Raw genomic sequence first — 144,179 nt, 5'->3', positions numbered from 1 at the left:
GCTCCACCTCACTTGGAGTATCCTCAGATACCTCCACCTCAGTGAGGTTATCAGTGGACTCCACCTCACTAGGAGGCTCATTGTCCACACTTAGAGGAGTGGTATCAGGGGCAGGTCTAACACAGGGGAACTCATCTTCATTGAAGATGACATCTCTGCTTATAATGACCCTGAAGCCAGGCTCACTTCTGTTCCAAATTCTATAACCCTTGACTCCCTCAGGGTAACCTAGGAAGACTCTTTTCTTGGACCTAGGTTCTAACTTGTCAGTCTTGGTATGAACAAAGGCACTACAGCCAAACACCCTAAGATGAGACAGAGAAATTTTTCTACCAGTGAAAACAGACTCAGGACACTTTCCCTTTAGGGGGGCTGAAGGAGACCTATTTACAAGGTAGGCTGAGGTCAGTAGGGCTTCACCCCAAAATTTTTTGGACATACCACTCTTAGACAGGAGACACCTAACCTTTTCTAGGAGGGTTCTATTCATCCTCTCAGCAACTCCATTTTGCTGAGGGGTATAGGGGGTAGTCTTGTGTCTTTTAATTCCAAACTGAGTACACATGGAGTCCATTTGAGAATTACAAAACTCAAGACCATTGTCTGTCCTAATCACTTTGATAGACTTTCCAGTTTGATTTTCAATAAGATTTTTCCATGCAGAAAACTTATCACTGACCTCAGACTTGTTTTTCATTAAGAAACACCAAACTTTCCTTGAAAAATCATCAATTATGGACAGAAAATAGACTGACCCAGAATGAGTTGACACAGAGGCTGGACCCCACACATCCATGTGTAGGTATTCTAACACACTGTGACTGATATTTTCAGTGACAGGTGTTGGGAAAGACACCCTATGTTGTTTGCCCAAGACACAAGTGTCACAAAAAGGAAGACTATTTTGAAAATCATTTTCAGAAAGCAACTCATTTTTCTTCAAAATATTTAGACCTTTTTCACTCATATGACCATATTATGCCACAACATGGCTTTATTAACCCGAGCCAGGCTTGAGACATTATTCACACAGGCCAAAGGTTGAGCAGAACACACACAGAGATTATATTTTTTCACAGCTTTAAACAAGCACATAGCACCCTTACAGATCTTCATAACTCCTTGCCCCCACTTACCCTCTAGCCCATCAAGCTTCAAGCAAGTGCAGGAAAGCAAATTGTAACACAGATCAGGCACATATCTCACATTGTTCAAGTTTAGCACATAGCCATTGCTGAATTTTAAACACACTGTACCAATGCCAAGAATTTGACACTTCTTGTCATTTGCCATAGAAACAAAAGTATTTTCTACAGGTTTAAAATCAGAAAACACAGATTTAAAAGGAGATATGTGATAGGTGCATCCAGAATCAATCAGCCAATCATTTTCAGTAAAAGAGCAACCCAGAGAAGAATTTACAGACAGAATATCATGAGTCATGAAGCACACTCCTTCAGGATCATTATTCTTAGCTAGGTTAGCAATAGAATCCAGATTATTATTACCATGTTTCTGCTTCTTAGGGTTGGGGCACTCTTTCTTGTAGTGGCCTACCTCACCACAGTTAAAACACTTTCTATTAGCCTTAGGATTCCTACTGTTAGATCTAGACCTTCCCTTTCCTTTCTTCTTTCCTTGATCATTAGATTTATTGTTATCATTACCCCCTCTGGTTTGGGATCTACCCCTAACATGCAGGGCTTTAGACTGAGCAGATTTAAAGGCATTATGTTCCTTAATTTCAATTTCCTTAGATTTTAAAGAACTGATGATTAGGTCCAGAGGAGCACTATCCCTACCATACTTTATAGCAGCTTTAACATCATTATAAGAGTCAGGGATAGCATTCATCAAAGCAATACTAGTATATTCATCAATAGTCTTGTCACCAGACCTTTTAATGTCCTGAACAAGTTTCTGGGAAATATCAATGTTATCATCAATGTCCTTAGAAAGATCAAGTTTGAATTTGAAAAGTTTTTCAAGTAAATACATTCTGGAGGACATTGAGGTTTCAATATACAAAGTATCAAGTTTCTGCCATAGCTCAGAAGCAGATTCAATAGACCCAACTTTTCTAATCACAGAATCAGAAAGGTTTAAAATAATGGTTGATCTGGCCAATTCATTCATTTCAGAAATTTTTTCAGCAGGTTCAGTGTCGGGAATAGTTCCCTCCACAGCTTTGAAAACTTTTTGCTTAATTAAAATACATTTTATTTTCTGTTTCCAGATAGTAAAATCATTTTTCCCATTAAAGGGTACAATACCAACTGGTTGAGTCATTTTTAAGAAAACTTTCACACAGAAAACAGTACTAGCAATCCAGAAAGCACAGCAAACAACCTTACTGTCACAGAAGCTGGACTTAAGAACACAGGACTTAGAGAGACCACTTAAAACAGATATACATGTATTTCTCATGCAGAAAACACAGATGCAAACCAGGCACACAACAGACTGTAATCAACGGAAGTAGTTAAGCAGGAATGCATCAAGAAGCAAATCAGAAACACAGGAGCACATAAGCCTAGACCACGACCAGTGGTATCTACCAGAAACAACTGCCCAATCCTAGACTAGAAAGCAGTAAAAGTTTTAAGGATTTAAGCCAATTTACCAGAGCGGTTACCCTTCGTTAAGGTGTAACCGTCTTACCTCTGGGCCTATACCGGAGGCCGAGCTTTACTCTGACGAGCCCACCTCCTTAATTTTTAGCGACCCGGCGTGCCCAAGTAATCCCCCCGTGGCTCTGATACCACTGTAGGGATCAGATTACTCGGGGTTCACTAATTACCGGGACCTCTTTTTATATGACAGAGACTGAGATGGCTAATCTCAGAAGGTACAAGCCAAGTACAACACCAAATATTACAAACAAGAACAATTCAGGGAGTACAAGAATTGGTAGACTAAACCCTAATCTATTACAAGACTTAACCTCTTGCAATAGTACCAGGCTTCTCACCACAATTCACCTGCACACTCAAGAAATCAGTTAGTAATATAAGGAACAGATCCAGAATGGATCGAAAACTGTAAACACAAAAACAGAACACCAGGAACAGAGAAATGGCTCAGGTCGCAACCACGACTACACCAGGGCCAAGGACCTCCTCCGTCCTATCCAACAAGTCACAAGGGAGCACCGTGGAACCAATCTAAACCCCGAGCTAGGGTTACCCGACTGCTACCACTTACAGCCACCTCACGCCACAGATCTGACTCAATCACAGCCACAAGGCCTCAAGAACCCTCGGATCTCACGGATCTAAGAAACCAACCGATAAACCTCCCAGAAATCACACAGGGACAAACTCAACCGTTTGAACTCACTCAAATCTCCAGATCAACGCAGAGGTTGAGAGATAACACTCGATCCTCACCAAAAAGAAGAGATCGAAGCCATCGGAGAAGAAAATCGGCCAGAGTTTCAGAGAGAGAGAGAGTTTCTTAGAGAGAAGGCAGAGCGAAAGCTCGAGAAGAGAGAGAGAGAATAGTGAATCGAATGAGTGAGTGAAGAGTTGAGAGTCGATTAAAGACTCAGAGAAAACACACCTCACAATCCAACGGCTCAGCGCCATAATCCGGGTGAAGATGACACGTGGCAGCCATCAGGTAATCGCTCCATAAGTAATGGGCCAAGAAGAGTTGGACTCATTACACTTAGAACGGGCAATCAATTAAAACGGCCCAGCCGAATTAATTTCAAGCCCAAAAGGTGGTCCATAATTCCACATATAGAATGACATTTTGTTTAATAAAATGATACTTTTACCTGATAAAATGATAATCTAAGCGGATAAAATGACAGTAACCTTATAAAAATGATAGTTTAGCTGAAGAAATTGCATATAAGCTGATAAAATGATAGTTTAACTGAAGAAATTGCATATAAGCTGATAAAATGATACTTTAACGTGACAAAATGACATAAAACTGATAAAATGATAGTTTTGCCGGATAGAATGATACTTTCAGCCGATAGAATGATAGTTTTGCCTGGTAGAATGATACTTTCAGCCGATAGAATGATAGGCATTTTTGGTGTATAAAATGACATTTTTGTTTAATAAAATGATACTTTTACCTTATAAAATGATAATCTAAGCGGATAAAATGACAGTAACCTTATAAAAATGATACTCTGAGTTGATAAAATGATACGTTTATTGCTTTGTGATAAAATGATAGGTTTATTTCATAGAATGATAGTTTTGCAGGATAGAATGATACTCTGAGTTGATAAAATGATACTTTTGACTGACTGATAAAATGATAAAATAATATATGTTAGGTTTATTGCATAGAATGATAGTTTTTCCCGATAGAATGATACTCTGAGTTGAAAAATGATACTTTTGCCGATAGAATGATACTCTGAGTTGACAAAATGATAGTTTTGCCGGATAGAGTGATACTCTGAGTTTATAAAATGATAAATGTTACTCGCAGAAGATAAAATCATATTTCTAACGTATAAAATGATAAAATGATACTTGAAGCCGATAGAAATATATGAGGGCAAAATTGTCATTTCGTTTTCAAATTGGCGCGTCGTTAGGAAACGTGAACTAGACGCTAAATTTGATTTCTCTGACACTCAAACCCTTTGAATTGCTTCCAAACCCTCCGTATCGCTTCCAAACTCTCCGATCGCATTCAAACCGTAGTTTCTTCAGTTTCGAAGGTAAATCCATCCAAATTCTGTAATATGACGTCGGAAAACGCTCAAGCATCAACGAAGAAAGGTTGGATGAAGTTTTTTGCTTATTTTACTTTTATTTTTGCTCGATTTTATTATTTTGCCTGTGATTCTCCTTTTTTTAGATTCTATAGTTTTTTAGTGTAGATTTAGAGTTACATATGACACCATGATGAAATTACTTAGAATTTACTTCATACCTTGTTCTATATCCTAACTCAGCGATTTTTACATTCTAAATCAGCGGTTTATTCGAAGAAGTTTATCAGTGTCTATAGCAAATGTGTGACTATAGCGGCAAAACTCATATTGATAAAGCGAATAGTTGAGATCCTTTAGTTTATCAGTATCTGCAGCCAAATCCTAACCTCATGACATTATTAAAACGCTTTGGTTTAAAAAAATGTATGCAGCAGTAATGCAGATTCGAAGAAGTTTATATGAGTACTGATTTTGTGAGTAGTGTTTTGTTCTAACCTCCTGACCTTAAGTGACAAGTTTTGCTCTCTCTCTTGTTTTGAAGTCATTGAAATTTAGGTGATAAAATGATAGTTTCAGAAGATAAAATTATATTTTCAGGTGATAAAATGATAGTTTAATGTGATAAAATCATAGTTTCTGGTGCTAAAATGATAATTTGACTTTATATAATGACATAAATCGTTTAACACGCTGAAATCTTTTGTGTATTAGGAAACAACATTCCTGATGTTGTTGCTGATGATGATGTTACACTCTTAATGATGATTTCAGAAGGTAAAATGATAAATCTTTTGTGTATTAATGATAAATCTCTAAATTGAAAATGATAGTTTCAGGGGATAAAATTATAGTTGCACTTGATAAAATGATGGTTTCAGGGGATAAAATGATAGGTTCAGTGATAAAATGATACTTTTCAAATGATAAAATGATAGTTTATGGGAATAAAATGATAGTTTCAGTTTGTAAAATAATAAACTTACTAGTTGCAATTGATAAAATTATAGTTACACTTCATAAAATGATGGTTTCAGGGGATAAAATGATAGTTTCAGTGGATAAAATGATACTTTTACTTTATATAATGACATAAATCGTTTAACACACTGAAATCTTTTGTGTATTAGGAACAAACATTCCTGATGCTGGTGCTGATCATGATGATAGACAAGTAGTGATGGTTTCAGAAGGTAAAATGATAAATCTTTTATTTATTAATAATAAATCTCTACATTGAAAATGATAGTTTCAGAAAGTAAAATGATAGTTGCACTTGATAAAATGATAGTTTCAGGGGATAAAATGACAGTTTCAGTGTGTAAAATGATAGGTTCAGTGATAAAATGATACTTTTGCATAAAATGATAAAATGATAGTTTCTTGGAATAAAATGATAGTTTCAGTAGGTAAAATGATAAACTTACTAGTTGCACTTGATAAAATGATGGTTTCAGGGGGTAAAATTATAGTTTCTGGGGATAAAATGATACTTTGACTTAATATAATGACATAAACAGTTTAACACACTGAAATCTTTTGTGTATTAGGTGATGCAGCTGCTGCTGCTGATGATAGAATATTGGCTGATGAAATAGAAAGTATAAAAAATAACAAGAAAAGAAAGAATGATGACGCAAGTAAGAAGAAGGCTGCTGCAAAGAAGGGGAAGAAAATAGTTCTTCAAGATGATGCAGCCATTGACTCACCAACCTTGGCAGGAAGAAGGAATACTGACTTCTTCGTTAACATGCTCGATTCTCTAAACAAGAATCAAAGAAGAGCGGTTAGAGAGATTGGGTTTGGCACACTCCTACACTTCAAAATAAGAAGTTTCCCACGATCATTGGCTTATCATCTGATTTACAACTTTAACCATAATAGTTGTTCTATTAAATTGAACAGCGGGGAATCACTATTTTTAGATGATGAAGATGTTCATATTACTCTTGGGTTCCCTACTGGACCTTTACTTATGAGTAGGAACAAATTTCAGAAAAATATCAACATTAAAAGTGAAATTGCTAGATTCTGTAAAGGTGGAGAAAAAAATATGGTTCCAGATTATGTTGTAGGACAGATGATGAAAGACGAAGAAGGTGGTGACTGGTTCAAATTGAATTTTATGATTCTGGTTGAGTATGCCTTGATCAACACCCCTGCTGATGGAAATCTGAGCCCACAAGTTTTTTATTACATAGCTGATGTGAAGAAGATCAAAGAATACAATTGGTGTGGCTATGTCATATCCAAACTGCTTGAAACACAAAAGCGATGGAAAAATAACACAAGAAAGATATTTATCGGACCAGTCATCTTTGTAGTGGTAAGAATATATTTTTTTCCATTGTCTATGAATCTATTTACAGAAAAACTAATATTTAGTTTTTGTTAATGTAGGCCTGTTACGTCGACAGAATTGTGTTTCAAAAAAAAATGGTGCCAAGATGCTATCCAACAGTTAAGGGTTGGACTGCCGAACTGCTGAAGGAAAGGCAAAGAGCAGAAATGAGTGCTTCAGAGTTTGGTCTCGGTCATAAGTATGACCGATATATAAAGCAAAAACATGAAGAGAACGATGAAGTTGATGAATCTGAATCTGAAGATGATGTACCTGAAGATGTACAATCATTGGAGATGAAAGATCAGGGCAAAGAGGGGACAACCAGTGGAAGTCAACAAAAGACTTTCATAGATCAATGGAAGGAGGCTGCCAGTGAGTGTAAAGCCTCAATGTCGAAAATTGTTGATCTCCTTGAAGCAGCACAGGTTGAAATCAGGAATTGTAATAGCTTTAAGATTATCTGTGACACAACAAGAAATGCAATGGGAATCAGAGAGGAAGGTACGCAGAGTGTCACAGAAAGTCAGAAATCAATGTCAGATGCTTTGAGCAATGATGATATTGATGATCCTGAATTTATCGATATCATGATTGAACTTACTAAAGCTGCTGAGAGGACTTATATACTGAAAAATAGGGATGAGTTCCCTACATTCACTCTGATTCCCGAATATGACCAGACTCCTGATGAGAATCCAAATTTTAATCGAGAAAAGGATATAGAGAAGGAAAAAATTCCAGAGAATGAAATGGTTAATAAAGCAGCTCAAGAAGAGAAGGAAAAAGTTCCAGATAAAGAAGTTGAATTGTTTCTCAATGATGAATTTGAGGTAACTTTTAAAAATGATAGTTTAAGTACATAAAATGATTGTTTATATGGTTAAGATGATATATGTTTGATGATGTTTTTTGGTTGCTCTGTTTTATTTGTAAAATAATATTTTTGCATCATAAAATGATAGTGTAAGGGGATAAAATGATAGTTTCAAATGATAAAATGATACTTTTGCATAAAATGATAGTTTCAGTGGGTAAAATGATAGGGTTCATTGATAAAATGATAGTTTCAAATGATAAAATGATACTTTTGCATGAAATGATAAAATGATAGTTTCTTTGGAATAAAATGATAGTTTCTGTGGGTAAAATGATAGGTTCAGTGATAAAAAGAAATTTTTGTTTCATAATGATAGCTTTAGATTTTTGGCAGATAAAATGATAATATGAGTTCCATTGGGTAAAATAATATCTCTTATGTCAATAACAATTTATATTTTTGAATGAAAGGACGAAAGAGCACGTGCCATAATATCCACTGTCATGGAGGATATACATGGTGAAACCGGAGATGATGAAGTTTTAAAAGAGAGGGAAGAAGTTTTGGAAAAGGCCAAAGGTAAGAAGAAGGTTTCCAAAGAACCTCCTGTTGAAAAGGAGAAAGTTGCCAGAACAACAAAGAAAGTTGTTGAAGCACTGTGCTCTCCCTACAATATCAGGGCAGTAAATATAAAAGGAAAACTGAGTAAAGAAGAGAAGGAAATTATGTACTGGTTGATGAAAGATGAAGAAAGCGAATAGTAAGTTTTGAATTACATAATTATATTCTTATTAAATTCTTTTAACTAACATTAAATATGATTTTGAGATCAGTTATGAGATGGTTTATGAGAACGACATGATCAGCATATTCAAGATTGATTTCCACACCCTTGCTCCACGTACGTACGTCAGTATCAACATCATAGATGCATGGGCTGTGTACCTCAACTACAATGAAAAATTCAAATCAAATGCATCTCCGAGTCGTCTTTTCATTAACACCACACCTACGGTACAGTAAACAGGTAAATAAGTAATAGCGTTACATTAAAAGTTAAATTTATTTACAAAAATGTAAACATGACAGGTATACAATATTGCTGCGAGGAAACCTGATTGGACTCAACCCGAGGCGCAGGAAAAATTCTGCACAGCATTAAATGAATTTGTGTCAAAGATTGAAGATTTCAAATGGGAAAATTATGACATGGTAAGTCATAATGAGATATACATTACAGAACAACGTACCTATATTTTTGAAAATGACATTTGTATATAATGTTTTGAAAATTAGATATTATTTCCGATATGGGCGCACGATCATTTTTATATCCTGTGCTTCAATCTCAAAATTCAAATGCTGGATGTGATTGACAATGCTCTGGTTACGGAAGAGATGGTAAAGCACAAATATGGAGGTGCACCAGCTATTCTGGTATGTTTAGTTAAATGCATTCAATATCATTTAGTACCAAAACATAATATCATTTTTAATCAACCTCATGTATGTTTTGTGTTATTTGAATAGAAAAATTTCTTCCGAGATTATCTTGGAAATGGTGTTAATCCAACAATGGAGAGTATTGTCAAAACGTCAAAAATCAGACACATGACTCTACCATGGCAGAACGATACAAATAAAGTTGACTGTGGAGTTTATGTGATGCGCCACATGGAGACTTACATGGGTGGTCCAGTTCGTAACTGGAATTTAGGTTTAGCGAAGAACGGGACAGAGGCGTTCATAAAACTTCGTGCCAAATATACTGAAGCATTGCTTGTTGGAGAAACTAACAAGAAGGCTTTTCAGACATTTTCAATGATACAGCAGAAGTTTCAGAATGATAGGAAAAAAGGGGAAATCAATGTTGAAAAGATGATTAGAGAATTTGAACCTCGTAAAGATGGGTTCTAGTTGTAATAGTAACTTGTAAGACATCCGTTTACCGCCGGAACCGCTGGTTTTCGGCGGAAACCGCCGGTTTAGGCGTCCGTTTGAATTTTCAAAATTTGGAAAAAACGGCGGGAACCACCGGTTTGCCGCCGGAACCGCCGGTTTTCGGCGGAACCGGCGGTTTCCGCCCATGGTTTCGGTCAAATCCGGCGGCCGCGGGCCCGGTTTCTGAAAAGGCTAGGAGTAGGACTGAAATTGTGCCGGGAACCGCCGAACCGGCGGTTCCGGTGCCGGTTCGAACCGCCGCCGACGGTTCCGGTTCCGGTTCGGAACCGCCAGTGACGGTTCCAGGCCGGTTCGTCCGGTTCGGTTCGGATTGGGGACCTCTAGTTTGAGGGGATAAAATGATAGTTTCACAAGGTAAAATGATAGACTTGATAAAATTATAGTTGAACTTGATAAAATGATAATTTTAGCTTATACATTTTAGGTTTACTGCTTAAAATGATAGTTTTGCTTCATAGAATGATATTCTGAGTTGATAAAATGATACTTTTGCAGATAGAATGATACTTTAAGTAGATAAAATGATACTTTTGGCTTATAAATGTTAGGTTTAATGCATAAAATGATAGTTTTACCGCATAGAATGATACTCTGAGTTGATAAAATGATACTTTTGCCGATAAAATTATAGTCTGAGTTGATAAAATGATAGTTTTGCTTGATAGAATGATACTCTGAGTAGATAAAATGATACTTTTGGCGATAAAATGATAGTTTTGCCGGATAGAATGATACTTTCAGCCGATAGAATGATAGGTATTTTTGGTGTATAAAATGACATTTTTGTTTAATAAAATGATACTTTTATCTGATAAAATGACAGTAACCTTATAAAAATGATACTCTGAGTTGATAAAATGATACGTTTACTGCTTTGTAGGTTTGTATATTATGTATTGTGCCGATTATATTACGATTATTGCATAGAATGATAGTTTTGCCGATAGAATGATACTCTAAGTAGATAAAATGATAATTTTGGCTTATAAATTTTAGGTTTAATGCATAAAATGATAGTTTTGCCAAATAGAATGATACTCTGAGTTGATAAAATGATACTTTTGCCGATAAAATGATAGTCTGAGTTGATAAAATGATAGTTTTGCTTGATAGAATGATACTCTGAGCAGATAAAATGATACTTTTGGCGATAAAATAATAGTTTTGCCGGATAGAATGATACTTTCAGCCGATAGAATGATAGTTTTGCCGGGTAGAATGATACTTTCAGCCGATAGAATGATAGGTATTTTTGGTGTATAAAATGACTTTTTTTTTAATAAAATGATACTTTTACCTGATAAACTGATAATCTAAGCGGATAAAATGACAGTAAGCTTATAAAAATGATAGTTTAGCTGGAGAAATTGCATATAAGCTGATAAAATGATACTTTAACGTGACAAAATGACATAAAACTGATAAAATGATTGTTTTGCCGGATAGAATGATACTTTCAGCCGATAGAATGATAGTTTTGCCCCCGCGCCTTTTTTATGAAGTAAATCTAAGTTTGAATCTAGACCGCGTGATTTTAAAAACGTGTGGTCCAGATTTAGTTATAGGGTTATTACGTGATTTAGGGGTTATCATATGATCACAACTCTATATATATATATAGTCTCATTATTCACAAATCCACTCTTAAAGACCGAACCACCGAACCATACCAAATTAGGGTTTTTAGATCTAGTTTTTTATGGATGAGAGACACAAATTTATCAATTATTTCCGCCTTCATCACGAGCCTATTTTAATTCATCCGAAGGTAAATAAGTCATACTAACATGTTACGAAGATTTAACTTCATTCCAGTAGGTTTTTACTTCATTCAAGTAGGTTTTTACTTCATTCCAGTAGGATTATTACTTCATTCCAGTACGTAAATGCGGTTTCGTAGTCGCGTGCCGTTCTTTCTCTCTACAATATCTATCACCACCGCCACAACGCTGATATGGTGTAATAAACACATGGGATGATGTAATAAATTATTGGAATGAAGTATGTGTAGAAGCATTTGAAGTCCAACTGGAATGAAGTAAAAACCTTATCCAATGAAGTAATAAACGCACTTGAATAAATTGCATTTTTTAATGTAAATAAAGTAAAAACTCAGATCAATGTATTCAAATGAAACATATGTTGAATCATTTCAAAACCTAGTGGAAGAAAGTAAAAACATGATGTAGTTTCAAGGTATTACGTACGGAATGAAGTAATAAACCTATACAATGAAGTAAAATGGGCTTGTAATGAAGATCGAAAAATTTACACAGCAGCACATCTCATCAAAAAAACTAGATCTAATGGCTCAAATTTGGTCTCTAGTTCGGTCTTTAAAATTGGTTCGACATTCATCACAACTCTCTCTCTCTCTCTCTATATATATATATATATATATATATATATATAGGAAAATGATCAATACAAAACTTGATCTCAATACAAAATCCAGACCAAATCCTGACCATGAGATTTGACAATCCAATGGTCAATAATTAAACAAAAACACGGAGGGTCATTGTAAAGCAGTTTTAGGTCATATTATAAACTTTGGGTTTGAGGTCATGTTAAGATCATTTCATGTCATCCTTACTATAATGACGTAAAAATAAGCTTACAATGACCTAAAAATGACTTTTGTATGCTTAGTTCTGCATTTTTGTATTAAGAATGATTTTGCATGGATCAAAACCCTATATATATATATATATAAAGTATGAACGGTCAATTTCTAATATTCTTGAATAACTTATTTAATTACTATATAGATCTATTGCACGTTTCTACCTACGAGATCTTTTGTAAGTATTATGAGAACAAATGAATCCAAAACATATATTCATTACATAATATCCGATGATGCTGACTTAAATTACAAGAAAACCTCGTTTAATTCGAATCCAACAACATAAGTTACAGCCAATATTTGTGACAGCTGAGAATTACACATAACAACAACTGGTTGACTTGTATTTTATAGTAAATACCGCAACTAATTTAATATGTAGTGCACATTTTATTTTCTTTCAACAAAAAGAAATCTTGAAAAGTTTTTAATTGTTCTTGCATAAACCAAAGCTACAGCTATGGATGCTTTTGAATAAATCTAAGAATCTGACGGCGACTACGGAATCATATACATGAGCAACAAGCCACGTTTAGACCTTTTATTGAAACACTACGTGTTACATAAAAATCGACACTGTCACGTGTAGGGGCAAACGTAGAAATTTGTTTTTTAAGGTCTTAACATTCTAAAAAATTGAACGAAAATAATCTTGATACATTTTTTGTGATAATAAGAACTTTTGCACAGCGATTCACACACAGTACCGAAAATTTGACAATCTCTTATGGGGGTGTTCGTTAGGGGTGTCGAAACGGGTACCCGCAGGTACCCGCACCCGATTTCGCCCCCAATGTTAGTCCCGATACCCGTCCCACACTGTGTCGGGTATCCCGCACCCGACGCTGCGGGTACTCGACCCGACCGTAAATCACAATTCCTTCCTAACAATTTTTGAAATCAATACAAAAAATAAAATAAAAAAATTCAAGAATGAAAGTCCAATTCAAGAATAAGATCTATGAACAATGAAAATACAATGGAATAAAAATATACTATGAAGATGCGAGTGGTGTGGTGGGGGTGGAGACGTCGCCGGTGGCAGCAAATGCGAGTGCTGTGGTGGCGGGTGGAAGGAGGCGGCGGCTTGGACGTGAATGAGAAGAAAAAGGTGAAAAAAAGTACAGACGTGAGTGAGAAAGAGAGGGAAATAGGTAAAAAAAAGTTTAAAAAACTTACCATAATTAAAAGAAGAAGAAAAAAATTATACTGTGACTGCATAATTAAAATAAAAAATGATAATTACAAAATGCTAGTATAATTATAAACAATCGGGTAATTTTTGGGATTAACGGGTACCCGCTCGGGTATCGGGTATACCCGATACCCGCAAAACCCAAAATATAAATACCCGATCCCGACCCGTTTCCCGTTTCCGTCGGGTATCGGGTACCCGCTACCCGTTTCGACACCCCTAGTGTTCGTCTTGCAGGACTGTATTCAGGATTAATTTTGTAGTGTGTTTGGTTCATGAGATTCAATCAAACCACTCAGACCTAGATGAATAATCATGGGATAATTAGTCATAACTAACCCCTTATGATTAAAACAATCACACAATTCAATCATATATTATATCTTGATATTATTTTATCTTGGAAACCGAACACCACCATAATAATAATAATAATAATAATAATAATAATAATAATAATAATAATAATAATAATGGCAGGGGCGTATACCCCCACCCCAACAATTTTTTGGAATTTTTTAGGGATATTTAAATAGTCAGTATTTTTAAAAATATACTATTGTTTAATTAGTTCAATTTGAGAATCAAGAATTTGTGTCATAACGAAGCTCTAATTATATGACTGATTCATTTATCTCTTTTTTTTATTTTTTAGGGTTTACTACTATATAATATAAAGAGGAGTTTATGAAATTTGTTAAATCTATGTAAGTAAACAACCCCTAAACTTTTTTTTACAAGAACGTAAATGCACTAACTGATAAATATATTTAAACTAAAAGACGTTCAGTATCGACAATTATATAGTACTATGTTTACATTAAGGATGTCATAAGTTGAAATTTGAGTGATTACTCAAAAAATTCAAGAATTTGCAACGTTGACACCTAATTCGAATATTTTGATCAGCTTTTATTTTAAATATATTTATAACCATGCGAGTAGCAACTATTGATTCTTACAATTGGCATGCATGACAAAAAATTGAAATTTGAAAAATGGATAAGATGTGGAAAATAGATAAAGAAAAGGTCCAAGAATATAATATTAATGACTTTTCAGAACTTTGGTACTGCAGAAACCATGGTTGTTCATGAATAGAAAAGACATTGGCCTGTTTGGTCACAATATAAAAAGCTTAATTATAATGTTTTATGTCTCTTTGATTTCTCAAAGGACATATATATATTCTATATACATATCCCTCAAATAAATGAACCAGAAAAGGAAAAGTATTTCTTGCAGAATGAAAAGAAAAAGAGCAGATTCTTAATTCTAATATCAGCATATATACAGTCACAAAATTTATTTTGATTTTGCTATGGGCATTCTTTTCTTCTAATTTAGTGAGAAAAAACTCGTTTCCACTATCATCATCAATGAATATATATAGGATTAGATAAATGTTATCCTACTATATTTAATGTCAACACTATTCATTAGCATCATTCCCGTTTGGTCTTCGCTATCGTGCTTGTTTATGCATTTATTTTGATTCTAATACCTAAATAATAATTATTATTATTATTATTTTATAAAATAATTTTATTCATTTTCTTCATAATTTTAAATAAATAAATAAAAAATAAACCGAGCTTTGATTTTATGTAAATTGTAAAGTTGTAATGTCAATAATAAATTTTAATATATTGGAATCAAATTAATTAAATGTACACAGAACAAAACAAATGGTGATGTTAAATGTGCATTACACAAGAATGGTGTTCATGGATAATGCTTGCATAAAATATGCTGATATAACATAATATTTCTCTATAGGATTATAGGCCGATAAAAATGCATCAACTTTTTGCATAACACATAAACTCAAAATCTGGTAACAACCAAAGGAGTATGCCCGCCAATGAATCCCTTGATAATTATAAAAAAAAATTCAAAATCTGGTATGATAATAAATCAATTTTTGATTTTGTCATAATTTTAACATAAAATTATTTTTCAAATTTTAAGAGGACGTTCATTTTGTAAATAGTAGTATTATGTTAAATACTCAAAAGTAGGTATTTATGAAAATGTGAAATGAATAAGCCTGGAATAATGGAAGTATTAATCTTTTTTCTCCAACCCAGTACAAGATTCAAAAGTTTCATTTCTTTATTGAGAAAGAATTGACAAAACAGGCGACAGAATTAGATGCTTTTTTCTTAAGATTTTCAATTTGCGATTAAATTTAGAAACGGAACTAATATAATGCTAGCCACGGTGGTGTTTCCCTACATGATTCATTTCACTAAAAGGGAACCTTAGATTGTTTCCCACTACTAGCAAACTTTTAACTATGCAATTAATGGGATTTCGACTTTGATTATGATGTTTAAAAGAGTTCTTGATAGAATATATTCTTTGTGAATGGTTTTCACTTAATGACATTTCCGCACTTCCTGGAAAGAACAAAGAAAGAATTTTGCATTTTGGTGGTAGGCAATTAAAAAAATTCACAATGTGTGTTGATAGTCAATTCAACAAATAGATTCAAAATTTGCTTCTATGCATCGTACCGTTAGGAATTCTTGTATCCATTTAACGTGCACAGCGGAAATGACATGCAAGAATAACAGATCTAACAGATGTAGATTCATAATCATATTGTAAAATGAGCACGTAAAACACAACAGAATTAAATCTTTTTTATCGTGTTGTTGTTTTCTTCGATTGAGATTCGATTGATTGAATCTGTAGGTTGAGTTCACCACTATTGAAGTCCACGTGTAATCCAATCCGATGTAGGAACTTTCCCAGTACAATTGCTCTGTAGAAGAAAGCTAGGAAATCTTTCTACAAAGCTTTACGTATTTTCTATACTGTGATTCTTCTGTTTTTCTCCTCTCACGCTTTTCTCATTCTCCACAATGAAGAATAAATAATCATTATAGTACTCATAAATTAATATTATTGTGTCCAACTATAATTACTTAATATTAATCTAATTTTAGCCTATTTTAGTGTTTACATTGACAAAATTTTTATAGTCAACCAATAATAATCTTGAACAATAGTAGTATTAATTTATTTTGCAGCGTATTGATCTAGAACAAAATTCAACCAAAATAGGAAAGAGAAATTGGTCTCTAAAACCATAAACTTTGCCTAAAATTTGGTATTTCCCACAAACTTTGAAATTGGTATATAATATCACAAACTTTGCACTTTGTTTGGTATTTCCCACTGCATGTTTATCTATATTTGACTAACTTACGAGGTTTTTTTTATCATACTTGACACAATTAAATCAACTTGGTTTTCAACGTGACTTTTTATACTACGTAAAATAAGATTTTGATAAATATATCTTATTTGAGTGAGTATGGGAAATACCAAACAAAATGCAAAGTTTGTGATATTATACACCAATTTCAAAGTTCATGAGAAATATCAAATTTTAGTCAAAGTTCATGGTTTTAGAGACCAATATCCCAATAGGAAACTCGTCATCGGCTGTTTAGGTAGACACATATCTATATTACATCGATCACAATTCACATACTATTAGAGTTCTCATGAAAATGGTTCAGGTTATATTCATATTCTTCGTTACATTATAATATTCAAATTCTTGATTGCATTGCTTATGCTGTGACTATTATAATAGTACAAAGAATCAACTTTGAGACATTAATTTTATAGCTTGAAGTGGCAAATTAGCACCCGAATAATCTATCAATTTGCAAGCAATTGATTTCAACCCCTTAAAAGTTATTCTTTTATCTTTGGTGAATTTGGACCACCAACAAAATTAAGACAAAATTGGGATATTTTTTAGGTCCGAATTTCCATGCGTATTAAAAAGTTATGCCAAATAACTGATGACAGTATAGTATTTATTTCATTACAATTAACAATTAAATAATTCACACATGAGTTAATAACATTTTCTGATCCACAAATTAAGTTGTCCGTTTTTTCCCAAAAAAAAAAGACTCCATTTTAGTTATCAACATAATTATACGTGTTGCTCGGTTCTCATAACTAATTATCACATGATAATTCATTTAGGATTAAGTTGTGAGATTATTTTAGTTTTGAGGGGTGGCTATGACTAATTATCACATGATTATTCATCTAGCTAGATTCTAGGATTAAATTGTGGGATTCAATCTCATGAAGCAAACACAATACATATTTAATCCCGAGATATAATCTTGTCAACCGAACAGCCCACTAGTATATTAATTTGTTTTGCAAGATTTTTAATACTATGAAAGACTCCACAATTTTCTGGTGGCTTGCATTAGCAATTCAAAATGTATATGAAATTAAACTATACTAGTGTTATCTAATTTTGATTTACGAATGGGCCATGTGACTAGGACATACATAACAACTTTTGCCTTAATGGGCTGAAACATCAAGCAGAATTGGGGCTCAAATTCGTATTTAGATCCAAGCTATCATACCTCGTTTGATTAATGATTATGTTTATATTCTTATTAAAGCGTTGTCGTTTAGCGTGTTTGAACACGCGAACAATCAACATAGTCATGTGTGTTTAAACACAAATAGTATTAGTGGTACGTTAAGCACAATTAACAAAAATCTTATGGCAGCACAATTGGTTAACAATTCTTCCTATTTTCTGCAAGGTCGAGAGTTCAAGCCATACCTCAAGCGAATAAATTACATACTCAAGAAAATAAAAATATAAGTATATTTTACCCTATAAAAATTATTCAAAATATTTGGAAAAATATTAATTGTCATAATAATTTTAAATCATATTGACCATGATAAGATAAAGAAATTATATTGAAGTAATAACATTTTTGATATTTTTAAGGTAAAAGAAAATTTTGCTTGAGGCAAAGCTCAAACTCACGATGTGTTGTCATGGCATTTTGTTCATTTTGCTTATCGTACTACTACTAATATTTGTGTTCAAACACTTGTGTGTTTAAACACGCAAAATGGATACGCATTTTTCCAAAGCCTTTTTTTAAATTGTGGGAACCTATACTGCTCCTCAAAGTAGAAAAAAAAAACAAAGATACTCTTGCTTATCATAGTTATATTTTAGCTGCACTATACACTTAGGTACACCAATTTCGAAGTAGTAACAAACATATTACTAAAAGATAATGGTAATATTTTATTTTAGTAATTTTACTTGATCTCCATAAAAGTTATGCAATGACGGATCCAGACACTATAAGAAAACAACAAATTTCGTAGGTAATTTACTTGTTTTCCGTCGGTGATTCCATCAGTAATTAACGAGGGATTGGCCACCGTTGTAATTGAACTTTTTTTTTTTTGTAGTGAGGGGATCGACAGACAGGCCGAAAATTTATCGAATTTTGATCTTTCGAGTTGTCGTCAATTCCCGGTACGATAGCTACATCCCTACCCTTCGGGATTGACGTTCACTTCCCACTATAAAAAGCCCTCATTAACGGCGGAAATCTTGTTGGAGTTAGTTTACTGAAAAACATATTTTGAGTGTAGTGCATATATAAACTCATTACCACTGTATTCCATTATCATCTGATTTGATTTATTTATTTAATACTCCTCCGTACCAAGTCCCAAGGAATACGAATCAACTAACTTCGCTCTCAATATATAATTTTTTTTCTTTATATATTATAAATATATGTACTCCATATAATAAGAAGGAATGACTTTTGAAGAATAACGCTTATTTTCCTCTCCGATTCTCAATTTCTCTTCTCTAATTTCTCAATTCACTTCTCTAAATTATCTTCTTCGACTCTCTCCATTAATAAATATAAATTGAGTACATGTCAATAGATATTAAATGTATCAAATTCGTCATTGGATTTCAGTCATGGGCGGGACTGATTTCGAGTTGAATTATATGTAGGATTTAACAAAAATTCCCTGAAAAAGTTCTGATTGTGAAAATTTCCAAAATGGTGAAAAACGATTCCAAGGAATAAAATAAAGAAAAGGTGATGTCTTCCAATCTTCCATTTCAGATTGAATTCATCTTTTTACAGGCATTAAAGTGGTTTGTGTTTACTGTTTCTCTCTAATGTTATTTTCCAGATTCTCTAACTTTAATTTTTTCAAACACTTAACTTTCCAAATAAATACATACAGTAATTTTATTTCTCGAAAGAATCCAATGTTTGCTGCCCATACTAATTATTTTTCATGATGACCAAATGATAGTGACACTGATATAGTAGTAACAAATTGATAGTACCGCCTAAAATTGATTTTTTTTAAATAATATTTTTAAAATTAATCAGTCCTTCAAAATAAATGATGGATTGATTTGATTTATTTTTATGCATTCATCTTGTCACTAAAAACAAATGTACTTGTGTAATCAGCTTAGTGTTAATTAATGTCTTCGATCACGAGGGAGAATCTCGGGGTGAAAATAAAAACATATGTCAGCTTAGATGATGTTCTACGTTGTTTTATTTTTTGTATTAATTAATTAAATCCCATATAATCTTTTTATTTAATTGAAGTTCCCAACAAATTTAACTAATGGTTTGCTTGTAGATCAAACTTGACCCAAGAAATTCATAGATTTATTATTGGTTTCCCAACCATACAATTTTTAATTTCTTGTGCATAATAATAATTGTATAAAATAAATTTAATCGTGTAATCAGTGAATCAGTGAGCTCATGATTAAATAGATAATATAATGATGTATCTAATAAAAATTAGCATAGCTAAATATAAACAGTCAAGATTAAACGATTCTTTTCTCCATTGGGAGGTTTGATTAGGAAAAGATACAATGGTGGAAAAAACAAATAAGAAGGTTTATATATCATCACTAAAGCAACTGCGGAAAACATGGGGGCTAAATAAATTTAAAGTTAGGTAAGATTTTTTTTTTGGGATTATTTTAGGGTGCAGAAAGTGTATATTTTAAATTGTGAATGCAAGATGACTAATTTTAATTAGTTAGACCAATGTCTATCTAAGTGTATTTAATAATGCACTAAACATTTCCTTTCAGTTACAGACTAAAGTTAATGTTCCGCATCTTGCTATTACTAAAGTAGACACTAATTACGGATTTCACATTTTTATGAAAATTAGGGTCGATATCAATTTTTTTATTATATTTTATTCATTTTTATAAATAGACCACAATTTTAACAATAACATCCAATTTAGCTATTAGAATAACTTATATCGGCAAGGTAAATGGTAAAAAAACATGGAGTTTGGTGAAATTCTAGTCAACTTACTTTAAAAAATGGTCAATTATATCATAACTTTGTCATTTTTCTTAATTATTCCTTAGTCTATGATTTGGGGTAAATTATGTATTTTTTTGCCAACCGAAAAATATCATATGAACAAAATATTTGACTATTTAATCAATGTCATTTAATCTTATAGCCAATTATGTCTTTCCTTTTTACATATTTACAAATAGGGACAAATTTAGAAACATAGCATGATAATTTTTTTTGCTATGAGACAATGGAGAAAAATATCAAAGTTATTATATAATTGATCATTTTTTAAAATTGTGAGATAGACCAGAATTTGACCAAATTTTATGATTTTTTTTCCATTTACCCTATCGAAAAACCGGACAACTTAAACGAAGCAATCCTAGGAGAAGAAGTAGAAGAAAAAGTGAGGCAGTATAAAATAAACAAGAGTATAGAGATTGGTGATCAAGTGTTTAGAAATATTGGAACATGATCAAATGCACTTTTGTATTAAAAAAGAAAAATGAGGCTTTTAGTGAAAGGGTTGTTGATATTTAGTTGTTGTCTCTGTAGAGAGAGAGAAGACATTGGTTTTGTAATATGCAGCGAAGAATCGGGCTTGTTTATCTCATCGAGCATGCATTTGATTCCTGAAGCCCAGCCGCAAGACTTGGGCCTTCTATTACTTTTTTAATTAATTTTAAAACTTTCTTACATCTTCACTTTTTTAAAAGATAATGTGTATCAAATATAGTAATTTTTTAAAAAAATAGAAGATTCCTTATAGATATCAAGATCATATCACCCACTTTTCTAAAAGTTTCCGTAATTTCAAAACAAAATTTGCAATTACTTTCTCATAATCTCATTAATTTTTGGTATATAATGTGTAATACAACCACTAGTTGGGTGTTGTTTTTTTATATAGGTTACAAATTTTCATGGAAATTTATTATGAATTAGCTAAAGAGTGATTTGATGTTGACGCTACATTCTGCATTTGGAGGAGGTCTAATACAAAATCTTGGAGGTATAGTTTTGTTGTTAGTATTAGTGCATGTTCCATCTAGTTCAGTTTATCATGGTATTCACTAGCGAAAGCTTTGGGTATCAGAAAGTTGGAGGTGGAGAGTGATGGTGTCATTAGAGTTTACATGATAACGGTAGCTTTGAAGTCTAATCAATTGTTGGTAACCCAGTATGCGCATAAAGAAAGAATTTTTATTGCTTACTGTTTTATGTGGCATTATGATGCATATAACATACTAGATGTTTCTTATATTCGTTAGTTCTTAAGAAAATGCTTAAAAAGACCAAATCAAGAGGCTAATAATTACTTTATTTGTCCGTGAATAGGAGTCTCGTTTTCTATTTTAGATCATTTGGTAAGAGTCTCGGTTGATTTTTACTATAAATGGTAATAGTAGACGGAGAAGGGAGGGGAGAGAGGAATATTTATGTATATTTTTCAAGAAAAGAAAAGTGAATGACTTCCCACTTGAATGATATGCAAAGTTGTTGGCTCTTTATTTAAAATCTCCTATAGTAGTAGTAACATATAGGAAACCAAGATCCTCCTCTATAAAACCATCCCAACAAAAACACATTCCACCCTCCCCCAAGACAGAATGGCTTCCCCTTCCTCACTCAAAACCCTCAACTCCATCAACCTCTTCTCCATCAAACCCCCCTCTCTCCCCCCCTCATCCATCAAGCTCAAAACACTCCTCCAAACCTTCTTCTTCTCCCACATCCACCGTGCCCTCTCCAAAGCAAAATCTCTCCTCCTCCAAATACTCAACCTAATGCGCAAGCGCAACCAGAAGAAGCTCCACTTCGCCTCATTCCGCCTCCACTACAACTGGTGCTCCTCCTCTCGCTCCCTCCGCTACGACGTCGTCGGGGTCAACTGCTCCGGCGAGCTCTCCAAGTACCTGCAGTGGCTGGACGAGAGAGGCGATGACGAATCATCCTGCAATGAGATTGATAGGCTTGCTGATTTGTTCATTGCTGACTGCCATGAGAAGTTTAGATTGGAGAAGCAAGAATCTTATAGAAGATTTCAAGAAATGATGGCTCGAAGCGTTTGATTATTAGTAACTTTTTTCACTATTTTACTTCTTTTTTGACTGGATTAATTAGCTTTTTTTTTTTCTTTTTTGGGGGAATATATAATTTTGTTGTGTTTTTCTTTTTTATTGGGGTTAAGGGATTGGTGGGATTTGTGCAAATCTAATTTTAATGGAGATAATGTTGCAACTAGCCTTTTTCAAATTTGGAGCTTCACTTTGGTTTTTTAGAAATGAATTGAAGAGTCTTAGAATATGACATATACTCCCTCGTCTTAGAATATTAGTCTCATTTATAGTGAGGTCCTCATCAAATGGATGACATATACTCCCTCGTCTTAGAATATTAGTCTCATTTAGCGTAGGTACGTACGAGTTTTAAAAAATGTAAAAAAATAGTGGGTTGGAAAATTTATGGATTATGCGGCCCACATTTTATAGTGGTTTTATAATAAAATGTGAGTGAAGTGAGTTAGTTGAATGTAAGTCTACTTACGAAAAGAAAAATGCCGACGAAGCAAATACCGACCACCTAAAGTGCTCAATAAAATGGGATATACCGAGCATTCTCTCCTTTTTTCCGAGCACTTTGGTGCTCGGTAAACAACTCTACTTTGTAGAGGAAATATGACTCTTATTGTGGGACAGACTGAAATAACAAAATGTGACTCTTATTATGTGACTCTTATATATATATATATATATATATATATATATATATATATATATATATATATATATATATATATATATATATATATATATATATATATATAGGTATTTGATCAAAACAAAAATGTCCTTAAACCAAGAATTGCAGACCAAATTATGTCCATTGGATTATTCAATCTAATCTTAAGATTAGATTAATGAACGGCCTGATTTAATTTTGGGATATTAATATTTTAATCATTTTTAATCGATAAAGGCTAATTAAGTAAATTACTTTATATAGGTAGTTATACTAATTCCTATTATCTTGTATTGTATTCTCTCCTCTAACTGCTCTCTAGTTGATTTTAATAGCCCTTAATTATTCTTCTTCAATCCTCCGTTAAATTTGCATACCATATTACACTGAATGTAGTTATGCATATTATTATGCGTAATGTTACAGTTATAAGACCATGACCTATTTTTTTGTTTGTTATGACACATTAGAATACATTCATCTTTTGAGTTATAAAATATAATCATGTGTTATGACTTGAATGTAGTTATAGTTTCACCTTATCTTAACATAATCTTGTTATGACACATAACATCATCTAGTATGACCAAAATGGTTGTCTATTATTCTACATAATTTTGTGGATTGCTTGAAACCTATTCCACTTAAAAAAAATGCATGGTTGTTTTACTGCATTTGTTGCACACCAAATTATTTTTGTGTTGATCGTACTGTTGTTTAGGTACTTCGTTTGGGTCCCAACAGTGTTAGATATTGATTTATGGTGTTATTATTATTATGACACATTGTATGCTCCAATTGTTATGACCTACTTATGCACTCTATTATGCCTCAATATACGGTTTACTGTTTACAACACCACATTTTGAAAAAACACTTTTAATAAGAAAACCGTATGATGGAATTACTCTAAAAACACATTATATGACCATGACCTGTTTTTTGTTTGTTATGACACATTAGAATACATTCATCTTTTGAGTTATAAAACATAATCATGTGTTATGAATTGAATTTAGTTATAGTTTCACCCTATTTTAACATACTCTTGTTATGACACATAACATTGATTAGTATGACCCAAATGGTTGTCTATTATTCTACATTATTTTTTGTGGATTACTTGAAATCTATTCCACTTAAGGCTTATAATATAAATATTTAATTGATCACTGCTGGGTCATAATAGTGATACAATATAAACAATTAAATGGATACGTCAGGGTATGAAAATACAATAATCTAAGTCATAATAACATATGGATGTGGCCATAATAAGAAATTAAGTCGTCTAAGGCTTATAATATAAATATTTAATTGACCACCGCTGGCTCGAGTATTCACCATTTTCGTGGCTGATTGTCTGATTTTCCCTGCGTTGCTTGGTGGTTCGGGAAAGATTGTATGTGCTGGAGCGCGTATAGTGGCTGGCTGATGTCGGTGAACTATCGGTCGCCTCTTCGACTGAACAAAGAGTGGTTGGAGCTAGTAAATGTTGTGCCGCTTCAGAAATTACAGAAGTAATGTTTGGTTTTGGTGATTAGGGTTTTTTGTGGCGTTAGATATATTTTGGGGGAGAGACGAAGTGAATAGGCGGGAACCGAACAATCAGCGTAATGGCGTATGGAGTGGTGATTCCATGAAATCCGCGAAGAAAAACGGATCGTCTGGGCATATTTTTTTCCAAATTTTACCCTTTTATGACTCCATTATACCTTATTATGACATAAATTTATGATGGTCAAGCCTAAATCCTGGCCGCCCATAGTCAGATCCAACGCTTCAGATTTAGTCTGTATTTTTGGACTTAAGGGTGTATTTTAGGGTTGTGATCAATTGAGATTTTTTAGCCTAATTGAGAATTGAGATGCATTATAAGCCACTCATTTTTATTAAATGAGTGGTCCAGAATTTGCCACATGGAAAATATTTTTACATTAATTAATTGTGAAAGGGCATATTTGTAATTTCATCATATATTTTATTTAATAAATATTTTTTTATTTTTTTAAAAAAAATTATTTTTTTTTCAATTTTTTATTTTTTTATTTATTTTATTTATTTTATTTATTTTTATTTTTTGTCAACTACATATACAATTCATGTCAACTACACACATGTAATGTCAACTACATATACAATTCATATCAACTACACACATATAATGTCAACTACATATATATATATATATATATATATATATATATATATATATATATATATATATATATAGGGTTGTGATCAATTGAGATTTTTTAGCCTAATTGAGAATTGAGATGTATTATAAGCCACTCATTTTTATTAAATGAGTGGTCCAGAATTTGCCACATGGAAAATATTTTTACATTAATTAATTGTGAAAGGGCATATTTGTAATTTCATCATATATTTTATTTAATAAATATTTTTTTATTTTTTAAAAAAAAATTATTTTTTTTTCGATTTTTTATTTTTTATTTATTTTATTTATTTTATTTATTTTTATTTTTTGTCAACTACATATACAATTCATGTCAACTACACACATGTAATGTCAACTACATATACAATTCATATCAACTACACACATATAATGTCAACTACATATACAATTCATGTCAACTACACATATATAATGTCAATTATAAGCTGTTGACATTTGATGTGCAGACTACACATCGTAGTTGACATAATGTCTCAGTAGTTGACATCGCGCGAAAATTTAAAAAAAATTTAAAAAAAATTAAAAAAATTAAAAAAATTAATTTTTTTTTAGTTGTTGACATTTTAATACGAGTTGTTGACATTTGATATTCTGGCTATTGAAATGAAATGACGATAATACCCCTTAGTTGACATAATCTACTTGCAGTTGACATTTCAAAATGAGTGGCTGAAAATGCATCTCAATTCTCAATTAAGCTAAAAAATCTCAACCTAACAAGACCCTATATATATATATATATATATATATATATATATATATGGTAGTGATCAAGATATAACTAATTTTAAGTGTATAACTAGAGAACAAATCTCAGCCACACATCTTAATGGAATAAATATTATTTATTTTAATTATAGAAAATATGCTGAGGGTATTTTAGGAAATTACTTTGAAATTCATAAACTGGAATTGACGTATCTGGATATCAATTCCAATTTCATTTTGAGCTCCAATTTTTTGAGAAATTCCTCCAATTTCACCGGATCTTCTTCCACCGCCACCTGCGCCACCGCCACCTCCGCCACCGTAGTCTCCGAAACCGCCTTCGCCGCCGCGCCGCTCAGCTTAGAAAACACTTGATTCTGCTCGTTTAATTGAATTACTTGATGTTGCTGCAGCTCTGTTAAAAATTTAGAAATTGAAGCTTCTGTTTAAATGCTTTCAGGAGATTAACTCATCTTTCTTAGTTTTATTTATGTGTGTTTTGATAATTGGGGGTTTTACGGTATTATGTGTGCTTTTGGTAATCCTGATCTAGTGAGTTTTTGTTTTGCATTTTTGTTTGAATTAAACAGAAAGAAACATAGTAGTTTGTGCAGTGATTAAAAAATTTGGGGTGATTTTGCAAAGATGGGGGAGTCAATGAAAAAGGTAGCTGAAATGGATGTGGAATTAACAATAGAGGAGAGAAATGTAGGGGGTATATGCTTATAGTGATGTGTTTACAAAACACATCACTCTTAGCGTGATTTTACTTCACTCTTGTTTACAAAACACATCACTCTTATTAAGATTTTACTTCACTCTTGTTTACAAAACGCATCACTCTTATTATGATTTTACTTCACTGTTATTTGCAAAACACATCACTCTTATTATGATTTTACTTCACTCTTGTTTACAAAACACATCACTCTTATTATGATTTTACTTCACTCTTGTTTACAAAACACATCACTCTTATTACGATTTTACTTCACTCTTGTTTACAAAACACATCACTCTTATTACGATTTTACTTCACTCTTGTTTACAAAACACATCACTCTTATTAAGATTTTACTTCACTCTTGTTTACAAAACACATCACTCTTATTACGATTTTACTTCACTCTTGTTTGCAAAACACATCACTCTTATTGTGATTTTACTTCACTCTTGTTTACAAAACACATCACTCTTATTATGATTTTACTTCACTCTTGTTTACAAAACACATCACTCTTATTATGAATTTACTTCACTCTTGTTTACAAAACACATCACTCTTATTACGATTTTACTTCACTCTTGTTTACAAAAACATCACTCTTATTACGATTTTACTTCACTCTTGTTTACAAAATACATCACTCTTAGCATGATTTTACTTCACTCTTGTTTACAAAATACATCACTTTTATTACAATTTTACTTCACTCTTGTTTACAAAACACATCACTCCTAATAAAAATTACACTTTAAGAATTGTTTTATATTTATAATTACTCACTAACTACTCCATATTAATTCACCATCGCCATTTTTTTGTTAATAACAAATTCAGCGACGCTATTTAGATTATTCCAATAGCTCCAAGCCTTCTACGTCTCCATCTCCGGCAAATTCGCCGCCGCATTTCTCGCCGCACAATGCTACATCTCCGATCACCCCAGCCCAACAGCTCCAAGCCTTCCTCCAGCTCAAATACCAGTGGATTCACGATCCCAGCCAGTCCCCATTCGCCACGCATCCAATCGCAAATCGCGTTGCCGTCGCCACCTCCGCCCTGCACTACCTCGGATGCGCCGCTGCGCTCAGTTTCCCACCTCTCCACCGCCTCGCGCACCATCTGATTTCTCTCCTCCGGCTACGCTGCGGTCGCGGCTCTGTTGTCGGTTATCCTCCTGGATTCCGCCGCCCAATGCGTCTAGTTGTTTTTGGATTGCTCTAGGCCGCTGAATTTGCAGAAGAGATCGAGAGATAAGAATTTAGGGAACCTATTTTTTTCTATGCAATGACCATAATACCCCCGCCTTGTTATTATGGACTAAATTTGTGATTGAGGGAACTAATTTCTCCTTAAATTCAAAAATTAATACCAGCCCTTGATTTTTTTGATCTTGTGATTATTATTTGTTCTCTAGTTATTTGGTTAAGAGGTGTTTGCCATAGATCACTACCCTATATATATATATATATATATATATGCATCGAGAAAATTCATTTTATTATAGTCACTTAATTATGGGTTTTGAATTTATCTAAACCTCGACATAACTTTGATTTAATAAAAGTTAGACACAATGAGGTCTTTGCTATTTTCATAAAGAAGCTACCATGTTGTTAACTTCCACACCCACTTTAGAGGGTTGTTCACTTTTTTCCACGAAAAAGGAAAGTAGTGAAGTAGAATGTCGTCTTCACTGAAATTTGAAAATTCAGAATTATAGTTTGGGTGTCCTAATCTCATCCAACTCCTTAAAACAAGTATCTAATAATGAGCTATGTACTAGTACCATGTAGTGCATAATGTGCATAGTTCAAGTATAGTTGTGTGACCAATTTTTAAAGAAAATGACAATCCTATTTACACATGGTGTTAAGGTTGGGGTAGAAATGGGCATGATGAGATGTTAATTTTCATGCACAAGCTTTTGGATTTATTACTACTATCAGTGTAGTTCGTCAAATCGGGACCAAGTCTTGTCGGCCGGTCCCCCACCTTCATCTCTTCCAACTAAATTCTTTTATACATCTATATTCATGTGGGCTACGACATGTCTAGCTATGGAGAAATAAAATTTTTATGGAATTCATCGAGGTTAATTATACTCAAATATTGTGATCTAATTTTTTTTCATGTATCATGACATTTATTTCGGATCACGATCGTGTCTGTAGCTCGTATTGTATGTGCACATTGGTTGTATAACACCCCAACTTTTTATACCCATTTTATTTCTTTTAGTTGTGACCAATTTTGAGAAGCCAAAAAAAAATGATTATTTATTCCAAATTTATAGTCAACTACTTGGTCAAATATATTTCTTCAAATCCCATCGCCAAACGATTTTCCCATATCTCCACTCCCTAAAATCTCTCCAACCACCAAATCCATCAATATCTATCAGTTTTACCTATATATATATATATATATATATTGATTGGATATATATATATATAGGATTGTATTCAAATCCTTTTTCCACTATTAATCCAATCTCCTTTTTAATCTCAGCCGTGGATTTGTTGTGATCGGATGGTTAAAACATTGACAGATAATTAGTTAATTTCTTAAATTTTAAACGTTTAAAGGGCATAATAGAGATTAACATTTGTAGTTAGTTATGGAATGCTCCATAATTTTAGCCGTATTATTTTATGCAGATTTCCCACTAAGTATTTGTGCAGATTTTCATATTATTTTATGCAGATTTCGTTTAATTTTTAATCTCAGCCATATTTAGCTTCGAAGGAGGCATGTTGACATATAAAAACAGAAATGAACATAATGCAGGCACATAGGCAAATAATGTAAGCACATCAACTAATAATGAAGAGCTTATACCGAGTAATGAACAAACAAATATTCGATCAACTCCTTGACAATATAAAAAACTTTGACATGATGCATGATACATGACATATAATGAATACAAATATACACATTAATGAACATAATCATTTACTTAATGAGCATAAGCTATTTCAACAATGACCAACGGCAATTCATGCATATATGAAAATAATTCATTAACATATGAACGTAATGCAGAGATTATATGAGGTAATGAATAAACAAATATTCCATTTGGCTGTTGACAATTAAAAACAGAAATGAACATAATGCATGCACATAGGCAAATAATGTAATCACATCGCCTAATAATGAACAACTTATACCAAGTAATGAACAAATAAATATTCGATCAACTCCTTGACAATATTATAATTTAAGTTGTGCCTTGTGTCGTTGTTTGGCGAACGTTTCTTGTTTGCCCTAAGGGTTTGACAAGCCTAGGGGCTAGGGTGTAGTATGTTCTAAGTCTAAAAAATGTTGTCCAAATACACGAGCTGGAGTAATTCGTCTGGGGTTGCACATGCATAACGCGTGGGTATATTTTAAAACAGATATACATAATGTACATATTGTGTAGTATAATGTGTAGTTTAGTTTCTGTAACGCATTGTTTGTGGTATGTAATGAACATTTATCCTTACCCGTTTAGTTTAGGTTCTATAATGAACATTGTTTGTGGTATGTAATGAACATTTATCCTAGCCCCTAGTTTAGGTTGTGTCGTAATTCGATGTTTTACCCACGTTTCTTGTTTTCCCTAAGGGTTTAACAAGCATAGGGGCTTGGGTGTAGTATGTTCTAAGTCTAAAAAACGTTGTCCAAATACACGAGCTGCAGTAATTCCTCGGGGTTGCACATGCATAGCGCGTAGGCAATTTTTAAAACAGATATACATAATGTACATATTATGTAGTGTAATGCGTGGTTTTAGTTTCTGTAATGCATTATTTGTGATATGTAATGAACATTTATCCAGCCCCGTTTCATTTAAGGTGTGCCGTGTTTCGATGTTTGGTGCACGTTCCTTGTTTTCCTAAGGGTTTAACAAGCCTAGGGGCTAGGGTCTAGTACGTACAACAGCAACCACGTGATGCATAAAACAAGATAAGTAATGCATTCAAATAGCCAAATAATGTTCAGAATCAGTCAAGTAATGAACATACAAATAATGCTCTGAATGTTAACGAACAATGGATATTATTGGCTATATAATGGACCATATGTGAACTGCAATGTATACGAATAAGATGTGCCGTGTTTCGATGTTTGGCACACGTTTCTTGTTTCCCCTTAGGGTTTAATAAGTCTAGGGGCTAGGGTATAGTACGTACACATAAATAACAACGTTTAAACTGATACTAATAATGCATCGAATGGTTACGAATAATGGATATTATTGATTATATAATGCACCATATATGAACTGCAATGTATACAATTAAGATGTGTCGTGTTTCGATGATTGACACACGTTTCTTGTTTCCCCTAAGGGTTTAATAAGCCTAGGGGCTAGGGTATAGTACGTACTCATTAATAACAATGTTTAAACATAAACGTATAATGCACCGAATGGTAACGAGTAATGGATATTGTGGACTATATAATGCACCATTTGTGAATTGCAATGTATACGTATAAGATGTGTCGTGTTTCGATATTTGGCACACGTTTCTTGTTTCCCCTTAGGGTTTAATAAGCCTAGGGGCTAGGGTATAGTACGTACTCATTAATAACAACGTTTAAACCGATACGAATAATGCACCGAATGGAAACGAACTGATACGAATAATGCACCGAATGTTAACGAGTAATGGATTTTATTGACTATATAATGCACCATATTTGAACTGCAATGTATACGAATAAGATGTGACGTGTTTCGATGTTTGCCACACGTTTCTTGTTACCCCTAAGGGTTTAATAAGTGTAGGGGTTAGGGTGTAGTACGCACTCAATAATAACAACGTTTAAACTGATACATGCACCGAATTTTTGTTCGTTATTGGATTCTATAACACTGAATTACTCTAATAACTGTGCGGTTAACTCATTGAAGTACTCATCAGCCCGTTGATAGTTCGTATTTCCTACAACAATCAAAATAATGACAACTACTATCTGGTGCCTTCAGCTTCTCCATGTTATTCAAGTAAGAGCACCAAGTGTCTATAATGACCGGGCTGGCAGCTTTGAACGGTTCCAACGAAAGGAACTCACTCTGCACCGTTTGTTTTTAGTTGTCCTCATACACAATTGCATCTCTGCATATCAAAATCAAACGTAATGTAAAAAAACAGGCTACATAATGCACTATCAAATCCAAATAATGAAATAATATACCATAATGCATTCACATATTCAAATAATGTAGTCATATTGGCAAATAATGAAGAAATTTTAACAAGTAATGAACAAGCAGATTTTCAATGTACTCGTTCACAATCTATAACCACACCAACAACTTTAATAATGTAATCATATAGGAAAATAATGCATTGATATACAGTTTTAATACACAGAATCTAACACTAAATACCCTTCCGCTTTTACTGTATAACACAGAATTACACATAATTCAAGGATATATGAAAATAATGCATTCACATATGAACATAATGCAGAGATTATATGAATTAATGAATATATTAATTTTAGATTTGTTATTTGACAATATAAAACAGAAATGACCATAATTCATTCACATTTTAAAATAATGTAGACACATTGGCAAATAATGAAGAGATTTTAAAAATTAATGAACAAGCAGATTTTCAATTTACTCTTCCGCAATCTATAACCACACCAACAACATTCATAATGTAATCATATAGGTAAATAATGCATTGATATACAGTTTTAATACACAGAATGTAACACTAAATACCTTTCCTCTTTTACTGTATAAAACAGCATTACACATAATTCAAGGATATAGTAAAATAATGCAATCACATTTGAACATAATGCAGAGATTATATGAATTAATGAGTATACTAATATTACATTTGTTATCTGACAATTTAAAACAGAAATGACCATAATGCATTCACATATTCAAATAATATAGTAACATTGGCAAATAATGAAGAGATTTTAACAATTACAGAACAAGCAGATATTTTGCAAATAAAATATCAATTCGAATTGCAAAATTATGTTAAACCATGTCGGAGTAAAATCCAAAAATAAACATCAATTCGAATTGCAAATGAAAAACAAAGGCTCACCCTCTTGCTGGGATTGTTGTGAATTTGTTGGTCGTCCTCTTTTTGTCATTTTAAGAACTGCGAAGGAATCCAACGAAACAAAGGGGAATTAGACTGTATTAACAAATACGGCCGGTCGGTGGTATGCAGTTGAATTGTGGTGTGTTACAGGCGAAACTTGGAGAAAGGGTTGTTGCAACTCGAAAATTAAACTAGTACATACACATTCGAAAACCCTACCTCTTCTTATTGGCGAAAACAGTGATGGTGGCGGTGGAGTATTGTTCAGAACAGAACGGATGACTGAAAATCGAAGGTAACAGCGGATGAATTTAAGCTTGTATCGGCGAAAACGGTGGTGGAGGCGGCTAGGGTTTGGCTGGAATTTGAGAAGTCAAAAATGGAGAGAGAAGCTGGAGTAATTAAGGATGATGATGAATGAGGCGTGGAGTACATGGAAAGTAGTGGGTGTATCCCGCTAAAATCTCGGCTCCTCGGTTTCTCCAGATCTGAGCACATATAATTACTAATTCACCCTCATAATGCACAAAATAAACTAAATAATGAACTACGAAATGCTACTATAAGAATTAAATCTAGATCGTTCATCCTCAAGATCCAACGATCCCAATAAAAACGAAACTTATATATATATATATATATATATATATATATATATATATATATATATATATATGGTTGTTTTATATACCAAACTAATTTTAAACGCTAAACACCAAACACATCATTATAAAACAACGCAGAGTTCATTACAATTTTATTTGTAGTTCATTATAGGGAATTCAAATATTTAAAAACAATGACATCATCTAGCATAATATAAAGATCCGAAGTTCATTATAAGTTTGTTATTAGTTCATTATAATGAACTCCAAGTTGTCTTATAATGATGTTGTTCGGCGTTTAAGGTTTAAGACTGGTTTGGTATTGATCACAGTCCTATATATATATATATATATATATATATATATATATATATATATATATATATATATATATATATACCTATATATATATATATATACATATATAGGGTATTCATCTACCAAAATACACCCTTAAGTCCAAAAATACAGACTAAATCTGAAGCGTTGGATCTGATTATGGGCGGCCATGATTTAGGCTTGACCATCATAAATTTATGGCATAATAAGGTATAATAGAGTCATAAAAGGGTAAAAAGGAAAAAAAATATGCCCAGACGAACTGTTATTTCCACACGCCATTACGCTGATTGTTCGGTTCCCGCCTATTCACTTCATCTCTCCCCCAAAATATATCTAACGCCACCCAAAAAACCCTAATCACCAAAATCAAACATTACTTCTGTAATTTCTGAAGCGGCACAACATTTACTAGCTCCAACCACTCTTAGTTCAGTCGAAGAGGCGTCCACAATACGCGCTCCAGCCCAGACAATATTTCCCCAACCGACCAAGCACCGAACGGGAAAATCAAACAATCAGCCATGACAATGGTGAATACTCGAGCTTCTGGATCAGCTACGACCGACGGAAAAGGTTAGATGTTTGTAGTATCCCATAGCCTATACCGCTTTCAAATACATCAAAACTAAAAGTGTTTTTTTGTTCAACTAGTGTATGAACGGAGGAACCCAAAAAATAAGCCACCACGGATCCCCAAAGGTCATACCGGTAAATTGTTTTCCCCTTCTTGTTTAATTAATGAGTTAATACCGTAGCAATTTTGGAAGCAACGTATGTAATTGTGATATTTTTCATAAGCAAAAGCCCATTCGGCAACAAAACCAACAACAAATTGGTCTGTGAGTGTATGCATGACATAAATCCATATTATTAATAGTATCATGCTTATTATGACCTAACATGTTTATATTTTATTATGACATATATTAGTGCATATTTTGACATGAAAGTGTTCGTACTAATAGTTTCATGCTTATTATGACCTAACATATTTATATGTTATTATGACATATATTAGCGCATCTTTTGACATGAAAGTGTTCATTTTAATATTATTATTATTATTATTATTTACTCATATGACATATTAAAATCGTACCATGACCAAGAGTGAAGCATGTGTATTATAAGCGTATTAATAGTTTCATGCTGATTATGACCTAACATCTATCCACGTTATTATGACATATGTTAGCGCATATTTTGACATTAAAATGTTCATTTTAATATTATTATTATTATTTACGCATATGACATATTAAAAGCGTACCACGGCCAAGATTGACACCATGTTATTATGACTTCGTTTGGAGCATAACATGACACAAAACTGATCATTTAGCTATTTACAGTATACGCGTAAGACGAATAATATGCCTTTTTATACGCGAGCTAAATTTTAATCTTATGACATATTAAAATATTACCATGGCCAAACTCGACTATATATTATTATGACCTAAATTACCGCATATTCTTACCTACGGTGTTCATTTACCTATTATTTGTAATACTCATATGACGTATTAGACGCTTACAATGACCAAATTTTAACTATATTTTATTATACATTTGACTAGCGTGTAGTGGATATGTATTTAGTGGTTAAAATTGTGTATATGAAAAATGTATTACTAAGTAAATGTTTGTTCTGGCTGAACTTCGCTATATGTTATTATGACTTCGGTTGTTTCACTATTATGACCCAGCAGTGATCAAATAAATATTTATATTATAAGCCTTAGCCGAATTAACTTCTTATTATGGCCACATCCACATGTTATTATGAAAGCATTGAAATCTGTCACCTCTCCAAAAAGACTATTTTTCACAACCTACCCTGCCGTGAGTTAACCTATTCGATGCTTTGTTAACCTAAGCATAAAAACTAACACTGCTTATACAAATATGTGCAGTTATACACGGTTGTTATGAGTAATGGACGGGATGATGATGCAGACAAACTAGATGAATTTGCCTCAAACATTGACAAAGAGGTCAGCGAAATACCACACTTCGCATGGGGTGACATAGACATGGTATGTTGCTGCATAGTCATAATCATTCTACTACGTTACTATGAAAAAAAATATCACTCATTCTACCCTTCAGGACTAACCCATTACACAAAATAGGTATTCTTTGCATTCTGCGTTTCAAAAAGGTACTACACTATGTGCTTTTGTTTCAAACGAAAATCAGTGGTGATTATAGATGCTTGTAAAGATGGAGAAGACAATGACTTGCGATTCACCTATGGAAATATTCCAGAGGCGTTGGTACGAATTCAAACTACAACTCACAGTACTACAAAATAGTTACTGAAAGTAACACTTTGCATGCATTACAGAGGACATTCTTTTGCAAGTATTTATCAAGAATAGGATGTCACAATCAATGCAAATCGGTTATAAATATTCCTATTCAGAGGATGAAGATGAGTTGGAGAACAAGAGACAATGCGGAAGACAGTGGCGTTTATTTGCTTAGACACCTTGAAGTCTACATGGGTGAAAGATAGGGACAATGGAATTGTGGGCTAACGACAAAGAACAAAGGTGTGCTACAGTTTTTAAGAGCTAAATACAACCGTGTGTTGATGTTGGCAGGAATTAATCACAGCGCGTTACTGAATAAAGATGCGGCATATAAACATTATGCGAAGGAAAACAAGAAAACCAAGATCAACGTAGAACACATAATAGCAAACTACGGATCGGTGCAAATGTATATTGCGTAGGTTAAATAAGTTTTTCATTTTGTTCGTTTCTTTGATGACACTGTTACCATTTTTTTGGAATTGTGTTTTATACAGCTCACGGATATCAAACACAACGTTAGTCTGTTTCTCCTAAAAGTTATGAATTTTTTTAGAGTAATTCCATCTTACTGTTTTCTTATTAAAAGTGCTTTTTCGAAACGTGGTACTGTAAACAGTTAACCGTATATTGAGGCATAATAGAGTGCATAAGTAGGTCATAACTTTTGTAGTATACAATGTTTCATAATAATAATAACACCATAAATCAATATCTAACACTATTGGGACCCAAACGAAGTACCTAAACAACAGTACGATCCACACAAAAATAATTTGGTGTGTAACAAATGCAGTACAACAACCTTGGCTTTTTTTAAGTGGAATAGATTTCAAGCAATCCACAAAAATTATGTAGAATTATAAACAACCATTTGGATAATACTAATTAATGTTATGTGTCATAACAAGAGTATGTTAAAATAGGGTGAAACTATAACTACATTCAATTCATAACACATGATTATGTTTTATAACTCAAAAGATCAATGGTATTCTAATGTGTCATAACAAACCAAAAATAGGTCATGGTCATATAATGTGTTTTTATAGTAATTCCATCTTATGGTTTTCTTATTAAAAGTGTTTTTTCGAAATGTGGTGCTGTAAACAGTACACCGTATATTGAGGCATAATAGAGTGCATAAGTAGGTCATAACTTTTGTAGTATATTGCAAAACTGAGGAACACATCGTATATATTCGACAGCGATACAAGAACCACAAATTGAATAAATGTATGGAAGATAACAATTTAAAAGGAAATGGCAAGCATCTAGTTTTTGGACTGGAAACACAAATGTTGACAACGAATCAGACGACGCCAAAATGATTACATCGACGGAGAATTTTTGCTTATCTTCAACTGTTAAGAATATGCATAACTACATTCAGTGTAATATGTTATGCAAATTTAACGGAGTATTGAATAATAATAATTATGGGCTATTAAAATCAACTAGAGAGCAGTTAGAGGAGAGAATACGATGCAAGATTATAGGAATTAGTATAACTACCTATATAAAGTAATTTACTTAATTAGCCTTTATCGATTATAAATAATTAAAATATTAATATCTCAATATTAAATCAGGTCGTTAATTAATCTAATCTTAAGATTAGATTGTCTAATCCAATGGCCATAATTTGGTCTGCAATTCTTGGTTTAAGGACATTTTTGTTTTGATCAAATACCTATATATATCCAATCAATTCCAACAAATTTGAAAGTAGATAAAAAAAGAGAGTGCAGGAAACAAAATTGTGAGGAAAATAGGAGACCGGCAGCGGCGGTGAATTGTCACTGAGCGGACGACGATGGCGGCAGCCCGTGTGGAGGAGCTGCTCGACGGAGAGCTGTAGAAGAGCTGGTGAGGTGCTATGACGACGATCCTGCACCACAATCGGGCAGCAGCATGGCGGCGCCGAGAAAGGAGGGAGAGATGGGAGTTGTGGATGGAATTGAGAAAGAGATAGATAGAGCTGACGGCTGTATCCGAGAGAGGCTGAATTTTGCTGGACAGTCGACGGAGACGGAGAGGATGGTGGCAGCAGCCCCATCTTAAGGGTTGTTCGATGCCGAGCTCACCGTCGTTGGACTACGGTGACGGCAGAGTCCGCGAACTGGCAAATCAGCAGGCTATATACGACGCTGACAGACAGCAAAGGGGGCAGCAGCGGTAGGTCCGGCGGATGGAAGTCTATAGCGCTGAGCCGTGACAGAAAGAGAGATGAGAGTTGATTTGGCGTTTCATGAGGCAAAGAGAGTGATCGAGAAGAAGAGAGGGAGAGAAGGGAGTTGCTGCGCAAGTTTTGGGGAAAGAAGAAAAGGAATTGAGAGAGAGTGGAGTGTCACGTGGGGTAAGAAAGAGAATGGGGAAGAAGAGGTTTGATCTCCACTTTTGTCTTGGACAAGCAAGTAAAGAAAGGAACTAGGAATATTTTTCCTTTTGGGCCAGATGGAAATTGGAGTCTTTTTGAATTTAGTTTTGGGTCTAGAGTAATTATTTTTAGTTTGGCTGCTCGCTTAATTATTTTGGATTGAACTTAGAACACAAGAATGATGGAGACACGTGTGGCCATCTACGACATCTTGGATGACCTCGAAAATAAATGAAAGAGAAGAGAAACATGGACTCAAGTAAAGGATTTCTCCGCGAACAAAACTGAAGTCGAAGTAAGGAATTCAAATTTTCTGAAAATTAAGAGAACGAGGTGGGCTTTCTATCCTACCTTATTGTGTAGGCTTACTTTTAAATTTAAGCAATATTTTTTCAAGTATGAGTTATGTGCTTAAATTCTAAATATGTTGTGTCATGCCGTATTTTGTTTTGAGGATGTGCCTATTTGATCGCCTAGTGGGGAGTGAGTCCCTTCTAGAAGTTATGAGTTTAATCAAATCCGGGTTTGTCTAGGGAGTGAGTCCCTATTCAAGCTAGTATACACAGAGGGGATCATGCGCTATCTTTCGAGTTGGCCGGTCCAATGATAGGAGAATGTGGTCACGTTCTCGTTTCACATATGAGGTTCAGATATGGTACGAGGAGAGAGAGAAATGGGCTGCAACCATACTTTTGAGCAAGAAAATGTTTTGGTGACTTGGTCTTTTGTAAAACCCCGAGTTTACTTTTAAATGCTGACACAATATTTTATGAAAATTATTTTGCCATGTGTTCACTGAGTGCATCAAGTACTCAGCCCTGCATTTCTTTTTTAAAAATATGCAGGTTGAGCGTGACGGGTGTGGTGGGTGTTGAGCAAAACCGTTGAAGAAATTTAAGTATCTAGAATGTGTTATGTCTTCACACGTGGCATATTCTTTCTCTCAAATGCTTCCGCTGAGTAGTTGTTTTCTTTTGAGTTCTTGTATTGCTGAGATAGTGTTTCTTTTTGAGTTATTGTTTGTTGAGATACTCTGATTTTATTCGAGTTATTCCCAATTGTTTTGAGCTATGATCGAGTTGTGTTGTTTTCCCCTTTCTCCGGTTCTCGGTTAATCGGAATCAAAACCGGAACTGACCGGTTAATTAAGGAACCGGAACTGAAATATTCGGTTCCGGTTGTTCCAATTTTTTTTTGATAAAACCGGTTCCGATTCTAACATGTGCCGACCGGTTCCTAACCGGGAACCGGATTAAATTTAAATTTATTTTTTTATTTATATTTTATAATTTCATATTAATATAACTTAATACCATTACTATTGTTCAAGTTTATTACCCTATTTTATAATTTAGGTATTGACTTGTCGAATATTTTTAAGTGTTGGACTTTTTTAGGTGTTTAATTGTTTAAATTTTTAGTTATTGGATATGAATATTATTGCTTTATTAGTTTTTACTATTTGACTCGTGTTTATTCGTACTTTTAGGCATTAAGTTCATGAATTTTTATATTTTTAGATGTTGGATTATTATTATTTTTGGATATAGAATTATTTAAATTTTTATTCAAGTAAAATTCTTAATTAAAATTACATGACAAACCGGTTCTTCGGTTCCAAGCTGGAACCGGCCGGTCTCGGTTCTTGAATTTAGAAAATTTTGTTACCGGTTAACTGGTGGTCCGGTTCTAACCGGAACCAGCCGAATAAGCACCCCTAATTGACTCATTCCGTATGCTATTAAGAGTCTCATTTGATTTCGGCACGAGTTTTAAAAAATATGAAGGAAAGTTGGATGAAAAAAGGTAGTGGAATATTGAGATTCATATCTATATATTAGTTTTATAATAAATTGTGAGTGAAATGAGTTAGTGGAATGTAGGATATACCTACCATTTATAGTAAAAGTGAACTAGATTTCATAATGGCGGACAAATTAAAATGATAAACCGATACTCCTCATGGTGGATGGAGGTAGTATAATTTAATTTAATTTTAATTTTCTTTTATTTGCAAAAGCTATTCAAGGAGAGTTCGGAACGCAACTATGGATATTGATAAGGCTCATTTCATGCATCGGTTTTGGGGGTAAAACATATACTACTTGATCGGTTTATCCCGCAAACAAGTGTTAACATGTGCAGAAATGCTACTTGTCCAAGGCAGCAAGGCCGAACTGATCAAGCACGTACAAAAGGCGAAAAATGCCAAAAATCAGGGGATTTGATCAGGGGCGAGGTCAAGCAGTTAAAGTGGGGACCGCTGGTTTCTAGAAGGAAAACGTGAGGAAATGAGCTGGATGCGGCGCACCATTCTGTTACCCAGGACGACGTTCTAGAAGGGGACACGTGCCAGCTTGTGAAGACGCCAGGACGAACCGATCAGAAATTTGTTATCCAAAAGCGTCGTTATTCTAGAAGAAAGAGCACGTAGCAATCAATGAGTCGCTCATCCTCTGCATGAGCGAATATTCCCTGTCAAGATCGTTATCCAGCTGGAGGCCGAATCGAGCTTATAAATTGAGGCTGCGCCACCACAAGAAAGTATCGGAGACTTTACTTTCCGCCTAGTTTAGCTTAGTTTGGCTTAGTTCAACTCTCTAGCTTAGTTTAGCTTAGTTCTGCTCTCTTAGCTTAGTTTAGTTCAGATCTCTAGTTTAGCTTAGATAACGTAGTTAAAAGGGCGACCGAAGGGAGCGCTGCAGAATAACCATTTCTGTCGGCGTAACTTAAGTTTCCCGTTGAGATTCTTCTCAGTTTACCGCTTTCTTTATTTTCGAAGTGTTAGCTTAGTTTATTTTTACGTTGTAATCGTATCTTAGTTTAATCGAAGTTATTCTCTCTTTTAAATCGCGCATTTACTTTCCTGTTATTACCTGCAATTTACTTGACCCAGTGTTTTAAATTTCCGTTGATCAAGCTAACTAGTTTGAATTCTGCCTAGATAAAACCGTAGTTAAAACTCCCAAGTTAAAGTGTGGCAGCAGCCAACCCCCCTGTTCACTACTCACACACTCGACACACCAACTTCTCTGTGGGATCGACCCCGAACTTGCCGCTTTACTGTTAAAGTAGTGCGAAATCGGGAGTTATAAATATTATCTTTGGCGCGTTTCGGTTCGAGGATTGATTCGATTAAGTGACAACGACAATTTGCTAACTGGTCCAACCGATTCAGTTATCCTCCATATAACTTGATCCAATTTTAATCCACGCGTTTCCGAGCCCACCAAAATGGCGCCGTTGACGGAGAAGCATGGTGTTACTTTATGTTTGTGTGTAGTGCGTAGGAGTAAATAGTTTATTTCTTTCTTTTCTTATTTGTTTTTCCTGCTGTTGATGAGAAGGTACCACCAATGCGATTACTGGAATCATCCTTTGATATATAGAAGAACTAACAATCGTTGGAGAGTCCAGGAAGCCGGCGTAGTTACCACTCGTTACAAAGCAGCTTTAGAGGCAGCAGCAGCAGCTAAGCAAAACCCACCACCACCACCACCAAAGCAAACAGAAGCAGAGATGGCCGTTGTCATCGACGACTCGGGAATCGGCTCTTTGCATGCTCATGATGAGAAGGAGCCCACACATGCCATTGCCGCCACTCCTGGGATGCGGACCATCGCTATCAAATCAGGAGTGCTGGCCATCTTGACCCACTTCTACGGTCTCTCGAATGAATGTCCGTACGCCTTTCTGGAGGAGTTCTGCCGATACTGCGATATTCAGCCCGTCCCGGCTGGATCCATGTCTGAAGATTACAGGCTCAAGGCTATCCCCTTCGTTTTGAAAGGGGACGCAGGAGTATGGCTGTCAAGGCTACCAGAGGGATCCATCAGGACTTGGGCGGAATTCCGCATGATATTCCTCGACCGTTTCTTCCCAGCATCAAAGACAAGTGCCCTGAAAAGGGAGATTACAGAGGCCAGACAAGAGTACGACGAGCCCCTCGGCCAGTACTGGGACAGATTTCAAGGGCTGCTTCAAGCATGCCCCAACCACAAGCTGGGAGAAAAGGAGATCTACTCGATCTTCTACGGCGGACTCACGGTGGACAGCAAGAACGACCTCAACCTCGCAGCTCAAGGGGATTTCTCAAAAACCCCTTTTAGCCAAGCTAAGAATATTCTGGAGAGGCTAATCGAGGCCAAGCGATCGTATGAGACAACCCGAGGGCAGTACAGACGAGGGGCAGTGCACGCAGCAGAGGCGCGCAATGATGAAAAGCTAGAAGCTCGATTTGAGCAAATGGAGAAAAGGCTGCTGGAGGCAGTGGAGAAAGCCAGACCACCACCACCAACTGCACCCAAAGAAACGTAGTATGTGCCGCAACCACCGCCGCCAGAGGAACATCATTACTACTACTGCGAGTTTCCCCCTGAGGTTGAGCAAGTGAATGCCGCAGGCCACTGAAATGCAAATGGCAACTGGATCCAGGGGAAGCAGAGAGATGCTCCATGGAGGGATCACCCAAACTTCAGATGGACCGATCAAAATCAGAACCAACCACAACTACCCCCTCCACAGCAGACGCACTCCTCTGACGGGCAGTCCAACTGGCCGTCCCGAATCATGGATAGACCAAACACTGGAGGAAATAGAGTGCAAGGGGGTCAGGCAGGTTGGTCAAGTGCCCCTCAAGGGAACTGGTCAAGCGGAGGACAATCCAATTGGTCAAGCCGACAAAAAGAAGGAGACTGGGGAGGATACCAACACCAAATCACCCAGTATAGCAACCAGGGAAGGCAGTCAAGTAACCAAATGGTGAGTTATGTTCCACAGTACTTCCAAGGGAACCAACAAAACCACCAGTTCCAGAGCCAACCAGAGCCAACCAGAGCAGTATGGATCGTCCGGTTTCTATCAGCAAGGTTATGGAGGAGGCCAATTTAATCAGAGAAATAACAGGCAGCAAAATGAAAATCCAGGGGATATGACGATTCCACATCAGCCCAATGATGCGGTGCGTGAAATACAGGAAACCAGAGGGAACAAAGGGCTGCATTAGAGATGTTTACCAAGCAGTTATCTCAAGTCGCCATATCGTTGGGCGAGCTGAGAGGTAATGAAGGAAAGATTCCGGCTACAGTGCAACCACCAGCAGGGCGGGAAAACGTCAACACAGTGTCCCTGAAATCAGAAGGAGTTTATCAAAGCTCAACTACAAGTTTTCCGACACCCAAGATCAGTCATAATGCAAACTCTAAATCCGTCACCTCTGATCAAGTCACAGCGGAGGAAGAATCTGACATCCGAAAACAGGTTGCTGAAAAGAGAAGGAGGATCGAAGCAGAAGAAGTGACCAATATGGTCCGACCTGGTGATCTTCCCCCCAAGAGAACTGACCTAGGGGTATTTACGCTCCCAATCTCCGTTAGAAACGTCCAAATAGAGCACGCAATGTGCGACCTAGGGGCCTCCATCAATATTATGCCATACTCTATATTCAAGAAGCTGGGGAATGCCAAGCTCGTCGAAACTAATATGGAAATACAGTTAGCAGACGGATCTTGCATTTACCCCGAGGGAGTTCTGGAAGATGAGGTCGTCAAGGTAAACAGATTCATGTATCCCGCAGATTTCTTTGTTATAAAGATGACCTTTCTTATCCACCACCAACACGGTCATTGACGTTCGCCAGCGAACAATTAATTTGGAGTTTAAAGGAGAGTGGCTTACAGTCGAAATTAATAAAGCTGCAAAACGGTTGCAGGACAGAGAAAGCATACAAACTGTAGACGCCATTGGCCCTCGGAGACAGAAGCATCCGATGGAGCAGTCCTTCAAGGAGCCACCATCTGTATCCACTAAGAGTAAACTGATCAAGAGAGAGGCAGAAGATTAGCTTGAAGCGACAATGACTGGAGCAAGGGATAATCAAGCCGTTGGGGGCGCAATTATGGAATTTTGCCAGCCATCGCGACCCACCGAGGCAGGAGAGGGTACCCAACCGAGAAGGGTCGAAAAACCTCCAGACCGAACCGCCCCACTAAAAGGAATGTTGAAAAGGGATCTCTCGCTTACAAGGCAACTACTCCCCCAACATCACTCCCAGCTGATGCCTAAGAAGCGAAGTTCAACTTGGTCGGACCTTCGAGCAGTCACGGCAAAACTTCCATACCCCATTGACCAAGAGGAGGTCAGAGCATTGTTAAGACGCGCTGGAGCCCATAGAAGACTCATAAAGGATTTCGCCGCAAGAGCACAGGTCCTAACGAAGTCACCCCGGAGCAACGTTAAATATCCTGATGTCTGCGAGACCGCGTTCCCGTTTCTAAGAGATTGATTCAGGAGTTATTCTATGATGCGCGGTCCTGACTGGAATCACTCTTTTGAAGTGATGTGTGAAGCTGGTGACCATGCAATCAGAACAGTACTGAGTCAGAGAATCCGAGGGAAGAGTCATGTGGTCCTCTACGCGTCAAAAACATTGGGTCAGGTGCAAAGAAACTATGATGCGACCAAAAAAGAAATACTGGCAGTAGTTTTTGCATTTGAGAAGTTCAGACAGCACCTTCTTGGTTTGAAGGTGCTGGTGTATACTAACCGTGCGGCCATCAAGTACCTACCGTCAAGGGAGAAGTCAAACCCGCAATTGATCAGATGGTTACTCTTCTATAGGAATTTGAGTGGGAGGCAGTTGATAGGAACAAATATGAAAATACAGAGACGAATCACCAGCGCCGAGCTCTGCAGGAAGAAAGAAAGGGGGGCCTTTCAGACAGAATCCCTGAAAAACACTTGTATTTGATCAAGTCCAAGTCTGAGAAACGGCGGGTCTACCAAAAAGGGAGGACTGATCAAGGAAGACAGAATAGCTGGGAACGACTTGAATCCAAGAAGGCAAGGCTCGCAAGTAGCAACGGATTGAAGGAAGAAGGGTTACCCGGAAAGGACAAAAGGGAGGCGTTTGTAGTGGGCTACATGTCATTACCAACGCCTAGCTCGCGCCAGTAAACAGGTAAAAGGAGTGATCGAGTATTCATGGATAGTCTGCTTGATCAATCGATAATGTCTAAATTTCTTAATCTGATCAAGTGACATTCCAAAAAAACTCGGTCAGCCCCTTGTTGGTGTAAATAGTCTTTAATAGGTTTAGTTTTATTTAAATCAAAAGTCGGAAGTAAAAGCAAGAAACTGATCGAGTAGGATTATGTGAGATGTCATGGCTCACGTGATCAGTGCAAGTTGAGTTCAATTAGTGGTGCAGGGATTGAGATGATTAAAAATAGGAGATGATAAGAAGTGTGCAGTAATTAGAGGAGTGTCAGGCGGCGCCGACTGTTGAAATGAAAGGACACCCTGAAGAGAGATGAACGAAGCTTGTCGGGGAAGCTTTGCCACCTGGCATTCTAAAAAGGCGCATCGGTATGCGAAAGGTCACAGAGACTTCGATAGGAAGGAATCTCAATAGTCGGAGCCCAAGCATAAAAGGGATCTTTCAGATCTCACTTTCCATCAGCTACCTCTTTACTATCCTTATCTAATTCTCTCCAATGCAAATCACCTGCAAACATAATCAGAAGAGATGAAGGACTATCAACTCGAAGTTTCCAGTACCTCCTCGTTTTCTTCAGGAGCCGGCATCAACAGTGATAATCAGAGATCCTTGTTACCGCCCAACCCACCAACAACCAGAACCCCTTCATTACCTCCTAGGGTCATCGGCCCACTCCCAGTTATGAGCCCGACTGACATAAGGCGTGTGTGTTTCTTACTCAGAAGTTTCCCCGCCGGCGCTGACCCCGTGGAAAGACACATCGCCGTCAAGGTTCGCCAAACAATTTCTCGACCAAAGGACTTCTCTACGCCGCCACCGACGGAGGGTATGCTTGCTCAGAACACCAAGTCACTACCCAGTGGCAAGGACCTTATGCACCTTCACGAAGGGGTGCCTCTTCCTAGTAATCCCCTATGGCAATGGAAGGAGACAGAATGTAACCTTTCTTTGACTATAGAGGTTTACTCCATCCCGAAAAGGACGTGTCACCAGACTCCGAACCAACTCCTTCTTGAAGCTGAGGGTTCAAGGCAGCAGGTGGATGAGAAGAGACAAGTAGACCGAGGGACCATGCCAGCCGCAGAAGCAAGCAAGACTGTGGGAGGCAGTCAAATTAGAGCAGAGGAAGGAAGTGTTCTTCCTCCTCCGAAGAAGGACCACCATACCAATCAAGGTGTGAAAGTCCACTAACGCCGCCAGCATAAGTCTTCCCCTCCTAAGGAGAAAAAGAATAAAAATTCCAAAGAGGAGGAGCTCCAATAAACGTAAGAACCATGGAGGCAATAAGGAAGGCCTGTGAAATGGAGGCTATAAGGAAGGCGTGCAACATCCCCTGATCCAACCATCTAGAAGGCAACAGTATCACCCTCAACTATGTTTCTTTGTGCAAATTGCGTTTTGACTCCACTCTCACACTTAGTTCTAAGTCGAGACTAAGTGTGAGAAGTTTATGGAAATTATTTTTAGTTTTGCTTAAGGGTTTTGTGTTTCTTAGCATGTTTTGATTATTGGCACCGCCTCACACTTAGCCCAATACTTGGTCTAAGTGTGAAAAGTTTCCCTTGTTTGTTTTTGTGCAAATTGCCTGTACCTAATCCTTCTTTCCACTACATCCAGTCCCTCGATGACGAGCTCATATGCAGTGGGGAGGGGGGACGGGTTAGTTACAGAAAATTCATACATGCTGAGGGGGGACGGGTTAATTACAGAAAATTCATACATGCTAAAATTTTTCAAAAATAACAAATTTTAGATAGCAATAAGATAGGAAATATGCATGAAATCGGATAAATGAAAGACTTGATTACTTCGTGGAAGAGTTAGAGAAATGATTCAATACGCTCACATGTAAAACTTGATTGCAAAAACTTGATCAATTTGAATGACGCAAGTATGATGGAATCGCTCAATTTCTAAACCAACTGTGAAGCCTCTCTATATGTGAGTTATAAGCCAAAAGTATAACACTTTCTACTACTCTTTACAAAAGAAAAATTACGAGAGGCTAACTTTTAATATTGAGATGAAAATTGCACAAGTAGTGAGGACTAAAGGCATTAGGATTTAACCAGTTGAGCCGTTTTTCTTCCTTCGTTCCACGAACCCGCCTCATTACTAAAAACACCCCTTAGTCAGCCACTTTGAGCCCATACACTCTTACCCATTCTTTGAAACCTTAAAACCAAAAATTTTCGTATCACATGAGGGAAGAGGGTCAAAGAGATGAAATTTATCAAGGGGAACAAAAGGGGATAGCAATAGAATAAAAATTAAAAGGTAGCCGGGTCGATCAAGTTAGACAATCAGGTTGATCATATAAAAAAATTGAGAAAAGGTTTAAGAAAAGAAATGGGCAGGAAATAGTTGCAACCTAACCCAGAAAAAAAATAAAATAAAGCCGAAAGTTATAAGGCTAAGGGTCAACATTGACCGAGAAGGAGCATCAAGTGGAAGAAGAAATAAACACCCCAAATTTGATCCAACAAGTTTAGTCAAATCTTTGGCTTTTTGACTCATGTGATTTTCTCTTTTAAACTTAGAACCCCTAGGACCCTACCCTAACAAGTTACTACCCCTGAGCCCTGTTACAACCCGAAACAAAGACCTTAAGGAACTATCTTGTGCAGTCCGATTCAAAGTATTAAATTTGTAGCAACACCGAGTGAACGGTCCTAACATCTCTGGTGAGAAATGAGTGACTGAGTGAATCCAACAGTGGTTTTTAAATTGAGCAATCTTGACAAGCTGACTCCTTGATCAAGCAGAAGCGAAAAAGCAAAAACATAAGCTACTGGTTAATGGTATGACCTCGACCTCGGGTATGATTGTTGGAAAATTATTCGGTCCAATGCATACATGTGAATACGTGTTTTTAGTTCTTGTTCTTCTTTCTTTTGCTTGTGAAATAAGTAAACCATGCCTGAAATTTGCCTTATCTTTTTCTCTTTCTTTTTCTTTCTCTTTATACTTGAGGACAAGTATGTTTTAAGTGTGAACAGTTTGATAAGACTCATTTCATGCATCGGTTTTGAGGGTAAAACATATACTACTTGATCGGTTTATCGCGCAAACAAGTGTTAAAATGTGCAGAAATGCTACTTGTCCAAGGCAGCAAGGCCGAACTGATCAAGCACGTACAAAAGGCGAAAAATGCCAAAAATCATGGGAGTTGATCAAGGGGCGAGGTCAAGCAGTTAAAGTGGGGACCGCTGGTTTCTAGAAGGAAAACGTGAGGAAATGAGCTGGATCTGTTACCCAGGACGACGTTCTAGAAGGGGACACGTGCCAGCTTGTGAAGACGCCAGGACGAACCGATCAGAAATTTGTTATCCAAAAGCGTCGTTATTCTAGAAGAAAGAGCACGTAGCAATCAATGAGTCGCTCATCCTCTGCATGAGCGAATATTCCCTGTCAAGATCGTTATCCAGCTGGAGGCCGAATCGAGCTTATAAATTGAGGCTGCGCCACCACAAGAAAGTATCAGAGACTTTACTTTCCGCCTAGTTTAGCTTAGTTTAGCTTAGTTCAGCTCTCTAGCTTAGTTTAGCTTAGTTCTGCTCTCTTAGCTTAGTTTAGTTCAGATCTCTAGTTTAGCTTAGATAGCGTAGTTAAAAGGGCGACCGAAGGGAGCGCTGCAGAATAACCATTTCTGTCGGCGTAACTTAAGTTTCCCGGCTAAGATTCTTCTCAGTTTACCGCTTTCTTTATTTTCGAAGTGTTAGCTTAGTTTATTTTCACGCTGTAATCGTATCTTAGTTTAATCGAAGTTATTCTCTCTTTTAAATCGCACATTTACTTTCCTATTATTACCTGCAATTTACTTGACCCAGTATTTAAATTTCCGTTGATCAAGCTAGCTAGTTTGAATTCTGCCTAGATAAAACATTAGTTAAAACTCCCAAGTTAAAGCGTGGCAGCAGCCAACCCCCCTATTCACTACTCACACACTCGACACACCAACTTCTCTGTGGGATCGACCCCGAACTTGCCACTTTACTGTTAAAGTAGTGCGAAATCGGGAGTTATAAATATTATCTTTGGCGCGTTTCGGTTCGAGGATTGATTCGATTAAGTGGCAACAACAATTTGCTAACTGGTCCAACCGATTCAGTTATCCTCCATATAACTTGATCCAATCTTAATCCGCGCGTTTCCGAGCCCGCCAGATATGCATGCTTTTTGGTATAAGGACGAGAGACAACTTAACATGTCTATGCATTTATACTCATTGAGTAGTGATAAAATGCAAACTCATATATTGTACAAACTCCAAACTATGATCTGGACCGTCAAAAAATATCAACAGATGACAAAATAATAGCAACAGAAAATGTCAACACAATATCAACACAACATCAACCGTTGACATTTCTGTTGCTATTATTTTGTCATCCGTTGACATTTTCTAACAGTCCAGATCATAGTTTGGAGTTTTTACAATATTTAGAATTTGCATTTGATCACCTTCCTATACTCATTAATGTTATATTTGGAATAAAAATCCATGCATTTTATCCTTCACTAAAACATTTTAGAATGAACAATAGAATGATTAGCTAGATTTGGATCCACATATGGACATTACTATATCAATGTTATAATTTATAAAATTTATTTGTGTTTTAAAACTTCGGTATGTAGTATAGTATAATAGATTTGAAATATTTTTTTTTTTTTTTTTTTATAACAAGAAGAGAGAATCACCCTAAAGTTCAAACACCGCCCCTACATTGGGCACATACGGCCATGGGCGAATTGAAAATTAAGTTTCCATCGTAATGGGCGAATTGAAAAATTATAATGTACTGTACAATTGATAGCAGATGGCCCAATTATGATAGGTCTGAGCAATTGATAGCAGATGGCCGGCCCAATTATGAAAGGTCCATTGTCAATCCATATTAGTATTTGATTATTTTATCGGACTAAATATGCATATGATTATTTTATGGAATTAAATACTTGAAATGAAATTAGGCTAATAGCTTGAACCACGCTAGCCAATATTAACCTCACCTCATAATTGTTCTTCTACCACATTAATCCCAAAGGAGTGACTGACTATTTATCATTTATCATCATTTAGAAAGTTACGAGTCTCTAACTGTTTAAACCAAATTGTTTTATTTAAAGAAAGAAAAATGGAACCATTTTATAGTAGATGATACCAAACACGCAACTCCTCCACCCCCAAAAATCAAGCCTCTATTTTGCAAACGAATCGCAGCCGTCGATCCCCGCCCCATATCAAGCCTCCATTTCAAAACCCTTCCCTTCAATCTAACCTCAGTCTTCCTCCTCCTCCTTTATTTTTTTTTTTATTTCACAAAAACCATATTTATATATTTAAATATAATTTCTTTTCACTGCATATATATATTTACCCTCAGCTGGATCGATACATACACTCTCGTATACGTATTTCTTTTTCCGGATCTGAGCCTCGTCGGAACACGCCGGCGCTTAAACCCCCGCGCTCCGCCTCCGGAAAACCCTAGGTCGCTCCGCCGACTTACTTTTCGTTTCTGCTTTTCGGCTCCTCTAGATCCTTCCAGCGCCTGTTTTCGTTTTCTGGCGGGATTTTATTTTGCTGTTTTCGCTTCTTTGAGTGTGGAGAGGGCGTTTTTGGGGTAAGTTTTTGTTTTGCGCCCCTTGATGTTTTTTTGAATTTTTTTGTGTGTGTTTTTGTGGGTTGTTGCGTTGATTTAGTGGTTATCGTGTCAAGCAAATGTTTGCATGCATTGTTGATGCCATGTTTTTTGGGCTGTAGTGTTTATTTTATGTTAGCTGGAATTAACCTCAACTGTATTCGAGGTATGTTTCTGTTGAGCTGAAGTGTACTTTTCTTGACCTTGCTTTGATGATAAAGGTCAATGTCTGTTCGTTTGTGTGTGAGATAATCAGTCATTGCAGTTTTCTTGAGGTTGTCATTGTTGGAGTTCATTTTACTATTCTGCATTTCGTGTGTGTGTGTGGATGTGTGTGTTCACTTGCATGACAGACTAAATTAGTGAATCTACTTTTGCTTATGTGTTGCAAGACTGGAGATGTTAGGTGCTTGGATTAGTTTTCGGGTACCAAAATATTAGCTCATAGAGAATGCCTGGCTGTAGGAAACCATTAGTTTTGAGAGGATGATAGTGTAGAGAACTCAAGTAGAATAACATAATTTTCGGTGAAAGGGCCCATGGTACAACACGAGAGATGAATTTACATTGGCAATGATTTGATGAGGAATATCTGATTGTAATGATATCCTACGTAGCTTTTCTATGAGTAAACTGTTTGCAAAAGTTGTTCTCGGTATTGACTTATTGAGAGTGGTATGTTATTTCGGTAAAGTCCTTACTCTAATGAGTGCTCAACAAGATCGCTTATAGGAGTAATTCATATGTTAGAAGCCTATTGCTCATGCTGTGATTGTGGAATTCTCTAACCATTTGTTTTTTCTTAGCTGTCAAGAGTTGTGAATTCTTGCTCACTTAGTGCAAAATAGTGAAGTAGGTATGAAGATGATAAACCTTGTATTGCTGAAATTAAAACCACTTATAGGTGTGGCATGTATATTTAGCAAGAATGGCTTCACATATTGACAGTGGTTGATGCAATGTTTTTGAGTACTACCGTTCATTTTTGAGAAAGCACTGTTTTAGAAACTGACCACAGAAAGAGAAGGAAGACACTAGTCAATTGTGGATGATGAGATGGTTTGTAGCATAATCAAACACAGGCTTTGAGCATCTTATAGATATAACGTCAGTAAAGACACAATTTTGCCCCAGTTGTAGGATTGCTCCACATAATTGTTGATAGTTGTGCTCATGTTATATCAGAATATCCTCTATGCTATCATTTTTATGATCTGCTCAATATGAGGATTTATTGGCTTTGTTCAAATTCTGCTCTGTCTCTCTGTCCATCTTATTTGCTATATATGCACATATTGTCTTTGCGAGCTCATTTGTATCTTTCTTATTTGCAAGATGTATGTAGTTATTGCTCGCTAAGTATGTGGACTATCTGACTCCAACCATTGCTTTTATGTACTGCACTAACTTATGTTTAACAATTTTCTGTTTTTGTAGTGTTAATTATGAGGTAGGTATACTGATAGTCATGGCCTCGAAGGGTCCAAGGTCTAAACTTGACCATGAATCGCGGGCTAAGCGGCAGAAGGTGAGGATTTTAACTTCATGTGTGTGCCAACTTAATTTGTATTAGGCTCCTAAAACATTTACTTCACCTCTCATTATCTGAGTATATACTTGATTTATAATTTAACCTAGAATATGTTTAACCTAAGATTTATTTGGAGATATGATCAATGAATTGTAATATTTGTCACTCTAGGATCTACTAATTTTGTTAATATACATAAAATTTGTCTGTTTGTTAATTGTTTTACATGCATACAGCTACAATTTCTACTTTCTTAGTTATACTTATAGCTTTCGAACATGGATCCCATAATACAGAGCCATGTTTTTGTTATTTATTCTGTGTTGTTTATCCATACAAATAAAGTTGCATTTGCTTGAAATCCATTACAAATCATATTTCTAAAGCTATAAATTTTGAAGTCATGGCTATCCAATATCATAATATTGTACTCCCTCCGTCCCATTACACGTGACACATTTCTTTTGGGGTAGTGGTGTTAAGTGGTCAAATGAAGAGAGAATAAAGTAGGAGTGAGAAAAAAGTAGAGAGAAAAAGTAGGAGAGAGGATAAAAAGCGAGAGATAGAGTGTTGTTTTTTTGCTATAAAAGGAAATGTCTCACTTATAGTGGGACGGCCTAAAAGGAATACGCCTCACTTATGATGGGACGGAGGGATGATCTATGATCGGGTATTAGAAGTATAAGGACTTATCATGCAAACACACACACAGACATCCAATGCATATCTTGATTGATAAATGCTAAGAAAAGCCGGGGCACATAGCAAAATGTCCGATCATTATATTCGAGCTTAGAATGACTGAAATATTCTGCTTCTATTGTTTAATTGTTTGCACTGACACTTTTTTTTCTCTCGATCCTAGGCCCTTGAAGCTCCGAAAGAACCTCAACGTCCTAAAGCACATTGGGATCATGTCCTGGAAGAGATGGTCTGGTTGTCAAAGGTAACCAAGTATATATTCTTTCAACGCGATACCTAGTTGATTGGCTCAGTTTTTAACTTTCTAAGTTTTTCCTGTATTGTTGTTTAGGACTTTGAGTCGGAGAGGAAATGGAAGCTGGCACAGGCAAAGAAAGTTGCTATACGAGCCAGCAAGGGGATGCTTGATCAGGCAACAAGAGGGGAGAAGAGAGTCAAGGTGCACATTTTTCCTTTTCCATTTTGCATGTGGTTGGAGGACTTTGAAGAAAGATGTCATTTTCACCCCTTCGTTTTGGCCTGATGTCTTACAATTATTTATTCAAGTCCACTGATAATTTGGTACGCTGAACACAATGTAATCAGGAAGAGGAGCAAAAGTTGAGAAAAGTTGCCCTCAATATTTCGAAGGATGTAAAGAAATTCTGGATTAAAATAGAGAAGCTGGCAAGTGCCCTCCTGAAATTTCTTTATAATGATTTTCTTTATATGATGATTTGATTAAATATCTGGTTACCATGGTGGTACAGGTGTTATACAAGCATCAGTTGGAGCTTGATGTGAAAAAGAAGAAAGCTCTTGATAAACAGCTTGAGTTCCTTCTTGGACAAACTGAAAGGTATTTTGTTATATGGGAGCTTTTTGACTGACTATCGGCCTGTGACTTTTATAGTACTATTTTTTATGATGAATAATTTCCATGGAAGATCAACGTCAGCAGATTCATGAAGAACTTTGTCCGTGTTATCCTATTAATTGACATACTGATGCTCCTCACCTCATCTTTTAGGTACTCATCAATGCTGGCTGAAAATCTTGTCAATCCACTTAGTCTTTGCAAACCATCTTACTTGTGCAATGCTGAGGCAAAACCGAGTACTTCTGGTAGAAGAGCTGACGAATCAGATAATGGTATGTCATAAATTTTGGCATTGATCAGTTCTACTGTTTTTGTGTCTTTTATGAGTTTTGATCCTTTGATAATGCTAGGATCCCAGTCAGATATCAAAGCTGTAGATGAAGACTATGATTTGCAATCCACCGAAGAATCTGTAAGTTCTAACTCTCAATAGTGGTTATCCTTATGGATGCTGTAAGCAGTATTCACAATTTTGTTGAAGATATTTGCGTATAGACATTGTGCAGTTTCCATGCATTTTATATCCTAGCACTAAATCCCCTTTTCTGATTCTTCAACTGTTTTGGCAAGTAGACCTTGACATGAGCTGTTAGTCTTTTCTTTTCTAAATCTTTTCTTACCCGTGACTACTTTATCAATCTATTTGACAAGGTAGCAGGGCTTTTATACTTGAGATAAACTATGGCCAGTTTTCATCTATAATAAGATGTTCTATATATGGTTTGAGTATTTTCTTGGAGGATCACCGTTGATTGTTTGAAGATTATAATTGAAGCCATGCGCTTTGTTTGTATAAAATTATTTATCTCTGGAATCCAAAAGGCTTGCATTCATCCATTGGACATCTTTGGCTATCTAGTATCAGTATGTGAGCTTGTAGAAAACTGACTATCTTCCTGTGCTTTCTTGCAAAAGTTAATCTGCATTTTCATTTTATGGATCCCAATTTAGTCTTAGTGAAATCTTGTGCTCTTATTTATAGCCATTATTAAAGCATCCCATTATCTTTCGTTCAGGATGATGATGAGCGTACTGTTGATGCGGATGAGGCTCTCATCACTAAAGAAGAGCGGGATGAGGAGTTGGCAGCATTACAAAGTGAAGTCGATTTACCTCTGGAGGAGATACTGAAACGTTATGCTGCCCATGAGGGTACCTCTTTATTTATGTCATTATGGGCGTCTCAATAAATTTAGCTCTGAAATTTTGGTTTCTTCTCCATGTTGTATGATTATGTAGTAAACTACTGTTGATTAATGTAATTTTTGCTCAGGCAGCAGAGAAAAAAGTCCCCAGAAGGATGATGATAAACCTGGAACAACCGGGCATAATGAACCTAATGGTTAGATCTTATCATGCTGCTTTTGAATTTATTTCTACTCACTTCCTTTTAACTTTTGAGGTTCAATCTTATTCAGGAAAAGAAGATTCCATGGGAGATGCCCTTGTGATAGAGAAAGGCAGCTCGCCTGTGAAATCTGGTCGTCGTTGTGTAAGTTGTATGTGTTTAGATATACTGTTGCAAATTGTAAAGACTGTCTAATACTCAACATAATATTCCTTGTTTGATAAATTCAGGTTGAAAGTAATGGTATTTTGTCTGCTCCAGAAATCCATTGTCCGGAGGTGGCTGAAAATCACAAGAGAAGTTCTTCGAAGAAACTTCTTGAGTCAGAGAAGAAGCAGATCTCACATGAGTTCAATGACGAACAGGTAAGTGTGTCTGTTTGGTTTCTGAATATATGTAGCTGTTTAATGTATAAGACCCTTAATGTTGTAATGTTGTGCATATTGCTACTTATCATGTTTATGGCATTCTTTTAGTTCCCAACTACTATGTATTTAGTTTTTACTTATTCCTTAATATGGTGTTTGTACTGGATTTCTCAAATTAATATTAGCCTATTAGGTCTAATTTTTTTTCCAACCTTTTCTTGCTAGTGCCTGCTCTTTCTATGTTATGCATTTGATACAGTTCAGATTATGTTGAACTCTGATTACTTCAATTTTTGTAGGAAGATGATGATTTTGTACTCTCAGCCCGGGAAGAAAATGAATATGACATGGTAAGCTCTCGATTATTAATTAATGTTTGGAATTTGACATGTTTTGCAATGCACCATTCTTCATTTGTAAGGGTACCTGCAATTTCGTATCATTAACAATTTGCTCATCCATCACATGCAGCTAAGTTTCTCCTTTTTCAGTGAGTGCTATGCATTATTACCTAATGGACTTGGGTACCATTATTTTTCATTATTCCACATAATCCATCCAGGCTTTAAAATACATTTTAAGAACCATAGCTCATAAAAGCTTGATAAATATATGAAAACACATCAGTCATAAGCCATAACTGCTAAATAATTACAAGTCAATATCCAAGAATATTGAATCATCTCCCTCTGTCTCCATCTTCATTTGCACCGTCAACCATATTCCTCCTGTTTTTGCATGATTGAAAAAATAAATATTAGAAATAAGTACTCCCTCTGTCCTATAAAAAATAGAAACTTTTGGGACGACACGGTTTTAATGAACAATTGGTAAAGTAAGAGAGATAGATATAAAAAGTAATTGGGCTATTGTTAGTGGAGAATGGGCCCACCTCATTAAAGAGAAAGGAGTTACCAAAAATAGAACTGTGCTATGTTTATGGGATGGACCAAAATGGAAAGAGTTTCTAACTTTCTATTGTTATGGGACGGAGGGAGAATATATTATGTACTATACTTTGTCAAAAAATAAAACTAACCTTTTGGTTGATTTGTTTTCTCTTCCTTGGTGCTCAAGACTCCCCCCCCCCCTCTATTAGCAATGACATTGTTGCTTCGTCATCTTCATTATCTGTGTTGACTACCCACTCATCCGAAGGAAAATCTTCTATATTTTTAGTCTTCTCTTTATTTGATACCTGTGGTCGGTTTCTAGGATGACGAAACAACTCTCGTGGAGGAAGAAGAATTAGCAAATGCAGAAAAAATCAATACTGCAGATGAGGTGAGGATGTGGGATCCTTATATTCTGAAGTCTTGAATTTTCAAACTTTTATTTAGTCAATTAGACGGTAATATTAATTAATCATATGATTTTCAGATTGCACTTCTCCAGAAGGAAAGTGAAGTTCCTATAGAGGAATTGCTAGCAAGGTATAAGAAGGTACGTAGATGAGTTCCCTGTTTCCTCCCCTCTGTTCTTATTGGGTGCATATAGTTTTCTGATGATACTTTATTGTTCAGGATTGTGACAGTGGAGATGTAGATGGGGATATAGATGACGACTCTAGATCCTTGTCTACTTCTGGTTCTGAAGAGTTATTGGATTCACCAGAACATAGGATGTCTAACCTTATGCAGCCTGATTATGGGTCAAATGGATTGGAGCCAGATATATGCTCCCATCCAGAAGAAGAAGCTGAATGTTCAGGAAAATCTGGAGAAGAGGCACAAAGTGAAAATATAATTGCTGATGCAGCAGCAGCTGCCAGGTCAGCACAACCAACTGGAAATACTTTCTCAACGACAAAGGTGCGAACAAAGTTCCCTTTTCTTCTAAAGTTTCCCCTGCGTGAGTATCAGCATATTGGTTTGGATTGGCTTGTGACCATGTATGAGAAGAGACTGAATGGAATACTTGCTGATGAGATGGGGTTGGGTAAGACGATTATGACCATTGCGCTGCTTGCTCACCTGGCTTGCGAGAAAGGAATTTGGGGTCCACATCTCATTGTCGTTCCAACTAGTGTCATGCTCAATTGGGAGACTGAGTTTCTTAAATGGTGTCCTGCTTTCAAAATATTGACATACTTTGGAAGTGCAAAAGAGCGGAGAATAAAGAGGCAAGGATGGTTGAAACCTAATTCATTTCATGTTTGCATTACGACTTATAGACTCGTCATCCAGGATTCAAAGGTGTTCAAGAGAAAGAAGTGGAAGTACCTTATTTTGGACGAAGCCCATCTAATAAAGAATTGGAAGTCACAAAGGTGGCAGACGTTACTCAATTTTAACTCCAAGAGGCGTATTCTACTAACTGGTACACCATTACAGAATGATCTTATGGAACTGTGGTCTCTGATGCATTTCTTGATGCCACATATTTTTCAGTCTCACCAAGAATTTAAGGATTGGTTCAGTAATCCTATATCCGTCATGGTAGAGGGACAAGAAAAAGTAAACAAAGAAGTAGTTGACCGACTGCATAATGTACTCCGCCCCTTCTTACTTCGCCGATTGAAAAGGGATGTCGAGAAACAGCTTCCTTCGAAGCATGAACATATTATATGTTGTAGGCTGTCAAGGAGGCAGCGTAACTTATATGAGGACTTTATTGCTAGCTCCGAGACTCAGGCTACTCTAGCTAATGGTAATTTTTTTGGAATGATCAGCGTTATTATGCAACTTCGTAAGGTTTGCAATCATCCCGATCTATTTGAAGGCCGTCCAATTGTAAGTTCTTTTGATATGCGTGGTATAGACATGCAACTTAGCTCTTCTGTTTGCTCAATGCTTGCCCCTGGGCCATTTGCATCTGTTGATCTTAATGGCTTAGGATTTTTCTTCTCTCATCTGGATTTCTTCATGACATCTTGGGAGAGTGAAGAAATTCAAACTATTGCTACACCTTCAAGCTTGATTCAGCAACGTGCAAACCTGTCTAATTTGGAGGATAATTGGGTCAGATGCAAGAAAAAGAATAACAGGCATTCGACAAATATATTTGATGAGATTCAGAAGGCACTATTGGATGAGAGGTTGAGAGAAATGAAAGATCGTGCAGCAGCTGTTTCGTGGTGGAATTCTATAAGGTGTAGAAGAAAACCCATTTATGCCACTGGCCTCAGGGAGCTTGTCAGTGTCAAGCATCCTGTCCATGATATTCATCGTCAGAAACACAATCCTTTGTCATATCTGTATTCATCCAAGCTTTCTGATATTGTACTTTCCCCAGTTGAAAGATTTGAAAAGATGGCTGATCAGGTCGGAAGTTTCATGTTTGCAATACCTGCTGCTCGTGCACCACCCCCAGTTTCCTGGTGCAGTAAGGGTGGATCACCTGTGTTTATTCACCAAACGCTGAAAGAGAGATGGTCACAAGTTTTTTCCCCTCTTCTTACTCCATTTAGGCCTGCTATTGTCCGGAGGCAAGTTTACTTTCCAGATAGAAGACTTATCCAGTTTGACTGTGGTAAGCTGCAGGAGCTTGCAGTTCTGCTCCGGCGACTTAAATCAGAGGGTCATAGGGCTCTGATATTTACCCAAATGACAAAGATGCTTGATGTTTTAGAGGCATTCATCAATCTTTATGGCTACACTTACATGCGTCTAGATGGTTCTACTCCGCCTGAAGAGAGGCAGACACTCATGCAGAGGTTTAATACAAACCCCAAGATATTTCTTTTTATTTTGTCAACACGGAGTGGAGGTGTAGGCATCAACCTAGTTGGGGCAGACACTGTGATTTTCTACGATAGTGACTGGAATCCTGCTATGGATCAACAGGCACAAGATAGGTGTCACAGGATAGGTCAGACACGTGAAGTTCACATATATAGGTTGATAAGTGAGAGCACAATCGAAGAGAATATTCTGAAAAAGGCCAATCAGAAGCGGGCTTTGGATGATTTAGTTATACAAAGTGGAAGCTACAATACAGAATTCTTTAAGAAGCTGGATCCAACAGAATTGTTTTCGGGCCATGGAACAGTTTCCCAAAAGGATACACTACTAGAAAAAACATCCAAGAATGGTGGTGAGGTAACATTATCTTGTGTGGATTTGGAAGCTGCCTTAAAGAATGCTGAAGATGAGGCAGACTACATGGCGCTAAAGAAAGTGGAAGAAGAAGAGGCTGTAGATAATCAAGAGTTCACTGAAGAAGCAGTTGGCAAGTTGGAGGACGATGAGCTAGCCAATGAAGAGCAAATGAAGCCTGATGGTCCTGCCGAACAGCCTGCTTTGAATGTGAAATCAGATGAGGGCAATGTTGTGAGTGAAAGCCATCCAGTTGAAGAAGGAGCCCTTGCTTTACAGAATAATGAAGAAGATGTTGATATGCTGGCTGACGTCAAACAGATGGCTGCAGCTGCAGCTGCAGCTGGGCAGGCTATCTTGTCTTTCGAGAATCAGTTACGCCCCATTGATCGATATGCAGTACGCTTTCTTGAGTTGTGGGACCCAATTATTGACAAGACTGCAGTTGAGCCCAATACTCAAATCGAGGAAGCTGAATGGGAGCTGGAGCGCATTGAGAAGTTAAAGGATGATATGGAGGCCGAGATTGATGATGATGAAGAACCGTTGGTGTATGAAAGTATGTGCTCTTTCAAGATTGACTTTTTTTATGTTTTTTATTGCTTTGCAAATATTATGTGCATTTTAGAAAGTTATGGTACTATGGAGCATCTTTCCTATGATTAGTAAGCGTTGTTACCGTTACAAATACGATCATAATCTTTTAATACACATTGATGGTTTTTTATGTTGTGCTTTCTCTGTAAGTTGGATTTAAATTGCTTTGCATTTCAAATTTATATCCTGGATTCTAGATGAATCTTGTGTGATTTGACTTTCACTGTGTTAGTTACTATCTTCATATTTTTTCCTTTTTTCTCTCTGTCAAGTTTGTCTTTTCTTCTTTTCTGTTATTTTTGATTTTTTGTTGGCAGTGGTTGAAAAACTACATTGTCATGGAAAATATTGTATTTCATTAAATCTCTTGACAAGAAAATCCGCCTCACTCGCTATGTAGAAAATAAGAGAAGTTAATCACCGCATGCATCGAGACTTTATCTTAATTTAATTGTTGTTGTTTAGGTTGGGATGCTGATTTTGCAACTGAAGTATATAAACAACAAGTTGAAGCTCTAGCGCAACACAAGGTATGCAGCAGCACTTGCTTTATGATAAGATTTGTGAGAACCAATTCATTTGCTGGTGGATCCTTTTGGAATTTCTACCTCAATTTAGTTATTTTTATGGTTGAAGATTTTCTTCCTAACTAATATTTAATACTACCTATCTAATAGTTGATGGAAGATCTGGAACGTGAAGCCCAGGAGAAAGAGGCTTTAGAATGTGGTTATTCAGACGCTCAAAGGTTAGTATTTGTAAAAGAAACTCTGAATTCAGTGTATGGAGTTTTTTTGTTACTTGTTAGTATACATGCAGACTAGACTAGCTTGATAGACATATCTCATTCAGTGGCCTCTTTAGTATTCACGGGCAATTCTTTTATGTGAATTCTAGGACCTAGGTCTCTTATTAACTGATTCTAAGTTCACCTAACAAAAATTATGTATACATGCTTGCTCACTAAGTTCACCTATTCACTTACTACACTAGTATGTGATACAGAAACATGTACTGTAGTTCCTCTTATGCAGAAGAATAATATCATAATAGGTGTGCGTGCTAGTTTATTATGTTCTATTGAACAGCTTTCCTTCTAGCTTACTCTGTTTTCTGTCCAAACAGGGATTTCGTTACTCCAAAACCAAAACCGAAAAAGAAAGGCAAAAAGGCCAAGTTCAAATCCTTGAAGAAAGGAGCTCTAGTTTCGAAATCCATATCTATAAAAGAAGAGTCATCAATAGACCATATGTCAATTGATGATGACATATTATATGATGACACCCCCACATCTTCAGATGCTTTATCTCCCTGCTCAACTCAAGAGAAGAAACGTAAACCTTCAGATAATGAAGAACACAGAAGCAGAAAGAAGTCTAAAAAGTTGAAGGCTTCTGAAACTGGGAACATTGTTTTGTATCACAAATCTCCTGGAAAGCATCAATATGAACTTAAAGACTTGAAGATTTGTGATAATGGTTACTTTGATAATGAAAAGCAAATAAATAGAAACAGGGTGCGAGGAAAGCTTTCTATCCCCATCATGCCTCTGAAACGAATTTTCACAATAAAACCAGAAAAGTTAAAAAAGAAAGGAAACATTTGGTCTAAGGATTTCCTCCCTTCTCCTGATATTTGGTCACCAAAGGAAGATGCCGCTTTATGTGCAGCTATCCATGAGTATGGTCCAAATTGGAATTTGGCAAGTGAAATCTTGTACGGAATCAGTGATGGTGGGTCTTACCGGGGCAGGTTTCGTCATCCTGTCCATTGCTCTGAGAGGCTTAGGGAACTAATTCAAAGATATGTGTTATCAGTTAACGATGTTACAACTAATGACAAAGCTGTTGGCATGGGTACAGGGAAGGGTCCTCTAAGAGTAACTGAGGTATGTTAGCAGCTCTCTCTTGATGCATTGTATTAATTCATATGTTGCTGTTTGTCTGCTATCTTTGCCAGTAAATAATTTTCTGAAGTGTTATTGTTGCACCAATCAACGTTTCCTGAAATGTTTATGTTTGTGAAATAATGTGTTTTTGTTACGATAAGTGAAGTATTAGTAAGCGGTGACTTGTTCCTTAAACCAAGGATACAGCAGTTACTTTGCATAATCTGACAAAAATATAGTTTGAATGTAATTTGTTTAGATTTCTGCTTGTTCTTGGACAATTAAATCCTCTCAGTAAACCTCTTCTTTAGGGATGAAGCTTGAAATGCATGCTCTGTTGATTTGTGATATTAGGCATTTCAGTTTGTTATTGGCTCCAAAAATACATATGTTTCCTAATTTCTTTTGTATGTTTCATGAAATAGGATAACATCCGGGTATTGCTTGGCATCACTTCTGATTTACCAGATCACGAGCCACTTCTTCAAAAACATTTCTTTTCAGTGCTCTCTGTTGCTTGGAGGAATATCTCGCACTCCAGCCACAGTGGCAATGCTCTATTATTTCAGAACAGATTCTATTCATCGCAGGAGTTTTATGCCTCTGCCAGCAGTAAGAATTCCTTGGGAAAATCACCAGATACGCTGGGATTCTCTAATTTGCCTCAGTGTGGGAAGTTAGTAGCCGCTGCTCTGAATAGAAGCCGCAACATTCAAACAGATGACAGGCTAACTATCATCAATCCTTTGGAGGATACCCCTGTAGAAAAGGAGATATTGGATTTAACGCTTGAGCTTGAAACAGATAGGGATGAAGTTCTACCTCTTCCCTCGGTCGTTAATGTGTCAATTCTTGGTGCAGACCCATCCACGTCTTTCAAGGGGAATGCTGGAGAGGACCGGCAATTTAAATCCTCCAGGGGCACAGTTGAGAGTCAATTCAGGTATTATCTCTTGTTAATACTGTATATATCTTCATTTTCGGTTCATAGTGTATTCCTTGTGTTCTTTGTATCTTAATGTGGGAACCTAAATGCTGCCAATGTTGCACTAATCTGTGAGTTTTGATAAGCAACCTTATTCTCATATCTTCTCTCTTCGTGTCCAGAACTGCATCAGCTGCACATTTTGACAGTTGTTTTGGGGAAGAATCACAAGTATTAACCACAGGCGATAACAGGTCTTCAAATTCAGGAAAAAACAAGCTCCCTGTTTCTGAGCCGATCAAGCCTTCTAAATCGAAGTCGAGAAGAGCAAGTAAAGATCAAACTGACTCGCAACATTTGACTTCCACTGAAGTGTTCCAAAATCTGCCATTGTTGCCAACTGACCCCAGTCTGAAGTTCGATGACTTGTCCTTTTCTGATATTGGATTTGACTCTGCCAGCCTGGTGGACATGGATGAAGGTTTATCCCCCGACATGACAGAGCTGGTCTCGTCAAACTATGACCCGGACTTGACGTATGGGCTGGACGACCTGTCAGATTTTACTGAATTTATAGAAATGGGGTAATGAGCAGCAGGCAAATGCAAAAGAAACGCCATAAAGCTTCAAATGGGAGAGTTGCCATGTATTTGAACGGCTAAATCTCAGGACCGAGAAACTCCCAGTCAATGAAAGTGAGCCCGGCTCAAGGTTGTTGAGGTTTAAATGCTGTGCTATCGGGAATAAACAAAGGGAAAGATAGACCTCGATGAATGACCTGCAAATCGAAGTTCCTGGTGGTTGGGAGTTGGGGAAGATGAATGCAGGCCATTTATAGGATTGTAGAAGTTCCAGCAGGAGATAATGAATTTGTGATATGGTAGGCTGTAGGATAGTATTCTTGCAAGTGGTGTTTCTGCTGCTTAATTTTTCTTCCTTGCAGTTTTGGGGGCTATATTTTTTTCACACTTCCATTATTAGTTCATGCATTGTAGGCACATCATCTGCACGGAAATTGCAACATCTGCTCTATTTTAATATTAACAAAATTGAAGTTGAAAATTCGTATACCAGAGGAATATTTAACTACATTTTATTAAAAATGAATCTCTCAACTTATCCAACAGAATTACAGATTGAGGGCACAAAACAAGTAAATTAACACAATTAATAGTATTAAATGCCTCTTATCTTTTTTTTAATGATACAAATGTTTGAAATTTACATAAATTATACAAAAAAGTTCATCTATGTTTTAAGTTAATACATTATGTCATACTCCCTCTGTCGGTGAATAGGAGTCTCGTTTTTTCATTTTAGTCCGTCCTAGAATAGGAGTCTCGATTCACTTTTACCATAAATGGTAATAGGGCCTCACATTCCACTAACTAATTCCACACACATTTCATTTAAAACTAATATATACAAGTGAGATCCATGTTCTACTAACTCTTTTCCACCAAATTTTCTTAACATTTCTTAAAACCCAGGCAACCAAGGAATGAGACTTCTAAGGGCATCCACAATGGGGCGCCAGAAGGCGCGCCCGATGCGTGCCATCGTCCTCGGGCGCGCCATCGGGCTCCATTGTGGGTGCCCGGACGATGGCACGCCCTACTCCCATGCCCTAAGCTTCGGGCGCGGAAGAAGCGCGGACGATAGGCCCGTCCGCGCCATCGGGCACCATTGTGGGCTCCGCGAACGATGGCGCGGACGATGGCACGCGTTTTTGAATTTTTTTTTCCGAATTTTGTCTATTTAAACCTCGTTTCTCATTCACTTGTTCATACGAACATCTCGCCCCTCTCATTTCTCTCATCTCTCACATTTCTACCTCTCTCACATACCAAAATGAACCACGACGACGACACTAGTTCCTCGGAGGAAGGTTGTCCGACCTCGGATGCCTTAGATGCAGCCGTTGAAGAGGCCATGACGGAATGCTTAGTCGAAATGCAGCGCGAGGAGGCGGCGGCGGCAGTGGAGCAGATCCGCAGGCCTATTCGACGTCAGACGGTTGTCCGACGCGACCACGCGGCAGCTAACCAACATCTGTTACAGACTATTTTGCCGAGCAACCACGGTGGGGCCCGACTATTTTCCGTCGCCGGTTTAGAATGCCGCGTTACCTTTTTCTCAGCATTGTCCAAACGTTGGAGTCACGTGATGAATACATGACGTATCGGGAAGATGGCGTCGACAGACCCGGACTTACACCGTTGCAAAAGTGCACGGCTGCACTCCGTCAGTTGGCCTACGGCACCACGACGGACATTTTCGACGAGTACCTCCACGTCGGGGAGACAACAGGCCGGGAGTGCCTGAAGAGATTATGTAGGGGAGTTGTGGAGGCATACGATGACACATATTTGCGCAAGCCGACTGCTATTGATTGCAGTCGACTGGGCCTGATGAAGATGCACGAGACGGAGCACGACTTTCCTGGGATGCTAGGGAGCGTCGACTGTATGCATTGGGAGTGGATACAAGGGCAACCACCCGACGATGATCTTTGAAGCCGTGGCTGACCGTCGGCTCTGGATCTGGCATGCTTACTTCGGCGTAGCCGGGTCGAACAACGACATTAACGTCCTCAACTCATCCACCCTCTTCACCGAGCAATGCAATGGCAACGACCCGACCATCGAGTTCACTACCAACAGGCGCCAATACCGCATGGGGTACTACTTGGCCGATGACATATACCCACGGTGGCCTGTTTTTCTAAAGACGACCAGCTGCCCAATGGGTGAGAAGAGAGTTTTATTTGCGCAAAAGCAGGAGGCGGGGCAGAAGGATGTCGAGCGGGCATTTGGTGTGCTCTAAACACGGTGGGCAATAGTGAAAGGGCCTGTTCGTCTCTGGTTCAAGGAAATCATCGCCGATGTTATGTATGCGTGCATAATCATGCACAACATGATAGTCGAGCATGAAGGTGGGAGCATCACCGACTGGAACGATGATGAAGGTGCATCTAGCTCCTCCAGCACGACGACCGTGCCCCCGCTAGAGGATTACCGATTGGCTTCAATGAGGTTCTATCTAGACAGGCCTCAATGCGCAACCAACAAGACCATGCTCAGCTCATGAACAACATGATTGAAGAAGTGTGGTTCCGTAACCGCCGTCGCTGAGTTTGCCTATTTTTTTAATTCGTATTGTAATGTATTAATTTTTATAAATGAAATGAAGTTTTTCCCAATTTTTGTAGTTATTTAAATATTCAAATAAAAGAAAATACTTAGGGCGCCCCACTGCAGGTGGAAGGGTAGGAGGATAAAAAGGATGAAGACGGTGCATAGGGTGCGCCTAAGGGCGCCCCATTGCTAATGCCCTAATGGCAGTCTGAGGGAGTATATGTGTAGACGTCTTTGACTGTCAATATAAAATATTGATATATTAGAACATTTTGTACTCTACATAGAGTTAATGAAATTCAAACATAAATTAGAGAAAGTATTTTATAAATTTGTAGTAATTTTTTTTTTGTAACAATATAAAATCAAAGTAAAATATTCTGTATTAATCGTGTGATTACCATTTATTTTTTTTCATGTAAGTTAATTAATAAAACGTGGACGAAACGAAATCCAAATTACAAGCGGTGTCATAACAGATATTTTTGCCAACAATATCTAAACAAAGAAAATATATTTTTATTTTTGTATATTCATGGAAGTAACTAAAGTTAACCCTTAACTTCGTGGAGTATTATACATTATTAAATGAAGTAAATTATGGAGATTATACCATAAAATTATATTATGAATCCAAACATTGCCTGCTTCCATATATATCGAATTATTATAAATTAATTAATGAAAGTATTTAGTCACTACTATAAACTAAATTCTCTCTCATTAAAAACTAAATATTTGAAAGCAGCTAAAAATTTGGGAATTCCCTCTGCTTAAACCCTATTTGTATTCCTTCCTTCCTTCCCCCCAAAAACCAAAGATTTTAGGAATTGAATTCTGTAGTATATGAATCAGAAGCGATGCCGAGAGAGAGACTTAACCGTAACACTCGGAAAGGGAAATCTGACGACACCGGCGCTGCTGTTGATCGAAGGCTTCTTCGCTCCAAGTACCTCACCTTCAAAAACCGAATTTCAGGTATTTCCACTTTTTTTTATATTCCCCAGTTTCTAATTACGATTTCTGTTTTGAAATCGATATTATCCTGCTCTACTATTAGTTTCTTTGTCGCTAGAGTCATGTGTTTAGTCTGTATCTCAAGATTTGTACTCGTTTCAATATCTTAATTGGGGTTTGTATGTATTTATGTATGTATGTGTTCATTAATTTTGGACGTTTCTGATTAATTTATCATTTATGGCTGGATATTTTATTCCTATTTTATTGTGCAGATGAGAGGGATGATATATCCAAAGTTGATTCTCATAAGTTGATAACATTTATTGAAGAAGTAGATAGCTTGCATCAGCTAGGTAAACTTCCCAACTACTTATAATAAATGTGTTATACTGTTTCATAGCAAAAGATTCATGGAATGATGGAAACCTGGTTAAATTTTAACTTTTGAGGATTATTGTGGAACATCTGAATATTTATATTATGGACGGATGAAGAAGTAAGCCAATTGACTGTTGGGAAGAGCTGGGATGACTTAGCATATACATCCGGGAAAGATTGATTGCTTTACTAGACTACCATTAACTATTAGTTAGTTATGTGATGTTATATTATTGGTACATTTGTATTTCATTCTAGTTTGGTTTAACTTAGTGTTTTTTTTTCTGTATAGTACAAAATCCCAGGGAGCAAGTAGTAGATGCTGAAGCTCTATTTGACATTACAAATACACTGGTGACCTCTGTTAAAGCGTATAATAGTGATGGCTTGACACCTTCAGAGTTTGTTAGTTGTATTCTTAGAGATTTTGGAAAAGAAGGTGGACCATGTAGTTACCGAAATGAGCTAAGGAGTTCGATAAGATGGGAAGACATTGGGGAAGCTGTCTCTGTTGTTTTCAGGAGTGCTCCTGGCTGTCGTACAATGTAATCTTTTTTTCTACACTTCCCCAGTTTGTTTGTTTTTTTTGTAAAAGTTAGCAGGGTGCCTAACTTAGTTATGCTTACCATGCACGGCAGGATTGGGCCCATGAACAATGAGTTGAAGCGGCGTAAGACTGTGCTTCGTAGAATGCGTGCGAAACCCGCTAGAAATATCCGACCAGAAGAGGTAAAAACCTTTCAATCTTTAAGGAAGTGAAGTACCATGTGATGTCAATACTTTTTTACTCTCAATACTTTCTTGGACAGCTTGATGAAAAGGATCATGACAAAACCACAACTGATAAGAATATGGCTACTATATTTAATATCTTGAGGAAGAATCGCAAAGCCAAGCTTGAAAATCTAATGTTAAACAGGAAGTCGTTTGCACAAACTGTGGAAAATTTATTTGCTCTATCATTTCTTATAAAAGATGGACGTACTGAGATTTCAGTTGACGACAGTGGACGACATCTAGTTTGTAAGTAAAATCCATTGTAGTCCTAGTTCAATAATGTGTCCTTTTATCTCCTCCCTAACGTACTTCTACCCTGAAACGCTCCTGCTTTCAGCCCCGAAGAATGCTCCTAGTGCTGATGCAATTCAATCTGGCGAGTCTGTTTATAGTCATTTTATATTCAGATACGACTACAACGACTGGAAGGTACTTGTAGCAATCAATTCCTCATATTAACCAGACTTTCATATATTTATATTTCCTGGATAATGTCAACCTGTAGTCAATGTTGGACTCTGTTGCTGCCGGGGAGGAACTAATGCCACATAGAGCCGATGTGAATGAAGCAAGAAGTAACGCTGAGGCAGAAGTAGAGTTTGATGAACCACAAGTTGCACCGTCTTCAACTCATTTAAGGAAATTGTGTAGGAACCGAGGTTTAGTTATGCGGGAGCTGACTGTCGAGGAAGTTTCACCCGAAAGTGATTGTAATAAAGCTACTGACAGGGCCGCTGCCATTCGTAGAGGAAAGCGAAAACTATGATGATACATTGGTTGGCCAATCTCTCCTTGGCTCGATCATTATTATTGTTTATTTTCGAAGTAGACGTGCATAGTTTGGATTAACAGTTCTCTTTACCCCGATCGATTAGGACTGACTGGGGTAATGGTTCGTTCCACTTTTTGTCCTCCGATGGTCTGGCAAACTGGAACCGGTGGTTGCTGAACCTCGGGCATCACTAGTTGATGCTAAATTTTGGAGTTTTCACCATTGTGGGAATATTCATGTAAGTAACTAAGTAGGAATGATTATTGAAATTTACATTAATTTCTTTCGTAATTAATCCACGCACATTTTCTGGTTAATCCTCATGGGAATATGGCTTAAACCTATATGTTTAGTTAGATATACTCATCCCATTACAATTTGTAATTCTGATAGACATTGATAGATCATAGATGCAATAATAAATGCAATTAATCAATCTTAATAAATACTCCATTTTAATCGATTTAATATTGATTAATAATTTGGCTCCATTCGCCCAATACTTTTTCGAAGCCCATTGATCCATTATAACAGTCATAACTTTTTATTTTTATTTTTCTGTGAACATTCATATTTTAAGCTTATTTCCATCTGATTAGCGTGAACTATATTTTAATCATTCAATGACAAATTCGCTAGTAAATTCAATTTCTCGTGTTTCAATTGAAAAATGTAGTGTTATAACAAATTTTGAATTTAAATTATAATAAAAGTCCCTGTGGAATGAAGTGTAGCAACCGAAGCCCTTTTGCCTGGCGCGATCCTCCACACACCTGGAACGAACCCTCCCCTGAACCTCCAGCAACGAGTGCCGCACTCCATCCGAGCAGAGCGGTGCGGTGCGGCACCTTCCATTTTTCATCTGTTAATGTAGAGTATCTGCAACCATTACACTAAACTCAAACCCATTTTAGAGTAAATATCAAATCATATAATGATTTTGCTCTCACAATTTATACTAAACTCAAATTTAAAAGAATATTTTGTTTAAATATATTTTTTTACTTACTCATAAAATTTGAAACATGGTTCAAGTTTGTTTTAGTGTAAATCCAAAAATGAATGATTATATTTTAATCAAAAAAATCCAAAATGAGTAGTTTTAGAATATTATTGGAGTTAATTATAAACACATTCTAAGTTTTAGAGTATAATTTGGTTTTTATGCATGTACGCACTAGTAGTAAACAAACGGACGTGATTATCATAGCACATTGTCGTGTTATTATTTTAGTAGTATCATTTGCATCATGAAAACAATAATATGTTTTTATTATCAATCTTTGTTAGTACAGTCTCTATATCAAATCACAGCATATAGATTTTAAAAAACTAATGACATATTCCTTTGAAAATACTGAAATATTACTAATAAAAAATGGATAATATAGTTCTACTTTTCAATCTTTTATTTTCAAATAATAAGTTCTAAATATTCCATTCGGTGAATTGATATGAAATACTCCTCTCTTCCACAAAGATGTCACGCTTATGAGATGACAAGAGATTTTAGAAGGTTTTATTTTATGTATTAACTGCATAGAGAAATAGTATAATTTTAGATTAATGCGAGAGATAATTTTTGTAATAATATGATAATATATGTTCCATTTAGAAATTAAAAGTCCGCATATTTTAGTGATGATGATTATCGGTAATAGGTAGTACAAACTTTCGTCTAATCTATATTAGTGGAGTACCATATTACTATTAATTAATATATGACTTCTGAAAAATTCACGTACATCCCGCAAATTAAAGTGACGATGACTACTAGTAAAAGTTACAGCTTTCGTATAATCTATATCAGTACTATTAATTAATAGGAGTTTTGAAACTTCACGTATATACCAACTAATATTTGGCGTGGCATTAAAATTTTGCATTATTTCTACACTACATGTCTACGCCTCTCGGTAGATATTCCTGATACATTAATGTCACCTAAATATTCAGAAATGTCAATCTAACTGAAATTTGTAGGTTGGTTGAATAGTCCGAAAAAATAGTGGGTTAGGCTGTAATTTCGCTTTCCATATACAAAACGAGCTAAACGGGTTAGTCCATTAGGGTTTGCGGGTTAAATGGGTTGGGCCGAACGGGTTGCGGTTGCTGATTAAAACAAGTTTTAGGGGTTTTTCTTATACTTTTGGATTTCATGCCCTACAATTTACTAGTCTTCTTCGATTGTCATTCCACTTAACAACTTTTAAGTTCTACCTCGACCCATTCTTTCGTCGTCCCAACATCTATCACTGCCGGCTTATCACCGCAAAAGCCAATCAATATAAAATTTAAAATTAGCCCATCAAAATTTTCAATATATTTAGTGTTTTAATAGTGATTTTTGTAAGATATATTTTCTAATTTTCATATAGAATTGATTATATTACCAATGCCAAAATAGTAACACGAATACTTTAATTCGATTTGATTGATTTAATTTTGATTTATCTGTTAACTAATATTGAAAATCATGAAAAATTAAAAATTTTATGTGATTCTAAATCTAAGAAGAAAAAATATCTAACATTTAGAATTATTTTACAAAGAAAATTTTGATAACAAGAGATTTTTTTAAACAGCTTTTTGTCCTGAATAGCCCGATGAGTTAGCTCGAAATCCGGTGGATTAGGGTTAGAGTTGAAAGTTTACACCCAAAAAATTCATAACCCGACTAGCTCATACCCAAAAATAGCCCGGCAACTCGTTCGGGTTGACCCGACCCGAACGGGTTAGCCCGATTGACATCCCAAAATGTAAATATAAAATACCTATTTAGTTCTATCAAATGTAAATACTACTCCCTTCATTCCAAAAGAATATGTACTTTAGGTTGGATACGAGTTTTAATGCACAATTGATAAAATTAAGGAGAGGTAGAATAAAAACTAATTAAAATATTGTTAGTAGAGAAAGAAATAGATAAAAAGGGAAATAGTGCATACTTTTATGAGACGGATGAAGTCTAAAATATCTAAGGACAATAAAAGATTACCTCAATTTTGTCGAAGAAATGAATTATGAATCAATGAATATTTTACGTAAGGTGATCATTTAAATGGTACACAAACAAACATGTGATTTTATAATATGGATAAACTATTTTATAGCTATTTTTGAAGTCTTTAATTGATAAGAATTCCTAGTTTTACATTCCGTTTCATCTTTTTGATACAAGATAGTAGAAATATTTTTCTACTTTTTCATATTTTTATTTTACAATTTTATATGAAAATTTTTGGACTTTTACTCTATATCTTATCAATTAAATAATGCATGTATATATTAGGTACATATACCCACGTGTGATTAAGGTATCAATTACGTCCTCAAAATAATTAAATAACTTTTGCCAACTGCCAATAGCCAAATATAGCAAATTAAGTGCTGATTTTTCTTTGTGAGTTGCAATAGAGCCTACCAAATATTGAAATAAAAATTAGTACTACTAGTATTAATATAGTAGGTGCGACATCGAATAATGTAATTCAAATAACAAGTTGTACGCAATTTGCAAAATCTAGTCACATACATGCAACTTGGCAACCTTTATACCAAGCAAACTCGTTGGATTGTTTATGGTCGCTAATTATATTCATGATATTCACATTACTCATGATAGTGACATTACAGATTTCGTCCACGAACTCATTAGTTCTATTATTACATTATTTTAATTACTACATCGTCCGTCCCAAAAGAATATGCACTTTGAATACAACACGGGTTATAATATAAAATTGATAAAATAACAGAAAGGCATAGAGGAAAATTAATTATAGTATTTTTAGTGTAGAATGAGTCTCACCTCATTAAAGAGAAAGAAATTTCTAAAATTAGAAAGTATATATTCTTGTGCGACGGACTAAAAAGGAAATATTGCATAATCTTGTGGGACGAAGGGAGTATATTTATAATGTTGTACTCCCTCTATCCCACAATAAGAGTCCTATTTTGCTATTTCGGTCTGTCTCACAATAAGAGTCATATTTCACTTTTATCATAAAAAGGTAATTAGGTCTCACATTCTACCAACTTATTCTATTTACATTTTATCATAAAATTAATATATAAGTGAGACTCATATTCCACTAACTTATTCAACTCACTTTTTTTTACATTTCTTAAAACCCATGCCATAACTAAATATGACTCCAGTTGGGGGATGGAGGGAGTAGCAAGTTATGATTCGCACATGCCTAGTCTTTCATTCCCCATCCTCGCCGAACAAGTCTCCGCACAAGACATTGTATAGTACATTGACATTAATCCACTCTCACTGGTTCAACATTTTCCGCACTAGTCGATCGTCTTATCTCACCTGTCTCGGAGAAGAAGATATGGTCACCACCATCCCATTTCCCATGAGCTTTACTATCTTTTGGCCCATTGGATAGCTTAGATTGGGCAACATGCTCGTAGTCATGTCCTCACTCGGACCACCTGATCTTTTCTCGAAGGCGCTCTTCGTTTGCTTACATTAGTCATAGTCTGATTCTCCTACGCCCAACCATTTTTCGCAGCTCCACACATTCTCCTAAATATTGAGCTACTTTTTTTTCTTCTAATTCAGTACGATTAATAATAATATTTTATATGTCCTAAAATGACTTGAACCTTCAACCTATTGGATGAAACAAAGTATCTTACCAACTAATTGTATTTCATTGTCAAACCTTGAGGTACTTGAAGTGGTTGTAGATGGCGGATAATAATCTCTGGATTTGGGTGATCAATTATACCTTTGAGCACATCATTGTATCCATTGACTACATTCCACTAAAAAGCCCAAGCTTTTTAAAAGTTGAAAACGCAGAGATGTTCACTAATGTTGACATAATATTCGAATTATCATTTTAGTCCAAAACGTTTACATTATCTACGTCGGTAAATAAAAATATTCACTGGTATATGCTTTAATCACCAATTAAGTAAAATTACCACTTCATCATCAATAAACATAAAAATTTTTTTTTAGCATGAGTGGTCAAAATTGCCCCGATTGAATAGAACAGATACGATCATCGAGGGCGTGGGGCCCGCCCTTTTTGGTAAAAAAAACAAATATCTGCTCTTTTTTTTTTAAGTAGAATCACCTGGTTTGGGTTTGGCAGTCGCCTCTCCTCTATTTATAACGCTGTGGTGCCGGCCACACCACTCCACTCTCCACCCCTTCCTCTCTCTCTCACCGCCACTCCTCCGGAGAGCCTCCCGCTTTAGGTACGCCTCTTTTCCTCTTCGTTTCATCGCAATGCCTTTCGATTCTTCGATGCCTCATTGTTTCTGATTTTTTTGGCGGATTGGGGAAATGCGCGTGGATCTTCTTCTGGTTTGTGTTGTTTGGATCCTATATTTTGGGGATTTTGACGATTTTTGCTGTGCATGTGATTTTTTTTGGTGAGATGCGTGAATAGATCTGGATTAGCTGTGGATCTGATTTTGTGAGATTTGTCGCGTGTTTCTACATGCTGAATCTGGAATAATGGATTTGACTGTCAAGTGTTTGTTAAAATTGTCAAATGAGTTTAGTTTTTCGATCTACAGCTGGATGAACTCATTTTGCCGTAGCTTGGGGAATTACAAGGAACACAAAATGAATTTTTTCTGATTTTACTTTTTAATAATTTTCTCCTTCTAGGATGGATTACAGAGATGAATCGCCATCTGAGCCTCAGAAATATCTGTGATTTTTTACAATCATCAGATATATTCCAATGCCATTGCACTCTACAGCTGTGGCATTCATGCACCTCTAGATCTTCTCATCCTCAATAAGATTTGGTTTTAGGAGTATTATTTTTTATAGCACCTCCAGATTTTCTCTGATTTTTTTAGTATTTTACCAAAAAAGCTGACTTCTCAAAATGTGGAGTAAATCACGTGTGATTCGATTAATAGTTTTGGTTGGTGCAGGGTCAAATATTTTAAGTTTACACTAATAATTTCTCTCATTTTCTTAGTCTCTAACAATTTCTTATTAATTTAATTGGCACAAAAATAATAATCATCGCATTCTATTAATGGGGTAGTGCAATTAATCTATTGTCTTGATTTCCGAATGAGATAGAATATGTGCGTTTTAGGCAGTCTGTCCCATTTCCATCTTTCATTTTTAGCTTGAGATAGAATATCTTTCATTTTAGACTCTATGAAATCCTTGTTCGGTAGTTGGAAGGTTATTATTAGAGCCCAACTTTTCACATGCGCAGTTAGAAGTCTGGACAAAATTGCTTAGGGGCCATGTCTGCTTTCAGCCTTTCGGTGATTTTGTTTTTTAGTTAATTTTCTATCTATATTTTCATTTAATATCTTTTTACATAAAAATATTCTGTAATATTCTCTACTATGACTATGGCCAACTTGCTTTGTCCATAAAAATTGTTTCCCTAGCAAGTATTGGCGTATTTAAGAAACGACCCTTTTGATGTGATTGCTTGTATCGTTTTTAATGGAAAATGAAAGATTCAATGCTTTATTACGCCGAAATCTAATTGACAGCTGCGGTTTCTGTTATTAAGTCTAAATACCACCGGGGCCACAAATAAAAATTAACAGTTGTCTAATTAGCTTGGTGTTGTACAACATGTACACACAATTTTATCATTACTATGCTTTGCTTAAGCCGCACCTTTGAAATTCACCTCCTCCATAGTGGCCACATCATAGGTTTTTGTTATTATTTTAATCACGGTCAAAGAAATGTATAGGCTTCCTTTCTTAAAATATCTTGCATGAGAGAAACGTATAATATAATTAAACTGGTAAATTTATCTTTTCGTATCGGTTTTCCCTTTTTGTAGGTGTTTAAGAAGGGATGACTTAAGTAACTCCTACTATAGACTTCTTTGTAAATATCAAGCCATGATACTTTGTGTAGGTATCTAAGAAATGACGATCTACTTATTTCTTAAGCTGTACTTCCTTAATTTGGAAGTTCTTCTCTTGAGGAATTAAGGGATCATGTTTAATTCTTGCTCACCCCTACTATAAATCTTTCATTGTCCCAATATTTTAATTAAATAGTTCAAATTGCAAATTAGAAACACAAGTTTTTTGCCAGACCACATTAAATACTAGTGGCTCTATGCAGGGGGTACAACTATACCCTCAAAATACAATACTAATACACTATGTATTGTGATAGAATTTACAATGGCCTTTGTGGTCTAGTGGTTCTGCTATTAGTTTTCACCGACTTATTTCAATTATTTTTTGTTTTAGTTTTGTTAATCCAATTTGTTTACTTATTTCATGTTTTATTTTATTCAGAGAATTAAAAGTTCTGTAGCCTTTTACTTCTTTTCTATATTTTTTATTAGAATAATGAATTTACTTTTGTTGTTTACTTTTATTCAAACAATTGAAAGAATAGATGTATTATCTTTTTTATTTGTTAAAACAATTCAAAAAATAAATTTATATACTTTTTGATCAAATTCTTAAATAATCAAAAAATTTACTTTAAACCTATATTATCTGTTTTGCAGCAATTATGTGCAAATCTATATAAAACATTTACAACTCATAAAAAAATATATAACTTTTAAAAAATAATTGACATTTTGCTTAAAGTATTTATATCCTCGAGGTTTTGTTCTAAAAACTGTCCATTAAAAAATATTTAAAAATTTACTCAAATATTTCATGTCAAAAAAATTAATTTATTTCCAAATTATATAATTTATGTCTATAAGACATTTATATTTAAGAGAACAAAAATGATTGTTTGGATTTTTAAACTTCGAGAACTATTTTCGTAGCCCCGAATCAAAAATCCTGGATTCGCCATTGGCTCTATGCTAGCTGCCAGTGCCTGTAGACAAGTTGGATGCAGTATAAATCCATACAATATAAGTCAATTGAACTATTCATGTAGTTGCGTGATCCATCTGGATTTGAAAAGTACATTCATTTAATTTACTCATTATATATAGTGGTTTCATCTTTGCAGTTTCATTGGAAGTGACTAACACATAATTTTGCAGGTCGCTGAACAATGGGTGCTGGAGGGCGTATGTCTGTACCCCCTGCCGATAAGAAGGCAAAGTCTGACGTCGTCCAACGAGTTCCGCACGCAAAGCCTCCATTTACACTTGGCGAGATCAAGAAAGCTATTCCACCCCATTGTTTCAAGCGATCTATTCCTCGTTCATTTTCCTACGTCGTGTATGACCTTATCATTGCCTCTCTGTTTTACTATGTCGCCACTAACTACATCCATCAGCTCCCCCAGCCTCTCTCCTACCTAGCCTGGACTCTTTATGGGATATGCCAAGGTTGTATCCTAACCGGTGTTTGGGTCCTTGCCCATGAATGTGGCCACCATGCCTTCAGTGATTACCAATGGCTAGATGACACCGTTGGTCTAATCCTGCACTCATTTCTCCTCGTGCCGTACTTCTCTTGGAAATACAGCCACCGCCGCCACCACTCAAACACCGGCTCACTTGAGCGGGACGAGGTGTTTGTCCCCAAGGTCAAGTCAGGGGTCAGCTGGACTGCCAAGTACATGAACAACCCACCTGGCCGAGTCATCATCCTCATCATCCAGCTCACTTTAGGCTGGCCTCTATACCTTATGTTCAACGTCTCCGGGAGGCCTTACGACCGCTTTGCATGCCACTTTGACCCAAACAGCCCGATCTACTCTGATCGGGAGCGCGCACAGATATTCATCTCTGATGCAGGCATACTTGCTGTCACCTATATGCTGTACCGTATGTCTGTAGCTAAAGGGCTTGCGTGGGTTCTGTATGTCTACGGTGGCCCACTGCTCGTGGTCAATGGGTTCCTTGTCTTGATCACGTTCTTGCAGCACACCCACCCAGCCCTCCCCCACTACGACTCATCAGAGTGGGATTGGCTGCGTGGCGCCCTGGCCACAGTCGACAGAGATTATGGCATTCTCAACACCATCTTCCATAACATAACCGATACCCACGTCGCACACCATCTGTTCTCGACAATGCCGCACTACCATGCAATGGAGGCAACAAAGGCTATCAAGCCAATCCTGGGAAAGTACTACCAGTTGGACGAGACTCTGGTTTTCAAGGCCATGTTTAGAGAGGTGAAGGAATGCATCTATGTCGAGCCCGATGAAGGTGAAGAGAACAAAGGTGTGTTCTGGTACAATAACAAGCTTTAGAGGTGTGGGGACTGTTAATGTAGGAAATGCAGTTTCTGGGGCAGTGTTTGTTGTAGGAGAATCTGCTTTGCTTTATTTGGCTAAAGTCTAGGTTATGTTGGTTGCTTGTCTAAGTGAGGAAGGCTCAGTTAGAACTGTGGTGTTCTAACAAGTCTTGGTTCCTGTTGGATGGGAATAAGACCGTGTAAGAACTATTTGTGTTTTCAAGTCCGAACTTCGACTTGTCAAAGCAAAGTTTTTTTTTTAAATTAATAATTATAGTATGATTTGTGTAATAGCAGTACTAATCTTTATTAAACTCTAGCTCATATTTTTGTTCACTAGTTACCGAGCTTTGTTTTTTAACGGAATTTGTTCCTGAATTATGTTACCAAGAGAAGGAGCGTATATATATATATAGAATAGGGAAATGCTATGTAGCCACATTATGGCTGGCCATAAAATGACATTTTAATAAATTTAGATAGTATGACTATTAATGTTTCAAATAAGTCATTTACTGCTCAAATAATTTTACACTATTACCCTTTTACTTAATTCTAGTTGTTTTTTATTTCATTTCTCTAATCCAAATTTTACACTTTTATACGTATTTCTTTTATTAGATTCATTCATTTTTTTAATTTTATGTTTTCAATAATTTATTTTTACACTATTTTTTAATTTAAGATTAAAATTTTGTCCTTTTAAAAATGTTTTCCTATTATACCAAGTTGGAATCAATAAAGTTTTGTATTCGTTATGAAATAAATTTATTTGGAACTAATTTGATACTTGCTCTCTAGTTTAGTGATCATTTATAATATTAACCCATGATTATTAATATAAATAAGTATATTGATCAAAGCTCAATTTTACTTATTTGTAAATATACAAACATTTAGAGTATTTTAAGTAAATGTGAAAAATAAAAGTATTACCACGATGCGTTGGTATTATAAATATAAGAAAGAATTAAATTAATTATCATGTAACCTTAATAAATATTAATTTTTATTTATATAAATTTCATGCAACATGAGTTAACTAATGATCCAATTGAATAAATTCTAGTATCTTCATATTTATATTTATAACTAAGGGTACAATTGTACAAATAAAATTGATACTTTTTAGAAGTATTGATTTCAATGAAATGGCATTAAATACACTATCTTTTATTATTTTTTTTATTTTTATGGCTGGCCATATGGCCATTTAGCACTACTCATATATATATATGTATAGATTTTTTTAGAAATCATACCCACCTTTATCTGCTACCCCCGTACAAATACATGGCCACATTTTCACCAACCAAACTAAGACAAGAGCGTGTATTTTTATTTTGATACACCTAAATCTATTTTCAAATCCTTGGATAATTTTGTTTCCTATCAAATCAAGATTCGTCCCACTTTGAAATTTAGTAGGCTCGAAACCTATAAAAGAATGAAGTAGCTTATTGTTGATAGTATTATTGATATGTGAATTACGTTAATGCTTCGTTGTTAAATGATAAATTGTCGAATAAAGCATGAAAAATAGTCCAATTTTAGTTTGTCCCATCCTTTTTAAATTTGGAATAATAAATCAACAAGTTTCAGAATTTCACGATTATTTCATACGTCAATTTTCCATTAAAATTCATGATCAAGGGCAGATCTACTTGGAGAGGTTAAGGGGCAATTGTCTCTCCTTAGTACTTGTCTCATCCCTTAAAAATAGACCAATTATTTAAAGAAAGATTTTTTAAAACACTTTTTCTTTCTTTCTTTCTATATCTCTTACTTTACCAATTGTGCATTAAAATTCACACCCAATCAAAAATATATATATTTTTATGGTATGAAGGTAGTACTCCATGAAACATGATAAAATTTGACTATTCTTCATGATTTATTTGACAAGCATGATAAAATTTGACTATTCTTCGTGATTTATTTGACAGTCTATCCTTATTTAAAAAAAAGTAGAATGCCTCTTAACTTACACTAGTCAGAATAAAAGATTTTTTTTAATTCGATTAGTGGGTTATCACATAATTAGATGGAAGCACCATTTCCAACTAATAACTGCAAATTTTTCCTCTAGAAAAAAGGAAGAAACATAGAATAGAAGAGAGAAAGGAATAGTGTGAAATAGTAAAATCGGTTAGCTGCAATGAAAAAAAATAAACAGAAGAAATGGTGCACGTTAGCAGAAAGCGGCAGAATCCAGCTTAATCTGCGCTAAGAAATGGCGCGTTGAAATGGTCCAATGTGGGCCAGCCCAGCCGGCACACGAGCTTCGCGTTCGAAATGACGCAGATCTTCTGACACCAACGTGCACTTCATCCAACGGCTCTCATTCTCTCCATTTAGATCCTAATTATTTCAAATTTCAGAATCTTTGGCCGCCTAGAATACATATAGATGCTATGCTCTCTTTTGTACTAAAATTTGTATTAGGCTATAACATGAATTCTAATTGAATTCTAATTCATATATAAAAAAAGCAATTTTTGGCCACTTTATTGAGTTTGAGTGAGTTCATATCCAAATTAGAAATTACTCAACTATTGTCATCCAACTTAAGAAAAAGTGTTTCATTCGATAGAAACTCAGATTGTTATTTACTACTAATATCACAACAAGTACAACGTTAAATCAACTACGTTAATTTGCAATGGTCGGCAAAATTAAATAAACTATGTATATCTTAATACTTGAGATCTGTACTTACAAGTGCAAAAGCCGAATTAGAAGAAAAACGTACTAATTCATAATTAATTAATTGATGGATGATGGTTCAACAAGTCCGGCTTGGATTTTTCACTAAAGAATGTATAATAGAAACACACACAAACATTACAAAAGATTAGACATCAGCCATTAATGAATGAAATAATGCATTTGTATAAACCAAATCATGAGTTTCTCATAGTAGTTTTTTTTAATCTTTTTTTTATAAAAAATTTCAAGATAACGCCTAGATTCCTAATTAGTAAAAAATATAAACTGAGCAAGTTAGCATCTATGTGCATGTTTTACCAGAAAAGGGCTAAACCTGAATTTAATCATAATTGAATACATATAGAGACCCCTTGTTTAATTTGTCACAATATATGTCTAATTGAGTAGCCATTTTGTCTTATTCAAGTACAAAACCCCCTTGTTGATTTGCTTTTTTCTATGCATGGATGCATAGAATATATGATTGTGATATGGGGGACCATTCTGTTTTACTTCCTATACTTTATTCACACACACTAACACTCATCAAATTCTTGCCTATGCTACCTATATATACATTAATTGTGTAAGAAAAAATAATTTCTTATACAATGGAAAACCACATTACTTTCTGCCCAAACACACCTTCAACACCTCCTCTATCAATGCACAAAAACTCCCAAACTATATCCAAAATCAAGCCCAAAATTAGAATCATCCACATTTTCGCACCGGAAATCATCAAAACCGACGCAACAAATTTCCGGGAGCTCGTCCAAAGGCTCACCGGCAAGCCCACCGAGGCTGACCTGAGCACGAAAAAGACGAAAGCAAGAAAGAAAGTGGCAAGAATCTTTCCTTCAAGCAAGAAAATGAGTATGAGGGCAGGATTCCATGCTAGCTTAAGGGAGAGAATCAAAGGAGAAGAGGAGATTTGGAGCAGTGCTAATTCAGGAGGTGGATTCTTGGGTGGTTTTGCAGACTTTGATGGCTTCATGCAAGAAATCAACCACTTTCCTTTTTTGGAAGGTACAACATCTCACTGCATGGATGCCAATGGCCTCTCTCAACTTGCTTGATTGATTAGTTAATTAGTTGAGTTGGATTGAGGATGTAACTAATTCTGATTTTAGCCTTGTTATTATGGATTGAAGGGATTTGTTTTATGTTGTTAATGTTATTAGGAAAAACTGAATTTATTATCTCAAATTTCTTGTCTCTTGTATGTCCAATTTTGAATTTCAATTGTCCCCAAGACATGTACTCCATGTTACAATTAATTGTTACACATTTTTTTGTTGAAAATTATCAATTATTCCACATTTTAAAAGAACATATTATATACCTTCTATTTGGCATATGTGTAAGTAATAAGATACTACTCACAACCTAAAAGAAATTGATTTCAACTTCACAGCCATCTCCATAGCCATAACCCAGAACCACTAAAGCTAAACAGAGTTTTAAAAGAAGGCATAATTGATTCATAAAACAAATAGTAATTGAATAAATAACAAATTGGTTTAGTTTTCACTAAAGATGGGCCGTCTAGTTCATTAATTTGTATCGGTCGGCTAAATAAAAAGATCTAATAAGAGTTTCTCACAATGAACAAAGGCCAAATGAGAAAATGCCACATCCATATGCATAAAAATACTTTTATTTCATTATAAACGTCATTCCATTTGTTGAATCGGAAATTGAATTGGGATGATGTGATGGTTTCATGATGGGCATGCAAAATTGAAATCTCCCTTACGTGGAAAGATATCGATCTCCACCAAAAATAGACATAGTTGTATAGGATAGAATTTTAAAATATAATTAATAAAGTAAAAGAGATGAAAAAATTAGAGAAAAATAGTGATAATGGATTGTATGACTCACATTATTAGTACTCCATCCGCCTTTAAAGAGCATGCACTATTTCTTTTTTCGTCCGTCCTTAAAGAGTATGAACTTTCAATTTTAGAAATTTTCTTCTCTCTAATGAGGTGGGACTTATTCTCGACTAACAATACTTAAAAAACTTTATCTATCTATCTCTCTCTTACTTTACCACTAATGCATTAAAACCTGTGTCGAACCCAAAGTTCATACTCTTTGGGGACGGAGGGAGTAGTATTTAAAACTGATCTAGTTTTTATGGACGGATGTATTATACTCCCTCGTCCCCAAAGAATATGCACTTTGGATTCGACACGAGTTTTAACGTAAAATTGGTAAAGTAAGAGAGAGGTAGAGAGAAAAAATAATTAAAGTATTGTTAGTGGAGAATGAGTCTCACCTCATTAGAGAGAAAAGATTTCTAAAATTAGAAAGTGCATATTTTTGTTGGACGGACTAAAAAGGAAAGAGTGCATATTCTTGTGGGACGAAGGGAGTATTATTTTAAAACAAAAAAGATGTACACATATTTATAGTATAAAAATGTGCATGCTTATAAATGCAATCAGAATCAGCTGAGATCCTTAAAAAATAACGCATAACTATCTTAAAGTCATGAAGTTTCCTAGGCTAATCTTTTTCTAGAGAGAAAAGGGAGGGAACGTGCGTGCATCTAAAAAGTCGCAATGAAAGGGATATATGAGTAAGAAATTGACGCACTCCATTAATTGGACGCCGACTTCGGAAACGTCAACTGTGTCGAAATGACTTGAAATTCGATTGAGCCTGCGAAATGGACTGGCGAGTCAAACTCATCGCCTTTGCCCAGACATACGATGAATTTTGGCCATAACATCATTGAAAGGAAGAAATCATCATTTTAATAATTTTTTGAGCTTTTTTTAAAATTTCATTTTTTTTGAGTTCCTAGGATTTTCAAACCATTTATAAATAGTAACTTTCATTGTTTTCGGATCATAAATTAGTTCAAAACGACTCTTTGCCTAATTTTGGTGAAAATGAAAAATATCGTGTATATATATAGACTCCATATCGAATATGCATAAATTTTGAAACTTTACAATAAAATATATCTTCCCTCAATCAAGAAAATGATTTAGACACCAAGAGAGGATACCAACTAAACACGACTAATGACAACAATCATAGAAATATTTTATTTGGACAAGTTGGCAACTACATATGACTAAAGGGCTGTTTAATTAATCAAATCTAGTGGTAAATTAACTAAATCCTTTTTTAAATTTTATCTAGGATTAATTTCAATAATTCACAAATTTTCACTAATCATTGAATTTCAACACAATCTTAGAACACCAAAAAAATAATTATGACATGTCGAGCGCAATGCTAATTGATAAAAAATACTTCATTAGAGACAATCAAATTGAGACAGCATTGGCTCTAATTAATTACGCATGCTTCGAAACTATATGGATGCTAAGCAGAAAATTTGAGGGTGTTATATTATTCTTGCAACCTTTTAAAAATTGAGTAAAAATTTTCAAACTATGTAAAAGTTGGTAATTAACCCTTTCTAAACCCCTCATTTCATCATTTCAAGTGCAAAACTCTTGATTTACATAGAATATAATGGTATGTTTATTAGAGCTAGAGTGGATAAGTCTTCTATCTTCACTTCACCTGATTCAAATTTTTATCGCTTTTTATCTTATTTATCTTCCCTATTAGATTTCTATGAAAAAAGGACCACTTTATTTTATTACATCTCTCACTCATATGTCATAGCAAGGTTCATCCAATTTTTGCCTCATGTATACTTCTTAGCTGTTTTTTTCCTCTTATTTTAATGTTCTACCAATGTTGTCCATTAATTATTCAATAAACAAACTTCTACATTTCCCACTTATATAAACAAACATCCCAACTCCTCTTAAAAATCAACTCTCCTCTCCCAATCTCACAAACAACATTACTATGAAAGAAGATCAAATCTACTTCCCAAAAACAGCCTCATCAAACCTAGCCATGCAACGAAACTCACGAACGATTTCAAAGACGAAGCAGAAGATCCGAATAATCCACATATTTGCACCGGAGATCATCAAGACCGACGCTGCAAACTTCAGGGAGCTCGTGCAGAGGCTCACCGGGAAGCCCGAGAAAACGAAAGGGTTGCGAAAGAAGGATGCAAGAATTTTGCCTTCAAGCAAGGAAGGGTTTTGGATGAGTGGAAATTCAGGAGGAGATGAGTTTTTGGGTGGTTTTGATGAGATTAATCACTTTCAGTTTTTGGAAGGTTGCAACTTGCTTGATTAGGATTAAGGGAGGATATATAATTAATTACATATACTTCTTGATTGTGAGGATTAGGGTTTTGTATTATGATTAGTTAGTTATAATTAAGAGTAATTATGATTGGTGTTGTTGTGGTAATCAATGATTGATTTGTTTGTACTCGGATGATCATTTGAGATTTTCTATATGATTTTATTTGTTTGTACTCGATTTTTTCTAATTTGGGATGTAAATATATTGTATATATATAAGTTGGTTTTGTGCCTTTTTCTGATTTTTGGTATGTAGGAGTAGCTGGCAAGAGAGGATTTGAACACTAGGCTCCATTTGGAACATTTTCAAGTAACTGAATTTATTAGTATTTCAAAATTTGTCATTTCACTATCTGGATTCTTGCGCATATACTCCATATTTTCACTCGTATATAGTATTTGTGTATTACACGTATAATATCGAAAAAGTGCACAAACTACCAAAGTTGCGCAGCTGGCAGCGCGAAGCTGTGGTGACCTTGAGATCACGGGTTCAGTCCCCGCCACCCGCTGAGAGACTTTCAGCCTTAATCTGTAAATCCGGTCGCACAAGAACACATGTGGGCATAGGGGTGTCGAAACGAGTAGCGGGTATCGGGAAACCCTCAACCCGACCCGCTACCCTACCCGCCGGGTATTGGGTACCCACTACCCGATGACAAAGGGAAATGGGGCGGGATCGGGTAGTTTGTTTTAAATTTTTGCCTGTATGGGTATACCCGCTACCCGCGCGGATATACCTGTTAAACCCGATAATACCTGTTATTTTTAGGGTTAGGGTTTTAAAATATTTTATTTTAGTTAATTAGTTTCATGTTTATATATAATCAGTTTATATTAAACTTTTGAATGGTGATTTAATTTTAGACATGCTAGATGTTTCTATCATATTTGCTTGTTTGAAATTTGGATTTGCATTATATTTCATACGCATATTATATTTAAGAGATGAGAAATCACCGTATTTGTGCATAGTTAATAGTTGGAAATTATGCAAATACAACAAAGTAAAAAAAATACAAATCTAAAATCATAGTGTAGCAACTAGCAACAATCCCAAAATCCATTCTAGAATTACAAACATATACATAAAATTATTTTATTAGATGACTAGCATTGATGATAAGCGAAAACTAAAAGCATAATACCATTGAATAATATAATACACAATTCAAATTATGTCTGCGGGTTTGGGATACCCGATGCGGGTATCGGATTACCCGTATAACTATACGGGCCGGGATTGAGTAGTATAATATTGAAGTTTTCGGGTACGGGTACCCGCAAAATCGGGTTTGGGTATCTGCGGGTACCCGTTTCGACCCCCTATGTGGGCAAACCAAAATAAAAAATAAAGAGTGCACAAACTTTGAACTAATTTTTGTTTTTGTAGACGACTTTAAATATACCAGAGTAAAATTAAATCACATAATTTGATTATTGCAACTACTATTATCATTTCACCCCTTATATATTTGATCATGATAAAGGCGATTTAAAGAATGTTGTGAGTGTAAATCACGAAATCTAAAACGAAAAATATAAGCAAAAATAGATGGTAAGAAAAAAAACTTATTAGAAGAAATGAAACATGATTGATTGAGGCTAACAAATGATGTGAACCCAAGTCTTCCGCTATATATAAATGGGTTAAAATTGACTTGCAAACTACAAAGTCAATGCCAATAATATTCGCAATTTGACAATTTGTAATACTATAAATTGTTGCAGATCAATGATTATCCAAGTACTACTTGTTTAAGAATTAAAACGAAGTTGATAACATAAAAAACAGACGATTGCAAAAAAAATTGATATTAACAAAACCTACATCAGTTATGGCTTAGGTTTGACTAAGCAAAGTAACTATTAGGTATGAAAGATAACACAAACCACACTTAAAAAAAACTTGATTATTAAGAACACAAAAATCGAGACATAATTATTTGCATTGAAATTTTTTAAAAAATAACAATAACTTAGGAGCAAAATAAAGCATTACTAAATTAAGTATATATAAATTAACTTAATCTTTTACTTTTTTAGAACACTTCTATTTGCACCTCTAATTTTAGGTGAAACACCAACAATAAGGACGTTTTTTGAAGCGCTGGTGGCATATTTAGAAACACAAATTAGCGTCTTTAATTGCACTAAAAACGTCCTTAACAATTTTTTTTTGTTGTAGTGCCATGATAAGAACACACATTTTAGATCAGATATATAGAGGAATTACCTACCCTAGCAAACGACAATTAAACAATTCATGAATTGTCATAACGTCCACTGCAGATGTTTTTTAGTGATCACCATGATTAAAAATACACTTTAAAACAACATTTATGGTTCACACCATCTCTGTATATTTTCTTTGTCTTAACTGATTTAAACATCAAGTGATTATTTCCAGATACTCTTAATTACACACTTTGGATTTCAAGTTGCATGAAGAAAAAACTTAAGAACAATTAACCATGAAAAGGATTGGATCATATAAGTCAATCAAAATAAATCTAGAAGAAGAAGTGATGCTCAAAAAGTGGAAGATATATCAAAAGAAGTAAATATTTGAGGAGAAAGATTCAGCATTCACATTTGACAGTTTCCTATTTTTAAAATTCTAGAAAACAGCTGTCCATTTTTTCCCACTTTTTCATTAATTTCCATAAAAGAAATGTGAACAAGGAGAAGAAGAAGGCTTCAATATTTTACCAACTCATATAACTACCACAGCTAGTTGTTACCTGCATCAACTAATGCTAAAATCTTATCTCAGATTGCACTCACTTAAAAGGAAAGTTCCTTGATCATAAAATCATGCTAGAAGCTTTGTTTTATTAATAAAAATAAAGGTGTGCTAGCCATAGTTCTGCTTCGGCTATCCTTTTACACGAAGATATGCTATCTTCAGCTTTCGTATTCGGTTATTGGCTCTACTAGAGGCAATGGCCCGGGATCAAGTCTTGTAAGGACTTCGGGTACTCCAGCAGTATCTCGTATAATCTGCACATATAGAATCCTATTCATACATAGTGATGAAACAAGTGACACGGATCAAGAGTATTCCTAGTAAACGTAGAATCTAGATCGAGAAGATAAGAATTCAGATAATGCATTCATGATTCCATAAACATTGGTCTTCCTCTAGTTGTAAAATTGGAGTGAGTTTTATGATTAAGAGCATAGAAGAAATGAGCTGTCAAATGACAAGAAATCAAGAAAATGCGACAATTGTCCTGTTTCGTTGCCTGATTTAAGCTTAATGTATTCGTAAAGTCCCGATATCTGCAATACAATAAAATTACCAGGATCTCTTCATCGAGATAAGATATCATAAACAGCCTGCTGAATGTCCCACCTGAAAACCGATAAAAGCAAGCAATGAATCACTAGGTCGCTGAAAACTTTCGAATTGTTGTAGTGTTAGCGATAGGCGGAGGATAAACATGATGACTGGTGAGAATTAACGACCATTAAACCTATAATGAAAATATACGGATTCATTCCTTTTCCTTTCGTGGAAAGTGGAACTGCATAATCAAGCAGTACAAGTCTCTTAAATTACATACCAAGAGGGATCTTAAATCCATTAGCCACGGCATCCCTGATGGGAACAGGAAGCTGCTGCAACGTATTAGTAGCCTGAACTAAAGCACCTCTTAGTTGTTCAGGCATTGTTTCCTCATTAACTTTTGGGGAGCCAAACATCCCTTCAACGTATTCCTCTTTCATTCTAAGTGGCCCCTCGACAGTTAGCCGGGTGGAGACAACAAATCTGCTCTCTATCTGCAAGTAATCCAGAAATACTTGTTAGAAGGTGAGACAAGGAAACAATATCAACAAAAAAAGATGCTGGACCATAAGCCATATTTCTAATACATCACCCTTTTGATGTAGACATGTCTGGGGCTAAAGCTCCATACAGCGCTAGAAAAAATTCGAGCTTTAAATCTGCCAAAAATCATTCTTATTTTCTGTATTCATAAGTATTGTATTCATCTCTTTACCAAGTTAGTATCTTCAACTAACTATGTTTTTCATCTTAGGGGCTGCTTGATATCCTAGCTATTTACGGGAATGGATTTGAGCCGTATCACGTTGCTGAGTTATTAGGACAATGAGTTCTCATATGGTTTTCGAATAGCCAGTGGAAAAAAATGAAAATAGAACAACTTTCCTCGGCTAAAATTGTCGCTACATTAGCTATAGTAAACCATTAATCTTATCAAACGCTATAAAGAAAGTGATTTCTGGTTCTATCTTGCATATTTTCTCAAATAGTTTCTTGATGGCTTTTTTTCTGACGAGCATATCAAACAAGACCGGTGTCTTATATAAACCTCATGACTCAAATCTCCTGGCTATTCAGCTGCACTAATATATTGATGTTACTGAAAAAAAAAACTAAAAGGCCAAAGAAATTGCAGTGCATTACTGAATTTAAGAATTTCAGACTTGCAGAAATATTTGCATATCCATCCTTGATCACTGCGTCCAGGCTCGATAAACTTGCCAATGTTGGAGGAAACCTCCTGCGAAACAGTAACAGATGTAAAAATAAGTTGTGTTCACCCATTACAAGAACTAGCAACTAGTACAATGTAACTTACTCGAACAAGATCCTAGCAGCAAGAAGCCAAGGGCTCCCGGATCTAAACCACTCGAAGTTCCAATTGCCTTCCAGAAAAGGAGACCTGAAGAGCCGATAACAGAACTGAACAGCCAACAACCTTTGCTACATCGATGCTTTGAGAAAAATTAAACAGCTTACGTTGTTGGTCTTGGAGTCGGGTTGAGCCTCTCGAGGCTAACTATTCTCTCATTCACATCTATTTGTTGATCACTCGTTGTCTTCCCCGTCACCAGCGCCTCAAACCCTCCCGCATCTTTGAACTGAAACACACAATCTAATCATGGACATTACAAATGTACATTTCAATCCACATTCAGAACATTATCTTGAAATATCCAGATAATCATCATTATAGAAAGTATTATTTATTCCTACACTGCATTAGTTCCTTTGACACATCAGAAAAACCTTAAAACTCATAAGATACAAATTCTATACAAGTGACAATGAAATCAAGAAATAATTTTTACTACATTGGACAAATTAATTCACCAAAACAGAAGACTCTGGAGCAAATTGGGGCCAAATAGAGCTAATTGAAGTAGAGATTAAGCAACCAGATCATGCCCATTACTTATTTTCCTTGAGAAATCAAGAGAAAAAAGGAATCTTTAAATGAAAAAGAAAAAAAGACTCACTGCAAGAAGTAGAGATTCTTTAGCAGAGAGTGTTTCCATTTGTCTGGCATAAGTAGCTGAAGGCCCTTGTACAGTTTCCTGCACCATTGCTCTGCATTTTCTGCTTAATTTCCTTTTCCTTATCGCACCATTTCTAACAGGATTTTCAAGAAAAAACAGAGGTGCAGCAGAAGATGGATACGAGGACATACGGGCAGTATGCATTGACAATAGGCCCTGGGTTGAAATTGAGGTCGACATTTCAATGATTCTTGATTGAAGCTAGTTGAGATGAATATGAATATGATGGGAGTTTATTTCAACCTCCGAGTCCGACCTTCCCTCTTGCGTTGATTGTGTGGTGTGCTTATCAATTGTAGAGCTTTCTGTAATTAATAAAACAAATATAAAAAAAATACATAATCTGTATGAAAATCGTTAGATTTTGTTCTATGGTTTTAATGGTTTAAATAATCTGTATAAAAATCAATAATTTCATTAAGACCTGGGTGTAGCCAGAAAATTATATTAAAGGGGGCAAAAATATATACTCTAATTTTAGAGCATCCTCATCCATGCTCTTGCCAACGAACATTGATATGGGCCTGGACCCACTTTTACTCACTGCTCTTAGGCAAGAGCACAACACTCACATACGTGCTCTTCCGCAAGGACAAGCTCAAGGGTCCCATCATTCTATTATTCAATTTAAATAAAAACATTTCCACAAAATTAAAATATATTAAAAATATCCGGAATACTAAATTTAAAAAAATTAAAAATCACATAATTAAAATCCTAAAAATTAAAAAGTACATAATTAAAATCATAAAAATTAAAAATTACATAATTAAATTCATAAAATTAAAAAAACTTACTACTCGTGGCCGAATTTCGCCAAAATGTGTTTGATTAGGTCTTCTTGTAGCTCAATGTGGGCTCGGGTATCGCCCATTGTGTTACTTGTTTCGATCATTTCGCCCACCGTCGTATGCACACCTCGGCGTGGGGGAGACCTTGCGGTTAAGCTTCCGGCTTTATCCTCGTTGTAAAAGCTAGCCGCCATCGGTTCTTCGTCAGCTATAATCATGTTGTGCAAGATAATACACGTGTACATGATGTCGGCGATATTTTTCACGTACCACAACCGAGACGGGCCTTCACAATGTTGAATCGGGCATGAAGGACCCCAAAATCTCGTTCGACGTCTTTCTGAGAGGACTCTTGACGCTGCGCAAAAAGAACTTGTCTCGGGTCTTGCGGGTTGCTGAGCGTCTTCATGAAAGTCGACCACCTTGGGTAGATACCATCAGCGAGATAGTAACCCATGTGGTATGCATTTCCGTTGACGGTGAAGTCGATCGCCGGTGCTACACCATTCAAAACATCATTGAAGAGTGGTGAATAATAGAGCATGTTCAAGTCGTTGTTTGATCCGGCAATACCAAAATATGCATGCCAAATCCATAGGCGGTAGTCGGCGACCGCTTCAAGGATAAGTGTTGGGACATCACCTTTGTGGCCGCTTAAGTGTTGCCCCCTCCGAGCAGTCGGGCAATTCTTCCACCTCCAATGCATGCAGTCAATGCTGCCAAGCATACCGGGAAAACCATGGACTGTTTCATGAAGACGAAGCAACCGTTGGCAATCATCGGTGGTGGGTGCCCGAAGGAATTCCTCACCAAAAGCTGAACGAACGCCGTCGCAAAAAATTTTAAGGCAAAGGATTCCAGTTGACTCACCTACATGCAAATACTCGTCGAAGAGGTCAGCCGTTTGCCCAGTAGCAAGTTGTCGGATGACACACGTACACTTCTGCAACGTCGAGAGACTTTGCCGACCGGTTGCGTCTGTACTTGTTTGAAAGTATTCAATAAGGGCGGATAATGTGTTGACAATATGCATAAACAAGCGTTTTAACATGCGAAAACGACGCCGAAAGTAATCTTCCGGAAACCACGGCTGGTCGGAAAAATAGTCAGCAACGAGACTTTCGTTGGCTCCCTCCCGGTCACGATGGATGTAGCGGCGAGTTGATCTAGTTGGTCGAGGAGGAGGGGCGGGGGTATTCGCGGTGACATAGGCTTCATAGGCGGCACGATATTGTTCATAGAATTCTTGTTTTTCGCGCTCCTCTTCCGTAATGAGATTGGTGAAATTCATTTGAGAGGGTTTGAGTGAGAGAGGAAGATGTAGATAAGTTGTATGAAAAAATATGAATGAGAGATGATTTGATGTGAAAAATGGATGATAAATGTGTGTATTTATAGATGATTTTGAGAATAAAAAATAAAATAAAATAAAAAAAATCCAGAAAAACGGTAAAAAAATGGCCCTAATTTTGGGAATCTGAAAATATATTTTTTAAATTTTTGGTATTATTTTCGATTAAAAAAAAGAATTTCAAACGGAAATGTTGTTGACCAATCAGAATGCGCCACGTCAGCTGCTCGCTGGCACGGACGTGCTCGATGCATCGAGCAGCGCCGAGCAGGCGGTGCCGCACCGCTGGCACGGACGGACGCGTGCCCACTCACCGCGGCGGATGCTCTTATGAGTTTTAGTAAGGGGGCATTTAATGAAAAATTTGATATATATTTAGAAATTTGTAGCAAAAAAATAGAAGGGTGAGTGAGTGTAAGTCACAATTATATTCTTCACTTTTCATATTTCATCACCAAATTATTTAACAATTCATTTTATTTTCATATTTTGCTTTATAAAACAAAAACAGTTCAGCAATAGAAGGTAAAGACCATGAGGTTCACAATGAAGCTCTACCTTGATTTTTCGTCGTTTCATAGATTCGAATGCGTAAACAAAGTAAATGCCACCTATGTGTACAATTTTTTTACCTTGAAATTGAGTAAATGATGTGTTGTAAATTCTAAAAATTGGTGTGTCCATTTGGTACTTGAGTGGGGTGTGGATTTATGTTCGATTAATTAGCGATTATGTAACATTTAGACGTCGTTGATTATAGTTTGAGCTTTGCTTTGAATGGATTGAACCTCAATATATGAAGTGCCATATAGAACAAAACCCTAAGTTAGGAATGTTGGGATTTTATTGTTGGTTTGTTAGAAATGTTTGGGAATGTGGTATAAACGTGTGTTTTCTTCAATAGTTTGGAGGGGATTAAGTCCTCTGTTTTTCAGTCCTATGTTCCGATTTCTTTAGCAAATTTAGAACAGTAAAAACCTTGATTTACCAATTTTAAAAATAACTCGAAAGAGTCTACAGGTTCCCTAATTTTTATGGAAAATTTAGGAGTTCATTTACTACGTGTATATTGGTAAATGTTGCCAAAAACTGTTCGATTTTGATAGTCTGTGATTGCTTCATAAACTCGACTTCTTGGGGTATTTGAAAATATCGGGTTACGCCTCTAAAGCCTTTTGAATGAATGTAGCGCGTTAATGAGAAATCATTTACTAAGGACGTGTTTGGTTTGTCGTTTACCGTACCATAAGAAAATATGATCAGGCTGAAATAGAATTGCTTTTCCTGGTATGGATAAGTTGTTTGGTTTCTGATTTTACATTTCTTGGTTTATATTAGTATGTGATGTTTGGTCTGTATGTAATCAGACATAAAATGTTTTCAAAAGTCCTTTTTACCTACACTTTCATTAATGACACAAACAGCTACCCTGTAATATGCAATATGATTCTCAGACTTGTTCGTCAATTGCACCAAAACATGAGATCTACTATTTCAATTCAACTACCACATACCACAAATTCCATAGTATATTAATCCAAAAACATCATAGGAAATTGAAGCAGGCTCATCATTATTTACAGGAGCTAGCTAGTTGTCACTCATCTCTCGGAGAATGGTTGTTGTCCAATCACCGTTTCACGGTGGAAAGCGATATAATATAAACAGGGGTTTTTGAAAAGTTAGGAAAATTTGTGTTGGATTTCTTCCGGTTAAAGAGAGAAAGAAAGGAATAGATTTGAGGGCTGAAGTCGGTTTGTGGAGTTCTTGGTTGTGGTTGGCGGAGATAAGGTCAAAAATTTAGGTCGGCTCGCTCTTCCTACAAAATTGAATGAAAACAGTACAGACAGTGTAGGTCGAAATGGGGGCAACTAAGTAATTTCATTGGTGTAACTTAATTTATCTGGGTCACTCTGATACATATCACACTCAATTTGGCAGATATGGTAACTACCGCTTTAAGCCTCAAGAGCTCGAGCCTTTGTCTTTTTATTGGGCCATGAAGATACACTAAACAACAAACCAAACACCAGTAAATACTGGTTAGCAGCCACTAACTAGGTTTTTCATACAAACCAAACACATCCTAAGATATTAAGTGAGGATAAAGAAAAGAGTTTAGTTTTTAGTAGTATCCTTTCTTTATAAACTTAAGTGTGTTATAATGCTATAAAGAAGCTACACCCAAATGTTTGCAAAGGATTGGAAAAAGATCGGCGAAAGAAGTAACGACGAATGAAAAGGTTTGGAAATAAACGTTATCAGGTAGCATGCTCAACATTTAAATAGCTTAATTCGCTTATGTGTTTTAATCTGACCTATTGTCTTGGTAAATTATGATTAATTATGTGGATAAAGACTTATGAAGTAAAATATGAAATTTTAAATTGACATACTCGATTACTGATGCACTTTTTATTAGCACTGTAAATACCTGCAAGTATACAGAGTAAGAATAGTATAGCTAAAGGTGTCCAGAGCCTTTGTCCTAGCGGCAAGGAGCTTAGACATTATTGCATGAGGTGCCGAGTTCGAGCCCTCTTGACATCAGTTGTAATTTCCTCCTATCTATAGTATAGGAGCTTATTTGTAATTTCCTTCCTTATATAGGAGTTAATTTTAAAAAAAGAATAGTATAGCTAAAGGTTAGTACCAAATATCGATCACGGGGAAAACAAACACAGACTGTCTGTCCTCTACTAAAACTCAATTACTATTTGGAGAACCGAAAGTTTTGGAGATTTTTTAAAACAAAGAACTTTTGAAAGCGAATAAACAACTAATTGCAAATAAACACAGAGATAAGGGAATTCCAGGGATGTGCTTTCACAATTATGGTTATACAAATTCCAACTACTACACCCTAGCACAGTTCTTACTTTGATAGAACGAGTCACCTAGTTTATGCTCATGCGATACAAACGCTGATTACTAACATTGGGGTTGTCAATCCTAAATACGTAACTCCTAAAAGTTCCTAAGACCCTTAAAAAGTCCTCACTCTCAATTAACAGTGTCATTTTAAAAGAAGCTAATTGTAGTGTCTATTAAGTGGATCTAACTTGCCCACCTCATCTCACGATTATGTAGCAAGTTATATTATATCATCATTAAATGTGTCACTCAAGCGTGAAGCATTATCCATTAACTTAAGGAAGAAACAAAGTAAAAATAAACGGATGTTAAATAGAAATAGGAATTGTATAAACCAATAAAAGTTACTAACACATCCCTAGAATTCTATGAGTTTAGTTATACATGATATAATAAACTAAAAACAAAGATTGAAAGGAATACAATTAAAACATAAGAACTAAACCAATAAAACCAAAATGTTGAATTCTTGTAGCCTTGATGATCTTGATTTCTTCTTCAACTCCTTGCACAATGAAGAACTTTAACTTTTAAGCTCTGGAAATATTTGGCAAAGAGAAGATCTCTTTTTAATGAAGCTTTGAGGAGTATTTATAGGGGAAAAATCGCCCCTTCTAAAATAAGGAGACATGCTGCAAAATATGGTAAATCTTGGAGAGAAAGTAAGATAAATTTTGCTCGCCGCTATTTCTCGGCGGGCCGCTGCACTTTGGCTAGCGGTCGCTGTGGGTTGGTCCGATGCTTCTGACTCTTGGCTGGCGAGCCGCTGCACTTGTTTCAGCGGTTGCTAGCCATCATCTCGTAACTCTCTGGACTCTCGGTAGTGGTCACCACGCACTCCCCAGCGGTCGCTGGGCGTGTCTTGACTTCATGCACAACTTTCCCGAAGCGGGCCGCTACTAGCTTAGCGGCCGTTGGACGCCAGTGGTCGCCGACAGTGTTGCAGCGGACCGCTGGACATGCAGAACAGCTCCAGATTCCCAACTTCGTGTTTTGACTCCCCTTTTAGGCTCAAATATGCACATTTCTCACAAAACATGTAAAAATACCAAAATAGATAAAATATGCAAATAATGGACATGTAATGCAACTTTGACATTAAAAACGGACCAAAAGATGGCCTTAAAACCGTGCAAAATCCGAGCGTATCAATTACGCCTCTTTATGACATCACCTATTCGGCCGACAGCCGGTCAAGTAGGAGGTGTTATAGTGAGAGTAGGAATGGGCAATTGCCCCACCTAGGCAAAGGCTAGATCTTCCCCTGCTGCTAGAACATGCCAATGAAATACACTCTTGCATAATTATGTGGTAAAATTTCACATACCAATTTGACTTCTACAGATGTAGCTTTTGTTTTTCTAACTTGAATTGATTTCTTAACTGCTTTGCATATGTTGATTTGCTTATTTTTCATTCTTCACAGATTAGTTTTGGGATTTTGAATTGCTTCCACTGTCTAGATTGACTGTTCAAATTTTCGGTTTTGACATTTCATGTTTTAGTTTATGGTTTTGAAATTACATGTTTTAAGCTTTCCTTTCCCTTTATTTTAGTTGGTAAATATCTAATTTATTTAGTTCTATAAATATGTAAATATAATTTAAATGTTAATATATATAATAAATATTAGTATAATTCACATAATGACTTGAAATTTGCATGATGACTTGAAATTTGCACGATGGCATGAAATTTGCACGATCACTTGAAATTTGCACGATGGCATGAAATTTGCACGATGATTGTATTCAAAAGTCCTATTAATATAATATTTCATGTATTTCTAAAATTATCCGACAAATATACATGAATTTTTAAGTGAACATAAAATTTTATAAATAGTTTAATCATATAAATGTAACTACTTTTTAATTTATAATATAAAATTCAAAAATACGTAAAACTTTATTTCAAAATACATGAATTTTAAGTAAACCCGGCTCAACCCGACTTAGCCCGTAGCTCGGTTCAAGCCGTGCTGACGTCGATGAGGACTTAGCCCAGCTCATTTCACCGGTGGTCCCAGGTTAGGTCAATTCGAATTTATAAAAAGAAACCCAATCCAACCTAGTCCACATGGACGGTGGGCCTGGGCTGGGCCAAGCAAGTTGTCCGGCTCAGCACAACGACGGATCCAGTCAGGGCCTTGGCCCGACGTTGTTAAAACTCTAAACTAATTTTATTTGAAACTGCTATGAAGATTATTTTTGCAATTGGGTACACTTTGGATTGACATATCATTGTCAAAATATTCATATGATATTGTATTAATTTGTTAGCAAATCGTGGTAATGTAATTTATATTTTTATTATAACGAAGAAAAGCTTCGAGGAACGCTTTCTAAACATGAAGCAGCCTCATCACAGAGTGTGCTTCATTTTGCAGCATTAAACGGACATGAAGAATCGGCCAGGGCCTTGATTAATCATTTTCCCACGCTTGTGCACGCGAATGCCTCAACATTAACCAGATCTTTGCCTTTACACTTAGTCGTAGAGAAGGTCATATTAATATATGTACACCGTTGATAGAAGCCTACCTGACTGCATGCATTGAGTGCAATACCAATGGATGAATCCAATTCATTTGGATGCCCAGGAAGGTCATCCTCACGTATGCAAGATATTGCTTGAAAAAGGTCCATTGGCTTGTTGGGTTGAATAGTCTAGGCATGATTCCGCTTCATATTGCCGCCCTGAAGACGAATCTAAATGTACTCCGACTGCTTTGAAACGATATTATCACTAATACGGCTGTGAAGCAAAGGCTCCATCACAGGCAAACCATCCTGTGTGCGTGTATCGCTCTTGGCTAGAGATGCCCAAGGTTTTCGATTCCGGCGGTTAACCACAAAACCGTAACCGTCGGTTCCGGTTCCGAACCAGAACCGTGACTTTTTTCTTGAACTGGAACCTTCATATTTTGAACCGTAGGCCGGTTCCGGTTCCAAATTTTACTAATCACGGGCCAGTTCTGGACGGTTTCAAACCGGAACCTGAAATCTAGCTGGAACCGCGAAAAACCGCCGAAAATCGACGATTCAGAACCGTAAAAAACCATCGGTTCCGAACCGAAACCGTAACCGTTGGTTTTGGAACCGGAACCGTGAAACACCCTCACGGTTCGGTTCCGGTTCCGGTTCGACAATTTCTGAAACTGGAACCGGCGGTTCCGAACCGTAACCGTCGATTCCGGAACCGTGGGCATCTATACTCTTGGCCAATTATATTTGTTAAGGGTTTTAAGAGAACATCTCTTTTACGACGATGGGAACACGATGTTGCATATCGTTGTTGCAAGTATGCAACATGAAATTGTACAATACTTTGTTTCTGAAAACAACGTCATGTGCTTGCGCAAAAACAAGATAGGGGTGTCGGAGCTTGATCTCGCAAGTGACAACGTGGAAATGAAATCGTTGTTATCAAATTTCGTCTCGGTGAAGTATGAGTTCAAAGGAATTGATATGAACAGTGACGGACGCAGCATATAGGCCAAGCCATCGCGCTAGTAGGGGCTTGGCCTGTGCCGGACAAATTAAGTACTCCCTCCGTTTTCTTATAGTTGAGTCATTTTTCCATTTCAGAGAGTTCCCTCATAGTTGAGTCATTTTTATATATAGTAATATTTTTCTCTTTCTTACTTTACTGTCTCTTACTTTATTCTCTTACTTTATTCATTTTGTTACTTTATTATCTCTACTTTTTTATATCTCTTACCTTTTTATCTATTAATTTAACATACTCAACATCCATTTCTTAAACTCCGTGCCGAAAAGTTTCGCCTCAACTATGAGGGAACGGAGGGAGTTTATAATTTAGATGAACTCATACGAGTTCTCTCGCTGTTTATGTTTTGTCGTTTCAGATTTTATTTTTTTATAGATTACCAATCTTGGAAAGAGTAGTCTTGTTTAAGCTTCAGAGTCTTGTTAAAGTTGAGTTGCTTAAGCTTTAAAAATGGTTTGTTGTTGGCTACCAGAAGCATCTCAATCCCTACTCTTCCGAAGGTACGCTTCTAGTGTAAAATCTTAGGTTCTGAATGTGTATAAATGTAATGAGGTATGTGGAGCTGCTGCAATGAATTGTATCCGTTATGTAAAGAACCACGGGGACAATCAACACAGATATAACTGCCCAAAAGCACAGTCTTGCAAGAAAAAGAAAGAAAGTAAGAAAAGTGTTGTTTGCAAATATCTTTATTTTTTATGTAGAAATTGCAGAACAAAGGGTCTTCCTTGTTTAAGTTTTAGCCCATGCTCGAGGAAATTTGGGATTTCCGAATAGGACAAGTGCTCAAGCAAATGTGTACAAAAGAAAAGAATGAATACTATAAGATGAAGGAGGAGAAGGGGAAAGGAAAATCCAAGATATTGGATTACAAATCTTAAGAGTATCTTGAAGATGAGAGATAAGAAGGTGGAGAAATATGCCACGGCAATCGAGGAAGAGGAAATGAATATGGAGGAAGGGAAATGAATATGAAAGAGAAGTAGGTTTATAAATAGGTTTGGTTTTAGCACTAACATCATTCTCAAAATATTTACACCAAACTAAAATTCAATTTTTTAGTACGTGTCACACCAAAAGTAATTTTACTCCAATCATTTACACCAAATTCAAAATTTACACAATTTATTAGTTTTTGTCTTTGCAGTAACACCATATTTGGTGTTGTTTAACAAAAAAACACCAAGAATGAATTTGAGCTTAGTGTGTTGTTGGAGAAAATTTCTACACTAAAACTCATTTTTGAGGTAGGGTTGGAGATGGTCTAAATTTGTTGGTTTTGGCACTTAGTTCACTTATTCTTATGGCTACATCAGTTTGTATTTTGTAAATGTGTTACCGTAATTAATTGTCCACTAAATGCAATGATACTTCAATTATATATAGAAAAAAATGCAATGATACTTCAAATATATATAGAAAAAAGCAATACTAGTGATTATTTCTTGAAGGAAATTCCTGGTGTTAACCGATACACAATTAAGGTAATCATAATTAGTGAGATCCTACAACGCCGATGCCTCCATCTCCATATATAATTCTACTAATAGTAATACAATACATTTTGTCCCTAATTTAGCGACATTTTATCGCATAAAGACTGATAAGCTGCACTGCAGACCTTGAATTTCTCTTCTGCGACAACCTGCAAATACCCGTCCCACGACCAACTAGTTATGTTTTCCAAAAACACGATATAGAACTCAGCTCATAAGCTCGTAGTCAAAAAGCATCAATGTCTCGTTAAGTAAAAACAAAATGATTAGGCATACAAGTTTTGTAAGATTCAAGAAATTATACTTAATCGTGCATTCAGAGGGCGTTGCGTTTATTTTGGTTGTTTGATCGTTTGATCCTCTGTCTAAACTCTAAATCTAATCCACATAGAGATAATTGAAATGAAGACCACAAAAGAATACCTTGGAAGAGCCCTGGTGACGATCTGGATGCCATTTTAATGCACAAGCTCGGTATCTAAATAATAAGAACCATGGAATCACAATCTGCATCAAGATCACTTTGGAAAAGGATAGGAAATTATATGAGGAAATCTGAAGGGATCTTACGCGCTTTTGACATCGTCTATGTTTATTGGACCAGACGGACTGAGTCCCAAAGCAAGCCTGTCGGTCCTCAATCCATCTACTGGCCTCTCGTACTCTTGTGATGTGTAATATTCCTCGTATTCATCACCAAACTGGTATGACCGACCACGGGAAGTCCTAAAATTGCCAGAGTAATTTGACGAGCGCCCAAAATGTGGTTCATCATCATCTATTGTGAAGGACCAATAGAAGGATCTGTTTCCACCAAACATGGAGCGGTACATGTCATGATATTTATCACCATCATCATCATCATCACAAAACTCAAAACGCCCTGAGAAGTAAGAACATAATAAGAAGATAGATAATAAGGAACAGACATGTTAGCAACATAGGATTAGCAGTTGTGTACAAAACATGTTTTATGGTATAAGCAGTTTGCGCAGATAAGTGAGAAACTTCTTCTGCTTATATTAATGGTACGTGATTACGATAAAGGGGCATACGTACTCCTAAATTGTGATGCTCTATATCTTGACCTGCCCCTGTTAGATTCATTGTCCCTGAAATTTGGTCGGAACCATGAATTTCTTCGACCTGGTTGCTCGTACTTATCACCATCTGTACCCCATCCCTGTTTAGTAGAAACATCACGAAGAATTTCAGAAATTACAATGATCATTGGTAGCTCCATGGCAATAACATCAAGCATTTAATCTATTAGTTTTGGGTGGGGGCGGGGAGAAAAAGGCAAAAAGCATTTTCAGGAAAGTGGAAACTTATTAATAAAGAAAGAGTTACAACAGAAATAAACTGAACCACAAAATGCAGCAACACAATATGCGAATATATGATTTTCGTTTCATAAACAGACATTATCATTCTAGAACAGACATCTTGAAACGACTGCCTGCTGTAATTGGATACAAGCTGGAAATATTGATGTAGTCATTCAACTAATAAGTCATGACATTCAGCCCATCTTTTAACATGAATCCCAGACCATTTATAAAATTTATGAATCTAGAGATTTAGAAAATAGTTTGAGAATTAAGGAGTACAGGTAACGGCTGTAGGGGGTTTAAGAGTAAATCCATCAGATATATAACCTGAAATAGATTCTCAGCAAATTCATGGACATCTCGCAACAGAGTCTTTTTCTTGAGCCTTCTCTGGTGCCGGTTAAATTTCTACATAAGAATTGACTCATCACTAAGAATCGACTCATCAATGATACTTAAAAGCAATATGACATCAATGCCAAACATGAAATGGATTCCACTAGAGGTCAGAGGAGATCACTCATCCAATATAAACGAACTCCATTGTTTGGAACATCTTAACTGAAACATTACAACATTCCAGTTCAAGAACCGCTTCACTAATTGAATAGGGAGTTGGTTGTGAAATTCTCACTTACTGGATCAACATTGTTAATGATATCTTGACATGCTTCTGGAAGATATAAGAAGCGGGTATAACTCAGATTATACAAGGAAGAGATTTTCCAATCTACCACCCATTATGTAACTGTGTTTGCTAATCGCCTAATCCAAGGAAAGAAATCAACAAACTAGACAAATTGTAGACTTAGCAGAGCCATCAATCCTATTCCTACACCAGTTCATTTTCAATCTATACTATTAGCAAGGAATACGAAGCTAATGAACACAAACTGTTGTGTTCAATGTTATACACAAATATTCCAATAGCAACGTAAATTAAGTGTAAACTATAAAGCTTTTTCTGCCCAACATTCATTTGTTATCCATTGTAAAATAAGCAAAGCACATTGCAAAACTGAAACAGATAAAAATGTCACCTTTGCGGAACCCCTAACAAAGCTTTCCTGCACAACAAGGAAAAAGAGAATAAATTAATACTACTACAATTATTAAGGAAATACTACAAATCTATTTCAAACTAATCATTCCCAATTTTCCACCAAAATACCCTAATTTGAAAATCCACAACCCGAAATACGTATTGACAGAATCAAATTGAAAGATAAGAAGGGGCGTACGGGATCCCAATGGGTGCGCCGTCTGCGCTCAGAAAGAGGAGTGCTGTGAAAAAGGCAAGCTCTGAGGTGAAAAGGATTGGCTTGCGAATTGATCGCCGCCGCAGCTATTCTGCCGGTTTTATTCATCCTCTTATATCATTAATTCAAAATAAAAATTATGAAATTTGCGCTGCTTGGTTTTTGTTGTGTTGGAATTGGGAATGGGGAGAGTGGCGACCCTGAAATGAAGGGCGATACACAGACGAGTGAGTCGACTCGGGAGGAAGACGCGGGTAAACGGGCCGGGTCATTTTGAATGTATTTTATAAATGGGCCCAATCCAACCAGGTCTGAGCCTGGGCCGGGCTGAGTCGTCCGACCCACTCAATTCGAACTAGATGTAGGGTCTGAAATATTCCCTCAATCCCTTAAAAATATCTCTATTATTTAGTTAATTAATGATTTACCATATTTTTCCATATATACTTAGGAGTATTTTCTTGTTCCTTAAGTCGGATATTTCATTCATTCAACAAATACCAAATTCTATTTTTTTTTATTTCTAATTAGGTAGGTCTTGATACGTAATATTGCTATTCTTGTCATTCATTCAATAAATTTCAAATTATTTATATTTCCTTTTAGGTCTTTCTTTACATACTTTATTTCAATATCAATTCTAAGTTGATGGACGGCTTCCGCGACTTCTTCTAATTGTTGTACTTTAATTACTTTTTCTTTTTACCTCTCTTTTAGGTTATAAATTTCCGTCCCTGATTAATTGTCACTCTTTTCAATTCCTATATGTCCCTCAATAATTAGCACACTTCATTTTTACCATAAATGGTAAGTAGGTCCTACATTTCACTAATTCATTTCACTCACATTTTATTATAAAATCAATATAAAAAAGTGAGTCTCACATTCTACTAACTCTTTCAACCAACTTTTCTTTACATTTCTTAAAATATCAAAGCGTATTAAAGCAAGAGATGAGAATGGTGGATAAGGTGGTGTGCGTGACGGGAGCATCGGGTTACATAGGTTCATGGCTGGTTAAACTGTTGCTCCACCGCGGTTACACCGTCAAGGCTACTGTTCGTAACCTCAGTTAGTCTCTCTCTCTTCTCAACTTCACCTCATTTTCTTATACTAATAACATCAATTAAATTGTATGTGAGAGTTAGCCGAGAAAAGTTAATAATGTCTAATACCTGGTGCAATCTTTAAATTTATGTTAATTTAACGATAAAAAACATCAATTAAATTAAAAGAATAATTGGTAATGATCATCTTATAAGCTAACTCAACTACATATCTTAAGTTTTATGATTTTCTCTTAAATCTAAATATATGAGTGATACTATATAAATTTGCAGTACTACATAATTTTCTCTTAAATCTAAATCAATGGGACACACATAAAAATGTCAAAGTTATGATATACTGTAAATGACTAATTTTTAAAACTATGAGATTGATCGAACTTCGTGATTTTTTTGGCAATTTGTCCTTTATTATATACTTCATCCGCCCCCATAGAAATAAACGATTGATTCATGGCGAGAGTTTTAATACGTTATTGGTAAAGTAAAAGATAGTGAAAAAAAGTAATTAAAATAATGTAATGTATAACGATGCCCATAAATTATTCTTAAATAGATATAAACTATTTTTATGGGACGAAGGTATTAGCATTTATGACGTATGTGTGGGTGAATAGGCGATATTTGTAAAGTGGAGCATCTGAAGGCGCTTGAAGGAGCTGAAGAAAGACTTCATTTGTGTGAAGCTAATTTAGTGAAAGAAGGATCATTTGATTCTGTGATTGATGCTTGTGATGCTGTCTTCCACACTGCATCTCCTGTTATACTTGACAATGTCAATGACCCTCAGGTCCATTTCTAACTTTCTTAATTTGTTGTGATGTTGGAAAAGGAAAGAAAAAAAAAAGAATAGAATTTGATGATGGGATATATGCAGGTGGAACTTATAGAGCCAGCAGTGAAAGGAACACTCAATGTTCTTGGTTCATGTGGCAAGGCACAGTCTGTGAAAAGAGTGGTCTTAACATCTTCTATGGTCACTATTGCCTTCAAAAAACCCACCCAAAACTCCAACCCTTTGATTGATGAAACTTCTTTTTCTGATCCAATCTTTGCTCGGGAAATGGAGGTGACTATATCTTTGCTTCAGCCTAATTTTCTACATATGTTAAATGAGAACCGAAAACCATATCAGTTCGTTTATTCACTAATACTCCTTTCGCCCCACTTTAGAAGTCCCGGTTTACCATTTTTGGGTGTCTCAATTTAGGAGTCCCAATTGGAATATTCCATAAATGGTATTAGACCCCACATTCCACAAACTTTTTTCACTCACATTTTATTATAAAACTAATATAAAAAGTAGGTCCACATTCCACTATCTTTTTTCTCCAACTTTCCTTTACATTTCTTAAAATCCGCGTCGAACTCAACTGGGACTCCTAAAGTGGGACGGAGGGAGTATTAGTAAACATATCAATTTGAATCTCAAAACATATCAGTTCTCTTTATATTAATTTTAGTTTGTATATTTTGAAATTCATTTTACCCTAGCTGATATTCATGAATCAACGAACTGATATTCAAGTCAGGAAAATCAAGACCATCATCCATTTTTCGATCTAATGGACTATAATAATTTTTAGTTCTCATACAAAGGATGGTCTTAGGGGATGTTGATCCTAGGAGATTGTTCATTTGAAAATTCTTCTTAAACTTAATTGAAACGTAGAACCTTATTAGTTCGTAAATACATTAATATAAGTTGTCATTACAAAACATATAAGTTCACGACTCAATATTATTTCGATTATTCATAAATATCAAGAACCGATATGTTTTGTAATGTCAACTGATATTTTAATATATCAACAAACTGATATGATTTTCGGTTCTCAAAATTCTCATTTAAAAAAAAAATCTCCCTGACCCTATGTATGAAAATTTATAAACTTGTGTTTCAGCGATGGTACGTTATTTCAAAAATATTGGCGGAGGAAGCCGCATTCAAATTTGCACAAGAAAATGGCATAGATTTGGTAGTTATGAATCCTGGGCTAGTTATAGGCCCTCTTCTCAAGCCAACTCTAAATGAAACTTCCCAATGTTTTCTTACTTTGATTACACAAGGTAATAAATACTACTAATTCTATTTATGTAATATGATTGAATTAAGAGGGTTAAATTGATTATTAATTTGTAGGAAAGTATACCTATGCAACCCCAGGTGGAAATTTTGTATATGTTGATGTAAGAGATGTTGCAAATGCACATATCCTAGCTTTGGAGAATTCAACAGCCAATGGTAGATATTGTCTTGTTGCACAAGTGCTGAATTGCTCTAAAGTTTTACAAATCTTACGTGAACTCTAACCTACGGCCAACTTCCCAATCTGGTAACTCTCTTTTCAACTCATTATTTTGTACTACATCGTTATTAATCTTATGAGCAAATTGTCAAATAAATCACGAAAAAAGTCAAATTTTGGTTTGTCCTATTCTTTTCAAAATTGGAATGATATATCACCAAGTTTCAGATTTTTGCAATTATCACATGCGTCGTTTTTCCGATGAAACCTGCTATGATGTAGCAACCAAATTTATCTACTTGAAATAAAAAACAGCGGAGACACATTACGACGTCATTTGGTTTTTGGTTTACCTTGAACCGACGTCGTTTTAGGTGAATAAATTAGGGTAAAAATTGTGCGCAGGAGGAAATACTACACAATGTTTTGCCCTAATTAATTCACCTAAAACAACGTCGTTTCTAGGTAAACCACACAACGTCGTTATGTGCCACCGTTGTTTTCTCCACGTAGATAAATTTAGTGGCCACATCAACGTGGATTTTATCGGAAAAACGACGTATGGGATAATTGAGAACATATGAAACGTGATGAGTTATCATTCAAAGTTTGAAAAGTGTTGGACAAACCAGGATTTGACTATTGTTCTTAATTTATTTAGCAATTTGACCTTACTTTAAGGGCAATTGATAATTGGTAGAAATAAATAATTTTCCTCAAGTAATTTACTTGCAATCAATAATGCAACTCAATGTAACATATTGGTTTATTGGTACTAGCGAAACGGAGAATCCAAATGCATGCAATGACAAGACAAGATCATTGGGTATGAATTTTATTTCACGTGGAGCAAAGCCTCAAAGACACCACTGAAAGTCTCATACAAAAAAATTTCTTCAATTTAAGAATGTAACATTTAAAATATAATTATATGTGCAATGCCAATGTATGTCCATTGAATGAATTTTGGGACAGTAATATTCATATTTAGATGGATGAAATCAAACATGTTTAGGTAGTCATTAATACAACCATTATATAAAACAAAAGAATCAAATCAATGGAGCTTATACATAAATTACAAGAAAATTAAATTGATTCAATGATAACAATTTCTTGTGTTTTCTAATAGTAATTGATTATAAAATCCTGTGAGAGCCTGTGAAAGAGGTGTGGTGGAATATCAAACACAGGTCCAGGTTGTGGCAATGTGAGGTCTAAAAATGGTTGAAGCAGAAAAGACTGAGTTTCGTTTTCTCTAGCAATCTCAGTCTTCATCTCTTCAACCAAAGCTTTACTAGTATCCATGCCTATAAAGATAAGAGCAAAAAGAAACGTTACTCTCGTCCCATCCCATGCACGTAGCCATTATTCATCTACGTGTATTAGTCTCACCTGAATAGTAGCCTCCGTGCACGTACCCATTGAACTTTTCGCTTGTATGTTCGCCTGAGAAAAATATCCTTCCAACCGGTGCCTGTACCAAAAATCCTTCAACGACTTAACATGGTGATCAAATCGAAACTTTTTTCTCTCGTAGTATGTATATTTCATTAATGATTTATGATTGTCACCGGAAGATGCATTATAGTAATATAGTAGTACTATAAACAAAGACCTTGACACGGTGTAGGAGGTGATGATCGACGTGAACCGGATAGAAGCTGTAGCTACCGCGTTGGAAGCGATTGTTCCACCACCTTGGCACGAGAATGTCGCTCGCCTCAGGGACATGAGGCCAAAACATGGCTCTCAACACTCCCATTGCTTCGCTCTTAGTTTCTTCATCGGATTGTGCTTCGATTCGTTTGGATTCTTCATTCGTTAATGTCACAACCAGGATGTTCGATCCTGGGTAAGCATTCTCCATACTCTGTTAGTTAATTAACATGTCAGATTCGAGTCCACTGTACCACAACCTTTAAATTTAATTGCTAGTATAATAAAAAAAGACATTGTTTGTGGTAACCTGCCAAAAAGTGTAATAACCACGTGTTTGATGTGCATACATCAAGAACTCTTCGTCCGCATCTGACGGCCAGAATCTATTTGGGAATTTTAGGAAGACCTTTGTGTATACCATAATGTCAATATTTGAGATGGCCTCTGTTTTCCATCCCTATCATACAATATACTTACATGCTTCAACTTTAGTTTAAAATTTCATAATTAAACATGGTAATGTTTGGTATATTATACCGGCAATGGTGGTGAGAAGGAGATTAAGTTGCTTTGAAGACCTCCGATGCTGACCGACAAAATCGCGTATTTTGCTTCGTAGACATTGCCATCCTCCGTCTTCACGACCACGGCGGTCGTCGATTGTTCCATTGTCCTGATTACCTGTATTAATTTGTAGTCCATATAGTATATTATGGGGGTGTTCTGTTTCCAAGATTATATCTCATTGTTTGGTTTATGAGATTGAATCTCATGAATTAATCCTAGATGGATAGGTATGTGACAATTAATCATAGTCAATCCCCTCCTACTAAATAATCTCACAATTTCATCATAAATTATATATTGTTACTATTTTATCTAATAAACCAAACACCCCTTATTATTATTATTGCTAGTACAATTTCTTTATAAGTAGTGAATTGATCATAAGACCATCCACTACGTGTCTCGCCGGCGTCTCGCGTCTCGTCCCGGTGAGACGGGACGCCGGCGCGACGCGTTGCAGCCTCCATCTCGTCCCGTCTCGTCCCGCGTCTCGTCCCGGCGAGCCACGAGACGGGCTGTCTCGCCACGCGCCGAGGCGACGTGGAGCAACCCGGCGTCGTGCGTGACGCCCACTCGCCGGCCCGCGAGTGGGCGTCGTCACGTGCTGACGCAATAAATATTTAAAAAAAATCAAATTTAAATAAAAAAAATTGTAACGGTAATAATACCATTTTTTTGTTTTTTTTATAATTTTTTTGATTTTTTATTAATTTTTTTACTCTATAAATACACCTAAACTCATCCTCATTTCACACACAACTACACATCTATTCTTCCTATCATCTAAATTTTCTCTCAAATTTTCTCTCAAATTTTCATAAACCAACTCAAGATGTTCGGCGACGGCGACGGCGACGGCAACTACGGCGGTTCCGGCTCCGGCTGGTGGGATCTCAACGCGTTTGGCGATTGGGAGACCATGATCAACACATTGGGCGGTTCGTCAACCCCTGGGACTCAGGGTTCGGCGACGCCGGGGGGTACCAACCACCCAATTTTGACCTTGATGCATATGTCCGTCCCTCCGCCACGCGGTATTCGCAGGGATTATCACAGATCCGGGAGGATTTTCCCGGTGGCACTGGCGGTGGAGGTGGCCGAGGCGGTGGAGGTGGCACTGGCGGTGTACAACCCCAGGCGGGCGAGGACGAGGAGGAAGAAGAAGAAGAAGAAGAAGAGGATCTTGGTCGGCATCCGTACAGCAACTTCGAAATGATGACGGTGTACAACGCCTGGATCACGGTCTCGTACGATCCCATCGTCGGGAATCAACACACCCGGAAGTGTTTCTGGGAAAAGGTCTGCGAGGTCTACCACCAGATAAAGCCGAAAGGCTCCCGCAAGCGCAAAGTTAAAATGCTCCGCTCTCACTTTGACCGAGTCGACCGACAGATCAAAAAATTATGCGGCATCTACTCGACTGAAGAGGCGCGCTACCAAAGCGGCGCGATGGCCACCGACATTTTGACGTCCGCTTTGCGCGCCTACTACCAGGACGAGGGTCATCAGTTCAGATATGTTGATGTTTGGCAGGCCGTCAAGGACGAGGAACAGTGGGCCGGAGGTTTCCGCTCCAGCTCGGGCTCAACCTCGAAGCGCACGAAGCATACGGCGAGTGGCCAATACTCGTCTGGTGGTGCGTCTGGTGGTGACACCGATGGTATCAGCCAACCTGAGGCTGAATCCCGGGAGTTTGCAGGTACGGTCGGCGATGCTAGAGGATCCGCGCGTGGGCGCCGTCGGCCGCAAGGGACGAAGGCGGCGAAAGCGGCTAGAGCAAGGAAGGGCCGAGGCGAATCAAGCCAGCCAGCCTCGGGCTCGCGGGGAGGCTCGGACACACTTATGGTGGCGTACATGACCGCCACAATGGCGGACACTTCCCACTTCTCGTACGCCCAATTCACGGCCTGGTGGAACGGAATTGTTGCTATGGCAGCACAACTTGACCTTCCGACACCCCCTAAACCTCGACCGCCTCCAGAGGATGATTCGCCGGCGGAGTAGTTTTTTTTTATTTTGTGTGTTTTTTTATTTTGTGTCTTTTTTATTTTGTGTGTTTATTTAGTTTGTGTGTTTTTTAATAAAGTGTATTTGTTTAAATTGAATTGGGTAGGAAAAAAAATTCTAAATGAAATTGAATGAATAGTAATTAAGGGACGGTATAGAGACGGTTAAGAGATGGAGCGTTGCAGGTTCCGTCCCTTAGTTAAGGGATGGAGGAAAAAAGGACAGTGGAGCCCTCAAATAGTGCTCAAATAGTAGTTAAGAGACGGTTTAAGGGACGGTATAGAGACAGCGTAGTGGATGGCCTAATCAATGAGAGGGGTTCTTACATTGTTGAGTTTCAATCTGGTATCTATGATTTGACCATCCGAGGTAGAAAGAAAGGACTTTGCCAATTCGTACGCCAAATGCTCGTAACCTCTTTTATCAGCAACTAGAAATTCACTATCCCCAAAATCCACATAAGTAGGTATTGGCTCCACCTCTATTACAACAGCAATAATCATTAGTGGCGAAACACTACATTAATCAATTAATTAATTTTAATATCAACTAATAGTAGATAAATAGTCATTTAAATCACCAAATTTCGTCAAAATCTGGTTTATTCCACAAATTTTAATTTTTCTAATAGTAAAATAAATTTACCAGCCATTTCAAAGTCATGCAACATAAAATCAATCGCAAGAGCAATTGGCCTTTGTGGAGATCTGCACAATAACAATTTCTCATTACATATAAAAAGTTAAAATGTAGATCCGTAATTAGTGAAGAGGGAAAAGGCATTAATTAATTACGTTGGCGTTTCATCAGATTCTTGATTGTTCAGCTTCGCAACCGCCGACTCCACCGCCTTGTCGTAGGCCTCCGCCGCTACTCCAGCCGGATATATATTTCCGCTACATTAATTAACACAAACTATAAATAAAGGTCGCATCAGGTTAATACTAATATATAGTAATAACTAATAACTTTTTAATTATTTGTATTAAAACTATCTAACATAAAAACATAATTATATCAATACAACATGTAAATTTAAACGGACTTGTTGTGATAGATATTGAAGCGAGCGTTGGAGTAATCAGAGAAGTAGGTGCGGAGATTGGACCGGCGGGCCATTTCCCAGAGGGGGTTGGTCTGGTTTCCAACCGGCACCCGGCTCCACCGCCACGCCGCCGAAATCCTCCTTCCTCAGCCTGCCCCCTATTTTATCAGACGCCTCCACTATCACGAAATCGTCCACCCCATTTTCCGCCAGCTGCTTCGCCACCGTTATACCTTTAAGGTAAATCAATTATCAATAAGTAACCCATGCTCGTGTAGCAGTCCACCAAAAATAGTCTTATTTGTAGACGATACGAGTTTTAATGAAAATTTTATAAAGTAAAAGAAAATAAAAAAATATTGATAAAATAAGAGAGAAACATTCACAATCCAAAATGATAAAAAGAGACTATTTTTCATAAACGGTTCATGGAGTATAATACAAGAAGGGCTGGGTCTGGAAAACGGACCATCAAAATTAAACGTTAATATATATATATATATATATATAAGAGAGAGAAGGGTTGGTTGATTCGGTTTATATAGTTGTTCAGTATCGCCTCTCCCATCTCTTTCAATCTTATTTTTCCCTTTTTTTTAATAAGTTCTTAATCATTCAATCTTGTTTTGTACACTGAAAAACATACAATAAATGCTTTTGTTAATAGTGTCATTGTTGACCCATATTTTAATATAGTATATATAAGGTGAGTGTATTATGTGAAGATTAAGGTGATCCACTTTTTCATAGGGTTATATAAATATAGTACTGTACTATATTAATGTGGTAAAATGGTGAATAAGTTGAGAAAAATATGAATAAAATATAGAGAGTTAGGCATAACAAATTCTAAGTGACCTACACGATTAAGTCAATCATGTGATAAAATTTGGTCATATTTTAACACACCCTTATGTATATAAAAGCAAATCTAATGTTGCACCTCCCGAAAAATATTAAAAATTGGAATTAATCGCATATATTTCGATAGAAACATAATATCAATTCCCATTCCCATTCCCAGTGTGGTTTACTCGGTTTTGGATAATAAGTAAAATTAAGACATTGATATTCATCATGACCAATAGTGGGTCCCAATTAAGCTAACGTCGTCGTTACGCGTTCACAAAGTTATCTGAGCACGTGATCATTTTAATTGATTAATTGCGTCACGTGTGTTTCCATTAAAATACTGAAGAACAACTAAGTAATCTGGATAAGGGGCTTATTGAGTATTTAATTCATTATGGTTTGTTTTAGAGCGACAAATTGATATGTTTTATAATCTCAACTAATATTACTATATCGACGGCGTGATATAATTAAATTTCAGAGTTTGTATTTTGAAAAAATTCTTTAAGATAGTCATTCCGGTCAGATTACTACCCTACCTATTATTTTTTTATTCAACAATTATCATTGAATAGACCAATATTATTTATACACAATTAGAGAAAAGTTCAAATTGCTTTATAACAGATAGAGTACCCTACTTATGTATATGGAGTGCATTCTTTTTATATTCAACAATTATCATTGAATAGACCAATATTATTTATACGAATTAGAGAAAAGTTCAAATGTGATGAATTGCAGAATTATATAATTTATATGATTTGAATCAAGTGTGATGAATTGCAGAATTATATAATTCATATGATTTGAATTTTAAGGAAGCTTCCGGAAAGATCCTACTCCTATGTGAAAGCGACAATATTCCTACTCATATTCAATAAACAAAAATATTACTAAAATGCTTTTAAGTGATCAGTTTATTCTTATTTATTATTTACATGCTATCTTCACAAGTATTAAATTAATTTAATTTACTAAAAAAGTTTGAGATGGTTCAAAAAAAAGGGTAATGAAGAGATTAATTTCACAAAACCGGTAGAAATATTTTTTTATTGTAAGTTATCAAACATAAATATTTATGTAAATAAAATGTAGATAATTGATCATTATATAACTTACGGTTTGGGTTAAAATGACAATACCTCTTAAAGTAACATCATACCACCATTCTTAGCCAATCATTTGTACACGTGGACGAATAATCAGCTGCCATGTGGCAATCATAAAAACGCTAAAGGACAAATTTTCTCGGGCTGCAATATCCAATACGCTAGACAACAATTTATAGATTGCAGTGTAGCGTTTATACTATTGCAATGTAGCGTTTATAATATGACAGGATACGTGATGTCACTTTAAAATGTGTTGTCATTTTAACCCATCCCTATAACTTTAACTTACAGTTGTCAAAATGCATAGTATATGAATGTATTTATAATTATTTTTTATTAAATCTTTTGAAAAAAAATCCTAATTTAATTTTGTAGACGGTAGAAATAAGATTTTGTATTCATACTCTCTCTATCTCATTTATAATGAAACGTTTTTATTTTTAGTTTGTCCCATTAAAAATGAAATGTTTTCTAAAATGAAAACAACTATATCTCTACTTTTCATCTCTTTTACTTTACTCTCTTTTCATTAACTCAAAGAACAATATTACATAAAATCATGTGTCAATTCTCAAATGTTTTATATTTAATGAGACTGATGGAGTATTATATAGATACATGTACGTGGTTTTGTGCATGACATCGACAACCGGAAGTGGGCGATTTAAATATTTAATAATAGTAGGTCTCAACCGCCCTAATTAATAGTAACAAATTCTTTTTTCACTTTACTATCCAATGATGGAGTGAGATATTTATATTAAAAGCTCAAATAGACATTTCACAATTCATTTGACACATTTTTCTTCAAAGTAAACTATAATTAAATTATACTCCCTCCGTCCCGCACTACTCGCAACTCTTTCCTTTTTGGGCGTCACAAGTTACTTGCACTCTTTCCATTTTTAGTAAAAATTTTCACCTACAGCCGCAATTTTTGACTTTCCTATACACTCATTCCTTAATCTCCGTGCCGAAAAGGAAAGGGGCGAGTAGCCCGGGACGGAGGGAGTATGTACGAAGTATTACTCAAAATTTGGTTTTAGAATTTTGTAACTTTTGGATTTTAATTATTTGCAATTTGGCATGTGTTCAAATTTTATTGGCTAATATCGAATTATAAAGTTCAAATGGAAATTTGAATGTACTAATGAAATTACTGTTGAGAGTTTTCCAACAATATCTTTGTGTTACCATTGAACAATGAAAACTGAACTATGACAATTTTTTTAAAAAAATAGTCAAAGTTAATATAGTTTGTTTGATCAAAATATTAAAATTAGTACTCCTACTATTTTAATTTGGAAGGAAGGTTCTGTCATTCCTTTTTCCATCTAATTTTCAACTGTTAGGCTACTTTCTTCAACTGAAACTTACGAAATTGATCAGTGTCTTATTATATAAGTATAGTTGACAAAATTGAATCCAAACTGAAACAGATTTTACTCTATAGTCGTCGTTGAATCAATTTAAAATCAATATTGATTGCATCGATCCTTTATTATTTCAAGTTTAACTTTCATTTTAATTAAGAGATGTGAAATTTGTATTGACAATAAAAAAATCAGATTGTATCTATTAGAAATGGGTTAATCATCCTTAAAAGATCTTATAAGAGAAAGGATTATCCACACTTATATAGATTAGATGAGATCTTCACCAAATTAATGTGGAATAGAATTTAGAGAATTTAACAGTATCTAGATAGAGAAATGCATGTGAATGTGTGTGTATTTATTTGACTATGGGAATTATTAATATGATGAAAGTTGCAACTGCAAGTTAATAGTGGTGATCATATGATTTTAGTGTTGATTGATTGAATCAGTCAATGAGGTCAACCTAAAATAATCCTCTTTGAATTTCACACACACGTTTGTGTACACGTCAATTTACTTTTGATTTGGGAAGCTTGAAGCACACATTTATATAGATAGGGGGAAGGTAGCTATTTTATTCAAATCATAGATTCGATGCCATTCACATCACTTTATAAAAATAATCCGTGCGTCCATGAAATATTGTCCAATTTTATCATTTCGGTCCATCCGCAAAATATTGTCCATTTTGCTTTTTTTTACCATTTGGTGAATTAACTTCACTTTCAATTAACTCATTACGCACGTATTCTATTATAAAAATAGTATATTAAGGTGTGACCTATATTCCATAACTTTTTCCACTCACTTTTCTGAAAACTCGTGTCAAGTCAAACTTGGACAATATTTCGTGGACGGGGGAGTATATCAATATAAAGATATTGTACTTTTTTTTTATCATAAAATTATTGATGTTGATTAATACCTAGCTTGATTTTGGCTAAACAATTGCTTATTGTCTTAATTAGTAAGATGTTGGTTTGAGTTACGGATCCAGATCAGGATAATCCCTCACGCCCATTTATATTTTTCTCCTACTACCTTAGTATTTTATCATTCAGTCCTTCCTAATTTATATAGATTCATTTTAATTGTTAATGTTTATCAAATAAAATAAAATAATAAAATAAATTATTAGAAGGCAAAAAAATAGACAAATTTACTAACATTTTATAAAACTCTATGTGCACTAATAATCGTCTCATTTTACCATTGTCGTTCGTTCATTAATAAATGTCTCATTTGTTTTTTTTTATAATAGACCTCACATTCTATAATTTTATTTCACTAACATGTTACTAGAAAATTAATATAATAGTATAAAAGTAGAACTCATCTTCCATTGACATTTTCCACCAACTTTCTACTACATTTCTTAACTCTCGTGCTCGGTCAAATTTGGCCTTTGTATTGATAGACAAGGAATCATTCGGTCATTTCTCACCCCTAAATCTTACAACCTCAGACAATTGGTATGATAATTAGTCAAAATTTATAAATTACATTTAATATAGTGTTTATATGTTTTGATGACGTGATTGGTATGTGAGGAGAATAAACTAAAAAGTAATGGAGTTAGGTTCCAGACAAAGTGTTAATTATTCAGAATCATCTCTCCCTAAAAATTAATACTAATTCAAAAAGTTATGGAGTTAGGTATCGTGCTTATTGATCGAGTTGCGATTTCTTTGTTTGCAACGTAACGTTTCTTCGCTTTCATTTTGTTTTATAAAATGGCAATATTTTAGAGGCATTACTTGTTCCCAATTTATTTTATTATTTTTGACATAAATTCCTTATGTAATTTATTTTTGTTACTTTTATCCTTTTTAGGCGTTGCATCAATTTAGTGCCTATTCATATACCGTTTTTATGTAATAGAAAATGTTAAAAATATAAAAAGCAACGAGCAAGGGTATATCAAGTCAACCAACCATTCTATTTCAGTGTAATATACTATATATTCTGGCGGCCTAAATCATGTAGCCCAGTCAAACAACCCAACTCCAATTAATTAAAAAGAGAGGCCCAAACATGAAATTAAAAGGAATTCTTTCTTCTGCAAAACACACAACCTCTGCTTCTCTCTCTGCGGTAGGCTAAAGCAAACTTCTTTTTTCTCTAATCTCTGTTAATGAACTCGTCTCCTTTCTCTCTAACTCTTTGTTAGAACATATATGATTTAGGGTCCAAGTGTATATTTAATTTCCTTCTCTTTCCAAAACAGAGATATTATTTCTTTTGTAGCACCAACTACTAAACAACACTTCTATTTGAATATTTTAACACACATTAAAACATATCATTTGTTCACGATCCCATGTGTTCATATTCTTTCATCAATACATCAAACCATATATCAGTTTCATCAACCAAATTCTAACTTGGAATAGATCAATAATCTCCCAAAACGGATCACCAAAGATTTGGGCTTCAAACTTTAACAACAAAAATAGCATGACACAAGTTACACAAAAAGTGTAATATGATTACACTAAATCCATTAAATATCATTATAGAACTAAACTATACATTCATGGTCATTTTACACGGTTGAAAAAAAAATCACAATACAAAATTTGCTGGAGTGAAATAACATTAATAAATTAAAAAATACATTTAACCTTTTCTAACACATCTTCATCAACTAGATTCCAATTTCCTCTTCACCAGAATCCACTCATAATCTCCTATTAACTCATTGTGTGCACCAGAATCCTTGCAAGTATAGAAAACAGCTGAGTATTAGAGTTACAACATATATGGAATAAAAGCACACTATTTGCAATATTACATCTCACTTCTAAATGTCTAAATTTTCCAACAATTCATTCCACCTATCAATTTCTCTCATTACAGCCTTTTCTGAGTTGCCTTAAATCCTTTTTCATGGGAAGAAACTCATTACCATACAGCCAATAGGTGCATCAATTTGGAATTTAATAGATAAGCCAAAGGAAACAAGTGCACAAAAAGGACGTTGCACTAACCTGAAGAAACATGTGATGGAGCTAACCGAACTTCTTTCTTGTAGTCACGATAATAGCAGGATATTTATCCTTCATGGACGTTTTTCAGTTCCGATGAATCTGTTTCCTTCCTGACCAATATAGGTAATACGTAATCAACAATCACATTCTTGAGTAAGATAGTAGACATTTCAAAATCTTGATTTATGATACAAAGAACTATCTATGTCGTAGTACAAGATGCAGAATTCCATACGACATGATCACACATTAATCAATTTGTGAGCTAATGAGGATAAAAGAAATAATCGATGGAGCAGTGTAAATGTACAAGGTACCTGAATTATGAATCACCACGAATCATTTCTGAGCAGTATCAATCATTCCTTGTGAGCGACAGGCCTGGATGATTGTACTGAATGTTATATTATCAGGTTTGCAGCCATTCGCCTCCATTGCATCGAAAAACTGCATCATACTTTCGATATCACCAGCATTTCCGTAAGCATGGATGATACAGTTGAAGAATGTCGTATCCAGTACAACATCCGAATTCACTACTTGCTTTATAATAGACTCAATCTTTCCCAAAAGCCCTGCTTTACAGTACGCACTGACAAGAGAACTGTATGTAACTGAATTAGGTTTCAGACCTTGATGTTTCATCTTCAGAAAAATTTCTTCCATCTTCTTTATATTTCCAGCCTTTCCAAATGTATCAATTGTTATGTTATAGGTTACTATTGTAGGAGAAAAGAATCTCTTCTCCATAAAATCTAACACAGATGCCATCTTCGGGTATAAACCAGAATTACCGTAGGACTTTATCAAGATGTTATATGTCACTATGTCAGGCTTTAATCCCATCAGCTGAAATTCGTCAAACCAATGCTCCATTTCCTTGATCCTTCCACATCCACCGTAAGCCCCAATTACAGAATTGAACGTAAAAATATCTGGAAGACAATCTCCACTATGAATCATATTAGTCAATGAGCTCTCCATTAGTTCAAAATGTTTAGCTTTTCCATATCCGTCGATAAGGATATTATAGGTCACAACAGTACATTTAATTCCTGAATGCACCATTTCCTTCAGAATAAGCTCAATTAAATCAAAATGGTGAAGCTTAATGCAGCTTTTGATGAGAGTAGAGTAAGTGAAAGCATCCGGTTTGCAATCACGGACCGATTTCATCTCATCAATAACACAAAATGCCTTGTCTAAGAGGCCATTGAGGGCATAGGCACTCACCAGGGCAGTGTACACATCAACGGTAGGCTTTAGGCCATCAGACAGCATCGTCTCGAAAAGCAAGAAAGCCTGATTTGGCTGCTTGCATTTACCAAGCATCACTAATAGCTTTGTATATGTCTGACACCGTGCCTCATACCACTGTTGCCGACGTAGAAGATTAAATATCTACAAACAGGAGAAACAATTCTATTGTCAAAGAACAAGGCAGCATAGCATCATCAATAACTCAATATGTCAAAGTACTAACTTGGCTTTTGAAAAGTGGAGCTACATAATTCACACAATCAAGCAATGAAACAAGAAACGTCTCCTACGGCCAATAATACATATCAAATGTGAAACAGCAAACAAGGTAAATCTAGAATCCTCCTGTCACGGTATTTAGAAATCCAGTTGCCTAAAATTCAAGGAGGAAGAGAAACTCAGCAGCATATTAAAGACAGGTACTCTAAATCTGGAAACATGAAATTCAAAATTTCAAAACACAAAAAGTACGCATCATTGCACAAAGTTCCAGCAGAAAGCCCTCAACATGAAATGGGGGTGAGTGGAGCAAGTAACCTTAAGGGCAGACTCCCAGCGGTTTTGCTTAATTGCATCATTTAAAGCTTCCAAAACAGACTTGGGCCAAAGATTGTTATACTTCGAAGAGTTTGCTTTTCTCTCGACGGACTGAATGGCGGATTCCTTCCTCAAGACTCGTGAAAGTTCCTTCTTCGAAAGCTTACGAATTTGGAGGTTCTGCAGCGGAGAATTGATGTCGGAATCCGAGGTATGCTTAGAGCATGAAGTCACTGTGCAACAGGAGAGACGAAGTTTGCATGGATTAAGGAGGCGGAGATCCATCGCCGCTGGTAAACAATTGTGGCGGTTGACAGTTGGAGAGATATAATTAATACCCATTCCTCCTAAAAATAGGACTTTCAAACGATGAGACGAGTTTTAATATAAATTGGTAGGTATGAGAGAAAGAAAAAAGACTCGTCTTATTAGTAGTGTAACGCTTGGTGAAAAAGTTTACAAAAATAGAAAGTAGACTAATTTTGTGGGATGGAGGGAGTATGATAAGAGGGCAATGCATTTTTAGATTAAGAGATTAGTGTACAAGATTTAATGATAAGCATTTTAACAGGTTATTTGCCTGTACACGAACTTTTAACATTTTATAGTTTTTCCCCCGAATTTATTTTATGAATACAAATACATGAATTTTAGACTTTTCTAGTTATTCCCCAAACTGATAGGGCAAATTAAAATTTATGTGGCAATCATAACGATATCATTTTGATTAGTTAAGTTTAAAATATTAAAAAAATTACATGTCATCATATTCTTCACCCTTTCTCCAATTTCTCTTCTCTTGTAGAAATGCCCCGATCTCTAAAACCAGAAAAAAATATCTTTCCATGCCAAGTCTGCTACATAGGTCTAGTTTGCTAAAATTTCAAAGCTCTTAAATGAATTCAGTATCTTTGCAATAAATTTTGATTTAGAAGGTCATTAAATCAATGGACTTAGAATAATAATAGAAAGATAAGCTTATAGCATTGCTAACAATGGAAAATGAACTCATTTGGTCAGTCAAATTAGCCCTGCAAAACTGTTGCAACAGTGTATTTATTGGCTATCAAAGACTTCCCACTCCAAAGTTCATTTCTTTGATTCTAAATTACATTAGAAGACTATGTATCAACACTTACACTTACACATAATATCATTAATAAGAAGTCCAACTTCAATATGCTATTAAGCATCTCTTACGATAGCTATCGTATCAAAATATCCAAGAAAAATCAAATACACATAAATTACCAAAATATAACTAAATTAAAGTATTCCAACTTTTAGAAAATCCAATTAATTCAAACTATATCACACTCATCTCCTGAATTTCTGATGAAATCAAAACAAATTTAATAATATAGAATAAGAGGAAGAGCGAGCTTACCTCGGTTTCGAGGTAGTCAGCAATGCCTGGCAACACGAGGCAGAAACGGCTGACCTGGAGAAGGCACGCCGTCGCTTTCACGGCAATGGATAAGATTTCCTCGATTTGGTTGATCCGGAATCGGAAAATTTGAGTGAGAGAGAGATGGATGGTGAAACTTGAGTGGGCAATGGAAACGACGTCCCGATCAGGCGGGAAACGAAAGTCGGCGATGTATGCGCCGGCGAGAGAAGAGAAGGAAAGGGGGAGAAGATGAAATCGAGATAGAGAGTGATAAGGAGGAGAAGAGAAGGAAAGGCCAAATTAATTCCCAAATCGAGAAGAGAAGAAAAGGACAATTAATTACTCCATATGTTAGAACTAATTAATAATTAATTAATTCCAAAATGAAATGGTAAGGCTTTTGCTTATGTGCCTTCTTTTTATTGGTTCTCATTTTAATAATGATATTTTAAAAAAATTACCTTTTTCATATTTCATTTTTAAATTTGTCCGGGTGAATTCTCTGAAGGAACATACAATTTAAAATTTAAAACTTAAAACATTGACATACAATATAGTACTACAAGATAGTATCACATTAATTTCATGATAAATTGTACAACAATCATCTCTGACAAAGGCAATGTGCTTTAGAAATATCTAAAATCTAAACATTCAACATAAAATTGGTAAGCACTATATCCATTATTCATTGATCTTGCTTTATACTACTACTACATTAAATTTTGGTTTGACATTTAAACGAAAAAACTTTCATCATTCATCATTCATCATATCACCATTTTCTTAATACTATAGCAGCAAAACAGAATTTAAAATTCGCATAATGTTTTCTCCAATATAATGTGTTTTCAACAGACAATATACTCCTACTATTAACTATGATTCATAAAAAAATTAGCAGCAGTAATATATTTGGAACTTATATTTCTAAATTCAAATGAATTTAAAATTATAAAATTATAAAATTTAGATCTTTTGCTCAATACTAAATAAACCCTAGTTAAAAGAAAAATCTACCAACAAATACTCCACTATTTTAGGATTGCAACAAACACGATATACAAATACTACTTTTTAATTATGGTTTATAAATTCTTAAACGTTGGAAGGCATAGAAACAATGAAATAAAATCATTCCAATTCCAAATATATAACTGAACTATAAATGCACTAAATAAAAAAAAAGTGAACTATAAATGCCATCGTTAATTTCATAGTCAAGTCAAATTTAAAAATCAATTTTTTATTCAAATCACAACATCTAAAACTTGAAACTTCAAAAAATTCATACTTAGAACACGTAATAAAAAACAAATTACATTGATTTGAACACTTCAAAATTTTCCCCAAGTACACGCACTACAATTCTTCACCAAATTTTTTTCCCACACACTGCAATCTACTTGTGAAAACCTACTTCATCAAACTCACAGTAAGAGCACCCGCAACGCGTGCCGTTGCGGTGCCTTATTTCGTTCCGGAGGAACGGAACCGCGGCGGCACGCGTTGCAGCCGCCCGTTCCGTCGCCATTCCGTGCAGGTGCCGTGCCGGGTGCCATTCCCGCGAGACGCGGCACAACACGTTCCGCCACGCGCCGAGGCGACGTGGCGGCCTCCCATTCGACGCGTGACGCCCACTCGCTGCCCCGCGAGTGGGCGTCGTCACGGTGACGCAATAATTCGATTTTTTTTTAAAAAAATTGAATTTAATAAAAAAATAATAATAAATTTTGCAACGGTATTGTTACCGTTTTTTTTGGCCGTTTTTTATTTTTTTTTTATTTTTTTTTTATTTATTTACTCTATAAATACTTCTATTTCATACTCATTTCACTCACAAACACACATCTATTCCTCTCAAATCCTCTCTATTTCCACCCCAATTTTCATCTCAAATCAACTCTGTTTTTCTTCTCCCAAATTTAATCAAATTAATAGATCCTTTTGAACAAATGCGTCAAATATTGGAACAATCACTTGAACAAGATCGACGACGGGAGGCATCCAAGCCCCTTGGCCTAGCGGTAAAGGGTGCTGGATACCGCGTCCATCCCGGAGGTCTCGAGTTCGAACCCTGGGTGGCGTAATTTGTCTTTCCTCCTTGTTATAGGAGTTGATTTGTAATTTCCTCCTTCATATATATGATATAAATATATGAAGTTAATTTTTTTTAAAAAAAAAAAAAAAAAAAAAAAAAAGATCGACGACGGGAGGCGGAAGAAGCCGCGCCGCCCCAACGACGCTCCCGTACGTACATCCATCGTAACCGGGAGGAAGCCGCCGCAAGGTTAGTACACGACTACTTCTGCAATAACCCGGTTTGGGGAGATACGTACTTCCGTTGCCGTTTCCGCATGGGGAAACCGTTATTTCTCCACATCGCGAATACTTTGGCAGCCCGGGAAGAGTTCTTCCAGGAAGGGTTCGATGCGGTCGGCCGTCCCAGCCACACGACGCTGCAGAAATGTACTGCAGCAATCCGCCAGCTTGCGACTGGACAAACGGCCGACATGTTCGACGAATACCTCCACATCGGAGACAGCACTGGGCGAATGTGTTTGCTCAAATTCTGCAAAGGCGTCTGGGCAGCCTTCACCGACGAATTTCTCCTGAGGCCAAGCACGACCGATTGTCAGTTCCTGCTCGACCTTCACGAAACAGTGCACGGATTCCCCGGGATGCTCGGCAACGTCGATTGCATGCACTGGCAATGGAAGAATTGCCCGGTGGCGTGGAAGGGGTCCTACACGAGTGGCCACAAAGGCACCCACCCAACTTTTATACTCGAGGCCGTTGCCGACTACCGCCTTTGGATCTGGCACGCGTACTTCGGGGTCCCCGGGTCGAACAACGACGTAAACGTGCTTCACCAGTCCGACCTCTTGACCGAAGTTTTGGATGGTAAAGCGCCGGCCATCAACTTCGTCGCCAACAACCGGCTTTATAAAATGGGGTACTATCTCGCCGATGGTATCTACCCGAAGTGGCCTACCTTCGTGAAGACGTGCAGTGGGTCTTCTAACCCAAAGCAAGCTCTTTTTGCGCAGAAGCAGGAGGCTGCTCGCAAGGATGTGGAGAGGGCGTTCGGGGTTCTCCAAGCGCGCTTCAACATCATCAAAGCCCCGGCTCGTACGTGGTTCATGGAGAACATGGTCGACATCATGTATACGTGCATAATCTTGCACAACATGATTGTCCAAGACGAAGGACCCGAGGCGGGAAATTGGTTCGACCCCGAATCCCCCGGAAGCTCAATCGCAAGTAGTCCGCCTCGAAGTGGAGCGCATCCGTCTATACAAGAACGGTTATCTATTCGTGCAAGGACACGCGACTGTAGCGCCCACACCCAACTCCAACAGGATTTAATTGAACACATTTGGGCAAACTTTGGCGGATGAAATTATTAAAATTGTGTAATTTTATTATTTTAGGATTTTAATTGTGTGCTTTTTATTTTTTTTAAGTTTAAGTTGTAACTTTGTTTTAATGTTGTGTGCTTTTTATTAAAGTGTGTTTTTATTAATTGAATTTGGTTGGAAATAAAAATTAAAAATGAAATTGAATGAATAGTAATTTAAGGAACGGAGGGTTGCAGGTTCCGTTCCTTAGTTAAGGAATGGAGTAAAAAAGTACAGTGGGGCCCGCAAATAGTAGTTTAAGGAACGGTATAGAAACAGCGTTGTGGATGGCCTAATGGCTACAAACGAAACTAACAACGAAAATCCAGCAAATAACATCAAAATACAATCTCACTTTACTTCCACCTTCACATACATTTTTCGTACTCAAATCGGAGCCACCTACAACCATTCCCTCCTCCTCCATCAGCCGAGTTTTTAACGGACAACGAAGACATGAAGACAAGTCTACATTGCTCGGCGTTGCAGAGGGAAGCACGAAGAAGAAGAATTACGTCGAGATTTTGCGGAGGGAAGCAGAGGAAGAAGGGAAGTGAGATAGGAGAGAGAATTGTGTTTACCTTATATTTAAAAGAAAGGCAAGAGAGAGAAATATAAAGTGACAATCAATGACACAGCCTGCACAAATCAAATAATGAGCTGACACACTCAAAAGTATAAATATTGAAATGATCAAAATGTTCAAACCCTCAAAAGGGTATTTTTTACTCAAAAAAGGGCAAAATGACCGAATTTGAAATAAACCCTTAGTCCAGAGTTGTCTGAGGATATTTTTAAAGTCCATGGATTATGGGCGAGATAAACCCATAGTCCAGGGACTGTTTTTGTAGTTCACTCTAAAAAAATGTACTCAATCCAAAATTCAAGTTCTTAATCCATTCAAGTCGATCTCGGCATCTACTTTTGCTTTAGGGTCGACAATGTAGGCTCAATCTCGACAATTTGCTGCTCGACAGACGAATTGGACGTGGACGAGGACGAGCTACTATCTGAGTCAGACTCACTTTCGTCTTGGACAAGGTAGAAACAGAACTAGTAGATGAATTGGCCAAGTCAGTATCACACGATTCATTTGTTCGCCTATACCTCGCAAATAAACAACAAAGCAAATCGTTAAAAAAACAATTTTATACTATTTTAGAGTTAAATGACACGTTATATAAACCTTAACTTCCTCCACATATATATCATCATCAAAAAGAACCCGGCCACATAATTTACAGCATCTGCGCATGATTATGATTATGTCAAACAATTATTTAACCTAACTGTATAAACCCAAAAAAATAGAATTTTTAAATATATATATATATATATAGGAAAATGATCAATACAAAACTTGATCTCAATACAAAATCCAGACCAAATCCTGACCATGAGATTTGACAATCCAATGGTCAATAATTAAACAAAAACACGGAGGGTCATTGTAACGCAGTTTTAGGTCATATTATAAACTTTGGATTTGAGGTCATGCTAAGACCATTTCATGTCATCCTTACTATAATGACGTAAAAATAAGCTTACAATGACCTAAAAATGACTTTTGTATGCTTGGTTCTGCATTTTTGCATTAAGAATGCTTTTGCATGGATCAAAACCCTATATATATATATATATATATATATATATATATATATATATATATATAGGGTTTTAATCTTCCAAAAGAAGCCCTTATGTAAAGAAATTCAGACCAAATACGGATCGTGAGATCTGGAAATGAATGGCCACGATCTGCAATTAGGAACGATTTCTTTGGGTCATAATAGTAGTGTTCTGTGTCATGTAAGGGTACTGTAGGTATATAAAATATAAACAACTGCTTTCCGGTTTTTAATAGCGGATTAATTGGGATCATTACTCCACACATTATTAATCTGATCGCGCCATTCAATTCGTCTCTCTCTCCCCAAAATCTCAACTCAAAAACGCCCAAACCCTAGAATCTGCTCTGAAAAACACACAAATATTCTTGCCATCCGAAAAGCCCAAACCATACAAAGCTCTACAAATTAATCATCCCCTCCACTATTTCATCTTCGCCTGCACCAAAAAACGCCTCTGCGAGAAAATCCGTTTCCGCTACCAAAAACCTAGTAAGAATCCAAAACTCAACGAAGAAGGGGAAGAAAACTCTAATTCAACCATGGTCAACACAAGAGCTGGATCCGCGTCTCATGACGGAAAAGGTAAGTAAGATGTTGTAACCCATGACTTGAAGTTGACAAAATCAGGCCGATTAATATCTTCAATTTGTTGTTCACGTAGTTTATCAAAGAACGACGTCGAAGAAAAAGCTACCAATTATCCCAAAAGCTCCGACAGGAAATACGATACCAATTTCTGGTATTTTGATGCATGTAGTTTTGATTCTATTTGGAATTTGGTATTTACTTGTGTTTTTTTGTTTCATAACCAAAAGTCGAAAATTCAACAGAACCCTCAACTGAAGCCATTCCTGATATCCATGACATAAATCAAGGTTAAATTTATACCTTCTAACCCTTATTGTAGCTCTGCTCTTTAATTACTGATGAATAAGTATGCTGAAAAAAGTTATGGAATAAATGAATATTTATATGCTTAAGTTGTAAATTGTCATATATTCCTCACTGTGCTGGTTAGGTACTACCCATTGTTTGTGGGAAATAAAGTTTGATTTTTGGTGACAGGCTGGAGTTTAAATAAATTTCATTTTTGTTTAATGTTTGTAATATGTTTCTGTAAAAGTATCACGTAGTTGTAATATGCTTTCAGATACGGGAACTCATACAAAAATCATTCAAGCGTCTAAAGGGAAAGAGACGGATAAACAAGTATCCAATTCTGGAAAAGGTATGTACATGAAAAAAATAGTAATAACTTTCTATGATTGTGATGATTTGTCTATTACACAATAGTTTTGTTATGACACTTATGACTCAATATTAACCTCTTTCTTATGCTTACATTGCACATTGCACATTATGTAATTAAATCCAAAAATGACTCAGCCACTGGTGTTACACTTTAAATGTTTAATTCCTAGTTTTACAAATGTAATGTAATAAAGAACGAAAGTTGAAGACTAACTCGAAACCAATGTAATTTTTGCTGGTGAACCAAGTTGCCTGTACTAAATATTTGAATACTGTTGTGGACGAGACTTTTGAAATTTGTAATGATCCAGTGACAATGTGGAACCCATGGCCATACTTGTTGTGGACAAGACTTTTGAAATGTGTAATGATGCAGTGACAATGTGGAACCCAGGGTCATACTCATTTAGCACGATGTTTAACCTTTTTATTTCCATGAGCAAATATGTGTTTAATATGACCCAAACGCATATTCTCCATGCGTATGACCTAGAGCCTGCTTATTATTACCCAAATTAAACGTATGTATTATGACTCTATAATCCGTTTATTATGACCCAAAATTCTCCATTTAATTTTTTTGTCAGTGTCAGTGAACGCGTTGGACATATAACCAAGTTCCAGCTTGTTATGACCTAATTTAACCATATGTTTTTATGACTTAAAAATCGATTAGTATGACCGAAAACACATATTTAATGTTTGTTGTACTTGTTAGTGTATTCTCCGAGCGTACTACTATTTGGAACCTATTTCAAAACTTTTATTATATATTTAGCATATAATTGCTCTTTTAGTTTGATTTTTGATACCATTATCCAAAGTATTTTGTTTGACAACCAAACTGAATTGCAGGGTGATCTCGCAAGAAGAATCGGTTTGAAACAAGGAAAAAGAACTAACATAAATGGAGTACAGAATTGTGTTGTTACACCACAGGCCGGAGTAAACAAGGTAATTGTTGTGTAATAATTTTTTACTTTTATTGATATAGATCGCAATAAATAGGGTTAAAGTCTTGATATTATCATACTATGCAATTTTTTTTGTATATCTATGACATACGTAAACATTCATTAATACTACCATTTATTTTAGTCTGTTTCGAAGATTAGTAGCTTCACAGCTATAGGAAGGATCCAAATCTCGGACACTGAAAAAACTGTTATAAGTGTTAGTTCTGGAGCAGCTCTTTTGTGTGCATCAAAGGTAAATGTTAATGTTAAAATGTCATTCGAAAACTATGTGTACTACCATGTTTGTTGAGGTGATATATAACACTTAACATATATGATTGTTCCAGAGTGAGTACTAGGTCAACAACCCAATAATTGGTACATCATTTAACAGTAGTAGCAATGCATCACATCTGACGGGTTTAGAAAAGGTACTTCCAGCTTTGAAATATATTCTTGTATGCATCCATTATGAACCAAAAAAAAGCAGAACAACGTCAGCCAAATATTATTACACTTATTAAATGTGCAATGTATTATAAATAGGAAGGATGTATCAATGTGGAAGAGATTGTAAAATCAGCCATGGCCGACTACATGGAAGGCGGTGGAGATGATGCTGCTGATGAATTTTATTCGGAAGCTTCGGGAACGAAATCAATACCAATTTTGGATAATAAGCTTATAAGCAAGGATGAAACTAATGTATGTGTCTATCCTTAATTACATTATCAATGAAATAGTACAGTTTTGTATGACTTCTTATGTACCTTTCTGGTAATAAATATGTAGGATAATGAACTCGATGTGGAAGCCATTGTACAGTCTGCAGTGGAAGCGTACATGGAATGTGATGATGCTGATGAGGATTTTGTCACACCTTTCGCTAAAAAGTCAGAACCAAAACTGGGCAAAGAATTGGTCGTCTATACAAACGAACAAGTAAGATTTGTTGTAATTATCTATTTAGTTGTACGTAGTAAGGCGTGTACTGCCTAAACTGAACATATATTAAATTTATACATCACATATAACTGATCTATACCATCTAATTGTAGCTACATGACAACCAGCAAAAATTGAAGATGAACATTCGCCCTAAGGCAGACTTGAGATGTTCTAATGCATTGCGTTCACCATTTCTTGAGAGAGCAGTTACAGTGTCATGCAAGCTTACTCCAGATGAACGAGTTATGTATTACTGGTTGCTGACTATGGATCTCGCCAAATGATTATGTCGTAACTTAGATTAGTGGATCATTTTGTTCATTTCATCAAAGATAGTATTTCTCTTGTTTTTGAATCATGTTTTATTCAGCATGTGGATGTCATTGGTACAACACATTGTTTCATCTATAAGCTGATAAAAAATTCCCTTAAAATGACCTTTAAATTCTTTACAATTATTTCTTGTAATGTATATTGAATGTGTGTCATATAATTGTTATGTAAATCTGTGGCATAATATACGGACACATGAGGAATTGCGTAAAACTACAAAAAACAAAAATGACCATGTTGTATCTTGTAATATATATTGAATGTGATTCATAGAATTGTTAGGTAAATCTGTGTCATAATATACCATCACATGAGTCATGGCATAAAACTATAAAAACCAAAATGACTCGTTCTATTAGATATATATGTTTGGATGCAAAAAAAATAGTAGTAGTACGAACGAATAATATTCCCGTGCGTTGATCATATTTAAAAACCAATACACGAGTCGGGTTTTGATCTATGCAACTACATTTAAATACAGAGACGTAGAACAATATCATACGTAGTGCATTGTTAGGTCATAGTTAGTTAATTTTTAGGTCATGCTAACAGAACATGACCTAAAATGATCTTAGCATGACATTAAACCCAAATATTATATATATGACCTAAAATTGCTTAATTATGACCTTCCGTGTTTTTGGTTAATTATTGACCATTAGATCATCTAATCGTAGGGCCAAGATTTGGGCTGCATTTCTGGATTTAAATGCATTTTTATTTTGATCATCTCCCTACACGAGTCTATGCAAGTTTTTAACATACAAAAAAGCTATAACGATTGAATCCTGCAAAAAAAATTCTTAATAACATTAAATATACTTTTGGGTCATAATAAACGATTTTATATGTCATATCGTTATGTGGGTATATTGGGTCATATTTAGGCAACATTAGAGTCATCAAATAAAACTAGTGTTTTATACACCAAAAACTTAATTTAATCACTTGGGTCATAATAGATGGATATATGGGTCATGATAAACTAACGATGAAGATTAAAAACAAGCTTCCATCTACTGGATGTAGAATGATAATATGTCATAATAGGATGAAATCGCGGCATACAACTCATACAACTATCTTCAACTAAAATGTGTCATACTATACAGAAATTGAATCATAGAGGATAAATCGATCAAATAATATAATTACAAAAGATTCATATAAACGAATACGATGACATAAACAGATACAAATATGTGAATCAGAGCAGAACAAACAACTGAAAATAAAAAATATGACCATAACTTGTATTGCCAACAACGTCATCGGAATATGAGTGATTATCTACGTGCGAAGTAGAATGTATGTCGGATTCCATTTTGGATTTTTAGATTTGCCAACGATGATGATATAGAATATAAAATTGAACAGAAAAATCTGTAACTCGATTGGAGTTATGATCTTCCAACGAAGATGATATATATTTAAGAATGTAAAACAATAATCTGAAACAATTATAATTGAAGTTTGATGTTACAGTGGCTGAAGAAGATGAATATAGGTAGAAGATGCAGTTTAAGAAATTTATCTCATAATTCACGCCTAAACTCTGATATTGGAAAGAGAAATGGCAAGATTATAGGAGATGCCATAACCAACGTGATAGAGCTAATTACTTAATTAACCTTAATGGATTTTTATTGAATAAAATAAAAATATTTAATGACATATTTGAGCCATCAGATGTTTTAAAATCAAGATGATCTCGCCATATCCTATGGCTGAAATTTGGCCTGTATTTCTTTATATAAACCCATACTTGTTTTGATCAACCTCCTATATATATATATATATATATATATATATATATATATATATATATATATATAGGGAGATGATCAAAATAAGTATGTGTTTAAATCCAGAAATGCAGACCAAATCTTGGCCCTAGGATTAGATGATCTAATGGTCAATAATTAACCAAAAACACGGAAGGTCATAATTAAGCAATTTTAGGTCATATTATAATATTTGGGTTTAATGTCATGCTAAGATCGTTTTAGGTCATGCTTTGTTAGCATGACCTAAAAATTACCTAATTATGACCTAAAAGTGACCTAATTATGATATTGTTCTGCGTTTCTGTATTTAAATCTAGTTTTGCATAGATCAAAACCCTATATATATATATATATATATATATATACGAATTAACTTTAAGAGGCCTTACATTTTGAAGTCGGCCTTATAAATCTCACATCTTTTTTCACAGTGCACCATTCCGGTTTCATAATGGAATTATGAATTTGAATTTAATGAAACAATAAGCGGGTTATAAGAATAATTGGAAGACACATACGGCGGTGGAATGGAAACGGATTCCGGCGATTCCAAAATTCCTGTGTGAATAAATAATATAGGGGAATACTTATTTATAACCCTAACAGAATCCTTAACCTACGGAAACAAATATATATGGAATATAAGGAATTAAATAGATAACTACCAATATTTTATTTGAATGATATAATTTATAGGTTACCAAGTTTAGGTCTCATCCGCATATGTTAAGTTTATTATTGTAACATTCTTTAGTTTATCCTTTTGAAACAAAATCTAACAAATTTAAAATAAAACTTACCATGAGAAATAATACTTTTTTACGATTTTCCCATGGCTAGTCTTATTCTTAGTTCATTAGCTATTGATTTGTTTGTATTCTTTTATTTTATTATACTAATAGATTTTTTTATAACTAGATTAATTCATTTGTCTAATAATTAATTTATGTTTTTGATTCTCATAAATTCATTAGGTATAATAATAAATTCATATATGATCTTTTTTTCTCACATAAGTAATTTTGTACTATTATAATTTAAGTTTTTTTTTCATGTTGTAAATAATGTCATTGTAAGATCACAAAGTAATATTCTTTCTAACTTAAGGGAAAAAAATTAGTCTCATAAATATGCATATACTATATCATGTAGTATTAGTAAATTTAATTTTAAAGTTATGTACTTTATATAAATTTCATTTTTCAATTATTTCTCTATTATTCATCTGTATTGTTTATGTCAGGATTAGTACTAAAATCGTAGGTCTGTCACTGTTTGCTTGAAAATTGTAGATTAAAAAAATTAGCAACAAACAATATATTCCTACTATTTAATACTACTACTTAATATTTATAAATTACATTAACTATGATTCATAAAACTTAGTAGCAAATAATATATCTGGAACTTATATTTCTAAATTGAACCGAATTTAAAATTACTAAATTATTAAAATTTAGATATTTTGCTCACAACTAAATATTAAACCCTAGCTAAAAGAAATATCTACCAACAAATGGTTTATTCAAAACTAATACAATATTCTTAGTAATATTTTAGGATTGCAACAAACACGATAAGCAAATACTACTTTTTCAAATTATGATTTATAAATTCTTAAATGTTGGAAGGCATAGAAACAATGAAATAAAATTATTCACAATCCAAATGTAATAACTGAAATATAAATGTACTAAATAAAAAAATGTACTCAAATCCAAAATAAGTTCTTAATTCATTCAACTCGATCTCACCACCTACTTTTGCGTTAGGGTCGACAATGTAGGCTCGATTTCAACAATTCGCTGCTCGATGAACGAATTGGACGAGGACGGGCTACCATCTAAGTTGGACTCACTTTCATCGATCACTATATTGGACAAGGTAGAAATAGAACTAGTCAACGAATTCCCCAAGTCAGTAGCATACCAATCATCTATTCGCCTCTACCTCGCAAATAAACAACAAATCAAATCGTTAAAAAGAACAAATCTACACTCTTTTCGTCTCATATAAAGTGGCACGTTATACAAACCTTAATTTCCTCCTTCTGTGTATCCTCAAAAAGAACTCGGCCGCATATTTTACGGCTTCTGCACATGATTGAAATGTTACGTCAAACAATTATTTAACCTAACTACATACTATTACAAAAAAACAAATTTAAGAGTTTATATATATATATATATATATATATTGTATTATATATATATATATATATATATATAAGAAATAACTTTAAGGGAGCCTTACACTGTGAAGTCGACCTTAAAAGTCTTACTTCTTGTTCCACAATTACTACACCATTCCGATTTCATAATGGAATTATGAATTTGAATTTATCGAATCAATTGGTGGGTTATCGGAATAATTGGAACACACATCCGGCGGTGGAATGGAAACGGATTCCGGCAGCGGTGGTTCCAAAATTCCGATGCGAATAAATAATATAGGGAGTGAGTACTTATTTATAAAGAATCCTTAACCTACGGAAACAAATATATATGGAATATTAGGAATCCTTAACCTACGGAAATAAATATACATGGAATATAAGGAATTAAATAGATACACCAATATTTTATTTGACTGATTATAATTTATAGTTTATATATCAAGTTTAGGTCTCACCCGTATATGTTAAGACTATTATTATAATATTATTAATAATGAAACAAAATCTAACAAATCGGCAAGAAAATTACACTTTAAAATAAAACTTACCATGAGAAATAATACTCCACTTATTTTTTAGGATTTTCCCATCGCTAGTCGGATAGAAGACTTATTCTTAATTCATTAGCTATTAATTTATTTGTATTTTTTTATTTTATTATACTAATAGATTTTTTGTTTTATAACTAGACTAATTCATTTATCTAATAATTAATTTATTTTTTTGACTCTCATAAATTCATTAGGTAATAATTAATTCATGTAGGTTCTTTTTTTTCTCACATTAGTAATTTTGTACTATTATAATTTCAGTTTATTTTTTTCATGTTGTAAATAATGTCATTGATCACAAAGTGATATTCTTTCTAACTTAAGGGAAAAAAAATTAGTCTCATAAATATGCATATAATTAGTAAATTTAATTTTAAAGTTATGTGCTTTATATAAATTTCATTTTTCAATTATTTCTCTATTATTCTATCTCTAACAATAGTTTAGATCGTTAGTACTAAAATCCTAGGTTTGTCAGTGATTGCTTGAAACATCCTAAAGACAAGAAACACGTGATTAGGTAAAATTGTAGTAGCAATCAACTGACTGTTGTGGACTTAGAGCACAATTTTGGGTCACTATTGCGAGCCACGAACGTGTGGTTAAGTATAATTCGACAAAAACAAAAATTGCGACATCTTAATGATTTGTACATTTTAAAGTCTTATAAACATGAATTAATCGTCTACTTACGACATGAGCTTCTTTAAGTCAAAGTTAAAGATGTTCTATATCCGGCTACGATCTCGGTCTATTTGAAACCAAACTCTTTCTCCAACTGCTCCAACAATAGTTTAGATCCTTACCTCAGCTATTGATTTTCAGTCTTTGAAAATTGTATTTTGCTCTTCTCCTATGATGTGCATCTCGTATGCTCATTTGGTTTCAAAGAGTATAAACAATGTATTGAAAACGATAGTAATGAGAGAATATTGCTCACTGATGTATTATTTCTGTCATTCATCCCTCTTAATATAGGGCTTTGTACGATGTAATTTAGGTAGTGAATCACCTATTCTTAGACATTATAATTACATATCAATCACATATCTTTTTCCTGATTTTTCTCTTCTCCATTTGGTAACTTCTGTTTATGGTACGTTTGACATTCCCCCTCAAGTTGAGCAACGGCATCTCCGATACTCAACTTGCTCAAGACTTCTTTGAACACCTTTGGATTTACAACCTTTGTAAGTATGTCGGCCAACTGATCTTCTGATCGGACGAATGGCAGCTCTATGGTGCCACTTTTAATCTTCTCCTTGATGAAATGGCGATCCACTTCCACATGTTAGTTCTGTCATGCTGGACTGGGTTTTCCGAGATGCTGATGGCTGCTTTATTGTCACAGAACAACTGACTCTTCTGATGTAGGTGGGAATCCTATCTCTATGAGCAGTCGACGTAACCACAATATCTCTGTCAATCCACTCTTGATTCCTCTGAACTCAGCTTCTGCACTTGACAAAGATACTACCTTTTGCTTCTTGCTCTTCCAAGTGACCAAGTTACCTCCTACAAAGGTGAAATAGCCTCCAGTGGACTTTCGATCAATAGGATTACTAGCCCAGTCTGCTTCAGTGTATCCATCTATTTCTATATCATCACTTTTCCTTAGCAACACTTCATGGCCTATCGTTCCTTTCAGGTAGCGAACTATCTTAGGCACAACATCCATATGATTTTCTTGAGTTCGGTGCATAAACTGGCTTATAACCTCAATTGCATATGCAATATCGGGTCTTGTGTGTGCAAGGTAGATCAGTTTACCAACGAGACGCTGATATTCCCCTCGGTCAGCCAGCTTAGGGTTTTCCTCGAACTGTAGTCCGTGGTTCACCATCATAGGAACATCTGAAGGTTTACACTCCAATAGCCCAGTTTCTGCTAGAAGATAAAGAATGTATTTCTTCTGCCGGAGGAATATTCCTTGGATCGCAATACCTCAATTCCTAGAAAATACTTCAAGGGCCCGAGGTCCTTCATTTAAAACTCTTGAAACAAGTTCATCTTTAAGTTCTCAATTTATTCTTTGTCATTGTCTGTTATGATCATGTCATCAACACAAATGATCAAACATGCAACTCTATCATCATTTCTTTTAATAAATAGTGTATGATCCGAATGGCTCTGAGTGTAGCCATATTTCAGCATTGCCCTCGCAAATCTTCCAAACCAAACTCGGGGAGACTGCTTCAGCCCATATAGAGTTTTTTTCAGCTTGCACACCTGCCCTTTCCTAAATATTCCAGAATATCCTGGATGGACATCCATGTAGACTTCTTCATTCTTCTTCAGCTCTCCATGTAGAAATGTGTTCGTCACATCGAATTGGTGAAGTGGCCAATCCTTACATACCGCTACTGAGAATAGAGTTCTGACAGTATTCATCTTTGCCACTGGGGAGAATGTCTCCTCATAGTCAATCCCATAGGTCTGAGTGTACCCCTTTGCCACTAGTCGAGCTTTATATCTTTCAATAGACTCGTCTGCTCGTCGCTTGATGGTGAAGATCCATCGGCATCCTACTGGTTTCTTGCCTTTAGGAAGCTCGCACTTCTCCCAAGTGTTGTTTCGCAGCAATGCATCCATTTCTTTCTTCTTGGCCTCTAGCCAGTGTTTGTGCTTCATCGCCACCTCAGCTATTTGAGGAATGTCTTCTTCCTCATATAGGGCCATCTCAAAGGCCCGAGCCATTTCGGTGATCTGTCCCTGCATGAGATTTGTTACAGAGTATCTCGTCTTTGGTCCTTGCCAGTCAAGCGAATATCTCCTTGGCGGTATTCCCCTTGTGCTTCTTGGTGATAACTTAAATGGTCGTTCACTGCTTTCTGGGGTTTCCTCAGATTCCTGTCTTATATGGTCAGAATCATATCGAGGAGTGTTGTTTTCAGTGTGACTAACCTCAGTATTTACAGACGGGGAAGAAGGTGGGACAGTGTCACTGGACTTGTGAGGTTGTACATGGGGTTCTGCAGATGGCTCGGTAGTACTGCAGCTCGCTTCGTCTGTTGGACCAACTTCAGTCAAAGGGCTTGGCAATGGCAACAGAGTCAGAATAGGATCTGAAGTTTTAACATGAGAATTGTTCAACTTATATGAATGTCTGTGGCTTTTCGCCAAAAAACAAGTGTCACACTTAAAAGAGAAATGAGTGCTAGCTAACTTAGGAAAAAGCATTCTTAAATATCCTATGGAAGGATGTCCTAACCGGCGATGCCAAAGTTGACCCTGTGATTCAGTCGATCTGTGAGTCAGCATCGCAGTACCGTGTTGAGCCACCTTTTCCACATAGTACAGTTCCCGTCGTTCAGTGTCATGTCCAACTATCGTCCCCGTCTTGATATCCTGTAAGACACAGAAATTTGGCTTCCTCAGCAAGTTACACTTCAATTCACGTGTTACATGACTAACATATAGTAATTTGTGAGCCAAAGTTGGAACATATAGACAGTTCGAGATCTCTAGAGTGGGAGAGATTTTGATTGTTCCTTCCCCCTGAACTGAAATTAGAGGCCCATTTGCCGTTTGGACAAACTTTTTCCGGGAGGTGGTGACACTCGTAAAGTCAGACGCCTTAAAGGACATTGTGTCCGTGGCACCACAGTCGAATATCCACTGGGAATCCTTCTTCCAAGCTCCAAGGGCAGACGAGTTAGCCAGTGCCTGAAACTTATTTTCACAAGGAATATTGGGCACAATATCCAATCCTGAAGAGTTGTGTGGGGTACTATGGCAAATCAGGGACCTTGAGGTTATGCATTCGGAATTTTTGAAAGTGCAGGGCTGCTCTGGGCGATTTTTCTTGGTTTGGGGTTTTTTTGGAATTTTTGTGAACTGTTGGGGTTGTTTTGTAAGGAAGGTGTGGGACGGTGCCCTTTTTGTAATAAAAGCAAATTTTGGGGCTGATTTGTGAGAAAGATAAGGGACAGTGCCCTTTTTGAAATAAGGGTAAAGTTCACTTTGTAATAATTGGAAATTATGAGGATTTAAAGGAAATATCATTGCATTACCTCCTTCAAAGAGTGAACTAGCCGCTGCAGCATGTGCCGTCTCCTCGCCAGTTCGGTCGCCGCCGTCGGAATCCCTGTCGTGGGTTGTGCCGCCGCTGTTGCCCGCTGCTCTCCCAGCGTCGGCGGCCCGGTCCGCAACCGGAACCGCCGCTCGGCTGTTCCTATTCGCCGTTCTCACCGCTCGTGCCTTGTTCATGTCATCCCACCAGTCGGTATACCCGACGAGGTGGAAGCATCCCTCCTTGGTGTGTTTTTTTCCACCACAGTGTGAGCATACCAATCGATTCCGATCTTCCTCTGATTTTCGAATCTCGGGCCGATTGGGGTGTTTTGATGCTGACCGTGGCGGCCGCGGTCCATGGCGTCTAGTCCAGTCCTGATTCCGGGGTGTTGCGTTTCCTTCGTGTGGCTGCCTCCGCCCATGATCTGCTCATTCGTCGATTCCCGGCGCACTATACCGTAGGCGACGCGAGCTGTTGGTAGGGGTTCGCGTCGGATGATTTCTTTCTTTACGACTTCAAATTTATCATCTAATGCAGTGATAAATTGGTACAATCGTTGTTTCTATACAATCTTGTTATACTTCTCTATTGCTGATGCAGGTTCGTCCTCCATGGGATTCGGTTCGTGGCAATCTATTGAGATCCACATGCTCTATAATTTGTTCCAGAGCGCTTCTAGGGTTGTTCCTTCTTGTTTGATCACACTTGTCTGCCTGTGTAAGTCATACACTCGGAACGGGTCTGTGCCACTGCCATACGTGACGGCGAGGCCCTCCCATAGGTCTATTGCCGTCGTGTATTGCGATACTTCATTGACCAATTCGGCTTCAATATTGTTGATAATCTAGTTGAAGACGGTGTGGTCTCGTTGCTGGCACTGTTGGTAGGTCGGATCTGATCGAGGGGGGTTCGGTGACTCCGTCGATGTGCGATGTGAGTCCCTTTCCCTGTTAGGATTGGTATACTGAAAAGCATATTTCGAGCATGTTGCACGGATAGAATTGCTTGTATACAATAAACTCTACAATTCACTTTTAACCCAAGGCGAGAAGAATTAATTTTATCGCATTGATGTTTGCTTGTGCATTTATAAGATGTATCTCAAACATTTAAATGTATAAGAAGCAAATAAGTCTAATTCTTCTACATAGTAGACTGGTCGTGAATAACGTTCACAGAAGGTGACTCAGTCGGTCCTTTGTAGAAGAGAAATAGAATTTCACAACCTAGATAGGCTTTGGCTACCTATCGTGAAAGGTTGCAGTGTCAGTCCGCATGTTTCCTTACCTAGGAAATAAACGACACTGGTGTGGTATAGCACTGAAAGATCTAACAGTTGAGATAAGTCTTTCTTGCTATTTACTGAAAGACGAGGTCTTGGTGATTGTTATTTCTTAATCATTGTTGACATAACATTGAGCATACGATATTGATTATGCACTACTTTGATTTATCAAATGGTGCGGATTTTTCGCAATCCAAGAATCCTGGTATCTTGGGTAGTGGTGATCAATGTCTAGAGGTGCTAGTATTGTTATTGCAATGAATCGTGTGCTGGGTGAGTCCAATTTGATAATATCCTCAAGAGGTGTTCGAAAAAGGTTTTATTATTCAGAAACCCGGCCGGTTGGAATTTATTCCAGAATAATAAATAAAGATTTTGAACTAGACAACTCTTGGAAAAAGATATTAATTAATTAAAGTCAAATAGCAGACTTAAATTAATTAATGGATATTTATATCTTAAACACGGGAAATAATAAATTAAAGAGGTAAAGCCTGGATTACTCGTAATTTGGGATTGGACGGGCAGTCAATATTATTATGCTATAGTGGATGATAATAATATTCTATTAGACTTGTATTAAATTAGGGCTCAATTTAATTAGTAAAAGTCCAACAGGTTTGGCCCAAGTCCAACCTCCATGGATCCCTAATCTGGCCCATCACAACTCTATATAAAAGGAGATTAGAAAGGAGATTTAACATGAATTAACATTAAAATTTCTTGCTCCTCATTTGCAGTGAACGATTTTTCTCAGTTCTGCGAAGAACTGAAGTTCTGTCTTCTTTCTAATCAAGCTCTTTTCGATTCTGACAAGCTTTGCCCACCCAAAGGTCATTATCTGAGTTCGGGATACATATTAGAAGGTTCGTGGTTGAGTACGAAGAACATCACGTGGAGAAGGCGCAAGCAATCGACGATTCTTTGGAGAATCAAATCGGTAATTCTAAACCGTAGGAATTCATGTTTTAGGTTTTAATTCCTTTTACATGAATTATGTGCGTTCTTGGATGCAATTCTGTGTTTAACATGTAGTTAATTGATCCCAAAATCGGTCAAATAGATCTGTAATTATGATTTATTTGTGAATGCATAACTTCCGCTGTGCAAGGGGCAGCAAACCCCAGCAATTGGTATCAGAGCCAATTTTTGGCTCTGATTATGTGGATTAATTTCATGTTGTGTGAATTGTATGAATTTCTTCGTTTGGTTTGTGTTTTTGTTTTTATCGAACTTGAAAAACACTAAATACGAAGAAGACAAAGTTGCGCATGCGTATATTTCTTGTGCGATAATGTGTTGGTTTTAATTCAATGAATGGGTAATCATTACATGGATTCAAACTTGATTCTCTTATACGTGATTATGCATTCATTATGTGATTTGATTTACAATTCGTAATGGATGTGCGCGATTTGAATCAAATCGCAGAGTTCTCCGTCGGGCTTCAAGGGGCAGGCTGCGTCGGAAGCCCAAGCCTGTGGGCTGGGCAGTTTGTGCGACGCGGCACAGCAGGTGCAGCGAGAGCAGCGACGCAGCTGCACGATAGCAGCGGCGATCTGCAAGCGCCAACAGCAGCGAGGCGGCAGCGAAGTCAACGTCGCAGCAGCGACGACGACTCAACAGCAGCTTCGATAGCAACGACGCAGAACAGCGGTGACAGTTTTTCGAGTGGGAGCTCTTCTTGGGCAGTTCCCGGGATCGGAGGAAGCTGTTGTCACGCAGAACAGCAGCTGTTCGTGAATCGAGTGGGAGCCCTTCGTGGGCAGATCCCGGACTCGATAGCGACGGAGATGAGCAGCAGTGGCTGCGGGCTCAGTGGGAGTGCAGCGGCGCTGAATTAGGGTATATTTCCCTATGCGCGACGTCGCATCGCCTCGTCTCGTGACTTCGCGTTCTAAATTAGTTAGGGTTTTCCAGACCCTAGGAATTAATTTTGAATATTTTTTAAGATATAATTTAGAATAAGATTTGACATATCTTAAATGGATTATCTAAAATTTAATTTTAATTAAATTATGGATTAGTTGGAATTTATCCTTATTTTATGAATTTGGATAGATTTGATTCTCTCTAGATAAATCCTAGATAAATTTGGATAATAATTAATTTTATTTTGTCTTATGGATTTATATAGATTTAATTCTATGTGAATAAATCCTAGATAGACTAAGATAAATTTTAATTAAGTTTATCCGTATCTTGTAGATATTGATAGATTTATATCTATCTAGAGTATATCTTAGTAGATTTGGATAATTAAAATCCATGTTTATCTTTATCTTGTGGATATTTATAGAATTAGTTCTATTTAGAAAATATCCTAGTAGATTTAGATAATTAAATGTATCTCTATCTTATAGATATTGATAGATATATATCTATCTAGAATATATCTTAGAAGATTTACATAATTGTTAATCCAGTATTGTAATTATATTTTGGATTTAAGATAGATTTAGTTCTATCTAGTTAAATCCTAGTTGAATTAATTAATATTAATTCTAGTTTATCCTAATTTTATGGATATAAATAGATTTAATTCTATTTAGAAAATATCCTAGATAAATTTGGATAAAGATAATACAAGATAATCCTTATCTAATTAGATTTTGATAAAATTAATTTTATCTAGAATAAATCCTAATAGATATGATATATTCTAGTTTCTTATTCTAAATAATCTAAGATTTTCTTAAATCTTGGAGTGATTGGATTTTATCTTTAACTTATGGATTTGGATAGATTTGTTTCTATCTTGAAAATATCCTAGTATGATTTAGATAATGATAATCCAAGGTCAGTCTTATCTTGAATTTTAGGATTTGATTTTATCCCTGTAAAATCTAGAATAATCCTAAGAGGATTTAGATAGATTCCACTCTATCTAGATAAATCCTAAATTAATTTGGATAGTCATTATCCAGATAAATCTTATCAAATCTGAGATTCCTATTTTGGATAAGATAAGCAATTACTTATTTAATTAAATCTTCCTAGATTTATTAAATAATTTAAATAATTATCCAATGATTAATCACCATGAATTAAATAGATTTATCTGTTTATTTGGTGTTAATCTATTTTAAGTGGGTTATCTGCCTTATCTACTTATGTGATAATTATGCAAAAACCATGTTTAAAATTACTAAGCGATAATTACAACAATGCGTTGTATATGGTCTCCATAAATTGGTCTATTTATGAAGCAGTTTCTAATATTATCGCGACCCACCTTAGTGGGAGCAATAATCCTACGAAATAGCAAGTTCATAAGATTAGACTTCTTAATAGTAAATTGTTTAAACTAGAAGCATGTTTCTAATATTATCGCGACCCACCCTAGTGGGAGCCATAATCCTGTGAAATTGCAAGTTCATATGTTTAAAACATATTTATAAGATAGCTATGGAATTTTGTTAGTGGCGTACGACCTTCCCTAGAAGGAGTATCAAAACAAAAACGAAATTCCTAGATACAAATATTTATGGTAAAAGCTTAGGCAATATTTGGCGGTCATGCCACCTTAGTGGTCTCTGGACTATTCGTCGGTATTGTTACCAGGAAATTGTTGGAATCCGAATTTGTATGACCTCCCTAGAGGCGTACTTATTTTGGTTTTCACAGTTGTGAGATACATAAATTGTTTTGTGGTTGTTTGCGTTTATGTATCAAGCATAGTATGTGATAAATAGTTTTATTTCTTCTCATCCAAACTCTTAATAAGGTCTGCGAACCTTAATCAAATCAAACTCGAAGGCCAAAATTATGTAGACTGGAAATGTAAATGGATAAGATTCTCATTGCTGAAAACTTAAAGTTTGTACTCACCAATTCATGTCCTCCATTTCCTCGACAAAATTCCACAAAGAAAGTTTGAGAATGC

At 35.8% G+C, this 144,179-nt stretch overlaps 10 protein-coding genes, 1 long non-coding RNA gene and 1 pseudogene across 18 annotated transcripts; 6 read left to right on the top strand and 6 right to left on the bottom strand.

The window, feature by feature from the left end:
- Nucleotides 1-22,431: 22,431 nt before the first annotated feature.
- LOC121752754 lies at nucleotides 22,432-22,893 on the top strand. Its single transcript, XM_042147849.1, has one exon. It carries the CDS (start codon nucleotides 22,432-22,434, stop codon nucleotides 22,891-22,893), a length of 462 nt encoding a protein of 153 aa, XP_042003783.1.
- Nucleotides 22,894-32,076: 9,183 nt separating this feature from the next.
- Nucleotides 32,077-33,491, bottom strand: LOC121751351. The gene is made up of 2 exons (XR_006040065.1): nucleotides 33,279-33,491; nucleotides 32,077-32,312 (listed from the first exon to the last, which is right to left on the bottom strand). It is a non-coding gene; the product is annotated as an uncharacterized LOC121751351 (long non-coding RNA).
- Nucleotides 33,492-51,126: 17,635 nt separating this feature from the next.
- On the top strand, nucleotides 51,127-64,926 carry LOC121750123 (protein PHOTOPERIOD-INDEPENDENT EARLY FLOWERING 1-like). 3 transcript variants are annotated; one of them, XM_042144584.1, is made up of 22 exons: nucleotides 51,127-51,550; nucleotides 51,691-51,734; nucleotides 53,006-53,096; nucleotides 53,965-54,045; nucleotides 54,133-54,240; nucleotides 54,387-54,467; nucleotides 54,551-54,639; nucleotides 54,811-54,932; nucleotides 55,011-55,072; nucleotides 55,677-55,812; nucleotides 55,934-56,002; nucleotides 56,079-56,152; nucleotides 56,239-56,373; nucleotides 56,676-56,726; nucleotides 57,592-57,660; nucleotides 57,757-57,819; nucleotides 57,900-60,972; nucleotides 61,476-61,540; nucleotides 61,688-61,758; nucleotides 62,136-62,898; nucleotides 63,324-63,841; nucleotides 64,006-64,926. In XM_042144584.1, the coding sequence occupies exons 3-22, from the start codon at nucleotides 53,037-53,039 to the stop codon at nucleotides 64,409-64,411; spliced, it is 6,096 nt and encodes a 2,031-aa protein (XP_042000518.1). In that variant the 5' UTR covers nucleotides 51,127-51,550; nucleotides 51,691-51,734; nucleotides 53,006-53,036; the 3' UTR covers nucleotides 64,412-64,926. The 3 variants fall into 3 exon arrangements, with proteins under 3 accessions (XP_042000518.1, XP_042000517.1, XP_042000519.1); XM_042144583.1 differs by lacking the exon at nucleotides 51,691-51,734; XM_042144585.1 differs by lacking the exons at nucleotides 51,127-51,550; nucleotides 51,691-51,734; nucleotides 53,006-53,096; ... (1 more) ...; nucleotides 54,133-54,240; nucleotides 54,387-54,467 and having other exon boundaries at nucleotides 55,019-55,072.
- A 2,758-nt stretch (nucleotides 64,927-67,684) lies between these two features.
- Nucleotides 67,685-70,142, top strand: LOC121750244 (non-structural maintenance of chromosomes element 4 homolog A-like). 2 transcript variants are annotated; one of them, XM_042144743.1, is made up of 8 exons: nucleotides 67,685-67,938; nucleotides 68,193-68,273; nucleotides 68,591-68,843; nucleotides 68,937-69,027; nucleotides 69,108-69,321; nucleotides 69,413-69,504; nucleotides 69,581-69,851; nucleotides 69,951-70,142. In XM_042144743.1, the coding sequence occupies exons 1-7, from the start codon at nucleotides 67,821-67,823 to the stop codon at nucleotides 69,839-69,841; spliced, it is 1,110 nt and encodes a 369-aa protein (XP_042000677.1). In that variant the 5' UTR covers nucleotides 67,685-67,820; the 3' UTR covers nucleotides 69,842-69,851; nucleotides 69,951-70,142. The 2 variants fall into 2 exon arrangements, with proteins under 2 accessions (XP_042000677.1, XP_042000676.1); XM_042144742.1 differs by having other exon boundaries at nucleotides 67,686-67,938; nucleotides 69,581-70,142.
- A 4,803-nt stretch (nucleotides 70,143-74,945) lies between these two features.
- LOC121751845 (delta(12)-fatty-acid desaturase FAD2-like) lies at nucleotides 74,946-79,273 on the top strand. The gene is made up of 2 exons (XM_042146641.1): nucleotides 74,946-75,070; nucleotides 77,836-79,273. The coding sequence occupies exon 2, from the start codon at nucleotides 77,847-77,849 to the stop codon at nucleotides 78,996-78,998; it is 1,152 nt and encodes a 383-aa protein (XP_042002575.1). The 5' UTR covers nucleotides 74,946-75,070; nucleotides 77,836-77,846; the 3' UTR covers nucleotides 78,999-79,273.
- Nucleotides 79,274-88,508: 9,235 nt separating this feature from the next.
- LOC121753279 (probable plastid-lipid-associated protein 13, chloroplastic) lies at nucleotides 88,509-91,515 on the bottom strand. Its single transcript, XM_042148519.1, has 7 exons — nucleotides 91,162-91,515; nucleotides 90,662-90,783; nucleotides 90,501-90,584; nucleotides 90,326-90,422; nucleotides 89,460-89,676; nucleotides 89,196-89,248; nucleotides 88,509-88,893 (listed from the first exon to the last, which is right to left on the bottom strand). Exons 1-7 carry the CDS (start codon nucleotides 91,399-91,401, stop codon nucleotides 88,798-88,800), a joined length of 909 nt encoding a protein of 302 aa, XP_042004453.1. The 5' UTR covers nucleotides 91,402-91,515; the 3' UTR covers nucleotides 88,509-88,797.
- A 9,647-nt stretch (nucleotides 91,516-101,162) lies between these two features.
- On the bottom strand, nucleotides 101,163-104,072 carry LOC121750155. Of its 2 annotated transcripts, XM_042144629.1 has the most exons (7): nucleotides 103,819-104,072; nucleotides 103,618-103,644; nucleotides 102,905-102,985; nucleotides 102,306-102,429; nucleotides 101,817-102,129; nucleotides 101,670-101,724; nucleotides 101,163-101,395 (listed from the first exon to the last, which is right to left on the bottom strand). In XM_042144629.1, exons 1-7 carry the CDS (start codon nucleotides 103,942-103,944, stop codon nucleotides 101,321-101,323), a joined length of 801 nt encoding a protein of 266 aa, XP_042000563.1. In that variant the 5' UTR covers nucleotides 103,945-104,072; the 3' UTR covers nucleotides 101,163-101,320. The 2 variants fall into 2 exon arrangements, with proteins under 2 accessions (XP_042000563.1, XP_042000564.1); XM_042144630.1 differs by lacking the exon at nucleotides 102,905-102,985.
- Nucleotides 104,073-104,795: 723 nt separating this feature from the next.
- LOC121752752 (phenylacetaldehyde reductase-like) lies at nucleotides 104,796-107,216 on the top strand. Its single transcript, XM_042147848.1, has 5 exons — nucleotides 104,796-104,907; nucleotides 105,521-105,693; nucleotides 105,781-105,972; nucleotides 106,808-106,973; nucleotides 107,071-107,216. Exons 1-5 carry the CDS (start codon nucleotides 104,796-104,798, stop codon nucleotides 107,214-107,216), a joined length of 789 nt encoding a protein of 262 aa, XP_042003782.1.
- A 1,061-nt stretch (nucleotides 107,217-108,277) lies between these two features.
- LOC121752751 lies at nucleotides 108,278-114,705 on the bottom strand (annotated as a pseudogene).
- A 3,541-nt stretch (nucleotides 114,706-118,246) lies between these two features.
- On the bottom strand, nucleotides 118,247-122,272 carry LOC121750276 (pentatricopeptide repeat-containing protein At3g53170-like). 4 transcript variants are annotated; one of them, XR_006039842.1, is made up of 5 exons: nucleotides 121,954-122,272; nucleotides 120,567-120,913; nucleotides 119,087-120,170; nucleotides 118,770-118,879; nucleotides 118,247-118,497 (listed from the first exon to the last, which is right to left on the bottom strand). XR_006039842.1 is itself a non-coding variant. In XM_042144791.1 (4 exons), exons 2-3 carry the CDS (start codon nucleotides 120,906-120,908, stop codon nucleotides 119,109-119,111), a joined length of 1,404 nt encoding a protein of 467 aa, XP_042000725.1. In that variant the 5' UTR covers nucleotides 120,909-120,913; nucleotides 121,954-122,272; the 3' UTR covers nucleotides 118,247-118,879; nucleotides 119,087-119,108. The 4 variants fall into 4 exon arrangements, 2 of the variants coding, with proteins under 2 accessions (XP_042000725.1, XP_042000726.1); XR_006039843.1 differs by having other exon boundaries at nucleotides 118,770-118,875; XM_042144791.1 differs by having other exon boundaries at nucleotides 118,247-118,879.
- A 4,802-nt stretch (nucleotides 122,273-127,074) lies between these two features.
- On the top strand, nucleotides 127,075-130,577 carry LOC121751304. The gene is made up of 7 exons (XM_042146025.1): nucleotides 127,075-127,570; nucleotides 127,650-127,727; nucleotides 128,139-128,216; nucleotides 129,095-129,193; nucleotides 129,742-129,900; nucleotides 129,988-130,137; nucleotides 130,254-130,577. Exons 1-7 carry the CDS (start codon nucleotides 127,559-127,561, stop codon nucleotides 130,425-130,427), a joined length of 750 nt encoding a protein of 249 aa, XP_042001959.1. The 5' UTR covers nucleotides 127,075-127,558; the 3' UTR covers nucleotides 130,428-130,577.
- Nucleotides 130,578-134,015: 3,438 nt separating this feature from the next.
- LOC121751663 lies at nucleotides 134,016-134,680 on the bottom strand. Its single transcript, XM_042146462.1, has 3 exons — nucleotides 134,520-134,680; nucleotides 134,302-134,359; nucleotides 134,016-134,212 (listed from the first exon to the last, which is right to left on the bottom strand). The coding sequence occupies exons 1-3, from the start codon at nucleotides 134,582-134,584 to the stop codon at nucleotides 134,024-134,026; spliced, it is 312 nt and encodes a 103-aa protein (XP_042002396.1). The 5' UTR covers nucleotides 134,585-134,680; the 3' UTR covers nucleotides 134,016-134,023.
- Nucleotides 134,681-144,179: the final 9,499 nt, after the last annotated feature.

Source organism: Salvia splendens, chromosome 10 (assembly GCF_004379255.2).
Source record: "Salvia splendens isolate huo1 chromosome 10, SspV2, whole genome shotgun sequence".
Lineage (NCBI taxonomy): Eukaryota > Viridiplantae > Streptophyta > Magnoliopsida > Lamiales > Lamiaceae > Salvia > Salvia splendens.
Note: the sequence above shows the minus strand (reverse complement) of the source record. Positions and strands in the feature narration are given on the sequence as shown.

Coding starts and splice junctions, on each gene's coding strand:
- LOC121752752 (XM_042147848.1), top strand. CDS start 104,796: ATGGTGGATAAGGTGGTGTGCGTGACGGGAGCATCGGGTTACATAGGT. Junction 104,908..105,520: donor GGCTACTGTTCGTAACCTCA/GTTAGTCTCTCT, acceptor GTGGGTGAATAG/GCGATATTTGTAAAGTGGAG. Junction 106,974..107,070: donor TCTTACTTTGATTACACAAG/GTAATAAATACT, acceptor ATGCAACCCCAG/GTGGAAATTTTGTATATGTT.
- LOC121752754 (XM_042147849.1), top strand. CDS start 22,432: ATGGCTTCCCCTTCCTCACTCAAAACCCTCAACTCCATCAACCTCTTC.
- LOC121750123 (XM_042144583.1), top strand. CDS start 53,037: ATGGCCTCGAAGGGTCCAAGGTCTAAACTTGACCATGAATCGCGGGCT. Junction 54,468..54,550: donor GGATTAAAATAGAGAAGCTG/GCAAGTGCCCTC, acceptor ATGGTGGTACAG/GTGTTATACAAGCATCAGTT. Junction 56,727..57,591: donor AAGAAAATGAATATGACATG/GTAAGCTCTCGA, acceptor GTCGGTTTCTAG/GATGACGAAACAACTCTCGT.
- LOC121751304 (XM_042146025.1), top strand. Junction 128,217..129,094: donor AGTATCCAATTCTGGAAAAG/GTATGTACATGA, acceptor ACTGAATTGCAG/GGTGATCTCGCAAGAAGAAT. Junction 129,194..129,741: donor CACAGGCCGGAGTAAACAAG/GTAATTGTTGTG, acceptor TATTATAAATAG/GAAGGATGTATCAATGTGGA.
- LOC121751845 (XM_042146641.1), top strand. CDS start 77,847: ATGGGTGCTGGAGGGCGTATGTCTGTACCCCCTGCCGATAAGAAGGCA.
- LOC121750155 (XM_042144629.1), bottom strand. CDS start 103,944: ATGAATAAAACCGGCAGAATAGCTGCGGCGGCGATCAATTCGCAAGCC. Junction 102,986..103,617: donor TTGTTAGGGGTTCCGCAAAG/GTGACATTTTTA, acceptor ATTCTTATGTAG/AAATTTAACCGGCACCAGAG. Junction 101,725..101,816: donor ATAGACGATGTCAAAAGCGC/GTAAGATCCCTT, acceptor CTTATTATTTAG/ATACCGAGCTTGTGCATTAA.
- LOC121751663 (XM_042146462.1), bottom strand. CDS start 134,584: ATGAAATCGGAATGGTGTAGTAATTGTGGAACAAGAAGTAAGACTTTT. Junction 134,360..134,519: donor TTTAAGGTCGACTTCACAGT/GTAAGGCTCCCT, acceptor AATCATGTGCAG/AAGCCGTAAAATATGCGGCC. Junction 134,213..134,301: donor CACAGAAGGAGGAAATTAAG/GTTTGTATAACG, acceptor TTTGCGAGGTAG/AGGCGAATAGATGATTGGTA.
- LOC121750244 (XM_042144743.1), top strand. CDS start 67,821: ATGCCGAGAGAGAGACTTAACCGTAACACTCGGAAAGGGAAATCTGAC. Junction 69,028..69,107: donor GAAATATCCGACCAGAAGAG/GTAAAAACCTTT, acceptor TTTCTTGGACAG/CTTGATGAAAAGGATCATGA. Junction 69,322..69,412: donor CAGTGGACGACATCTAGTTT/GTAAGTAAAATC, acceptor TCCTGCTTTCAG/CCCCGAAGAATGCTCCTAGT.
- LOC121753279 (XM_042148519.1), bottom strand. CDS start 91,401: ATGTCGACCTCAATTTCAACCCAGGGCCTATTGTCAATGCATACTGCC. Junction 90,423..90,500: donor GCTGCTAGGATCTTGTTCGA/GTAAGTTACATT, acceptor ACTGTTTCGCAG/GAGGTTTCCTCCAACATTGG. Junction 89,249..89,459: donor TGGATTTAAGATCCCTCTTG/GTATGTAATTTA, acceptor ATCGGTTTTCAG/GTGGGACATTCAGCAGGCTG.
- LOC121750276 (XM_042144791.1), bottom strand. CDS start 120,908: ATGGGTATTAATTATATCTCTCCAACTGTCAACCGCCACAATTGTTTA. Junction 120,171..120,566: donor GCTGGGAGTCTGCCCTTAAG/GTTACTTGCTCC, acceptor TCCTGTTTGTAG/ATATTTAATCTTCTACGTCG.